The sequence below is a fragment of the Vulpes vulpes genome, chromosome X, assembly GCF_048418805.1.
Source record: "Vulpes vulpes isolate BD-2025 chromosome X, VulVul3, whole genome shotgun sequence".
Lineage (NCBI taxonomy): Eukaryota > Metazoa > Chordata > Mammalia > Carnivora > Canidae > Vulpes > Vulpes vulpes.
In genome coordinates, this window is record NC_132796.1 from 42,812,562 (window position 1) to 42,934,457 (window position 121,896).

Below are 121,896 nucleotides of genomic sequence, written 5' to 3' on the forward strand. Positions count from 1 at the left end.
CTTATACCGGTTAGCTGCCAGACATGAAATGGGAAAATTAAATTAAAAAAAAAAAACAGTCATCGGTCTCTCCATCAAAGAGTTTATAGTTCAGAATGTCAGAGCCGAAGTGATGTTAGAGATTAATTCACCTTTCAGATGAGGACACTGAGGACCCAAGAGAAATTATTTGTCCATACTTGCTGTGTGACTGCTTGGGCTACAATTTCTCACTTGGGCTATTTCCTGAGGTCTGGTGTTCCGAAGAATCTTAAGATTGCAGACTTTACAGAGCAGAACGCTGCTCAAAAGAATGAAGAAGGAAGGGAAAAGGAAGTCTCTTATCTCTGTGGGGAATCCCTAAAGAGATAGCGGTGCTTAAAACTGAGACAGTATTTAGCTAATTAATTAATCATCCTTCCAGTCCTCTTTCCCCTAGTGGGGGAAGGGGTAAGATATATTCAAAGTACCTGTCAGTCTTGAACAGCCTCACAGAGAGCAATCCTAATAGGCTAGTCTGGAGTTTTGTTTCAGGAAAAATCTTCTCTCTGAAGATGATTTGTAAGCTTGATCCTGTCAGAACATAAAACCACATAACCCAACGTGTTTCCAAATTTGTCCTAGCTGCCATAAAATTTTGAGCCAAATTCAGAGTCCAATTATAATCCAGTTCATTTTGGGTACCTGGCAACATCTATTCGTGCTTCCTTTACATGGTCTCTGGTCTGTTTTCTTCCACAGTTTTATCCCTAATTGTCTTTCTTTCATGTTATAACTGATGAGTCTCCTAATAACCTCTTTAAAGTAGGCGGGACACAAATCTTACATAAACTAAACTATATATACAGGTGCTAAGGGGATTTGAACTAGTAAAGAACATTTGAAGGAACAGATGATATTTGGCCCAGAAGAGAGCAGGCTTATGAATACATGATTACTGGCATCAAATATCCAATAGGCTGTCAGAGGGGCAATGCAGTGGAATTATTGTGCTTAGCTCCAAAGGACACAACCAGAACAATGGATAAAAAGTACAGGGAGACAAATTCCCAGAGGGAAGAAACGTCTCACAGGCAAAGCTTAGTAAGGCAGTGAGTTCACCATCACTGGAGGTCTTCAAATAGTGGCTGGATGGCTTCATTTGGAAGGTCTGTTGCATACGGAATGTAAACAACTGGATGGAGGGGCTGGATAAGACAATTTAAAAGGCCCTTTCCTGGGGCACCTGGGTGGCTCAGTAGTTGAGCATCTGCTTTCGGTTCAGTTCGTCATCCTGGGTCCTAGGATCAAGTCCCACATCGGGCTCCCCACGGGAAGCCTATGTCTCTGTCTCTCTCTGTGTGTCTCTCATGAATAAATAAATAATCTTTAAAATAAATAAATAAAAGACCCTTTCCAGCCCTAATATATGCAAAATACAGCTCTAGGTGTAGAAAAGAAGACTGGAGAGAGAGGCAGGTGGGGAAAGGAGACAAGAAAGAAAGAAACAAAAGAGTTCATCAAATGCTAGAATGTTCTAGTCAAAAGCAGGGAACCCTAACTGATTCTGAGATCCTTGTAAATGGAAAGATGGTCCATAAACAGAATCCCAGGCTGCATTTCCCCAGTCCTATTCCATATGACTCTTACAGGGCAGGAGAAATGAAAGAATCAGCTCCATTGCTTCCATGGCTATTGTTCAAGAAAGAGCACATCAAGACTGTTAGAGCTCAAAGGAGTCTTAGAGATCCTATAATCCCAACCCCTCACTTTAGAATTAGAGAGAAAGAGGCCCAGAGAGTGGAAGGGGCCTGTCTACCTGTCGGCCACATCACTGATCCTGTGCCGCTGAAGGGCAGAGACTATTCTGTTTACCTTTCAATCTCCCAACTAGACCTGGCTGCAGCTCCTTGCACATGGTGAAGGCACAGTAAGCAATTGGAAAATTGAATTGCCCAGGAGCGCTGGAAGTAGAAGCTAGGTCCTTAACACCCCCACCCCCAGCCCATGATGCTTTTCCATGACAAAATTTCATCCAATTCAATTCAGCAGACATTGATTTGGCATATCTGTGCACCAGGCCTGAAGCTATAGCAAGAGATGAACAAGAGGCAGGCTGTGCCCTCAAGGAGCAAATGGCTCCTCCTGGGAGCTGGGCTCTTTCCCTCTTGGGCCCTACATACCTGCTGTTCTTTTGGCGTGGAAAGCTCTTTTTGCTGCCTTTGCCTACTTACCGCCTATTCATTCTTCAGATCTCAGTTCAAATGTCAATTCCTCAGCAGCACTGTCTCTCACTCCCAGATGAGGCAGATCCCTCTGATAAAAGCTCTCAGTGAGTCGTTCTCCTTCCTTGAGCTTAGCAAGTATGTAATCACATATTGATTTGTGCAGTTCTTTGTTTGCTTTCCTCCTGCCTCCTTCACTAGACTGTTAGCTCTACAAGGGCAGATACTCTGTCTGTTTTGCTCCCCACTGTACCACGAGTCTGAAATCAGACCATATGGGACTGGTATGACCAAAAGGACACTCCTGGTATTCAAAATTCACTGATCTCTCTGTTCCTCAGTGAGGTCCTCTATAGGAGAAAGACCCAGAGGATTGATTGGTCCTTGGTCCTGGAATGAGGGAGCAGTTCTGCACCTTTTGGGGAGGGGGGGGGGGGTAAGACCTACTCCTAGGCATAAGAGAGTGTTGCCCTCTAGTGGTAATAATGATCATGATCATGATCATAATAAGTAGTGGATATGGGTAGAATGACCAACAACCCAGGTTTGTTCAGGATATTTTCTGCATTCAAGTTCTGCTTCCCAGGGAACCTCTGAGTCCCAGGCAGTGACAGTTGGTCATCCTACTCCTTGATGGTGTTCAGTGTACTATGCATATACGTGATCTCATTAGATGGCTCATAACCCCCAAGGCCAGGAATCAGGACTCAGGCTTCAGAGATCAGTAGAGCTTTAGATATCCAGTCTGATTTCCAGATGAGAAAAGAAAGCCCAAGAGAAGCAAATTCTTTGTTCAACATCACATTACAAATTTATAGCAGAACTGGGATCAACATGTAGGTGTCCAGACCCACAATGCTGTGCTCTCTGCCTCTGCCTGGCATGCTTTGTCAGTTTGTCTAGGTGCTACATCCTTTAGGAAGCCTTTCCTAAACTATCCATCTCTCAATCCTTTCAGAAAGCTTTCCCCTGAAACACTCATCTGACACTTAGCATATGCTATAGGTACTGGGGTTTTTTATGCTTTAAATATATAACTGGAAAAAAAGGAAAGTTCCCTGGCCTCCCACCCTCAAACCCCCACAAGTACTGGGGAGGAGAACAGCCTCTGGGCATGAGTGTCAGGTATGCCCATAGTTCGTTCAGGGCCCTGAGAAAAAGGCATTTGGCATTGCAGAGGAAGGAAAGAAGCAGAGAGAGATTTTTGCAATTACCAGGTGGGATGGATTTGAGAGCCAAGAGCTAAGCAGAGGTAAGAAGGCATCCCTGCGGCCTTAAGAGGAAAGGAAAGAGAGTGAGAGCCTTCCTTGCCCAGTGATACCATCAAGGAATAGGTCCTAGTTTCTTGCTACCAGAATTACAGTGTCCTTTGGTGATCCCCTGGTCCCTGACAAAGACCCCCCAAATCAGCTCTTGCCTCTCCCCTCCACGGAGACAAATTTGCAAACTCCCACATCTCTGTGGAAACGGCAGAGAGCAGGAGAGAAGAAAAAAGGAGAAAAATCCACCCACATGCCAACAAACTGGAAAAAAAATAACCCAGGCCTTGTCTCACTCAGCTGTTGGCTTGCTTCTCCCTCCCACTGTGATGGCTGCTCCTGCCTCCTGGACAGAGACCTGGCTCAGTGCAGCATCCCTTCTCATCCAGAGCTGGCTTTTGTCAATACTCCTCCCCCAACCTCAGCTTTGGGAAGGAGGGTCCTCCAGCCTAGAGGTAGGAAGGCTGGAAGGAAGGACTGACAGAACCACCAAATGGTTGTGGCCAACCACAAACTCAGTTCCCATCACTGTCCCCCAAACCATGCAGGGGACCATCCTCCCATCCCAGGGAGCGAAGTCAAGGAGCTCTCTCCCACCACGCAACTTCTCCCTCAGATGCTGTCCCTTGCCCATTCCCTCTGCTACCTCTACCATTTCATTTTTAGGCTCTGTTTTCAGTCTAACTCCCTTTAACTCCAGTATTTTTGTGTCCTATCCTATCTTCACCTTCTGCCTAGTTCTGAGCATCATACTTAAAACAAAACAAAACAAACAAACAAAAAACAAAACAAAACAAGATGGAGTGTGCTGATAGGAAAGGAAGGCTCTGGAAGTCATCACTAGTAGAAACTATTAAGGAAAATAGAAATGTTTAGTAGCAGAGAGGATACAGACTCATAAATCATGGCAAGATAGAACCACAAGGAGCTTTTTGGATTACTTTGTCCAACTCTTCATTTTTCAGCTGAGATGACTGAGGCCTAGAGAGGAAAGAAGACCTGAGCTGTCATGCAGAAGAGGGGACAGCTTTGGTCTGTGGGCCTCCAGGAAACAGAAGGAGGATGAGTGGGTGAAAGATATGAGAAAGTAGATTTAAATGACAGTTTTGTTTCTTCCTTCCAAATCCTTATTCCTGCTATTTTATGTCCTTGTCTTACTGTGCAGGATCACCAGTTCAATACTGAACAAAGGGGCAATAATGGGCATCCTTGTTTTGTTATTCAACTTAAAAGGAAAAATTTCAATGTTTCACCGTTATATATGTTTGCTGTAGGAATTTGGAGGATGCTTTTATTGGGTTAAGGAAATTTCCTTTTATTCGTAGTATGCTAAGATATTTTTTTTTATCACTAACAGGTGTTAAATTTTATCAAAGGTGTCCTCAGCATCTTTTGTAATGATCATGTTTTTTTTTTTATTTTCTAATCTGTTTATATGGTCAAGAATGCAATATTTAGCTCAAGAGAAAAATGAAATTTCTAATATACAAAACTACCCACAGAAGCATTGGCTGCCTTATAGATCAAAGCAGTCAGCTCCAAGTCACTGGAAATGTTCAAGCAGAAGTGCAGCCATCCAGTAAATATTTAGATACCAGGCTCTGTTCTAGGTATAGACAAGTCAGTGGTTAAAAGAGTCCCAGCTCTCTTGGTGCTTACATTTTAGATAAAAGATGATAGACACAAACAATCAACAAATACAAGATCATTCCCAAAAGTTAAAAGTGCTTTGAAAACAAATGGGAAAAAATGTACAAAGGCAGTGTGACCGGTAGGGATGGGGAACAAGGTTAAATAGAGTAGTCAGGGAGGTCTCTCCAAGGAGGTGACAGTTAAGGCACATGAATGATAGATTGAATGACAAGAAGGAAGTCATTTCATAAAGATCCAGAGACATGGCATCCCAGTCAGGGTGAAACACAAGGGCAAAGGCCCTAAGGTGAGAATGAGTTTAGTATATTCAAGGGGCTTCAGAAGAAGTCTGACTAGAGAGAGCAAGAGGAGAGACTTGTAATAGATGAGTCAGGAAAGAAGTTCCAGAGCAAAACTGTGTAGAGCATATTAGTCGTAAAAAAGAATGAAATCTTGCCATTTACAACAGCATGGGTGGAGCTAGAGGGTATAATGCTAGGTGAAATAAGTCGGAGAAAGACAAATATGCCATGTGATTTTGCTCATATGCATAATTTAAGAAACAAAACAAAGGAAAAAAGCACAAACAAAAAACCAGACTCTTAAATATAGAGAATAAACTGGGGCACCTGGGTGGCTCAGTGGTTGAACATCTGCCTTTGGCTCAGGTTGTGATCCCAGGGTCCCGGGATCGAGTCCTGCAACAGGCTCCCCACAAGGAGAAAGGGAGCATAGGCTCCCTCTGCCTATGTCTCTGTCTCTGTCTCGGTCTCTGTGTCTCTCATGAATAAATAAATAAATAAAATATTTTTAAAAATATATAGGATAAACTGGTGGTTGCCAGAGGGGAGGTGGGTATGGACATGGTGAAATGATAGAGATTAAGAGTACATTTATCGGGCCGCCCCGGTGGTGCAGCGGTTTAGCACCGCCTGCAGCCCGGGGCGTGATCCTGGAGACCCGGGATCCAATCCCACGTCGGGCTCCCTGCATGGAGCCTGCTTCTCCCTCTGCCTGTGTCTCTGCCTCTCTCTGTTTCTCATGAATAAATAAAATCTTTTAAAAAAAAGAATCATTGAATCACTATATTGTACACCTGAAACTAATATAATACTGTATGTTAATTACACTTGAATTAAAAAAGTAAATTAAAGGGGCACCTGGGTGACTCAGTGGTTGAGCACCTGCCTTTGGCTCAGATTGTGATCCTGGGGTCCTGGGATCGAGTCCCGCATTGGGCTCTCCACAGGGTGTCTGCTTCTCCTTCTGCCTATGTCTCTGCCTTTCTCTGTGTGTCTTTCGTGAATAAATAAAATCTTTTAAAAATTAATTAATTAATTAATTTTAAAAAGATTGTGTTGGACCATGCCAGTCATGGGAAAGTGTCTAGATTTTATTATGGGTACAATTAAAAGCCAATGGAGACTTTGAGCTGAGAGTGATATGATCTATGATCATTTTGTATGATATGAAGAGAATGAATTATAGTGACAGCAAAACTGGAAACAGGTCGATGAGTTAGAAGGCTAGTTATGAAACCAGTTAGGAGGTCCAGGTGACTGACCATGATAGCTTTGGCTAGGATAGTGATGACAGAGAAAGTTAAGTGGACAGATTTGGGATATGTTTTTACCTGAATATCATTATCAATCAACTTGATCTCACTGGCATTTACAGATTATTCATGCAACAGCAGAGTGCACATTCTTCTCAAATCTACAGTGAACACTCACCAAGAGAGACCATATTCTGGGCCATGAAACACATCTTGACAAATTTAAAAGAATAAAAATCACATAAAGTATGCTCTCAGATCACAATGGAATTAAACCAGAAATCTATAACAGAAAGTAGCTGGAAAATCTCCAAATGTTTAGACATTAAACAACACATTTCTAAATAATGTGTGGGTCAAAGAAGGAGTTTCAAGAGAAAGTTTAAAATATTTTGAATTAAATGAAAATACAGTTTATCCAAATTTGTAGCATTGTAGAAAATCCCCAACAATTTACACGCACGCACACATACACACACCTTCACACCCTTCTGGAACTAATGAGAACATGTACAGCAAGGTTGCAGATACAACTTCAATACACAAAAATCAAGTTCTTTCTTATACACCAGCAATGAATAATTAGAATTGGAACTTTTAAGAAAATGTTACTACTTACAGCAGCTGCAAAACAATGAAATACTTAGGTATAAATGTTACAAAATATGTACAGGATCTGAATATGAAAAGCTGAAAAACACATAAAAGAAACCAAAGGAGATCTAAATAAATGGAGAGATATTCCATGTTCATGGATAGGAAGACTCAATGATGTTAAATATTGTTAAATATTGATGTTAAATATCAGTTCTTCTCAACGTGATCTATCGATTTAACATAATTTCAGTTAAAATACAACCATGCTATTTTGTAGATATAAACAAAGTGATTCTAAAGTTTATATGGAAAAGCCAAAGACCTAACACAACCAAAATGATACTGAACAACAAAGTTGGAGGATTCATACTACTGATTTCAAGACAGCTACAATACTATAAAACTATGGTACATAAGGCAGTGGTATTAAAAGAAAGAATAAACATATAGGTCAATGGAACAAAGTGAAATATATTTTAAAATAGAGCCCCAAAACTTGTTGATGGATATACAGGATAAAGAAAAGAAGGGAATCAAGAAGAACTATCTGTATGAGATGAGAGGAAGATCAGAGTAGATCCTTTCAAATTTTTCTTCCAAACTTTAAGTTTTAATAAAAAATTGTAAGGTCTATGATTCCTTGGCCTGCCCCACATATTTCTCCTAACCCACTACAGCTATACTTGGGACTGGCGTCTCCCTACTTACACACACCACGCCTCCAAGCTCAGTCCCCTTTTTTCTCCTTTGGATGGGGTGGGGGGTTTCTGGGGGCTCTCTGCAAGTGGGAACCAATGAACAGAGTGAAGCTGCCTCTAGTCTTGATTTTAAGAGGCTTCAAGCTATGTGTATCAAAGATACTATTACCCTATAATTATGTGTTAATGAAGCATGAGGGAGTAGCTGGAGAAGGGAAAGGGGAAGGGAAGGATAATGAGGAATAGAGTTTTGAAGAAGATGAAGAGAGATGGGGGAAGGGAGGAAAAGGGAAAGAATAAATAATCTGTTGGCAGAAAGTGGGGAGAGGAGCAGGCTATATAGCACACAGGAGCCCCTAGGAACAGAGTGCCTCCAGCTTTGCTCACCTCAGCCCATTTCCTGGGCAAGATCCCCTCCTTATTTGCAGCACTTGGAGAGCAAAGAGAACTGTTATACAGAGAAATAACCTTCCACAGTGACTACATCTAGTCAGAGTGGAGGGGTGGATGAAGAGAAGTGGAGTTAGAGCAATATGCTTAACTTTCTGAGGAGTCACAGACCTGCCTGAGAGTGTGAGGAAGGCTATGCCTTGCACACTCTTCCAGAAAAATACTAATACACATAACCATACCAAATTTTGCCTACAACTCAGTATGTTCATGGATTTTCTAAACCCTCCAGGGTCCATGAATCACTGTATAGAATCTTTGAATAAGAGAATATTTAGGAGGTAAAAATGAACACTATTAGTGAATTCACTGAGAGAATACCCAAAGAAGAACAGATTTCAGAGGGAAAATACTGAATCCGATTTGGACCTGGTGACTTTTAGGTGTTTGTGGGCTATCCAAGGGGAGATATTTAGAAGGCAGTTGGATATATGAATCTGGAGTTCAGGAAAGAAATGTAGGCAGGAGCTATAGAACTGGGAGCCATCAGCATGTACATGGCTATTAGGGCCATAGGAATGGATGAGATCACCCACCGTGACTGTACAGACTGAGAAGAACAAAGGGCCTTGGATATAACCCTATCAGACACCAACATTTGAGGAAAGGAAGAGGGAGAGGGGATCACAAAAGGGACCAGGAAGTAGTGGCCAAAAAGTAATGAACAGAACCAGGAGAGTGTGGTGTCAGAGGAACCAAGGGAAAATCATCTTCCAAATGGAGGGAGGCGTCAACATGCCAGATATTACACGAAACAAAGTCTGAAAACCTTCTACTAGGTTTAGCAACAAGGTCACTGGTTGTCTTTCAGAGAACAGGGAATGATGGGGATGGATGGAAAATTATGATGGGTTAAGGAGGAAGGAGTGGAAGGCAAAATACAATGGGTGAAGAGGAGACTGGAGGTGAAAAAAGACTAAAAGAAGAAAGAAATGAACAGGAAATGAGGAAGTATAGACAGGAGTGCAAACAACATTTTAAAGCTGCTTGCCCATGACAGAGAGCAAAGAAACAGGGCAGAAGGTAGAGAATAATGAGGCACCAAGGCATTGTTGTTGTTGTCGTTTTTTTATTTTTGATGAGGACATTTAAGTTCTACTTTCTTAGCTAATTTCAATTATATATTACGGTGTTGTCAACTCTAGTCACCATGTTATATACATTAGATCCTCAGACTTATTCATCTTATAGCTGAAAGTTTTTACCTTTTTACCAACCTGTCCCCATTTTCTCCACTGCCCCACCCTTGGCAACCACTTTTCTATTGTCTGTTTCTCTGAGTTTGACTTTTTTTCTTTTAGATTCCACACTTTGCACGATACTACAAAATATTTGTTTTTCTCTGTCTGGCTTATTTCACTTAGCATAAGGCCTCAAGGTCCATCCGTGTTGTCACAAATGGCAGGATTTCCTTCTTTCACATAGCTGAATAGTAGTCTGAATATATATCCAAATATATAATATGTGAATATATATCACATGCTCTTTATCCATTTATCCTTTATTGGACTCTTAGGTTTTCTCTGTATCTTGGCTATTGTGAATAATACTGTAATGACATGGGAATACAGATATCTCTGTGAGGCTGTGTTCTTATTTCCTTTGGATATATGTCCAGAAGTTGGATTGCTGGATCATATAGTAGTTCAAGTTTTAATTTTTTAAGGAAAACTCCATAGTGTTTTCCATAGTGGCTCCACCAATTTGCATTCCCACCAACAGTGCACAAGAGTTCCCTTTTCTCCACGTTTTTGCCAACACTTTTCTCTTGTCTTTTTTATGATAGCCATTCTAACATGTGTGAAATAATATTGTGATTTTGATGTGCATTTCTCTGATTAGTGATGTTGAACACCTTTCATGTACCCGTTGGCCATTTGTATATCTTTTTTTTTTAATGTCTACAGTTCCTCTTCCCATTTTTAATCTTGTTTGGGTTTTTTTCTATTGAGTTGTATGAGGTCTTTATATATTGTGAATATTAACCTTTATCAGATATATTATTTGCAAATATCTTCAACCATTCCATAGGTTGCCTTTCCATTTTGAAAAGGTGAGCTGCATAATGACTTTCCTTTGCTGTGCAGAAGCTTTTTAGTTTGAAGCAGTTACACTTGTTTATTTTTGCTTTAGTTGCCTTTGCTTTTGTTGTCAAATCCAAAAAATCTTTGCCAAGATCCCTATCAAGGAGGTTACCCTCTATGTTTTCTCCTACAATTTCAGGTCTTATATCCAAGCTTTTAATCAATTTTGAGTTGATCTTTGGGTATGTTGTAAGATAGAGATCCTGTTCATCATTTTGCATGTGTCTGTCCAATTTTCCCAATACCATTTATTGAAGGGCTTATCCTTTCCCCATGTGTATGCTTGACTCCTTTATTGTAAATTAATTGACTGTATATGCATGGGTTTATTCCTGGGCTCTCTGTTCTTTCCACTGATCAATGTGTCTCTTTTCATGCTAAATACCATACTGTTTTTTCCCCAGTTTTATTGAGATATAATTGATACGAACACTGTATAAGTTTAAGGTGTATAGAATAATGACTTGACATACATATATTACAAAACAATTAAGATTAGTTAACATAAGTTTAGCTAACATCTGTCACCTCATATAGTTACAATTTTTAGGATGAGAACTTTTAGGATCTGAGAGCATATTTCTCAGATGACTGTAGTTTTGTAATATACCTCAAAATCAGGGAATATGATGCTTCCAGCTTTGCTCTTCCTCAAGATTGCTTTGGCTATTCAGGATCTTTCATGGTAGCAACAAATTTTATGATTGTTTGTTGTATTTATATGAAAAAATGCCATTGGAATTTTGATAAAGATCTCTTTGAATCTGTAGATTGCTTTGGATAGTACAAACATTTTAATAATGTTAGTTCTTCCAATCCATATCATGGAATATCTTTCCAGTTATTTGTGTCTTCTTCAATTTCTTGTATTGGTGTAAAACACATGTATTATAGTTTTCAGTGTACAGATGTTTCACCTTCTTGGTTAAATTTATTCCTAGGTATTTTATTCCTTTCAATGCAATTGTAAACAGGATTATTTTTTTAATTTCCTTCTGATAGTTCATTGTTAGGATATAGAAATACAACTCATTTTTTTTAATTTTTTAATTTATTTATGATAGTCACAGAGAGAGAGAGAGAGGCAGAGACACAGGCAGAGGGAGAAGCAGGCTCCATGCACCGGGAGCCTGACGTGGGATTCGATCTCGGGTCTCCAGGATCGCGCCCTGGGCCAAAGGCAGGCGCCAAACCGCTGCGCCACCCAGGGATCCCTACAACTCATTTTTTAAGATTGATTTTGTACTCTGCAAATTTACTGAATTCATTGATTCATTCTAACAGTTCTTTTGTGGAGTCTTTAGGGTTTTATATATATAATATTATCTGCAAATAGAGGCAGTTTTACTTCTTCCTTTCTGATATGAATGTCTTTATTTCTCTTTATTGCCTATTTTTTCTGGCTAAGACTTGCAGTACTATGTTGAATAAAAGCAGCAGGTATAGGCAGGCCTCCTTGTCTTGTTCCTGATCTTAGAGGAAAAACTTTCAGATTCTCACTATTAGGTGTGGTATCGGCTATAAACTTGTCATATATGGCCTTTATTGTGTTAAAGTATGTTCCTTCTATACCCAATTTGCTGAATTTTGTCAAATGTTTTTTTCTGTATCCATTAGGAAAATAATATGATTTTTATACATCATTTTGCTAATGTGGCATATCACATTGATTGGCTCATGGATGTTGAACCATCCTTGCACCTTTGGAATATATCCCACTTTATCGTGTGCACGATTATTTTAATGTATTGTTTAATTCAGGGCAGGACACTGGCCTGTAATTTTATTTTTTTCTAGTGTTATTATCTGGTTTTGGTATTGGGGTAATGCTGGCCTCATAAAATGAGATTGGAAGTGTTTCCTCTCTTCTAGTTTTTGGATAAGTTTGAAAAGGACTGGTATTTATTCTTCTATAAATGTTTGGTAGAATTCACCTGTGAAGTCATTGGTCATGGGCTTTTCTTTGTTGGAGGTTCTTGATTGCTAATTTAATCTCTTTACTGGTAATTGGTCTGTTCAGATTATCTATTTCTTCATGATTCAGTCTTGATAGGTTTGTCTTGATATGTTTCTAGGAATTTATCCGTTCTTTCTAGGTTGTCCAATTTGTTAGCCTCCAATTATTCAGTCTCTTGTGATCCTTAGTATTTGTGTGGTTTCAGTTGTAATGACTCCTCCCTCATTTCTAAATTAATTTATTTGGATTCTCTCTCTCTCTCTCTCTCTCTCTGTCTCTCTCTCTCTCTCTAAGTCTAGCTAAAGGTTCATCTACCTTTTCAAAGGTTTTTTTTTAATCTTTTCTATTGTCTTTTTAGTCTCTATTTCATTTATTTCACTCTTTGTTATTTCCTTCCTTCTACTAACTTTGGGCTTGATTTGATCTTCTTTATCTGGTTCTTTTAGATGTAAAATTAAATTGTTTATCTGAGATCTTTCTTTTTTCTTAATGTAGGTGTTTATTGTTATGAAATTCCTTCTCAAAACTACTTTTGCTAAAAAGGAGGTGAAAAAAAGACTAAATACATTTGCTGTATCCCATAAATTTAAATTTCAAAATTCTCAAACTTCTCAAAACTACTTTTGCTAAAAAGGAGGTGAAAAAAGTCTAAATACTTTTGCTGTATCACATAAATTTAAATTTGTTGTATTTCCATTTTCATTTGTCTCAAAATATTTATTTCTCTTTTGATTTCTTCTTTGACGTATCAGTTATTCAGTAGCATGTTGTTTAATCTCCACATATATGTGAGTTTTCCAGTTTACTTCTTGTTTTTTTAAAGATTTTAATTAATTAATTAATTTATTTATTTATTTATTTATTTATTTATGAGAGAGCACAAGCAGGGGACGGGGCAGGGAAAAGGAGAAGCAGATTTCCCACTGAGCAGGGAGTCCGGATATGGGGCTTGATCCCAGGACCCCAGATTCATGACCTCAGCCAAAGGCAGATACTTAACCAACTGAGCCACCCAGGTGCCCCAATTTCCTTCTTGTAATTGATCTTTAGTTTCATACTTTTGTGTTTGGAAAAGATGCTTAATATAATTTCAGTCTTCTGAAATGTATTATGTCGTTTTGTGACCTAACACATGATGCATCTAGGAAAATGTTTCATGTGCACTTGAGAAGAATGTGTATTCTGCTACTGTTGGATGCCATGTTCTGTGTTGTTCTTTAAAAAAAAAAACAGCTTTACTGAGATATAGTTAAGTAGCATAAAATTTACCTTCTTTAAGTATACAGTTTAATTAGTTGTATCGTATTTACAGTGTTGTAAAACTATCATAACAATCCACCTTTACCACCTCCCCAGAATGATCCCTCATGACTGTTTGTAGTCACTCCCTATCTGCACTCCTTGTCCCAGGCAACCAATAATGTACTTTTTGTCTCTATAGACTTGCAATTTTTGGAAATTTCATATAAATAAACTCATAATATGTGTTTGTGTGTGTGTCTGGATTCTTCCATGGAGCAAAATGTTTTTGAGTTTCATATATGGTATAGCACGTATCAGTACTCTGTTGCTTTATTGACAAATATCTATAGATACATTACATTTTGTTTATGCATTTACCAGTTGGTGAACATTTGGACTGTTTCTACCTTTTAGCTATGATGAATAATGTTGCTATGAACATCCAAGTACAATTTTTTATGCAGACACATTTTCATTTCTCTTAGGTAGGTATTTAACAGTGGAATTGCTGTGTCATATGGTAAATTTATGTTTAACATTTAAAGAAATGGAGGCAATGACTTTTTAAATTGAGGTAAAGTTCACAAAACATAAAAGTAGCTATTTTAAAGTGTACAATTCTATGACATTTAGTAAATACATAGTGTTGTGCAGCCATCACTTTTATCTATTTACAAACATTTTCATCACCCCCAAATGAAACCCTACACCCATTAGCCAGTCATTTCCCATTCTTCCTATGTTCCTAGTCCCTGGAAACAAACAATCTGCTTTCTACCTGTATAAATTTACCTTTTCTGGACATTTCATTTAAGTGGGAATATATAATATGCGGCCTATTATATATGGCTTCTTTCACTTAGCATAATGTTTCCAAGATTCATCCATGTTGTAGCATGTATCAGTACTTCACTCCTTTTTAAGTCTGAATAATATTCTATAATACGGACATGCCACTATTTTGTCTATTCATCACTTGATGCATATTTGGGTTGTTTCTACCTTTTGCCTATTGTGAATAGTACTATTATAAATATTCATGCATGTATTTTTTTAATTAATTTTTATTGGTGTTCAATTTACCAACATACAGAAAAACACCCAGTGCTCATCCCGTCAAGTATCCGCCTCAGTGCCCGTCACCCATTCCCCTCCAATACCCGCCCTCCTCCCCTTCCACCACCCCTAGTTCGTTTCCCAGAGTTAGGAGTCTTTATGTTCTGTCTCCCTTCCTGATATTTCCCAACATTTCTTTTCCCTTCCTTTATATTCCCTTTCACTATTATTTATATTCCCCAAATGAATGAGAACATACACTGCTTGTCCTTCTCCGATTGACTTATTTCACTCAGCATAATACCCTCCAGTTCCATCCACGTCGAAGCAAATGGTGGGTATTTGTCATTTCTAATGGCTGAGTAATATTCCATTGTATACATAAACCACATCTTCTTTATCCATTCATCTTTCGATGGACACCGAGGCTCCTTCCACAGTTTGGCTATTGTGGACATTGCTGCTAGAAACATTGGGGTGCAGGTGTCCCGACGTTTCATTGCATCTGAATCTTTGGGGTAAATACCCAACAGTGCAATTGCTGGGTCGTAGGGCAGGTCTATTTTTAACTCTTTGAGGAACCTCCACACACTTTTCCAGAGTGGCTGCACCAGTTCACATTCCCACCAACAGTGTAAGAGGGTTCCCTTTTCTCCGCATCCTCTCCAACATTTGTTGTTTCCTGCCTTGTTAATGTTCCCCATTCTCACTGGTGTGAGGTGGTATCTCATTGTGGTTTTGATTTGTATTTCCCTGATGGCAAGTGATGCAGAGCATTTTCTCATGTGCATGTTGGCCATGTCCATGTCTTCCTCTGTGAGATTTCTCTTCATGTCTTTTGCCCATTTCATGATTGGATTGTTTGTTTCTTTGGTGTTGAGTTTAATAAGTTCTTTATAGATTTTGGAAACTAGCCCTTGATCTGATATGTCATTTGCAAATATCTTCTCCCATTCTGTAGGTTGTCTTTGAGTTTTGTTGACTGTATCCTTTGCTGTGCAAAAGCTTCTTATCTTGATGAAGTCCCAATAGTTCATTTTTGCTTTTGTTTCTTTTGCCTTTGTGGATGTATCTTGCAAGAAGTTACTGTGGCCGAGTTCAAAAAGGGTGTTGCCTGTGTTCTCTTCTATGATTTTGATGGACTCTTGTCTCACATTTAGATCTCTCATCCATTTTGAGTTTATCTTTGTCTATGGTGAAAGAGAGTGGTCCAGTTTCATTCTTCTGCATGTGGATGTCCAATTTTCCCAACACCATTTATTGAAGAGACTGTCTTTCTTCCAATGGATAGTCTTTCCTCCTTTATCGAATATTAGATGACCATACATTTCAGGGTCCACTTCTGGGTTCTCTATTCTGTTCCATTGATCGATGTGTCTGTTTTTGTGCCAGAACCACACTGTCTTGATGACCACAGCTTTGTCCTACAACCTGAAATCTAGCATTGTGATGCCCCCAGCTATGGTTTTCTTTTTTAAAATTCCCCTGGCTATTCGGGGTCTTTTCTGATTCCACACAAATCTTAAAATAATTTGTTCTAACTCTCTGAAGAAAGTCCATGGTATTGTGATAGGGATTGCATTAAACGTGTAAATTGCCCTGGATAACATTGACATTTTTACAATATTAATTCTGCCAATCCATGAGCATGGAATATTTTTCCATCTCTTTGTGTCTTCCTCAATTTCTTTCAGAAGTGTTCTATAGTTTTTAGGGTATAGATCTTTTACCTCTTTGGTTAGGTTTATTCCTAGGTATCTTATGCTTTGGGGCGCAATTGTGAATGGGATTGACTCCTTAATTTCTCTTTCTTCAGTCTCATTGTTAGTGTATAGAAATGCCATTGATTTCTGGGCATTGATTTTGTATCCTGCCACGCTACCAAATTGCTGTATGAGTTCTAGCAATCTTGGGGTGGAAGCTTTTGGGTTTTCTATGTAGAGTATCATGTCATCGGCGAAGAGGGAGAGTTTGACTTCTTCTTTGCCAATTTGGATGCCTTTAATGTCTTTTTGTTGTCTGATTGCTGAGGCGAGGACTTCCAGAACTATGTTGAACAGCAGTGGTGAGAGTGGACATCCCTGTCTTGTTCCTGATCTTAGGGGAAAGGCTCCCAGTGCTTCCCCATTGAGAATGATATTTGCTGTGGGCTTTTCATAAATGGCTTTTAATATGACAAGGAAAGTTCCCTCTATCCCAACACTCTGAAGGGTTTTGATCAGGAATGGATGCTGTATTTTGTCAAATGCTTTCTCTGCATCTAATGAGAGTATCATATGGTTCTTGGTTTTTCTCTTGCTGATATGATGAATCACATTGATGGTTTTACGAGTGTTGAACCAGCCTTGTGTCCCAGGGAAAAATCCTACTTGGTCATGGTGAATAATTTTCTTAATGTGTTGTTGGATTCTATTGGCTAGTATCTTGTTGAGAATGTTTGCATCCATGTTCATCAGGGATATTGGTCTGCAATTCTCCTTTTTGGTGGGATCTTTGTCTGGTTTCAGAATTAAGGTGATGCTGGCCTCATAGAACAAATTTGGAAGTACTCCATCTCTTTCTATCTTTCCAAACAGCTTTAGTAGAATAGGTATGATTTCTTCTTTAAACGTTTGATACAATTCCCCTGGGAAGCCATCTGGCCCTGGACTCTTGTGTCTTGGGAGGTTTTTGATGACTGCTTCAATTTCCTCCCTGGTTATTGGCCTGTTCAGGTTTTCTATTTCTTCCTGCTCCAGTTTTGGTAGTTTGTGGCTTTCCAGGAATGCGTCCATTTCTTCTAGATTGCCTAATTTATTGGCGTAGAGCTGTTCAGAATATGTTTTTAAAATCGTTTGTATTTCCTTGGTGTTGGTAGTGATCTCTCCTTTCTCATTCATGATTTTATTAATTTGAGTCTTCTCTCTCTTCTTTTTAATAAGGTTGGCTAATGGTTTATCTATCTTATTAATTCTTTCAAAGAACCAACTCCTGGTTCTGTTGATCTGTTCCACAGTTCTTTTGGTCTCGATTTCTTTTAGTTCTGATCGAATTTTAATTAACTGTCTTCTCCTGGGGGTGGGGTCCCTTTGTTGCTTTTTCTCTAGTTCCTTTATGTGTAAGGTGAGCTTTTGAATTTGAGTTCTTTCCAGTTTTTGAATGGATGCTTGTATTGCGATGTATTTCCCCCTCAGGACTGCTTTTGCTGCATCCCAAAGATTTTGAACGGTTGTATCTTCATTCTCATTAGTTTCCATGAATCTTTTTAATTCTTCCTTAATTTCCTGGTTGACCTTTTCATCTTTTAGCAGGATGGTCCTTAACCTCCACGTGTTTGTGGTCCTTCCAAACTTCTTGTTGTGATTAAGTTCTAATTTCAAGGCATTATGGTCTGAGAACATACAGGGGACTATCCCGATCTTTTGGTATCGGTTCAGACCCAATTTGTGACCCAGTATGTGGTCTGTTCTGGAGAAAGTTCCATGTGCACTTGAGAAGAATGTGTATTCAGTTGAGTTTGGATGTAAAGTTCTGTAGATATCTGTGAAATCCATCTGGTCCAGTGTATCATTTAAAGCTCTCGTTTCTTTGGAGATGTTGTGCTTAGAAGACCTATCTAGTAAAGAAAGAGCTAGATTGAAGTCACCAAGTATAAGTGTATTATTATCAAAGTATTTCTTCAGTTTGGTTATTAATTGGTTTAAATATTTGGCAGCTCCCACATTCGGGGCATATATATTGAGGATTGTTAAGTCCTCTTGTTGGATAGATCCTTTGAGTATGAGATAGTGTCCCTCTTCATCTCTCACTATAGTCTTCGGGGTAAATTTTAATTTATCTGATATGAGGATGGCTACCCCTGCTTTCTTTTGAGGACCATTTGAATGGTAAATGGTTCTCCAACCTTTTATTTTCAGGTTGTAGGTGTCCTTCTGTCTAAAATGAGTCTCTTGTAGACAGCAAGTAGATGGGTCCTGCTTTTTTATCCAGTCTGAAACCCTGCGCCTTTTGATGGGGTCATTAAGCCCGTTCACGTTCAGAGTTACTATTGATAGATATGAGTTTAGTGTCATCATATCTATTCAGTCCTTGTTTTTGTGGATTGTTCCACTGAACTTCTTCTTAAAGGGGAATTTTAAGAGTCCCCCTTAAAATTTCTTGCAGAGCTGGTTTGGAGGTTACATATTCTTTCAGTTGCTGCCTGTCTTGGAAGCTCTTTATCTCTCCTTCCATTTTGAATGAGAGCCTTGCTGGATAAAGTATTCTTGGTTGCATGTTCTTCTCATTTAGGACCCTGAATATATCCTGCCAGCCCTTTCTGGCCTGCCAGGTCTCTGTGGAGAGGTCTGCTGTTACCCTAATATTCCTCCCCATAAAAGTCAGGGACTTTTTTTCCTTGCTGCTTTAAGGATCTTCTCCTTATCTTTGGAATTTGCAAGCTTCACTATTAAATGTCCAGGTGTTGAACGGTTTTTGTTGATTTTAGGGGGGGATCTCTCTATTTCCTGGATCTGAATGCCTGTTTCCCTTCCCAGATTAGGAAATTTTTCAGCTATGATTTGTTCAAATACATATTCTGGCCCTCTGTCCCTTTCGGCGCCCTTGGGAACCCCAATTAAACATAGGTTTTTCTTCCTCAGGCTGTCGTTTATTTCCCTTAATCTATCCTCATGGTCTTTTAATTGCCTGTCTCCTTTTTCCTCAGTTTCCCTCTTTGCCATCAACTTGTCTTCTATGTCACTCACTCGTTCTTCCACCTCGTTAAGCCTCGTTGTTAGGACTTCTAGCTTGGATTGCATCTCATTTAATTGATTTTTAATTTCTGCCTGATTGGATCTAAATTCTGCAGTCATGAAGTCTCTTGAGTCCTTTATGGTTTTTTCTAGAGCCACCAGTAGCTGTATCATAGTCCTTCTGAATTGGCTTTCTGACTTTGAATTGTAATCCAGATTTTGTAACTCTGTGGGAGAGAGGTCTGTTTCTGATTCTTTTTTTTGAGGTGAGGTTTTCCTTCTAGTCATTTTGCTCAGTGCAGAGTGGCCAAAAACAAGTTGTATTGGGAAAAGGAGAAAAAGAGAGAGAAGGAAAGAAAAGAGAAAAAGAAAAAAGAGAAAGAAGAAAAAAAAGGGGGGGAAAGAGAAGAAAAAGAGAAAGAAAAAGAAAGAAAGGAGAAAAAAAGGGGGTGGGGTGGGGGAAGCAATCAGAAATCAAGAAGAAAGAACGAAAAAAAAGCACAAAACAAAACAAAAAAAAAAAAGAACAAAAACAAAAAAAAACACGGGGGAGTATCTTCTGATTCTGTATACTTTAAGTCCCTTGACTTCCCTTGGAACTGGTCCGTCTCCTTGGTCTTCTGGGGGAGGGGCCTGCTGTGCTGATTCTCAGGTGTTAGCACTTGGGGGAGCTGCTCTGCCCCTGCCTGGTGCAGGGCTCAGTGGGGGGTGTTCACCCCGTGAGGCCCCGGGAGGAAGCCACAGTGGCGGGGGCAGCTCTGGGACCCTGGAGTCAGCTCCCGCAGTAACTCCGGGGCTCTCCGTCTGCAGGGCCTGGGGGCTCCGGGGCGGGGCTGCTGATCTGCTCAGTTCCAGGCAGGAGCATCCTTGCTGTCCTGGGCCCTCCCGGCCTCTGCCTGTCCCTGGGGGAGGCCGGATCCTGGGCTGTGTCCCGGCGCCCTGTGCTCCGGAGCCTGCGCTGTTGGATTCGCGCTCCCGCCCCGCAGCCCCCTCCGCGGAGCTGCCGCCCGAGCCCCTCCGAGCTGCTCCGGGTCCCGCCGAGCGCTGCAGCCCTTAGGGAGCTCGGCGCACTCTCCCGGGGCGCAGTTCCTCTGTTACTGTCCCAGGGAGCCCGAGGGCATCCCCGCCCTCCTGGGTCCTGCTCTAACTCCCTGCGAGCCCCTTTCCGCGGGGAAGGTTGGTGCAACTCCTACTCCTCCGGGACGGGGCTCTCCTGTCCTGGGGACACTCGCCCAGGCCTCAGCCCGGCTCCTCGCGGGGCCCCTCCCCCTTGGAGGCCTTTTGTTTCTTTATTTCTTTTTCCCCGTCTTCCTACCTTGATAGAATGCGAACTCTTCTCACTGTAGCATTCCAGCTGGTCTCTCTTTAAATCTCAGGCCGAATTCGTAGATTTTCAGGATGATTTGAAGGTTTTCTAGGTAATTTGTTGGGGACAGGTGATTTGGAGACCCTACTCTTCCGCCATCTTGCCCCTCCCTCCCTCATGCATGTATTTGAATATTTGTTTTCAATTCTTTTGAGTATATACCAAAGAGTAGAATTGCTGTATTATATGACAATTGTATGTTTATCTTTTGGGAAAATGCCAAACTTATTTCCACGGTGGTCATGCCATATTATATTCCCATCAGCGATATACAAAGGTTCCAATTTTCTCATGTACTTGTCAACACTTATTTTCCTTTTTTAAAATTATGGCCATCCTAGTAGATGTGAAGTAGTATCTCATTTGTTTGTGTTTCCCTGGTGGTTAATAATATTGAGCATTTTTTTTCATGTGCTTCATGATTATTTATATATTTTCTTTGAAAAAAATTTCTATTTGAGTCCTTTGCCCATTTTCTTCTCTTTTGTGGTTTTTAAAATATTTATTTATTTGAGAGAGAGAGAGCGAGCAGGAGGGGCTGAGGAAGAGGGAGAGAGAATCTCAAGCAGACTTCATGCTGAGCATGGAGCCTGAGGCAGGGCTCAATCTCAGGACCCTGATATCACGACCTGAGCCAAAATCATGTTTTCTTTTGTTGCCTGTGCTTTTGGTGTCATCTATAAGAATCCATTGCCAAATCCAAGATCATGAAGATTTACCCCTGGTTTTCTTCCAAATGTTTTATTGTTTTAGCTCTTACATTTAAGTCTTTGATCCATTTGAGTTAATTTTTGTATATGGTGTGAAGTAAGGGGTTCAAATTCATTCTTTTGCATATAGCTATCCACTTATCCCATTACCATTGTTGAAAAGGCTTTCTTTCCCCCATTGAATGTTTTGGCGTCTTTGTTGAAAATCAATTGACCATAGATGTTTCAGCTTATTTTGGACATCCAAAGTTCTATTCCATTGATCTCTATGTCTATCCTTATGTCAGTACCACACTGTTTGATTACTATAGCTTTGTAGTAAGTTTTGAAGCTAAGAAGTGTGTTTTCCAACTTTGTTTTCTTGTTTCAATATTGTTTTGGCTATGTGGGGTCTCTTGCAATTCCATATAAATGATAGGTTTAACTTTTCCATTTCTGCAAAAAGATCATCGGGATTATTTTTGAACTGTAATTGGCATGCAGTGCTATATTAGGATCATTAGGATTTTGATAGGGGTTGTATTCGTTTGGTAGATGGCTTGGGTAGTATTGCCATCTTAACAATGTTAAATCTTCCAATCCATGAATATGGGATGTGTTTCCATTTATTTAGTTCTTATTTACTTTAATTTTGTAATGTTTTACAGTCTTTAGTGTACAAGTCTTGCGTATTCTTGTTTAAATTTATTCCTAAGAATTTTATTATTTTTTTGATGTTATTGTAAATAAGGCATTTTTTTTTAAGATTCAAGAAACTTGAATATGTTTAAAGGCTGAATCAGTAGAGAGGGAGAGACTGAGGATACAGGAGGGAGAGAGAAACTGATAGATCAAGATTCTTGAAGAAGTAATGGGGCATGGGACACAGAACATCAACAGGATTAGTCAGTATTAAAAAGGCATCTCTTCACTATGACAGAAGGAAAAAAGCAAGGATTGGCCAGGTGTGGATCCTGATGAATTTGCAAGTAGTTTGTGGCAAAAAGTTGACAGAAATGCTGCTTGGGATTTTCTATTTTAAGTTCAGTAGGAAGTGAAGTGACAGGAAAGAGAGAAAAATGTAGGAGGGCTAAGGAAATGGGGATTTGACAAAGCTGCTATGGAGACTTGGAGAAGAGAACAAGGAAGCAGGATTCCCAGGATGCAGTAGAGGTTAGGGACCATGACTTTTTATTAGTTTCCATCTAAGCAATTATATGAGCATAGGATTGATATAGAGAAGGTGAATGTTGTATCCATCTGGAGTTGGGGCTGTGATGGAAGGACAATAAGGCATTTGGTTGAGGATATTATGGGCTAGAGAATGGGGGCACATATTTCTTCTCCCCATCCACTTGTAGCTAGTGCATGAGTATGTGACCTCAGAATGACAAATCACATGATCTTGCCTGGAACCTTGATTGTTGAAGGAGTGATACAAAAGTATGCTGTCAGTTAGTGATTTTTTTTTAGTTAGTAATGTTTTAACCAGCTACTGCAAAGTCAAAAATCTGATAGTACAGAAATAGTATCAAGGGACAACAGGGTCCAGTTGTAGTGGCAAGTATTAGTTGGCAATGGAAGCAACAGCATCATGCTATCTGACCACTCCTTCAGTAAAATCTTTGCTGTGTCATGTCATGCCACCTTTGGTTCCTCACCCCATCTGGTTCTCCAGGCCTCTCATGGACCCCGTGAAATATGTAACACCATTTTCTGTTAGTCAAGATGGGATGGTTTATGTTTTGTTCATAAATGAATCCCAAATCTCAATAACAACATATACACGTTTATTTTTTGCTTATCCAAAATCTACAGCAAGTTTCCTTTCCAAATGGGATCTTAGGGATACAGGCTGACATCTTGTGGCTGTCTCAACTAGCACTTGAGGCCTCCATGATTGCCATAGCAGAACAGAGTGCAGAAGGATTGAACATCAATTCTTAAATGCACTACTGGCCAGAACTCTTCACATGGCCTCATCTAACTCTGAGAGGACTGGGAAATGTGGGGAAGCACATGGATATCCAGCAAACAGTAAATGACTTGGCCACTCCTTCTAGTAATTTCATTTTATGCTACAGTTAACCAAAGTCATCAGTGATGCAATGCATTATTTACAATCAAGAACCATGATTAGGGATCCCTGGGTGGCGTAGCGGTTTGGCGCCTGCCTTTGTCCTGAGGCACGATCCTGGAGACCCGGGATCGAATCCCACGTCGGGCTCCCGGTGCATGGAGCCTGCTTCTCCCTATGCCTGTGTCTCTGCCTCTCTCTCTCTCTCTCTCTCTCTCTCTGTGACTATCATTAATAAATAAATAAAATCTTAAAAAAAAAAAAAAGAACCATGATTAGTAAAGGATATTAGGTGGTTAGAACATTTATTTTTTATTCTTTTTTTTTAAGAATTTATTTATTTATTCATGAGAGACAGAGAGAGAGAGAGAGAGAGAGAGAGAGAGAGAGAGGCAGAGATACCGGCAGAGGGAGAAGCAGATGCCCTGCAAGGAGCCTGATGTGGGACTTGATCCTGGATCCTGGGATAACGCCCCAAGCCGAAGGCAGATGCTCAACCACTGAGCCGCCCAGGTGTCCCTAGAACATTAAAAAATATATATATATAGGGATCCCTGGGTGGCGCAGTGGTTTGGCGCCAGCCTTTGGCCCAGGGCGCAATCCTGGAGACCCGGGATCGAATCCCACATCGGGCTCCCGGTGCATGGAGCCTGCTTCTCCCTCTGCCTATGTCTCTACCTCTCTCTCTCTCTCTGTGACTATCATAAATAAATAAAAATTAAAAAAATAAATATATATATATCTTCATTTTATTTCTGCTTGTGAAAGTGATAGATGTTTTAAAATTTGAACATTACATAAACATTTAATGTAGAAAGCCAAAAGTCCTTCATAATATCACACTCTTGAAATAACTATTAAGTTTTTATATTGTCTTTATATATTTTCCTATGCCAATAGTAATGTTTTATCAAAAATAGGATAATACTATAGTTATTATTTTGCAAGTGCCTTCTTTACTTAACACTATATATTTAACATTGTTCCAAGTTATATAGAGCTATACTTTCTTAATTCCCTCTGTTTTATTTTTAATAATTATTTAATTATACAAGTAATATAGGAGTAGGTGATCCTTTAAAAAATGTTAAAGCGAGACACTGCTTAGTGGTTGAGTGTCTACCTTCAGCTCAGGGCATGATTCCTGGGACCTGGGATTGAGTCCCACATCGGGCTCCCTGTGAGAAGCCTGCTTCTCCCTCTGCCTGTCTCTGCCCCTCTCTGTGTGTCTCTCATTAATAAATAAATAAAATCTTTCTAAAAAATTACGCTTTAAGGTAAGGCTAAAGTTCTTTTTGACCATCACCCAATTCTAATTTCTTCCTTGACTATACATGTGTTTGAATGACCCCATAGTATTCCATTATATGAATGCAACATAACTTATTTGAATAATTCCCTATCAGTGGACAATCAGCTTTTATTTTTACTGTGGGTTACATGCAAATGCCTTTCCAAGTGTGTCCTTTGACTTTATGTACAGTGCCACTCATAAATTTAAGTGTACACAAAATGTAGCTTTACATTGTTACTTGGGGGAAAAGTGAAAGAACAGTATATATAATATATTACCTTTTGTGTAAGAAAGGAGAAAAAAGGAATAAATATTCACATTTGTTCATATTGGCATAAAGAAACATTGGCTGAATGAACAGGAAGTTAACAAAACCAGTTATCTATAGTGTTCAAGGAGGAACAAGTGGATGAGGACATGGTGCGAGCACTGTATATCAGTGTACACCTATTTATATAGTTTTTTTAAAAAGATTTTGTTTATTTATTCATGAGAGACACACACAGAGAGAGAGAGGCAGAGACACAGGCAGAGGGAGAAGCAGGCTCCATGCAGGGAGCCCGATGTGGGACTCTATCCTGGGACTCCAAGATCACTCCCTGGGCCGAAGGCAGGCGCTAAACTGCTGAGCCACCCAGGCGTCCCTGATTTTTTTAACTATATACATTTAGTCTTCCTATTGTTACTGTAACAAATTACCACAAACTTGTTGGCTTAAAACAGTGCAAATTGGGACGCCTGGGTGGCTCAGCAGTTGAGCGTCTGCCTTCGGCTCAGGATGTCATCCCAGGGTCCTGGGATGGAGTCCCGCACTGGGCTCCCTGCATGGAGCCTGCTTCTCCCTCTGCCTGTGTCTGCCTCTCTCTCTCTCTCTCTCTCTCTCTCTCTCATGAATAAATAAATAAAATCTTTTTTATTTTTTTTTAATTAATTTTTATTGGTGTTCAATTTACCAACATACAGAAAAACACCCAGTGCTCATCCCGTCAAGTGTCCACCTCAGTGCCCGTCACCCATTCCCCTCCAACACCCGCCCTCCTCCCCCCTTCCACCACCCCTAGTTCGTTTCCCCGAGTTAGGAGTCTTTATGTTCTGTCTCCCTTCCTGATATTTCCCAACATTTCTTCTCCCTTCCTTTATATTCCCTTTCACTATTATTTATATTCCCCAAATGAATGAGAACATACATTGCTTGTCCTTCTCCGATTGACTTATTTCACTCAGCATAATACCCTCCAGTTCCATCCACGTTGAAGCAAATGGTGGGTATTTGTCGTTTCTTTTCTTTTTTTTTTTTTTTTTATTTGTCGTTTCTAATGGCTGAGTAATATTCCATTGTATACATAAACCACATCTTCTTTATCCATTCATCTTTCGATGGACACCGAGGCTCCTTCCACAGTTTGGCTATTGTGGCCATTGCTGATAGAAACATCGGGGTGCAGGTGTCCCGACGTTTCGTTGCATCTGAATCTTTGGGGTAAATCCCCAACAGTGCAATTGCTGGGTCGTAGGGCAGGTCTATTTTTAACTCTTTGAGGAACCTCCACACAGTTTTCCAGAGTGGCTGCACCAGTTCACATTCCCACCAACAGTGTAAGAGGGTTCCCTTTTCTCTGCATCCTCTCCAACATTTGTTGTTTCCTGCCTTGTTAATTTTCCCCATTCTCACTGGTGTGAGGTGGTATCTCATTGTGGTTTTGATTTGTATTTCCCTGATGGCAAGTGATGCAGAGCATTTTCTCATGTGCATGTTAAACTCAACACCAAAGAAACAAACAATCCAATCATGAAATGGGCAAAAGACATGAAGAGAAATCTCACAGAGGAAGACATGGACATGGCCAACATGCACATGAGAAAATGCTCTGCATCACTTGCCATCAGGGAAATACAAATCAAAATCTTTTTTAAAAACAATGCAAATTTATTATCTGGCAGTTCTGGAGATCAGAAGTCTGAAATGATCTTTATGGGACTAAAATCAAAGACTTTTTTCCTGGGGACTAAAAAAGAATTATTACTTTGCTTTTTCCAGCTTTTGCACTTTTATACTTGGATTCCTAGGTTCATGGCCCCTTCTTCATCTTCAAAACCAGCACGGATGCATCTTCAAATCTCTCTTTCTGATCTCTGCATCTGATGTCACATCTTCTGATTCTGACTCTCCTCCCTCCTTTTGATTACATCGATCTCCCCAAATAATCCAAGATAATCTCTCCAAATCAAGATCCATTTTAGTTCATTATTTTTTAGTATTGACTAATATTCCATTGTATGGCTATACCACATTTTGTTTATCCATGTACCTGTTAATGGCCGCTTGGGTTGTTTTTGGTCTTTTTGTGTGATTATGAATAACATATTGGGTGGGAGGGCAGAACATTTATATTTTTAGTACATCTGGAACTTACTTTGGTGTAAGCAATGAGGTAGAGATCCAACATTATTTTTGCCAAATCTTAAGTCAATTATCCCAAAACCATTTTTTGCATAATCTTTTCACCAAGAATTAAAATATTATCTTTCTTTTAAAAAATATTTTGTTTATTTATTAGAGAGAGAGAGCATGAGAGTCTATTACACCAGACTCCCCACTTTGCTGGGAACCCGATGTGGGACTTGATCCCAGGACTTTGGGATTGTGACCTGAGCCAAAGGCAGACACTTAACTGACTGAGCCACTCAAGTTCCCAAAATATTATCTTTCAATATACTAAATTCTCCATAGACTGAATGACTTTTTCCTGAACTTTCTATCAAATTGTCAGTTTTGAATCAGTACCACTGTGTTTTAATTGCCATAGCTTTACAATGTGTTTCAATAAGTGGTAAGACTGATTGGTACTCATTACTCTTCTTTTTCAGAATTTCCCTCATTATTTCTGGATGTTTATTATATAATTTAGAACTGTATATAATTTAGAGCTGTAATATGAATTAAAAATGATTTTGATTGCATTAGATTTATAAATTAATTTGAAGGGAACTCACATCTTTATAATACTGAGTATGCCCATGCAGGAACCAGATATGTCTCTCTGTTTATTCACATATTTCTGAACCAACAAGGGACCTTATTAACTACAGAATGAAGTTTTCAGGGGGTACAGTAGAAAGATTTTGGAGGAAGAGAGGTATTTCAAGTTTTGCTGAAGAGAGGGAAAGCACAGAGTTGTACGAAATACAGGAGAGAATAGATGATTGGAGGAGCTTGTATAAATGATGGTTATTATAATTAGTTATCTATTGTTGAGTAAAAGATAACTACAAACTTAGTGGCTTAAAAAAAAACAACATGTATTCATCTCATAGTTTCTGTGGGCTTAGCTGGGTCTAGGTCCTCTTCTGAGTTCTCTCTTTCAGGGTCTTTCGTGAGGCTGCAATCAAGATGTCTGCCATAGCTTGGTCTCATCTGAAAGCCTGACAGTGGAAGGATACTCCTCCAGATCACCTGATTGTTGCCAGATTTTCAGTTCCTCAAGGACTGCTGGACTCCGTTCCTGGTTGGATGCTAGCCTTCACTTCCTTGGCACATGGACCTCCCCAACACAGCAATCTGCTTCATCAAAGCCAGCAAGGGAGACAGTCCATTAGCAAGATGGAAGTCACAGTCTTATGTAGTAAAATCCCTAAGTGACATTCCATCACCTTGGCCACATTCAATCAGTTAGAAGTAAGTACCTAGGTCAGCCCACACTCAAAGAGGGGATTACATAAGGGTGTGAATACCAAGAGTCAAAATTTGCCAAGAGAGGGACATCTGGGTGGCTTAGTGGTTGAGCCTCTGTCTTCGGCTCAGGGCATGATCCCAGGGTCCTGAGATTGAGTCCCACATCAGGTTCCCTGCAGGGAGTCTGCTTCTAACCTCTGCCTGTGTCTCTGCCTCTCTCTCTGTATTTCTCATGAATAAATAAATAAAATCTTAAAAAAAAAAAAAACAAAATAAAATTTGCCAAGGGAATGTCCTAGAAATCCCCTGTTTGGGTCTTCAGGATTCTCCTGTAATTTAGATCAATTGCATTTCCAAGAGAATTGTGGTCTCTGGTGGAAGAAGAGACTCCAGGCTCATTAGGGCAGGTAAATAACAACCATGTCCATGTGTGTAATGTTTCAGGGTTTACAAGTCTGCTTTGGAGCTATCATTTAATTTGATTCTCATAACAACCCTGTGACGTGGCCAAGCAATGAAACTAAGGTTCAGAGAGGCTACACGGCCACTTCAGATCTCACAATGAATGGCAGAGGTGAAACTAGAGACTCAGTCTTCAAATTCTTAGCTTATTACTCCAGACAGCCTCCTACGAAGCACAGAGATATGCTATTTTTTTTCTCTCTGATGGCCTCTCCCACCCTCTTCCTCCCTCTCTGTATTCTTAACATGGCTCAGTCATTTTTTTAAAAAGATATTTATTTATCTATCGGTTCTAAATAAATTCAGTAAATTATGTTTATAATAGTATTGTATCAATGTGAATTTCCTTTTTTTTTCCATGTGAATTTCCTGACTGATAATTGCTCTGTTTATGTAAGATAATTTTTTGTTTTAAGAAATACACATTGAAAAAAAAAAAAAAAGAAATACACATTGAGGGGCACCTGGATGGCTCAGTCTGTTAAGTGTCTGCCTTTGGCTCAGGTCATGATCTCAGGGTCCTGGGATTCAGCCCTGCATTGGGCTCCCTACTCAGCGGGGAGTCTGCTTCTCCCTCTCCCTCTGCCCCTTCCCCTGCATGTATTCTCTCTCTCTCTCTCTCTCTCTCTCTCTCAAATAAATAAAATCTTTTTTTTATTTTATTTTTATTTATTTATGATAGTCGCACACAGAGAGAGAGACAGAGGGAGAAGCAGAGGGAGAAGCAGGCTCCATGCACCGGGAGCCCGACGTGGGATTCGATCCCGGGTCTCCAGGATCGCGCCCTGGGCCAAAGGCAGGCACCAAACCGCTGCGCCACCCAGGGATCCCCTAAATAAAATCTTTTAAAAAAGAAATATACATTGAAGTACTTATGGGTAAAGGGATATCATATCTGCAATTGACTATTAATTAGTTCAGGAGAAAAAAGAAATATGTATATATATATGAAATATAAAAATATATATATGAGACAGAGGGAGAAATAGAGTAGGATAAACAAATGTGGTAAAATGTTAACACTTGAGGAATCTGGGTGAAGAGTGTAAGCAGCTCTTTGTACTATTCTTGGAGCTTTTCAGTAAATCTGAAATTGCCTAAATAAAAATTTAAGAGAAAAATTCCTAATTAAAAAACATAGTTAAAGAACATCTACAAAAAACCTAGAGCTAGCATCATGTCTAATGGTGAGAAACTAGATGCTTTCCTACTAAGATCAGGAACAGGGCAAAGATGTCTGCTCTTATTGCTCCTATACAATTAGCTAATGAAATAACTTGAGAAAAGGATTAAAAGGTATACAGATTGGGAAGGAAGAAATAAAACTGGGGATCCCTGGGTGGCGCAGCGGTTCGGCGCGTGCCTTTGGCCCAGGGCACGATCCTGGAGACCCGGGATCGAATCCCACATCGGGCTCCCAGTGCATGGAGCCTGCTTCTCCCTCTGCCTGTGTCTCTGCCTCTCTCTCTCTCTGTGTGTGACTATCATAAATAAATAATAAAAAAAAATTTTTTTTTTTAAAAAAAAGGAAGAAATAAAACTGCCTTTGTACAGATGACGTAATTGTTTATGTAGGAAATCCCAAATAATCAACAAAAAAACTGCTGGAACTAATAAACAATTATCATAAGGTTATAGGGTACAAGGTTAACATATAAAAGTTAATTGCTTGTCCACAACAGCCAAACTGTGGAAGAAGCCTTTGACAGATGAATGGATAAAGAAGATGTAGTATATATACATACAATGGAATATTACTCAGCCATCAGACAGGATGAATACATCCCATTTTCATGGGCATGGCTGGAACTGCATGGTATTATGCTTGCTAAAGTGAAATAAATCAGAGAAAGACAATTATCATACGGTTTCATTTATATGTGGAATATAAGAAATAGTACAAAGGACCATACAGAAAGGAGGGGAAACTGAATGAGGAAAAATTAGAGAGGAAGACAAACCATGAGAGACTCTTAACTCTGGGAAACAAACTGAGTGAGTAGGGGAATGGGGTAACTGGCTGATGGGCATTAAGGAGGGCACATGATGTGATAAGCACGTGGTGTTATACTATATGTTGGCAAATTGAAATTAAATTTTTTAAAGTCAATTGTTTGCCTACATACCACAATGAACAACTGGGATTTTAAATTAAAAATACACAAAAAATTTTAAAAATTTAAAACACAATACCACTTGCAGTAGTACCAAAAAAATGAAATACATGGGTATAAATCTAACAAGATATGTATAAAATCTATATAAACTGGGATCCCTGGGTGGCGCAGCGGTTTGGCGCCTGCCTTTGGCCCAGGGCGCGATCCTGGAGACCCGGGATCGAATCCCACATCAGGCTCCCGGTGCATGGAGCCTGCTTCTCCCTCCGCCTGTGTCTCTGCCTCTCTCTCTCTCTCTGTGACTATCATAAATAAATAAAAAATTTAAAAAAAATTTTAAAAAATCTATATAAACTATAAAACTCTGATAAATCAAAGAAGATACATGGAGCATGTACATGGATGGAAGATTCAATATTGTCTAGATGTCAGTTCTTCCCAACTTGATCTATAGAGTCAATGCAATCCCAATAAAAATCCCACCAAGTTATCTTCTAGATATCAACAAACTGATTGTAAAGTTTATCTGTAAATGCAAAGACCCAGAATGCCAACATGACATTGAAGGAGAAAAATGAGGTATGAGGACTTGACACTACCTGACTTCAAAACTTACTATCAGTTAATAGTAATCTAGGCGTAGGATCAGTAAAAGAATGGACAAATAGATTAATGGAAGAGAACAGAGAGTCTAGAAATTTATCCACATAAGTAGTCAAGTGATCTTTTCACAAGGGAACAAAGGCAAGTCAATGGAGAAAGGATAGTCTTTTCAACAAATGATGTTGAAACAACTGAACATCACATGTAAAAAATATTAATCTAGACACAGATCTTACACTGTTCACCAAAATCAACTCAAAATGGATCATAGACCTAAGTGTAAAACACAAAACTATAAAATTCCTAGAAGACTACTTGGGGAAAATCTAGGTGACCTTGAGTTTGGCAGTGACTAAATATAACACCAAAAGCACAATCCATGACAGAAAAAAAAATCAATAAATTGGGCTTCATTATTGGTAGGAAGATACCATTAAGAAGATGAAAAGAGGAGCACCTGGGTGGCTTAGTGGTTGAGCATCTGCCTTTGGCTCAGGTGGTGATCCTGGAGTCGAGTCCCACTTTGGGCTCCCTGTGGGGAGCCTGCTTCTCTCTCTGCTTATGTCTCTGCCTCTCTCTTTAGTATTGTGGGTTTTTTTTTAAGATCTTATTTATTTATTCATGAGAGATGCAGAGAGAGAGAGAGAGAGGCAGAGACACAGGCAGAGGGAGAAGCAGGCTCCATGAAGGGAGCCCCACGTGGGACTCGATCCCAGGTCTCCAGGATCACACCCTGGGCTGAAGGCGGCGCTAAACCGCTGAGCCATTGGGATTGCCCTCTGCCTCTCTCTCTCTGCCTCTCTTATGAATAAATAAATAAAATCTTTTTAAAAATCCAGCTTCTGTGAAGGTTAATGAGCTTTCACTCTACTCCATTCTTGAGGGTCAGTCTAAATATGTGGAGGAACCAAGGACCCAACTTGAAAGAATCTCACATCACCAACATTATTATTATATAATAAACTGTGGTACATCCAGACAATGAGATATTATTCAGTGATAAAGAGAGGTGAGCTGTCAAGCCATGAAAAGACACGGAAGAGCCTTAAATGCATATGACTAAATGAAGGACGCTAATGTGAAAGACTAGACATACTGTATGGTTCCAATTATATGACATTCTGGAAACGGCAAAGCTATGGAGATAGTAAAAAGATCAGTGGTTACTAGGGGTTAGGGAGAGGGAGGGATGAACAGGCAAAGCACCAGAGGATTTTTGGGGCAGTGAAACTACCGTGTATAATATTATTAGGTGGATACATGTCATTATACACTTGTCAAAACCCATAGAATGTACAACAGAGAGTGAACCCTGATGTAAACTATGGACTTTAGGACTTTCAATGGTGTATCAGTCAAGTATAACTCAATAAAGCTTAAAAAAAGAAAAATAATAATGTATCATTATTGGTTTATCAATTGTAATAAATACATCACACTAATGCATGGCGTTAACAATAGGGGAAACTGGGTTTGGTAAAGGGGCATATAGGAACTTTGTACTCACCACCCAATTTTTGTTTAAACCTAAAGCTGCTCAAAAAAGTAAAGTTTAGGGGCCCCAGGCTGGCTCAGTCAGTATAACATGCAACTCTTGATCTCAATGTTGTGAGTTCGAGCCCCACATTGGGTGTAGAATTTACCTTAAAAAATTAAGTTTTAAATACAGTTTATCTATAAAAAACAGAATGAAGTATTGATACATACTACAACATGGATAAACCTTAAAAACAAGCTAAGTAAAAAAGTCATTTTCAGAAGGCTGTATATCATGATTCCATTTATATGAAACATTCAGAAATAGGCAGATCTATAGAGCTAGATTAGTGGCTGTCTAGGGATGGGGAGATGGGTGCTTCAAGGTGACAGCAAAGGAGTACAGGGTTTCTCTTGAGGATGATAAAAATATTCTAAAATTTATTGCAGTGATCATTGCACAACTCTGAGTACACTAAAGCCATTGAATGACACACTCTAAACGAGTGAATTGTATAGTATGTGAATTATATCTCAATAAGGCTGTTAAAAAATTAAAACATAGCCACACACACACACTTGTATAGGCTTAGGATATCCACACACAGAAGACAAAGAGTGCTACCCAGCAGAACTGAAGGTGAGAACTGAAGGTGAGCCGTGTGAAAGAGACAGATTTTTCACTGAATACCTTCTTGTATCATTTCAAGGTTTTATCCTGTAATGTCTAACATACTCCAAAGTTTCCCTCAAGTACTACTGCTTCCAATAAGCCTACTTTTCCCAACTTCTCTCAAACAACGATCTTTCTGCTATCTTCCAAAATAAGACATAGAGGAAATCAAACCTAAAACCTGGCCAAACAATTCTAAAGAAAGAAAAAAAAAAAAAGTAACAAAAGTAATACCAAATCCCACGCAGAAAGGAATTCCATAAGTATCTCCATTCAACACGATATTTTGCACTATTTAAATAATGTTTATGAACAATTTTAATGGGAAAATGTTGATGTGCAAGTGGCAGTATATAACTGAATGTACAGCGTGATCTCAAATGTGGTTCTTAAGGACAAAAATAAAGCCTAAATATGAGGCAGCCTGGGGGGCTCAGTGGTTTAGCGCTGCCTTCAGCCCAGGGTGTGGCCCTGGAGACCCGGGATTGAGTCCCACGTCGGGCTCCCTGCATGGAGCCTGCTTCTCCCTCTGCCTGTGTCTCTGCCTCTCTCTCTCTCTCTGTGTCTGATGAATAAATAAAATCTTAAAAAAAAAATAAAGCCAAAATACACCGAGATGCTAACATTGGTTGTGTTTGGGCAGTAGGATGTTTTTTACCCCATAATTTTTGTCAATGAACACGTATTACTTTTGGGGGGAGGGACATTTATTTTGTTGTTTGGGACATTCTGGGTAGTAGGTGAGGTTACTAATGGCCTCAGATCAGGCACGTTATCATCATTGGCTCCTTCTTCTCTTCTCTTGATTCCTTTCTTTGTTCATTTTATTTATTTATTCTCCAGAGTTCCCACACCCCATTCTCTCTTTTTTTCTTTTTTCTTTTTTTAAGATTTTGTTTATTCATGAGAGACACAGAGAGACAGAGAGAGAGGCAGAGACACTGGCAGAGGGAGAAGCAGGCTCCATGCAGGGAGCCCGATGCGGGACTCGGTCCTGGGTCTCCAGGATCACATCCTGGGCTGAAGGCAGCGCTAAACCGCTGAGCCACCCAGGCTGCCCCCCACACCCCATTCTCACTCCCATTCCCCCAAAAAACATTTAAGTGTATTTAGTGAGTTTTACTTTTAGCATCAGAAAATTTTCTCTTTAATATACATATGACATGTGTTTTAATATATAAATGCATAATATATAGGTATATATTATAATGTTCTCTCTATAAAGAGAATATGCTTACTTACATATAACATATATTCTCTCTATATATCTATATAATATTATAATATATAGAGAGAACATAATATTTATGTGTGATATATTTATCACTTTTTAACAGATCTGGGTCTGATATTCTACCTCTGGACCCTCCAGAGCCAAACTCCACCCTTCCTTTTCAAAGCACAGCCCCCACAAGGCTCTCCTGTCCTCCAGGCTGCTCTCAACCCAAACATTCTTGTCCCAGCCCCTTGGAAAGCCATGATCTAATTTGCTTCGGAGCCTTGCTTGGCTCCTTTCACTGTGGAGCTTGACACACCTACACAAGCCCTGCCCTCACTGCTTATTAGGTGGCTAAACTTATGTAAGTCATTTCCTCTCTAGGAGCCTCAGGTTTTCAGAGGTGAACCACAATATTAATAGTTTCCACATAAAGGAGTTAGTCTAAGTGTTAGGAGGTTATGTATGAGCAGGTAACAGAAACTCAATAAATGTTCAAACTCCATCCTCCTCCCCTGATCCCCACTCCAGATGTCCCCAGAGCTTAAGGTCACAGTAGGTGTTCAGGGTATAATTTCTTCTTTCATTTCTGCCTTGACAACTGTTTCTCTAAGACCCAGGTTGGAGGCACAACTCCACCATTATCTACTGCAAACCTGTTGTCCAAAGTGAATCCTGGGAGAGATGGGGACAAGGTGAAAAGTGACTTGGAGCTGAACGGAGCTGGAGTTGAATGACCATATTTAGCTGTATGGCTTTGGCAAGTCACCTAAGACTCGCTGTGCCTCAGTTTCCATACCTATAGCAAAGAGGGACAATAATAGCACCTACCTTAGTGGCTCCCCTCACTTTCTATCTTGCATCACACCCCTTCTCTTCCAATGAGCTTTCACTCTACTCCATTCTTGAGGGTCAGTCTAAATATGTGGAGGAACCAAGGACCCAACTTGAAGGAGAAAAATGTCAAGCTCACCTTCAGGCTCAAGACTTGGCTGCTTTGGCCTCACCCTGCAACAGCTGACCCACTCTGTGGCCCGTCCCAGAGAAACCATGCCCTGGAACCCAGAGGAACCTGCCAGGAACTAGTGACATCTTGCAGGCCCTCTGAGGCAAGAGTGTGCAACCACAGGGCTGAACCCAAATTCCATTCCTCGTCCAACCATTCATGCACCTGAATGCATTCAATGAATATTCACTGACCCTTCCTAGGGACTGGCCAGGTCCTGGGCTTTGCTAGAGATAGAGTCCCTGCCTTCAGGGAACTTCTGAGCTGCTACAAGAACACATGGGGGCAGACGGCGGGGATCTCTCGGGGCTGTGGGAGCCCAGAGGATGGGATCCAATCCCACTTGGGAATCAAGGTAGGCTGCTTGGAAGAAATGACACTTGAAATAAGTTCATCAGATTTGGGAATTCAGTGTAAAGGCCTTCCATAGAAAGACACTGAGACAAGAGAAATCCTGGTATATTGCAGTAACTATCCTGGTATAGTTAGTTCAGTGGTCAGAGCACAGCATGTGAGGCAAAGTGTGGTAGGAGATGAGGCTGGAGTGGTATGGCAGGGGTCTGAACTCTGAATGGCCTTAATTGCCTAACAAGGAGCTAGAACTTTAATGGTAGTGGCGGGGGATGGGTGGCAGGGATGTAAAGGAAGAAAGTGATGTATTAGCATCTGGATCACTGCTCTCTCACTGCTGGTGTGCAAAATAGTAGGTTGAATTTGGCCAGTCGGGAACCAGGGAACCAGGGAATAGACTTGGGGTCGCTCATATGAGGGATGTTGAGGTTGAAGCAAGGCAATGGCAGAGGATGAGAAAAGGTGGACTTGAGAGACAGAAAGGAGAATCAGCTGGACTTGGTGAGGGATTGGCTCTGATGAGAGAAGGGGGGTTCAGGATGCACATAGGCAGAGGACACAGAGGAAATGTATTGTGCAAGTGTCAAGGGGGTGACTAAGACAAAGATAATGGGGGAACTCTGAGGGCTGAGAAATCAGTGTGGGATAGAAAGGACAGAAACACCTTTTTGGACGAGGAGGGATTCAGGTTTAGACTCACCGTGTGACCTTAGGTCAGTCATTTTATCTTCCTCTGGTTCATTTTATCTTGGGTCAGTCATTTTATCTTCCTCTGGTTCTTTAGATTTCCCCCTGCTAGCCTGGCTGACTCAGTCAGTAGAGCATGTGACAATCTTAGGGTTGTGAGTTCAAGCCCCACATTGGGCATGGAGCTTACTTTAAAAAAGAAAGGAAGGAAGAAGGCTAGATGTCCACCTGCTAACTTAGGAGGCAGAGAAAGATAATTGTGAGGAATGAATCACATCAAAGAATGTTCAGGAAGTGCCTAGCCCTGTGGATGATTTGGAGGGGAAGGTGTGTGACAGGTGGGTTTGGTCCAGGGAGAGGTGGGGCTGGGCTGCCATTTGTGCAACAGCCTTGCCATTGGCAGTGGGAACACATCCTTGCAGGAGAAGGTGTGCGGGAAGGGGAAATGTGATTGGAACACATGCATGTTGGATTTGAGGGGGTCAAAGATCAAGGCAGTCAAATGAATCTACCCCTGGGAGGCTGTTATCTTGGCAGTCAGCAGTGAAGAGCCTCTCTGAATCATGAACCTGAGACAGCCACTTCCTCAGGAAGTACCCAGGCCCAGAAGGCCTGAGACCTTTGAGTTCTGATCTCAAGTCAGCGCCTGAGTTGCTGTGTGACCCTGAGTCAGTTCTAACCCACTCTGGGTCCCAGGTTCCCATATACACAACAATAAAAGCATGTGTGTGTTGGTGGAAAGGTGGATGAAATGTTTCCAAAGGTGCTCTCCAGGTGTGTTATGCGTTAGTTCTATGACCCTGAGTCCTTTTTTATTTAAAAAAAAAAAAAAAGTCTAATCCTGTTTCCAGCCTTGACTTACTGTATGGCACTGAGCCAGCCTGCTGGACCTCTCTGGGCCTATTTTCACATCTGGAATATCAGGAGATGGAGCAGGAGACTCTCCAATGTCCAATGATTCTCCCTGGAGGATGCTTACCCTCATCTTTAGCAGAATGCTTCAGACAAATCAGAGGAAAGTGAGACGCTGGTCACAGACGACCCCCCCTTCCAAATCTTCAGTCTTCTCCCACTGCCCTCCCCTCCCTACTGTCAGGAGCTTGCAGCACTGGCTCTCTTGCCAAACTTGTTGCCATGACAACAGGTTACAAATAACTCAGATGCAGATGAAGATTTTAACCCAACAGCTGCTGGTCCAAGGGCTTCTAGCTTCCTCCCCACACCAGACTGAGGGAACAATCTGACATATTCTCTGGGTTCAAGTGACTTCCCTGATCACAAGCCTGCTACGGCTCAGTGTCACAAGAATAAGTCCTGGTGTCTGAGGCTCTCCTAAAACCTGATTCAAATCTTTCCAATCACATTTCCCACTTGCTCCCATTAAAGAGTAATCACTCCAATTCTGAACACCTGCTTGCTGTCTGCCAAGGCCTGTGTTAGATGCTTTACACACAGTAGCTAAGAAAATCTCTCCAGAACTCTATCAGATAGGCATTATCATTCCCATTTCGTAGAGGACAAAGTCAAGGCCCATGGATGTGACTTGAGTAAGGAGGTCAGAGTCAGAATTCGAACTTAAATGCTTCAGACTCCCAAACCCAGGCTTTTTCTATCGCCAGTGGTTCACAAATGTTGGCCTACATGCTTAAGGCATATCCACATAATCTGAGACAGCTAATAATTCAGATTCTAACTTCCATTCAAGAAGGTGGAACACATCTGTCTCCTCTAATTCCTGGGAATAAGAGTAAAGGAATTGTGTACAAACCCACATCTCCAAAAAGAGCTGGAGGAGGTCCCATCAATGGGGATGAGATTTCAGTAACTTTCTGGCAAGCAGAAAGAGGCTGGAGTGGTGGTAACTGAGAAAGCAGGACAGAGAAAGGTAGAGGCACAGTCCACATGTGGGACGGGGAACCTGCGAAGGAGAACCCTGGTCTACCCTGCAAAAATCCTGGTGAGACTCTGGCACAGAAGAGCTATCCTGATGGTAGGCATGAAATGTAGAGCCCCTGACAGGGGGAGAATTCAAAGTATGTGTTGGAACAGTTGACTCCCCCACCCTCCCTCTGCCCTTCTCCATGTGCAGAAATCCGAAGAGCCAAGCATCTGCACTTAAGCAAAATACAGAGGGTTTCTTAAAGAAATCAAACAGTTCTAGAACAAAGCCTCCAATTTCCGGACTTTAGGAGTCCTCCAGCAGAAGGTGCTGGTCCCCACCCAGTCACAGTAAAGTCTAGTAGTTGACTTGATCAACCTCTGCCTCTTCCAGGCTCCCAACCAATCAACTTTCTATTGGTTTCTTCTTAAATCAATGGGCTGGGAGGTTTGAACATCTGTGAAAAAAACATGCTTATAGGGTTATGAATGAACTGATGAAGCAAATGGGAAAAATGAAGGCTGCACCCATCTCAAGCGGGGGTAAAAAAAAAAAAGCAAGCAATTATTAAGTTCAGGAACATAAAAAAATGCAAAATAAATCCAGGTCATTATAGTACATTTCTTGGCCCTGTGGCAACTACTGATTTACCAGAAATTGGGATATAAACATACTGGAAGAGTGAAGGGAGGGATATAGGGATGTTATGTGTGAGGAGGGGGATTAAAATCCTCTTCTACTCTAAGGAGATGTCAAGAGATCATGTCTCGAATTGCTAAGTTAAAGAAATAGTGTGATATAATATTGTAGGTCTACTCTACTTCAATTTAAAAAAGAAATAGTAGTATCAATGTATTCTATAGAAACACAGTGATCCTTCAGTTAAAAATCCTTTCAGCTACAAGCAACACAAAACCAAACCGACAGTGGCTTAAACATATCTAGCTTTATTTATTTTTCAGGAAGTTCATTTATTATTAACATCAGTGTGGCATGGGTTCAGCTGCTCAATGATGCCATCAGGGAACCAGGCTCTAACTTTGTCTGCCTTCATGTGTTGTGTCTTCACCCTCATGTTCATCCCCTCACTGTCACAAGATTGCTGTCACAGCTCCAGGCAGCACGGCTATAGTCAAGGCAGAGAAAAGAAGGGAAGGGACAGTGTTAGTTATGCGAGTCTCTGAAAGCAAAAGCCTTTTCAGAAGGTCCCCCCACCCCCTCCCCAGCAAACCTCTCCTGGCCATAACTGGCACACATAACCATCTCTAGCTGCAAGGAAGCTTAAGAAAGTGGCTCTTCAGCCTCTGACTGGGAGATGACAAAGGGGAAGGGGGTTGGGGGTGGTGAATGCCAGAAGAAACAGCCCAAGACTGGTAAAATCCTTCATGTAGTTGCCTCTACGAAGCAGGGACTGGCAGCAGGAGGGGACAGGGTATGGCTGGGTTTTCTTATGAGCTCTTCAGCACAACCGTATTTTTTTTAAGCATATGCGAGTGTTACTTTGATGAAAAATTAAAATTTAGAAGTGTTATGGTTTCTCTGAAAGAAAAACATTAAAAACAAAATAAAAGCTGGTAGCAGTTTTCTGTCTCTAGAGGAAAGGACATCAATTCACCTTGGAAGCAAACTTACCAGAATAAGTCTGTTACTTAGACAAAGGTATCACAGGTGTCCACCCCTGATCTTAGAGAGAATTGTGCTATCACCATGAACTCTAATGTGACTTATGGAAACCAGTACAGCACTTGTAACACTTACATGGGTTGATTGTGGTTAGACAGTCCTGGTGCAATTTCCTGTCTGCCATTTATTAGCTCTGTGACTCTGGGCAAGTGACACCTGGGAGCCTCACTTTCCTTCTCCATGAAATGAAGATAATTCAAGGGCCAGGTATAAGGTAAGCATTCAGCAACTGTTATCCACTCTGATTAAAATATTCAATGTTGGGATCCCTGGGTGGCGCAGCGGTTTAGCGCCTGCCTTTGGCCCAGGGCGCGATCCTGGAGACCCAGGATCGAATCCCACGTCGGGCTCCCGGTGCATGGAGCCTGCTTCTCCCTCTATGTCTCTGCCTCTCTCTCTCTCTCTCTCTCTCTCTCTCTCTCTCTCTCTCTGTGACTATCATAAATAAATAAAAATTAAAAAAAATAAAATAAAATATTCAATGTTTTGAACAGTGACATAATTTGGGTGTACTTTACAGCATTATGCTTCCACTGAGTTCGTTTTTTATCCCAAACATGGGTTTGGGCTGGACTGCCCCTGAAAATTATTTGTTCCTGAGAGATGTGTGTGCACATTTTTGCCCAGGCCTTTGCTCACAGAAGATACTCAGTTTGAACCGCATCAAGAGATATGCCAGGTTCAACTGCTGTTGACTCCTGTTAAAGGAAGATTGTACAAGGGAACTAGACAGGATTGTCATTTCCAATATATATATTATATAATGTTAAAAACAATCCACTCTGTGAAATGTGCTGCCGAGTATTGTGATTGCCTCATGTAGGCCTGGGAGTGGGGAAAAGAACTATGACCTCCTTTCTCTGGTGTCAAGGTAAAAGCTGGAGATCTGAGCACATGGCCCAAAACCATCCAGTTGTTGAATGATCACCTTGCCCACACATGGTATCAGTCCTGGGGGCCAAGGAGAGGGACTGCCAATACACAGCCCCATTCAGAGGGGCATGAGTGGTGGCATTTTCTTGGAGAGGTAATATCTGACATCCATTTACAATTTTCCTTCCTGGCTTGGTAATTATCATGTTATCCCCAAGACTCCTGTAAAGCTCTATTACACACACATACACAGAAGACACTGCATCCATTAAAGAAAAGGATGCCATGAAAAAGGCACCTTTGGAGACTAAGAGAGTTTAGAAATTTAAAATGACTGCCAAAATAAAACAAGTACAATAGAAGATAAACTCAAGAAAATGTCTCGGACTGCAGAATAAAAAAACAAATACATGGAGAATATGAGAGAAATAAAAAGACAAAGACAATAATCTAGGAGATCTCACACCCAATCAATAAGAGGTCCAGGATGAGAGAACAGAGAAAATAAAGGAGAGAAAATTAACAAAGAAATAAAACAGTGTGATTTCTCAGAGAGGACCATGAGTCTTCAGATTGGAAGAATCCAACTATCAAGTGCCCAGAAAACAGATGGGGAAAAAACAGTCCTGAGCTCATCATTCTGATATTTCAAAACACATGAATGAGAAAAACAGTAAGCTTCCAGAGGTGAGGAAAACAGGTCACCAAGGAAGGAATGAGAATATTAGCACACTACTTCTAATTAGCAACACTACATGCTAAATGCAATACCTTCAAAATTCAGAAGGAAAGATCTTTCTCTTTTTTTTAAGATTTTTATTTATTCATGAAAGGCAGAGAGAGAGAGAGAGAGAGAGAGGCAGAGACACAGGCAGAGGGAGAAGCAGGCTCCATGCAGGGAACCTGACGTGGGACTCGATCCCGGGTCTTCAGGATCACACCCTGGGCTGAAGGCGGTGCTAAACTGCTGAGCCACCCGGGCTGCCCAGGAAAGATCTTTTGAACATAGAATTCTAAAGCCAAATGATCATGCAAACATGAAGATAAAATAATGCTACATTTTCGGACATGCAAAGACCCCGAATTTTACCTTTCTTAAGGAAGTTACTTGAGGATGTTCTCCAATGAAATGGGTGATGTCTCAGTCAGGATTCTTGGATGCCAGTAACAGAAACTGACTCTAGTTAACTTAAGCAGAAAAGGGACTTATTACAAGATTATCATGTAGTTCACAGAAGCCTGGAGATGTAGGTAGGAGAAGCTACAGATAAGGCCACACCATGGGAACAGCCAAGATATAATGCCACTACTGGTCCTGCTACCCCCACTGCTACAACCCCTGGATTTCATCCTACTACCACCCACCACTCTGGATGACCTCCAGCCATCCTCCTGTCTGCTATCATTCATTTGTGGTCGACGTCCGCATGGTCTTACTCATGCTCTTCAACCCATGGCACATTATTTTCCCCAGTTCACTGAAGGCCCCTCTTTTGCTTTATTTCATTGTACTATTATTTTTCCCTTCCGGTTCCCATCCCCACTCCCATTTGACTGCCCACCTTAGTGAGCTACTCGAGGGTATTTCATGTATATACACTTCCAATTCATCTTCCATATGTTTATTTAGATATATGCATATCCATGAAAATAGTGTTGTTTTACAATTACATAAATGGTGTTATGCTGGAAATCTCATTCCGTTTTTACCTTTTCACACAACACTAGGCTTTCAAGACCTATCTGTGTGGCTATAGTAAATTTAGCTCATTTCTTTTTACTGTTTTCTATTTCCCATCCTATAAATATACCATAGTTTGCTTATCTGGTCCCATGGTGATGGACATTTAGATTGCTCCCAATTCTTCACTTAACACAAACAACACTATAACAAACAACCTCAACTATATTTCCTTAAGGACCTATGTGAGAATTTCCCAGGAATATATTTCTCCAGAATATATATTTAGGAGTACAATGGCTATGTTGTAGGGCCTACACACACTGAATTCAGGAGGTACTGCCAAATTAATCTCTGGAATACCTGGATCAGCTCATGCTCCCACCCATGAACTTCCTTTTCTGCACATCCTCATCAGTATTTGATAATACTGACTTTCTGCATGTTGCCATTCTTATAGCAATTTGTTATTTTAATTTTCACCTTTCTAATTATTAGCAAAGTTGAAAATATCTTAATATATTCAAGTTTCCCCTTGTACAAATTCAAGGTTCTCCTTCTGTTAGTTATTTTTCACATCATTTGCCTATTTTCCTATTGGGTTTACTATCTTCTTTTTCTAGTTATCCATCTTTTGCCAGTCTGCACATTGCAAATATATTCTCCTAATCTATCATTCATACATTAACTTTGTATATTCCTCTCTCCCTTATACTGTTGACCTGACCATGATTCAAGGCCATGAACAGAATATTCAACCCCTGGTGGGCAGGGAAAGGAGGTTTCTGACCTCCTTCAGTTTCCACAGTAGGAAGTGGAGCCCTGCCTCCAACCAAGACTCATAAGAGGGGGGAATCTCCCTAACAGGATGAGGATTTAGATGCTAGGTAGCCACCGAGTTTACTCTTTTGATTGTCAAACATCTACATACACCCTTCTCAAAGTTACTCCACAAAAATGCTTTCCACCTATATAATTCCACCTTATATAACCAAAAAATACACTCACATTCCCTCTGTAAAGAGAGACAGCAAAAAGTTTAAGAATGCTTTCAGGTACAAGTAATATAAAAGTCAACTCAAGCCGGCTTAAATAATAAATGTAATTTATTGGCTCACTTAACTGAGAAGTCCGAAGGCAGGGCAGACTTCAGGCATGGTATGATCAGGAATATGGTTCCATTTCTCTGTGATTCTTTTGCCTTCTCCATTTGTCAGCTCCATCCTCAGGTAGGCTTTCTGCATGTTCACAAGATGGCTAACAGCAGCAAACAGGCCACATGCTTCTTTGTTCATATCCAAGGGAAGACAGGCCACCTCTTCCCTCAAAAACTGAACAAAAGTTCTAAGCTTCAGTGTGACTGGATCATGCCAGAACCAATCATCACTGTGGCAAGGGGCATGACACTCAGATTGGCTTATACCAATAAAGGCCTATACCTAGAGCTGGCAGTGGAGTCAATCCCACTCGAATTGTATAGTTGTTATACAACGGGAGAGGAGAGGAATGGATGTTGGAAAACAACCATAAAGTCCACTACAAAGGAGTAAACTAAGAAAGAGGAAGATATGGGGTCCGGGAAAGATTGGGTCCAGCCCAGAAGAGTAATGAAGGGACGTCCCAGGATGACAGTTGTGCTGCAGGCCTACAGAGCAATCAGTCCAAATTGGAGCAGGAAGACGGAGGGCTCCAGGAGGAAGGTATCTGGGAAAAAAGGGGATTCAAATGATTTTATACTTTCCTTTGAGAATTTGGAACAACTTAAGAAGGAGATAGTCAGACAACGCAAGGAAAAAAGAAAGGCAATTAGAAACTCCAGGAAAAAAAATACTGTGTAAGAAAAGAAACGTAATCCTAGTACACTAATTGGAGCTTCAGGGAACAACATTTACATAATTATAATAACATAAACACTTTATTGACTTTAAACTTTTAGAATGACCTGCCAGCTAAGTATGGATGACTTAATTATGGTTATAGACCAGAATGTAAATGTTATTAATCTTATTAATTGAAGTAAAAATAAAAATGACAAGTTGAGATACTGAAAGGAGTGTAAATCTGTTATTGAAAGGTACAAAGGTAAGGAATAGAGGATATATAATAGTAGAGTTATATTGGGGGCATGGGAGGAAGGTAGTTGGATGATTTAAATAGCAGGAAGTCAACAGATAATGTCTAAAAGTGATAAGTTGATAAATAGAAAAATCTGCATATCACTTAGAGATATTAAGATAATTACCAGAAAAATTAATAACAAACCATTATCGACTAGATTTCCAGCTCAAGATGGCAGACTTACCATGTGTTTATCTCCACTCCCACTTGAGACCTTGCTAAAATGATAGTAAAGGAATTTTAAAAAAAGGTATAAAAACACAGTGATGAAGAGAATGAGAGCAGGTCCATCAGCAAGAGAGATTTTAACACATTTCTGGAAGACAGAAAGTAATGGACAAATGGTAACTGATGAAGCATGGTGGAGGAAGCCATAGCCTGGAGTATGCATGATGATGCCACCGAGGAAGGAGTTGATCTTTCTCTGCAGAAGCCTGGAATGTCTTGGGTCTTAACAATGCCAGGTATGATGTAAAGTAGGAGTGAGATGTTGGGCTGAAAACAGGGAGATTAATTGGAAGGTTGTATATTGAACCATTAACCCACCACCTTGTGTGTAACTCACAGCAGCCAGGTGTCTATTAGGCAAAACCCAGAGGGTTCTTAACTAAGGAAACTAAACAACCTCAGAGAAAAGATCTTTGCTTTCTGGCATTCAGGGACTCTGCAGCATAGCAGGCAGTTCTTCTCCAACCAATCATCCTAAAGGGAAGCCACCAGTCACCTAGCGCTGCCCCCCATACACAGAGCTTCCAATCAGATATGTTGTTACATTCCTAAATATGAGTATACAACCATGGATTACCAGGCACTTGAGAAATGACCACAAATTAAGAGAGACCAAAATAAGCAAAAAGGGTAAAACAAATCACAAAGGAAACATATTTTTTTAAAGAAAAAAAAAACCCTTTAGTGTACCCAGAGAGAGTCAAGATACTAGAGCATCAAAAAAACAAAGATAGGATGCTGTAAGAAAGGAAAAGGCACATGAATGGATATTTGGAAATTTAAAAATGTGATCATCAAAATGAAAGAAAAAAAAAAGCAACAAAAGAGTTGAAAGATAAAAGTTAAATCTTCCAAAAGGAAGAGAGGGAGAAAACGAGGCAAGGGGGGGAGAGGGGGAATGAGATTGAGGGAGAGAACAGATAAAAACTACAAAAGATCAATTCAGGAGTTCCCAGAGAGAACAAAATAATCGGAAGGGAGTAATGTATTAAATAAATAAAAGAATTCCCCAGAGTTAAAGAACTTCAAAATGAAGGGACCTAACCAGTAACCAGTACAATGAATGACAAATCCCCAAACCTAAACACATAATTATAAAATTTCAGAACACTAAGAATATAATTCCTAAAAAATAACTATTTAAAGTGGGGGTGGGTGGGTGAAGTACTTTTCCTTATTTCTCTTCTCAAGTACATTTAAGATCCTGGGGCATTGTGTATAAACATGACTCTCAGAAGTGAAGAGAAGAAGGCAAACATGCTAGAGACCTTGGCAGCAGAGAAGCAACATGGTGGTGAGTTCCCTTGGTTTGCTTTTTGGCTTGCATACCCTAGCCTTGGGGGGAGGAAGTGGCCATTAGATAACTCCACTTGGCTAGAAGTGGCCATTAGATAACTCCACTCCAGCCAAATACCACAGAAAAAAACTGTGGTCCCACCAGCAAACACCAGGTGGGAAGCTTAGACTTCTACCCTCGCTGGCTGTAAAAAGTCGCCCCTCTCCCTTCCTGCTGGGGTGGTATCAGAGAAGGTTGAGGAGGGAGCTGCAACTCCCATCTCCCCACCCAAGAGTAATGACTATCCATAGTCTGGACTGTCCACAGAGACTGAGCGGGGATCCTACACTTCCACGCCCACCTAATGAGGCAATGTCCCCTCTTTCACTGCTGGAACAACAGTGTCTGAGGAGGCAAGTTGAAACAGAATGCCCAGGTTTCAACAGAAAATTACTCATCATACCAAGAACCAAGAGGATCACAACTTGAATGACAAAGACACTTAATAGACTCCAACACTGATATGTTAAAAACTATCTGACAAGGGTTTTTAAGGAGCCATCATAAAGTGCCTCAATGCACAATTAGGAACAGGCTTAAAACAAATTAAAAATAGAAACTGTCAGCAAAGAAACAGAAGATAAAAAGAACCAAGTGGAAATTTTAGAAGTGAAAAACCAAAACAAAAACCTCAATGGATGGGGCTAATATCAAAATGGAGAGAACAGAGTAAAGAATCTGTGAAGTTGGGAGATAGAACAATAGAAATTACTCAATCTGGAAAACAGAGAGAATAGACTGGAAAAAATAGTGAACAGAACCTTAGGGAACCTGTGAAACGGTAACAAAAGATCTCACATTTATATCATGGAGATCTGGAAGGAGGAGGAAAAAAAAGATGTGGGGAAAGTTCCCTACAGAGCCATGAGACGTAGACTGGTATCAGAGTGTGTATCATCAAAATTGGATGCTAGAAGAAAGTGGAACAGTTCCTTCACAGTGGGAAAATGATGTTGAACTTCAACCTTTACAGTCAAGTACAAGGAGGACTAAAGACATTTTCGATGTGCAGATTTCGGAAGTCTAACTCCTACGCACTTTCCTGAGAAAGTTACTTGAGGATGTGGTCCAACCATCAATGGAAAAAAATAAAATAAACAAAACAAAACCCCCTGGGAATCAGCAAATAGTGGATCTAAGCAAGGAAAGCAGTGAAGGAAGGTCCAGAAATGACAGCCCTGCATCAGGCCTAAAGAGCAACTAGTCCAATTTGAGAAAGAATATAGCGGGCTCCAGGAAGAAGGTCTCTTAGATCTTTTGTTTTTTTCCTCCAAGAGACCTTCTTCCTGGAGGAAAAAAAAAAAGTAGGCCTGATGGAATGTTTAATAGAGAATTCTGAGAAGAAAAAAATGGAATATACAATAAAGTAAAACAGTGAAAGATGAAAAGAGAATTAGAAACTTGAGGAAAGGGCAGCCCAAGTGGCTCAGCGGTTTAGCGCCACCTTCAGCCCAGGGCATGATCCTGGAGATCCAGGATAGAGTCCCACGTCAGGCACCCTGCATGGAGCCTGCTTCTCCCTCTGCCTGTCTCTACCTCTCTCTCTCTGTGTGTGTCTCTCATGAATAAATAAATAAAATCTTAAAAAAAAGAAACTTGAGGAAAAATGAAAACTACAAGGAAAAATTATAAAAAGTACATTAAATGGCTTCTTTAGTATTTACAGTCATATTCTACAATTGCTTATCACTTTTCAAATCAAACTACAGACAACATGCATATCAAAAACTATAATCATGATTACAGGATTCAAATGTTATCAACTTTGACAATATAAAAGACCAGATGACAGAAGTTGGGGAGGTTGAGAGCAGAGGAAGGGGGAAAAAGAAAAGACATTCTCATCTAACAAAATTCTGGTCAAATATTGTCTCTAAGTCATGGAAAATGAAGAGTATCATTTAAATTCAGAAAAGTAGTACAGAAACAAAACTATACTGGAAGCAGGAAAGACAAGAGTTGAACTTGATGTGACCTAAATCCTCACTTGTCATTTGCAGGACATCAATGGGTTAATGTCTGAAACTGATAAAAGACAAATGCTCACATAACACAATATTTAAATATGGAGGTCACAATCAGAAGAAATAACGAACAGTGGTTGCTAATAACGAAAAGCAGTAGAGAGTGGGGCTGAGACTCAACTTTTCATGTCCTTTTGTACTGATTTAAGTTTATTGATTTGCCTTCTAAATAATGTGTGTGCACTAATCCTATTTTAAAATGAACATGTACTTAAAATTAATCTTAAGAACGCAGGAAAAGGACATTCCTGCCCACACTTACTCCCTCCCTCCCAAATTCCCTTGTATCTGCAGACCTGAAGGCAGCATTATAGAAAAAACTTTGTGAAACTTGCAGTCTCCCTTCCTGCCTTTAGCTTACGTGCAGCTCTGCTGCAATCAAACTGCAATCTTTGTTAGCTTTAAGTTACCTCATTAACACACACCTACCTCCTGGCTTGTTTTCAGGTCTCCCAGGCCTGGAAAGCCCTTACTCCTCACCTCTACCAGTTGGAATCCTATTTATTTTTCAAGGCTTGGCTCAGTCCTCCTCTGAAAAGTTTGCCTTGGTCCCCTGGTAGAACTTTTTCCTCTCTCATCAGGGACTCCTCGAGTTTTCACTCATGCCTCTAATTATGACACTTAGATGTTCTCTCTCCAGGTGTGTTACTTAGGTCAGTATCTCACGCCTGCAACCATCTTTCATGCCAGCTACCAGAGTGATCATCCTAAAATACCAGTCTGACTCTGTCACTCCCTTGCTTCAAACCCTTCTAACAGTTTCCTATCACCCCTGGAGTCAAAGTTAATGCTCCACTGCCTGGATTCTGCCACTTCTTCCACCACACAAGACAAGGCCCATTCCCCAGCCCACCCCCAAATCCATGCACTTACACTCTTCATGTTAACTTTGCTCAGGCAGCTCTTCTGCCTGGAATGTTCTATATCCTTTCTACATGGTAAACACCAACTCTTCCTTTAAGAGGCAGTTCGAGTGCTCCTTCCTCCATAAAGGTTTTCTTGAGTACTCCCTCCATCCTGCTCCACCCCACATGGGCACGGTCCTATATTCTCACCCTGACTCATCCAGACCTCTGCCGTATAATCTCTTGCCTTTGGTGCACTCCTCTACTTGAGTCCCCAATTAAACCGTGAATTCCTAGAATTCAGGAATTCTATCTTATCTCTAGAACCTAGCCCTGGTCCTGACAGGATGCAGGAACTCCCATGTATTCTGGCTGACCAACCGGGTGCAAAGGTGGAGCCAACAAATGAGTGAACACTTATATTAATGCCTGAGTGCACAAGCTAATAAGTGAATGAATGAATTATGCACAAAGAGATGAACAAATGGACAGTAAGTGGGAGCATGAATGAGAAAAAGGAGCCAGGGAGTAAATGAATGAGAAGTACCTGTGCCACTGAAGGCATGAGAGGAAGGATGAGTGAATTCCCACCTGTGTCTTGTTTCAAACCCACCTGGATGACCTTCTGCCCTGCTATCCACCCATCTACAGTGCACACCGCAGTATTAACTTCTTTTAGATCACAAAAACAGACACACTCAGGTTAGTGATGGAAATTTATTGAAGCATTCACAGGGAAATAAGGAAGACAAAAACAGCTACACAGGCAGCCTCATGGAGGAACAGAAACTTGAAAATGGTTCATGATCCAAAGCAGCTCTAGAGCCTGGCTTATCTTGTCACCCCCTCAGCTGCAGGCATCTGTTGCTCCCTTCTCTATAGTGCTTCCCAAAATGGTGACTCAACTTCTTTCTGGATGTATTTATACTCCTCCTACTGCTACTTAGACTACCTTTTTTAAAAATGTTTCCCCCTGCTACCCTCCCTCGCTAGCACTTGGCCTTCAGGGGCCTCAGGGCTTCTCGGCCTCCTGGCTCCTGCAGCTTCCTGGCTTCTGGGGGCTTCGGTTCCAGTTAATCCAGGGCTTCTCTGTGCTGTAGCTTCTGCTCGCCGCATAATTCCTGCAGCCTCTTCGATTCCTGTTGCCTCGCTACCTTGTGGCTCTGACAAGTCTCAGTGCTTCTGCTCGTGATCTTGTCTGTTCAAGCCTTCTGCTGCTTCGTGGATCTCGTATTCATGGTTTTGTCTCGTGGTTTCTGTTCCTCGTGGCTCCTGCTACATTGTGGCTCCTATTGCTTCATGGCTTCTGTGTCCTTTTGGCCCATGGTTGTCTTGCTGCTTCATGGCTTCTGCTACCTGTGGCCCCATGTTCTCATGATATAAATGTCTCATGGTCCCTAAAGCTTTCTCCTAGCTTTTGCTGTTTAGCTTCTGGCACCCCTCATCCACCACTTCTGTCTTGCTAAGTTCTAATTAAAATCGTTCACTTCTGAATGCCTCACATCTGGCCTCCCTGGAGGCCATTTGACACAGGCCATCACTATGAGGTGGAACTTTTACAGCAGTCCACCTAATAGGCTATAGCCTAGAGACTGGCTGTCTTCGAGTCCGATACTATCCCAAACTAACCTCTTGTGGCCAGGATAGTGAGGTCACATGGTACAGAGCATGGCAACTCATGCTTAAGAAACCCCTTGGAAGGGACTGTGGGCATGGCAGGTTTGCTGAGGGTTTCCAGAAGGGGGCAGTGTAATTGGCCTATCCAGTACACTGACCTTCAAGGCCGACCTAAGTCCCACCTTCTCCCTGGCCGCCTCTGCCTGTCCTGATCTGTGATGGGAGAGATCAAGGCTCTAGTGGTGATGTGGAAAGGGAACTTAGGTTCCGGTTCTGGCTCTGACACTTTCTAGTAATGGGACCTTGGGCAAGCTCCTTCCCCTCCCAGGGCCTCAGGAGGGGGGTTGGACAAAGTCTGTAAGTTCCCTTACAGGTCTGACATCTGGGCATCTTGCTTTAGGTTACTTACTAAGGGATGGGAAGTCTTACCTGGGGAAGCCCTCAAAAACATCTCTTGAGGTAGGAAAGAGGGAGTCAGAGTCCTGGCTTGGAAGAGCCTCACTGCATACAGGAGGTGCTTAGCCAAGAGTTATTGAACTGGATGAATGAATCAATGGCTGGGGGGTGAGGTGGGAGTGGGAAGGTGGGGGTGGAGGGGGAGGGGACCACAGAGCACACAGAATGCTTAACTAACTTGAGGGAGGAATTCCAGTGGCTGAGGCTGGAAGGAGATTCTGACTTAGATGAATAAGGAAAGAGAATGACTGGGATAGGGGAGGAATCTGGGCTACTAATGGGCATACATTCTATCCTCAGTCACCCTCCACATCCAGTAATCCTCAGGCATCAAGTCTGGCTCACACTTTTATTGCCTCTGATCCATTCCCACTGCCCTTGCCCTTGAGTAGGCCTCCTAGGCTTTTCAACAGTTTCCAAACTCATCCCACTGTCTCCATTCTCTGTCACAAATGCATTCATTCACACATTCACTCATGCAAAAACTATTTATTGGGTGCCTGTTTGGGGTCAGGCACTGTGCTTTTTGCTGGGGATATGCCAGTAGCAAGATAACCCCAGACCCATACCTGTGGTGCTTTCAGCTTATTCAGAAACAAAACAAGCAAACACAGTGTGAGAAATTGAGCCAACAGGGAAACTCCAGGCATGGCAGCATACAGCATGCACATTTAACCTAATCCATTCTATAGTGGCTTGCTAGAAAGAGGTTTATAAAATTCGCATCCGATTCAGGGTCTCCCCTACTTAAAACCATTCCATGGCTCCCACGCTGCCTTCAGGCCACAGTTCCCAAACCTGGCTGTACCCTAGAGTCATGTGCTAGTTTTTCTAAGCACTCTAGATCCCGAGGGCTCACCCCAGTTACAGAAATTGAACTTTCAGAGGCCGGGGCCTGGGATGTTCCATGTGGTTCTAATGCAGTCAGTTTGGGAGCCACGCTGTCCCATGAGGTAGATTTGAACTCTGTCAAATCTTACTTCAGGATTTCTAAACTGTCTTGCTGCTTCTTGCCTCCAGGTCTTTGGGCATAAATGTCCCTACTACCTGGAAATTCCTTCCACTTCAACTGGGCAATTCCTACCAGTCTCTCAAGATCAGCTCAGGTGTCATCTCTGAGACTAGAGGATGCCTTCCCTGAACCTCTACGTAGGCTACTGGCCCTCCCTTTTCCATGCTCCCGGCAGAGTGCTAGCATACTGTATGGTTAGCAGCTGTTCTATGAGTTGCCTCCCCCAACTACTGAGCTCCTCAAAGGCAGGACAAAGATTAGACACATGTTTATGTTCCTGGTGGGCAACACAGCAATTCCCAGTGAAATGCCCAGTTAAAGGTAAACATGGTCATGGAGTACTCTTCAACTCCCTAGACCAAGGCTACCAGGTCCAGGGTATAAGGGAGTCAACGTAGTATCCTCTCAAAAGCCCTAGGGATGCTATTTGGATCCACACACACTGTGGTGTCAGCTCTCATTTGAACACAGCCTTCACTAAGCTCGTGCTGCTTTACAATGACAGGAGGCAGTGTGGCACAGTGGGAAAGCACTGGGCAAGCACAGAGATCCCTCCTGGTTGCAGTCTAGGTTCTGCCAACGAACCAACTGGGACCTAGGACAAAGCCTCACCTCTCTGATCCTTAGGACCTAAGTCCTCTGGAACACTTGTGTCCCTATAGGCCAGGGCTTTAGTCCAAGGCATCTCATCTAATTCTTTCCACCCTGTGAGGTAAGAATTTGTTATCCAGATTATTATCCACACCTACTGAATTAGATTTCCAGGGGCGGGACCAGAGCAAGGAGCTCCACACCCTTTGGATGTGGGGGTGCAGCAGGAACAGCTGCTTTGCATTATAAGCCCTTCTGTACTATTTTACTTTCTAACCAGTGTATATATTGCTTTGATTTTTAAAAAAGGAAAAAGTTTCACAAGTGATTCTGGTGCACAGCCAAGACTGATAACCACCCTCACAGTAGAGAAAGCACAATACCAAATTGGGAGCCTGGGTTCAAATTCTTACTGTTATCTGGTAGCTGGGTCACTTCACCTTCCTAGGCCTCAGTTTCCTCCTCTATAAAGTGGGGAGAATAGCAATTGCTACCTTGAGAGGTCTATAATGATCTAGGTGCCAGCCAAATCACTTCAAACTTCCTCTTCCCTATACTGCCACAGAGTAGGGCACGTATTACCTCCCTTTCTAGGTGAGGAAACTGAGATTCAGGGAGGTGAGGTAATGAGCTCAAGTTTCTACAGCTAGGATTTGAACCAGGGTGACTCCCAAATTGTGCTCTTTCAGATATGCCAGTATTTCCCATACTACAGCACATGTACCACTGGTGGTATATGACTTCTTTGGTTGAACACAGACAAATTTATTTTGAGTTATGCCTTTTAATATGTATTAGAAAAATACATAATTAGCACATCAGACCCATGGTTTCACGGATATCACTACTTAGGATGAAACCGAAGTAGATAACAATGTTATACCTAAGACAACCTAAAAAAAAAATACTGAGTAAATAGTACAGGAGGGCAATTTGGAAGTATCTATTCAAAACAAAAATATAAATAGTCTATGACTCTGCAATTCAACTTCTAGGAAGCAACCCTAGGTAAACTCATATGCACATGTGCGCGCACGCATACACACACAAGCACGCGCGCACGCACACACACACACGCAAATGTTCCTGTGTAGTATTTTATAATAGCAAAAAGAGAAAACAGTCTTATCTAGCTATCACAAAAGAAATGAGTACGATGTGGTACAGTCATATGATGGCACTCCATACAGCAATTATAAAAGCTGAATTCAATCTACATTTAGCCCAAACAACATGCATAGATCTCAAGAACACCATTAAACGAAGAAAGCAAACTACAGAATGACTCAATATACCATTTGTATTAAATACACAATAATATTTTCAATGAACTCATGTCAAAGTCTTAAAACTGTCTAGATGGATGTACAACAAACAACAGCAGTTTAGAGGGGGCCGGGCAATGGTATCCAAACAAGGCTAGTTTACTTATAAATCTCACGTCTTAAGAGAATGGATTCATGCATTACTTGAGTAGTTTAGAACGGCTTTACCTTTTAAAAAACAAGAATGTGATATACAATCAGGACAAGGTGATGGTTTGATAGTGTATGTGAACGAGCAAAGGCTGACCTCATGGCAGCAAGCTGTGCTGCCCCTGCACAGTCCCTGCAGCTGACACAGTTCCCAGAAGGAACCTGACACACATTCGGCCGGGATGTGGCCCAGGCTACCTCTCCCCTATTTCCTCACGACCCGGGTTGGGGCCCAGGCACCTGGTTACCATACATGATTGAAGCTTTAGGCTTCCTAGGCCCTTCACTTATCAGGCAAACACCATTGGTGCCCTGGAACTTTTTCAATAACCAGGGCATTTAGTGTTTCCCAGATCTGGAGGCTCCTTCTGTCCCCAACAACTGGGATCAGAGCCCTCAGGGGTCTAGGTATGTGAAAGTTTGTATTCTGAGGGGTCGGCACCTAGTGGGCTCCAAGCAGGGATAAGGCCCCCAGTGAGGAGCTTGACATCATTAAATCCTATGAGGTAGGTAATATTGTTAGCCCCATTTTACAGATGAGGAAACTGAGGCACAGAAAGGTCAAATGACTTGCCCAACATCAAACTAGTTAAGTGATTTTTTTTAAAAAAAGGACTAGAACCCACAAATGTCTGTCCCCAGAGCCCAGGCTCCACTCCTAGTGCCCAACTAAATCCTATCAACTTGTCAAGGTTCAGCTCAAATGTGACCCTTCTCCAGGAAGCCTGGAGGTGATCGTCCTCTTCACAAATTCAAAGCACCTATAAATATGATTCAGCTGACCATGGGAAATCATGAACCCACTGCATCTCCTGAGTAGGACAGTAGAGATCATGTCTGATTCAGCTCAGTATTTCTAGAATAGAGCCTGACAAACAGAGGGTGCTCAATATATGTCTGATGAACACACAAATGAATGAAAACACACAAGTGAATGAAGGCAATTCCATATGACTGATTCCTATGAGGTCCTGAACACCTGTGCCCAGCTCTGGGGTGCTGTCATACTAAGCTCTCTTAGAATCAAATGCAGCCTAGGCTCCTTCTAAAATGGGTCTCCAATATCTTTATTATTTTGCAAACACACCCATATGCACACAGACACATATATACACACATACATACCCACACACAAGCAAGATGCAAAGGGCCCAAGGGACCCATGATTATGGGTGAAGAGGGAAGGTTTGGGAGAGGGGAAGGTGGGGAATGGACAGATGGCCCTGTTCAGCTCAGTTCAGCTCAGCACCTCCTTCCAAAGGCCAGGATGCTCCCTGAAGCTCAGGAATTTTTGCTCCAGACCTAACATCACCTCTGTTCCTCTTCATGCTTGACAGCAGTGCCTAAATCCCATGACTATACCAAACAGGGACAGGAGGTAGGGGAAGGCTGGGAACCAAATATCCAGAGAGTGGGAGAGGGGCAGCTTAGGGATCCAGACAGGGCAGGAGGGCAGAACTACTGCTACTGCTCATTGGGGTTGGGGTTGGCATCTGGGTACTTGGTGAGGTCGAAGGTCAGGACTTTGCTGATCACACAGTCCCCTTGCTGAAGGAGGAGGGAGAAAAAGAAAAATGAAATTGTAAGAAGAGAATTGGGGGGGGGGTCTAGCACCCCAGGACTGGGGGGCCTCAAACCCTCCTCCCTACATACCTGCCCAAAGCCCAAGCAATGGTTCTCTCTGGGTGTGAGAGGATGTGCTCGGTCCCATGTGCCTTCTCTCCCTGCCTACCTCTGCATTCTCCTTTTCTCTGCCGTCTGGCTGCCTCTGCCTGGCCTTTCCACCTGTCCCCAGACGCAATAGCCCTGCCCAGCTGGGCTGGCTAAGCCTCTAAGGCAGGGCTCCAACAAGCCCAAATAGCTGTTTAGGACCTGAATCCCTATGCTCCCCCACCCCCATGGCCCTCCACTGCAGCCTTCCCTTCCTGCCCTGGGGAGTCAGGCAGGGAGTGGGGCTGGCTCCTGAGCCAGGCCCGCCCTACCTCGGGGTAGACTCCAATGAGGCTCTCAGCCTTGGTGTAGAACTCCTCCTTGAGAGAGATGACGATGGCCTGGAAGTTGCAAGTCGACTGCTCCTTGATGTAATTTGCCACCTGTGGGAGGGGCCGCCAGGCACTTAGCAGGGCTGAAGCCCTAACACTCCCTTGTGTTTTCCAGTCAGAACCAGAGTCAGAGGGGTGGGGTAAGGGGTGGAGGGTAGGGGGGAAGAGAGGCTAAGAGGCCACTGATTAGCACGGCGTGAATGAATGACCCTGAGCCCAGCCTCCCGGGCACAGAGAGCAGGCAGCAGGAACGGCTAGAGCACACTCAGGAGTTGCTCCCTGAAACCCAGCCCCAACCTAAGGGCTTCCCTCCCGGGCCCCACTTTCCTTGCACCCACCTTGCCAATGTTGGTGTTATCCAGGGCAGCATCGATCTCATCCAGGACGAAGAAGGGGGCTGGCTTGTAGCTGGGAGGGAACCAGTAGGTGAGCTGACACTGATGGGGGCAGTGGTGGGGCAGGGTAGCCCCAGGGCCCATCACACAGGCCAGCATCCCCCTCCACTTCTTCAGAGACTAAAAACACCCAGGTCTTAATGTAGCCTGAGCCCCCTAAAGGCCAGTTTACCAATTGAACCCTCCTCTGCATCCAACCTTGTGCTCCAGGATCCTTCAGAACCAGGAGAAGACACAGTTTTCTCCAGAGCTTCCAGACCAGCTAGGGAGATAAAGCTGTCCTGGCTCTGAACACACTGTCCAACCTACCTGGAGGTCTATCCCACCCACCTGCACCATGCTGTTGTGGCTCCCTGCCCCTTTGCACATACGGCACCCTTTGCCTAGCACGACCACCCCCCCACCCGCCCCCAGTGTCTCAGCTCACTTCTACTCATCCTTTGCATTTCCTACTCAAGTGTTACCTGTCCTTCAAAGCCTTCCCTGGCCACCCACACCCTCCCTCAGACTGGGTTAGACTTTCCTCCTCCATGCATCCACAGCACACGCACTCACCCGGTTATAACACTTAGCTCACTGTTTACACATCTGGCCTTCACTAGACCATAAGCTCCTCAAGGACAGAGACCATGTCTGACTCATCTGTGTCCCTAATCCCCCAACAGTCTGGTATAAAGCAGCCCTCAAGAAATGCTTGCTGAATGACGCTGTATAATCAATGAAGTATTAAGTTGTGGGGGTCAGATTCAAGTACTACTGGCATTCAGGAGGGGGAGGTCAGGGTATGCCACAGTTGGTCAAAGCAAGCTTCCTAGAGGAACAGGAGGAGGAAAATGAGATGTGAAGGCATGGTAGGTGATGCTCAAGCTAGATTTGCACAGAAAGGACTAATTAGCCAGCAACCATGTAAGCAAAAGCCTGGTGGTGGGACTGAAGACATGCAGGGGCCAGCGAAGGCATGCTGAATGGATGGGAAAGACAGGTCCAGGAAACCAAGGCCAGATGTGCTGTAGTAAGTAGGGAAATAGGGACGCAATCCAGATTCCACCAGAACATCTTCACCTCTGCAGATCTCTGCATGTCCTTGGACCCCAGAGCCTCTGGTGGCCTCAGTTCAGTCTCTCCACCAACTGCCCTGGGAGAAGCAGCCTTACCTGTGGATGGCAAAGAGCAAGGCCAGAGCCGCCACTGTTTTCTCCCCCCCTGACAAGTTGTCCATAGGCCGGAACCGTTTGCCAGGAGCCACACAGTTGTAGTTGATGCCATCTAGGTAGGGCTCCTCAGGGTTCTCAGGGCCCAGGAATGCCTAGGGAAAAGGCAGATAGGTCAGAATCTGGGTTTGGATCTAGAGGAGGAGAGGGATAGGAAGCCTAAAGGAAAGGGCAACATGATGGTGGGGATTGGCTGGGTAAGGGATTCTGGCTTACCTGGGCACTGCTGTTGCGGGATAGGGCCTTGTAGATCTCATCAATGTTGGTGGCCACAGATTCAAAGCAAGCATTAAAGCGGTCAAAACGCTCCTTCTTGATCTGTTCGAATGCCTGCTTGGCTTTCTTGGCTCGCTTTCGGGCTGCCTCAAACTCTGCCACGAGGGAAAGACAGGTGACTCCTCAGTGCCCAGGTTCCGCCAAGGCTGAGGACCATACCCTGGCAAGAATGGCCTGTAAATGACAATCCACAGAGCAAGGAATATCCCAAAGGAAGAGGGACATCTGGGGAGGGCCCCAGGAAAATGGCCCCATGACTGCTCATGACCACTGGGCTGGTCACTAGTACAAAAGAAGAAATTTGGGCTTGGAGCCACAGAAACATGAATTCTACCCTGGGCTCAACCAACAACTAGCTGTGCATCCTTGGGCAGGCCATTCACCCTCTCTGAATCTCAGCAGTATTCGACTCTATAAAAAACAGGTGTGATAACTGACCCCTACTCTTTAGGGCTCTTGGTAGTTTCAAGAAAGCATGTAAAAACAGGAGCTGTTGTGATGTGTAACAATCCCTTGCTTCATAACTCCAGCCTTCTGTCTTCACCTTAGACCCAAGTAAAAGGGAAAAATCTTACCATCTGAGGTCTCCTGGAACTTGTCTCGGACACTTTCCAGCTTTTCCATGGCTTTCATGTTAGGGGCAGCAATACGTTGGAGTACACTCTGCTGCTCATTCAGCTTCTGCTGCAGTGTATTCATCTCCTGTTTGATCTCCTCCTCAGCCTGGGCATCCTGTAAACCCCAGGCCCAACGACATCAAGAAGGGCCAGGCCCCCGAGCCTAGACCCCCACAAGAGATGCTCTACCAAGCAGGGCCTGAGCATTTGCTCCCATGCAGAAGGCAGGTTCTTCCTTAGCTTGGTTCTGTCCACCAGGTCCCACCTCCAGTAAGCATTCCCACCACCCCTGGAAATTACAGACTGACACCACTTTCTCATCTCTAGCCCTACCCCCAGGCCCTGTCAATCTCTCTGTCTCTCAGGAGGAGCAGCTGATGGTGCCCCTCTCTGGCTCTCAGCCCAGGCCATGAGCCAGCACCATCCCAGGGTGACCTAAAGGCCCCCACACAGGCTGGTCTGGACTCTGCCTACAGCGCCATAATGAATAAGGCAACTCACGTTTTCTGCTCAGATCACCACATCTGAGCAAATTCCATTTGAGTTTGGTTTCAGGTCTATGGATATTACAATACATGTCCAGGCTTGTGCCTTTCTGCCACTTTTAGTCAATAAATATTTACTGAATGCCTTCCAAATGCCAGGCATTGGGGCCCTCATATCCTGCGAGCCATGGTTCCTGTGCTCACAGAGCTCATAGACTAAGAGGAAGGCATATACATAAATAATCAGAACACTGTACACTGAATACCAAAACAATGATAAATAAATGGTGTTGGGTGAGCACAGAAGAAGGGCACCTAACTCAGACCTGGGCTATGGAAGGCTCCCAGGAATATGTTTCAGCTCAGGCTTACAGGATGAGTAGTGAGGACAGAGAGAAGGAACTGTCTATGCAGAGAGGAGTATTACACGCAAAATCAAGGATTTGCTCATGGTCCATTCAAGGAAATCAAAGCAATTCCAAAGAGAAATCGATTTTAATATATTTCAAAGCCAAAAAAAGGGGCAATTCAGTATGGCAATAATAGCACTTATGTGTGTGCACGTGCACATGCTGGGGGAAGAGGTAAGGCTGGAAACGTGCAGAAGCCCAATGATAAACGGCCATTCAAGTCTCGTAAGAGGTTTGGATTTTATCCCAAGGGCAATGAGGTACCATTGAATGATTTCAAGCATAGGAAGGACATGAATATGCACAAATGTATACATAAATATATACATCTTAGAAAAGCCCTTCTACAAATCTCTATATACTGCTATGAAGTGATCTCTTGGATATGTTGTAAGTGAAATGAAAGCTACACAACAGAATGTTATTTTTTTTTATCTAAGAGAAGGAATATGAGTATATTTATAGACAAATATATTTTTATTTTTAAAATACAACAAAAGGATAATCCAAAAACGAATTAAAATGATTACACATTGAGTAAGGGAGGCGGAGGGGACACGAAAGCAAGCAAAACATCTCTTCATGTACCTTGTATTATACTTTTGGTTTTATAACCAATGGAGATTTTACAGAATTATAAAAAAAATAAATAAATCAAAATGTGAAAAACACAGGGCAAAAAAATTGTTGGAAACAAAATATTCACAAAATACCAAAGAATCACCCTAAAGATTACTTATTACTTGCAAAGGTAATAAATCTGGCAATTGATACCTTAAATGAGGATCAAACTTAACATCATGAGTAGCAGAACATCCTCACATTACATACCTCCTGGCATGATCCAAAAGACAGTACACAGCATCACCAATGAAATGTTCTGGCCAAAAAATTACTTAACCCAAATCCATCAAGCCTGAGACTATATCAAACTTCCAGATTTATAGGAAACAGGGTAGGTAGAACAAATTAAGCAATAACGAAAAGAAACAAATAAATCCATAACATATCCACCATTCAAGACAGCACGTAGACTCTTCAAAAGATCAGTGTCATGAAAAAGGTGAGGGGCTGCTCCACATTAAAAGAAACTAAAAAAACACCCAAAAGCAATACATAAATCTTGACTGGATTATAGTTTAATAAAACAATTATAAAAAATGATTTTAGGACAAGGAAATGTTGAGTGTGGGCAGGATAGTCAATATGAAATTATTATTAATTTTCTCAGGTGTAATATGGAATTGCGGTTATGGAACAGAATGCCTTTTCTTAGCATCCTAAGTATTTAGAGTTGAAGTCTGCAGCTTCCTTTACATGGTTCAGCAAAAACAAAAAATGTGTAATGTGGAGGGAGGGAATCAAGAGAGATGAATAGAGGGGAAAAAAAACCTGGAAAAATATTTATTGGTGAATCTAAGGTGAAAGGCAAATGGGTGTTTACTGTTCTTTCAATTTTTCTGTAGGTTTGAAATTTTTCAAAATAAAGTTGAAAAAAATAAATCAAAATGCAAATTAAGCAACCCTCTTAAAAATGGAAAACTAAACAAAGAAACATGACAATAGATTAATAAGCTAGTTAAACACTAAGAGAATTCTTTCAAGTTACTTTAAAATAGAGGAACATGGCCATACATGCTCAATAAGCTATTAGCTTAACAGCAGAAAGGACCTCAAGGAAATCTTCAATAGCATTCAATAATCAAATTGTTACTAATAACACCTCATTGTGATTTTCTTTTTTTTTTTTTTAAGATTTTATTCATGAGAGAGAGAGAGAGAGAGAGAGAGGCAGAGGGAGAAGCAGGCTCCATACAGGGAGCCTGACGTGGGACTCGATCCTGGGTCTCCAGGATCACTCCCTGGGCCAAAGGCAGGTGCTAAACCGCTGAGCCACTCAGGGATCCCTCATTGTGATTTTCAAACTATTATACGTGGAATAGGATAAATATATTATTATGTTAGTGTTGTTAGGAACCAAGATTTTCAGCAAGAATAATCGGGGAGACTCAAACATAAAATCAATGATGTTAAACTGTGAAAATTATAATTTTAATTGAAGTATCAAATGAGCTCACAACACATTTTTCCTTCAAAATAAAAAACGCCTCTTGTAGCCCAGTCTACTGAAACATTCTAGAAGCACTGAGCAACCCAGCAGTCATGAGCACTCCGATTTTCAGATGGTAGTCACTAAGCAGTATTTCCCACTACAAGTTAGAGCTTCTCAGAGAGAAATGGCTAATGCTAGATCTTGGGAAATGTAAAGGATGAGCCTGGACATACCAGAAAGCAGGGAAAACATAAGACTGTAAGAGTTGTGTCAAAATGATTCACCAGCCAACTTGAATGGATTCCCCACTGGCCAAAGATGCAAACAACTTGATCAACAAGAATAACAACCACAACAAAATCCAACACATCTAATATGTTTAAGTCCTTAAGTGCAAAATGATACAAAAAAAAACTCAGTGAACAAATCTTGAGAAAGTCAGAGAACCAACTCATTTTTTTTATCAACTAGTAAGTAAAAGAATACATTCTACTTTTACTATACAAACTGTACCTCAGGGTAACCAAATAACTGATAGGAGGAAATCTCTCTTTACAGTATTCCAGCTAATAAAGAGAAAATGATTTCATTTTGCAACCACAGACAAATTAATGAATCTAGGCAATAACCACCACAGCTGCAAACCACACAAAAAGAACTACAACCAGATATTACCAACCTCCTGATGGATGTTAACAATGTCACTTAGGAGGTAGTCTTGACCAAAACAAACCCCCAAACTTGAATTTAATCAAGTTTCTAGATCTGAGCTGTCCAATATGATAGCCATAAGCCCACACATGACTACTGATTTTTTAAAAATATTTTTATTTATTTGTTTGTTTGTTTATTTATTCATTCATGAGAGACACACAGAAAGAGGCAGAGAGACATAGGAAGAGGGAGAAGCAGGCTCCCTGGGAGGAGCCTGATGTGGGACTTGGTCCCAGGACCTTGGGATCATGCCCTGAGCCGAAAGCAGACGTCTGCTCAAGTGCTGAGCCACCCAGGTGGTGTCCCATGGTTACTGATTTTAATGATCATTGACTGATTTAAAAACTGATATTCAACTTAGTTACTAGAAACTTTTATCTGAAACAAACTTGGTTATGTGGCTCTCTTTTTTTTCAATTGTACAGTTTAAGATAGCTAAATACAAATCAAATCTAAATATAAATCAAATCTATCTGAGGAAAATATAGCATCCAAATTGAGATTGCTGGAAACATAAATACTCTGTACTTTGAAGACTTAGTACAAAGAGACTGTCAAATATCTCATCAATAATTTTTATGCTGTTTACACATTGAAATTGTTTTTGAGTATACTGGATTAGGCAAAAATACAGTACTAAAATGAATTTTACTTTTTAATAGGTCATGTGGGTCATATTATATCTCTAACAGCACTGATCTAGCTACCCACTTAAAGGAACTACAGGGGATACAAGAACTATTTTTTTTGCTTTGTTCTGGGGGAACATAAAAAAAAATATAGGATACAGGGGCACCTGGGTGGTTCAGCTGGTTGAGTGTCTGACTCTTGGTTTCAGTTCAGGTCATGGTCTCAGAGTCATAGAATCGAGCCCCACACTGTGGGCTCTGCACTCAGGGCCGAGTCTGCTTGTCTTCTCCCTTCCCATCTGTCCCTCTTAGTGTTCAAGAGCATGCACGTACTCTCTCTCTTAAATAAATAATCTTTAAAAAAAAAATCATAGGATACAATCAACAAAGTACAGAATGCAGAAAATCCTCTAGGAGAAATGAGCCAATTTCTCCAAAAACAAAAAAATACTGCAAAGAAAAATATAAACTGATGGAAGGGCATCCTATCCCCCTTAACATCCTAAGACCCCTAGTGGCTATCTAAAACTATGGACAGTGCCAAATGCTACATATCATGTTTTTTCCTATACATATATGCCTACAATAAAGCTTAATTTATAAATTAGGCACCATAAAAGGTTAACAGCAATAATACAATAGAACAATTATAACAATACACTGTAATAAAAGTTACATGAATGGTCTCACTCTGAAACTATCTTATTGTACTGTACTCACCCTTCTTCTTGTGATGTGAGATGATAAAAAAATGCCCACATGAGATGAAGTAAGGTGAATGACGAAGGCACTGTGACATAGCACTAGGTTACTACTGACCTTCTAACGATAGGTCAGGAGGATCATGTTTCCAGATTGTAGTTGACCGTGGGGAATGAAACCATGGAAAGGCATGCACAAGGGGGGACTACTGTAGATTAAATGAGACTTAAGAGATATATCAGCCAATCACTCTATCAGTCACCTATCTATCTATGTCTGTCATCTTATTTGACTCAGTGCAAGCAAGCAAACTGTGTGTGTGCAGGACAATTCGGCAAATGTGAATACTAATCATAATACGAATAATAAGGAATTATTTTATAAAACTCCAATATTAAGGAATTATTGGGTTTTTTATATGATAATGATTCTAAATATTTTAAAGAATTATCTCTTTTAGAGATACATTCTGAAATATTTACAAATGAAATGGCATGATGTCCACAATTTGCAGCTGACCCCTGAATAAGGGGGATGGGGTGTTGGCCCCTTACACAGCCCAAAATCCACTTATATACTAATTTATGACTCTCCAAAAAAATTTAATTACTAATAGCCTATTGTTGACTGGAAGCATTACCAATAACATAAACAGTGATTAACACATACTGTAAAGTAAGCTGGTGAAAAGAAAATGTTATTAAAATCTATTTAAAATACTGTATTTATTGAAAGCAATCTATGTATAAGTGGACCGCACAGTTCACACTCATGTTGTTCAAGGGTTGACTGTATTTTTAAATAATACAAGGGTGAGAAGAGAGGAGGAAGAGGATGGGGTGCACATAAAATAAGTTTGGCCATGAGTTGATAACTGCTGAAACTGATGATGGCTACACGAGATAGCACTGTGCTATTTTACTTTTGTGTGTGAAATTTTCCATAATAAAAATCTAAAAATAAGAACAACAAAAATCAACTTGAAGTGGCTCCTATTGGACAAGGATGGGACCATATGAACATCAAGAAGAAAAATGACTCCAGCAGACAAACATCAAAGTACATTTAATATGTTAAATTCACAATACATACAAATGAAAAACCTCACTGGTCACCTTCAAAGGTTATAAGGGCAACCGCCTCATTCTGAAAGATGATAAATAAAGGAAAAGAATGAAGCATTTATCCTACCTTTTCTGTACTGGCTGTATTTCAAAGGAACTAAATGGTTGATATGAGACAATTCTTTTTAGAATTCCAATAAATAAATGGAGGAGGAATGGAAGAATTAGGAAATTACCATTTTGCAACCCTTAATAGAGCTAGGCAATGATGATTAAGAGCTGCTAAAACTGAGGTGCCTGGGTGGCTGTCAGTTAAGTGTCAGGACTCTTGATTTTGGCTCAGGTCATGATCCCATGGTCCTGAGATGGAGCCCCACATAGGTCTCTGCACTTAGCAGGGAGTCTGCTTGGATTCTCTCTCTCCCTCTCCCTCTGCCCTTTCCCCCCTGGGCGCAGGTATGCAGGCATGTGCTCTCTCTTTCTCAAATAAATAAATAAAAATCTTTCTTAAAAAAAAAAAGCTGCTAAATCCAACTTCTGAAAAGCTGACAGGGAACTTTATAAAAAACATGGGCTAACAACACCTGAACCTGATCATGATTATTTTTCTCTTAACTTTATATTATGTAAATTTTTAACATACACACAAAACTGTAGAGAATAATATAATGCACCCCCTATGTACCTATTACCCAGCTTCAAAAATCATCAACTCATGGCCAATACTCTGCCATCTATACCCAATTTCTTTTTATCTTCAATTATTCTAAGGCGGATCTCAGACACACGACTTCCACTTCACCTATAAATACTTCAGTATGTATCTCTAAAATGCTTTCTGAATCTCAGCACTATTGACATTTTGCGCCAGATGATTCACTGTTGTGAGGGCTGTCTTTTGTGCACTGTAAGATGTTTAGCAGCATCCCTTGCATCTACCTACTAGACACCGTCAGTAACCAATTATGAAAAGTGGGTGTCACAAGTGTCTCCAGACATTACCATATGTCCCCTGGGGAAGTAAAATCCACACACCATTAAGAACCACTGTTATAAAAAAAAAAAAAAAAAAGAACCACTGTTATAAAACATAAGGACACTTAAAAAAATTAAGCCATAATACCATCATCTCACCTAAAAATATATTTTTTTCACCTAAAAATATTAACAGCAATTTCTGGACATGATAAATTATCTGGTCAGTGTTCAAATTATCCTGATTGTTTTACTAAAAAAAAATTTTACAGGATTTTCAAAGCAGGTTTCAAATAAGGTACACACACTGCAATTGGCTGGTCTATCTCTTAAGTCTCATTTAACCTACAAATTCCCCTTCTTTCTGCAATGGATTCAAGGAAATCCCACATATTCCAATTGGCTGATTTGTCTCTTATATGCCAATAAAAAAATCTGCCCCTCTGTTTATTTTCTTTCTTCTTGTTTATCCTTGGGAGGGACCAGGTCTATGGTTTCCCATAGTCCAGATTTAGAACTGCATCCCTGTGTTTTAATTTAACATGATTCTCTTGCACTAGTGTTTCATAATTGGTGGATATAAAAGCTTGATCAGATCCTTGTTTGAGTTTTTGACGAGACTATTTCACAGGTAATGTCAAACACTGACCAAACTTATTACAAAGACAGAAATGACATTCAATGTCAACTGATGTGACGCAAAAGAAAGTCCACAAGTAGCACCACCTATGATATATATTCCTGCCAAAAATAAAAAAATGAACTACATCCAATCAAACCCTAGATTTAAGTACCAGTTTACAGGAAATACAGGGAATGGAAAAACACATTAAGTAACATCATAGGACATAATCAGCCAAATTCAGAATGTAGAAAATTGTACAGGACCAATGACCTAGTTTCTTCCATAAATAGGTAGAAAAAAATAAAAAGGGATAAGAAAATGGTACAGACTAGAAGAGACCACTTTTAACATATGAACCTCACTTGAATCCTGATTTAAATACACAGACTGTGTTTTCTTTTTTTTAAAGGTATTTATGGGATATTCGTGCAAATCCAAACATTTACTGAAATTAGATGGTATTGCAATTAGTCTTTTTTTGGTATTTTTTTGGTAGGATACTGTGGTTGTTTTTTAAAATGTCCTTTCTAAAGATGTATGTTGAAGTAATTATGAATGAAATGTTACCTGGAATTTGATTTAAAATATGCCAACAGGGAAGGAAAGGGTATAATAAACAAGATACCATATGTTGCTAATTGTTGAAGCTAGATGACGGGTACTGGGGTCCATTATATGATTCTATTTCTGTATATGTTTGAAATTTTCCACAATAAAGATTTCTTTAAAAAAAAAAATCAAGTCCCCCTGGCTATAGTGATGGATGGAAAAGCATGAGGAACTGTTTAGGAGGCTCCTGCAGTAGGCCATGTGAGAGGTGAAGTGGCCTATACCATAAAGACAGTTTGAAACCGAAAAAAAGCAGAATTCAATGGATATTTAGGAGGTAAAATGGATAGGGCTTGGTAATTCAATGAATATGCCAAGTGAGAGAGGGAACTGAAGATGAGGCTCAGACTTCTGGTTTGAACCTGTGTCTGGCACCAAGGAGTGAAGGCAGGTTTGGGGAGGAAGGCTGGGGTTGGAGGTACCTGTGGAGCACAGCACACATGGCAGCTGAGGCCAGGGGACTGAAAGAGATACCCAGAATGAGAGAGAATGAGAGAATGCCAAAAGTGAGAAGGAAAGAGTACCTACGACAGATCACGGAGGAACATCTAAGGCCCATCTGTTTGCTATAAAGGAGCATGTCCTTCATGTGTGCATCTGGGATGAATGCACGTGCATGGAAGGGGAAGAGTGGCAGCAGGCAGGGACCAGGGGTAACTGAGGGTGGTGGTGGGAGATGTGCCTGTATCTGTGTGTGCATAGCTGGGGGAAGACCCTATATCACAACTCCCTTCCTTCCTCTCGCCAGCTTGCCCCTCTTTCCAGCCGTGGTCTCCACGATGGGGCCCCCAGGTGGGCTGACTCTCCCTCTGAACAGCTGGGAAGACGTGGCCACCCCCGTGGCAGATCCTCACCTTCAGATCTTCACACAGGTCACCGTAGTCAATCTCGATGAGGGCCTCTCGTGCATAGATGCTGGAAGTTCGCTGGGAACCACTCACTGAATCCTCCCCCTGAGAGCTACCCTGTAATGGTGAGGAGAGTCCAATGGAGCACGCTGGCTGTGAGAATGTCCTCTAAAGGGGGCACATGGGGGACGAAGGGCTCCTCTACAGCTTTCAAAGACTTTGAGAAGCACCTTGCTAGAGAAAAACTATGGCAGAAGAGCAGTTCTGAAGTCACAAAGACCTCAGCTCAAAATTGGGCTCTGCCGCTAACAGTGTGATCCTGGGCAAGTCATGCTGTCAGATCCTGACACCTGAATCCTGATTCAAACACACACACCCTCAACTGTAACAAGGCATACTGCCTGCCTGGCAGGGTTGTGTTTAGGATGAGGAGTAATTATGTCATGTTACCCTGGTGCCTGGCACATTTTTGGTGTTCAAAATATTTTTGCTGAATTAAACTGAAATGCATTTGGGAAGAGGGAGGGAGAAAGATACGTGGGGCCAAGATACACACTCAGGTCCAAGACAAATATGTACACAAACCTTCTCTCAGTTAATGTTCCCACCAATCTTCACTTTCAGGACATAAAATGCTTTGGCTCCTCTATTGGCCAGTGTCCCTCCCTTTCCTATGACTAAGCCTTATCACCACTGCATTGCTAATGTCCCTTACCCAACCCTCTCCTGGCCAACCTCCCTCACTGCAGCTAGGCCATCATCTGTCAGGTCCCCTAGCTTCTGTCTTCCTTTGCTCTTGGCTAATGTCCCCCAATTGCCATTCTTAGCACTATCCAACACCTACCGGAGCTAACTTTTTTTAGCTCAAGTCCCTAAGGTTACAGAATGATTTCATCTTCTCCTGCCTTCCCTCCCTCACCACCTACTGACATCCGGCATTACCCCCCACTCAACTTCCCTTTCACACCAAAGCTATTACCTTCCCCCTACCTGCCTTCATAGCCTCATCCTGGCTTATCTCCCCTGCATCCCTCCTTAGTGTTCCCCATCACCCCTGCCCACCATCCTTTCCTCTCCTTCTCCCCATCCACTTTTATCCCCCACCTCTGGGTAACGTTGTCCACTTCCCACTCCTACAGCCTGCCCTGATACTCACCTCTTCCTGACTAATGTCATCCATAGTGCCCTTAGACAGTGGCAACTTGATGTCCTGCATCTTGCAGGCCTGTAGCAGGTTGTGGCGGTCACTGCGTTTCTGTTCCAGCTTGGTCTCAATGGCTGTCACCTCCTTCTGTAAATGGGTCATTTCCCTAAAAAGTCCAGATAAAGAGGTAAGATCCAAATCCAGCAGGCTGCCTGCTCTACCTAGTTCCCCCAACCCCAGGCCTGAACCCACTCACTTGTTGGCGCCCCCCAGTTTCTTACGAATCTCCTCCATCTCATGATTCTTGTCATTCACCTCCGACTTCTTGGCCAGGTGCTGATTCTTCAGGTCTTGCAGCTGGGCCATGGTCTCATCTATGATCTTCATGTGTCTTTGTTCCTCCTGGTCCCAGCAGGGGGAACAGGACAAGAAGTGAACGCTTTCCTCATCTCCTCTTGGGATCTTCTCCCCTTGCCCTAACCCTTTTCCCCAGGCAAAAGGAGCTTCCAGGTGTATCAAAGCCTCTCTTCAGGAAGCTCTGCTTTCACATACCACCATCACCCTTTAGGCATCTTTTTATCTTTTTTTCTTTTTAATTTGGTTGCCCTCCCCCACACACCCCAATACACAAATTGCCTAATGTAGAAAAGTTCAAAGTATTGAAACAGCATCAAGTAGGAGAAAAAAAAAATCACTCTTAATCCCATCAGCTAGAGACCAATTAACGTGTTAGCCTATTTCTTCCTAACACTACTTATAGATAGGTCTACAAAGTGGAGACTAGATTGTAATTAAAACCCTATATTCTAACAACATTAGAATATATTTGACCACCTTTTCCACATCAAAATTACTGTCACAGGCAATTTAACATGAATTTTTCTTTTAAAAAAATCCACACAAACAATACTATTTATTTTCTATGAGTACACCTACATAAATGCACAACTATTTAAATGCCTGCAAGGTCTGGAAGAATACCCACTACGTGGGATTAGCTCCAGGGAGAGGAAAGGGAGTGGCACTGAGAGTGGTCAGTCAAGGGAATCATAATCTTACTTAACAGATCTGATTTTGAGATTTTAATTTGAGACAGTAAGCGAGCGAGCGAGCGAAAGAGAGCAAGAACGCACGAGCAGGGGCAGAGGGAGAGGGAGAAGCAGACTTCCCTGCTGAGCAGAAAGCCAGATGAGAGGCTTGACCCCTGTAACCGGGGATCACACCCCGAGCCGAAGGCAGATGCTTATCCAACTGAGCCACCCAGGCGCCCTTAGATCTGATTGTTTAAACGAAGAAAGTTTGGTTTTCATTTTGATCTTCAAGTCACATAAAGGGAACCTATCTGCCACTTCCTCCCAAACAGCCCATAAAAATAATATGCAGGCACAGACAATGCAGAAGCAAATATGGCATGCTAGTGATTGATGAATCTTGGTGACAGGTAGGTGGGAGTTCTTTGTAATAGTCTCATCACTTCTAAGTTTCAAATGATCCCAAAATAAAAAGTCAGTCATAGAAATATGATTCTGGATCACCTAGATGTCCACTTACTCCTACCTGATCTGCATTTGCATTTAAGATTCAGGTGACACCAAAGAGGACTATTTTCATTATCAGGGTTTAATGAAAACACACATATACAAAAAAAATAAATAAATAAAACACACACACACATATACACACACACCCCACCAACAACAAACATCGGCAAACATAAAAAGTCAAAATGGTATGTTTAAGCCAAGTGAGGAGGATCAAATTCTCTCTCTCTCTCATACACACACACCACCACCACCCCCCACTACCAAACATCGTCAGACATAAAAAATCAAAATGGTATGTTTAAGCCAAGTGAGGAGGATCAAATCACCTCAGGAGGGGATGCTATGAGAGGAACAAATGTTTCACAGGAATTTAAAGAGAAGGAATGTGGAAAAAGTAAATCGTCAGACAATACCCAGTGACTCAGGCATGCTCGACTCGAACTGAGCCGGGGCAGTCAGCAGCACAGGTGCAATGTGAAAAGCGACTCGGTTTCAGCAAAACACCATCACCTGTTGTACTAAATTAATGTGATTAATTATACAAATTAATTTGTAAGTTCTGGCTTTTTGGTGAAGTGCTCTGTATGCATGTCTGTATATATTTAACATCAAGGATTTTTTTTTTCATCAAGGATTTTTTAAGTCAACACTAAAGATCTTAGCTATTTAAATGGAGTCCGTATATTACTAAAATTTGAAGACCACTAAACTATGCAAATACATGTATGAATATAGCATAATTTGCTAAACTTCTAATTCCCAGAGGACACTGGAGAGTTTTCAATATGGAACTATAAATGTTTGTAATAAACATCAACCTCTGTGCACAAAGCTGTGCCAGCATTTTGGATTTCCTCAGGTATTACTAAGTGGGGATAAATATATTCCAAAGATTCTTGATGGATGGTGCCATATGGCAAAAGAATGCTGGTCTTTTGCACCGTGGCCAGTATTAATCATTTGGCTTCTTGGGGGGGGGGGGGGGGGCTTTTTTTTTTTAAGATCTTGGGTAATGTGATAAGAAGCAAATTACATCTGATTGTTGCTTTCATTTGCATTTCTTTGACTTCTAATAAGGCTAAATTATGTGTATATGTTTCCAGGCTATTTGAATCATCTTGAACCATTTGTGCTTCTTACTCGTTCTTTTTTTTTTTTCCTATTTAGGTCTTGGTGTTTTCTTATTTCAACAGGGCTTTATAAATTATGGATATTGCCCTTCTATCGTATCTCTTCCAAGTTTTCCTCCCAGTTTTTAGTATGTCTTTTCTTGCTCTCCTTCCTTACCTTCTTGAGCTTTTCTATCTCATTTTCATCCTTTTTCACTGTCTGCTCCCACATGTGTACTTTATCCTGGTCTTCTTTCAGTTGGTTCTTTTCAAAATCCAACTGGATGCCCAAGCGAGTCTTCTGATTCTCAAATTCCAAACTGCAGGGAGAAAGGAGAACTAGGTCCAGGACACAGGGACTACTGGATTTCAATCACCACTCAGGTCATCCCCTCATATCCACATAAAACTGTTCCCTGAAGTTGGAGAACTAAGTCCCTCAGCCTAGCCTGTGGCTATGGCACAAGGCAGGGGAGATCCAGCCAAACTCCACTAATCCCCCTTTATACACTAGAAGACTCCAGAGCCCTCCCAAGTTCCTCGGAGGCACAAAAAGGTCCACCTGAACCCACTAGCTATAATTCTTACTTATTAAGTTTCTGTGTACTTGACATAATTACCTCCAATCCTCTAATTAATAGCTCCACAAGTAAGCATTATTATCCTAATTTTACAAATGAGGAAATAAGGGCCAAGAGGTAAAAGACCTTGCTTAAGGCCACACAGCTAGTAAATGGCACATGTGAGCTTCGAAGCCAGGTCTAACACCAAAACCCAGGCTCCTTTTCCTAAGGCACCACCACAATATAATGTGGTAGGAAAATAGCTCTGGCTTCCAAACTCTGCCATTTACTAGTAGTATAACTTCAGGCAAGTCAGTTATACTCTCCATGCCTCTGTCTCTTTATGTATAAAATGCAAATAATGATAGTACTTACTTCACAGTTATTAGGAGATTTTTTTAATGAATTAATATGCATCAAGTCCTTAGAAGCATGTTGGACACACAGTAAATACTTAATAAAATTTTTTTAAAAGATTTTATTTATTGGGGATCCCTGGGTGGCTCAGCAGTTTAGCGCCTGCCTTCGGCCCAGGGCGTGATCCCAGGGCGTGATCCTGGAGTCCTGGAATCGAGTACATCAGGCTCCCTGCATGGAGCCTGCTTCTCCCTCTGCCTGTGTCTCTGCATCTTTCTCTCTCTGTGTCTCTCTCATATCCACAAAAATCCATAAATCTTAAATAAGATTTATTCATGCTAAGAGCTGGACATAGGACTCTTTCCTGGGACTCCGGGATCACACCCCAAGCCAAAGGCAGATGCTTAACTGCTGAGCCACCCAGGCGTCCCAAAACTTAATAAATTTTTGTTATCATCAGTATTGACAGGAATACTGGCTGCATTCAGCTCATATTTGCTCACAGACTTTGGCTCTTTCCAACTACCCCCCCCCCCCCCCGCAACACACACACACACCTTCCCAGAACCTTCAAGGAACATGGAGAAAATACTAGATTCCTGCCATTGCCCTGCCCCCTGTCTCTTCAGAAACTCAGAGTATGTAACCAGCAGCCAGATACTAGCAGGCCAGGCAGGGCTAATTTCCAACTGCCCCCCTACTCCCCCCATATGGTGTGACAGATGCTGCCAGATGTCACACTAGCAGCTTAAACCTATTAGTCACTATAATCCAAATGAAATGTAATTAACTCTATAATTTTGAGCTATGCAATTTTAAGCCCAATCTCCTAAGCATGACTCATAAAGCCCTCTGTGATCTGGCCCCTGCTGACCTGTCCACCACTCCCACCTTCTTCCTGACCCCATTTTTATGCTCCAGACATTCAAAACTACTTAGTTTCCAGTACAAAGCACACTTTCTCACACCTCTGAGCATGCTGTTCTCACTGCCTGGAACTTCCTTCTATCTGCTGCCCAGCTGGCTAAGTCCTACTCACTCTATAGGCATCTATTTCATCACTCCTTGTCCTGTAAAAGCTTTCCTGACAGTTGTGAGCAGGTTCTTCATTTCTATTGCACTTTTCTGGGTTTTCTCTCTTTTCTGGTGCAGTTAATTATATCCTACAGTTCATAAACATGTTGATGTTCGCTGTCTATGCAAGACCAGTGTCTCCTTCGGCTCAATCCATCCCTGATTTCCACTTCCATTATCTTCCCTACGGTGAGCATGCATTCCAAAGTGACGTACGTGTATACAAATATATAGCCTTAAAAATGCATATTCTTGGGAAATACCCTGGTTTTTATATTTACACAAATGCACGATGTTATTAATTTATCCATGTTGCTGCCTATAAATCCAGTCCTTGCTATACAGGATTGCATAGTCTGTATATTCATAACACTTAACTTATATTTCCCCCAAGTGATGGCTGTTTACATTGCCACCAATGTCCTACACCACAAATGATGCCAAGATACACAACCCTCAATGTGTTTCTTTGTGACCCTGTGGGAAGACTCTCTCTCTCTCATATATATTCAGGAGTGGCTTTGCTGTGTCATAGAGCTTATGCAGACTTATTTCCACCAAATACTGCTAGACTGTTTTAATTTGCATTTCTGATTAAGAACAAGACTGAACATCAATTTGTAGTTATTAGACACACGCATGCTTCTCTTTCTATGAAATGCTAACTACATCCTTTGTCCTTTTCTCTACGGGGTCTCTCTCTCTCTTTTTTTTAAGATTTTATTTATTTATTCACGAGAGACAGAGAGAGAGAGAGAGGCAGAGACACAGGCAGAGGGAGAAGCAGGCTCCACGCAGGAAGCCTGACATGGGACTTGATCCCAGGCCTCCAGGATCACGCCCTGGGCTGAAGGTGGCCCTAAACCGCTTAGCCACCCAGGCTGCCAGGGTCTCTTGTTTTTACTGTTCCTCTTGATTTGCAGTTCTTGGAACATTTCTTCTGTATTTTCTATGTACCTCAAGTACAGCATCAATGGCACTGTTCTGAAATTGTTGATCTAATTGCTTCCCCAATTATTTCATAACTCCTTGAGGTCAGGGACAAGTCAGGACGAATCATTCTATATCCCTTGAGCCTGGCTTAGGGGTAGGAGGGCAATGAAATGTTTATTTATATGGGCCATGGGCTACATGAACTGCAGACTGGGCCCAGGGGGTGACCTCTTTCAGAGACTGTGTCATGTTCGTCTGTCTTATCCCCGATCCCCCTACCAATAACTACCACAGGACCACTTGGTACAACAGAAGCACTGAAGGAAAGTTTGTTAAATGAGCAAATAAACTAAAGAGGAGAAGAGAAGAGAAACCGTTTTGTTTTGCTCTTATTACTCTTCCAATCTAGAACTTCATTCTTCCCCGACCCCTCCTCATTGCCTATCAAGAAATGACAGTAATAAAAGCTAGCATTTAGTATTCTTAGTAGGCACTAAGTATTATACTAAATACTTTAGAAGGATTAGTTCATCTGACGTGCCCAATAATGCCATGAGATAGGCATTGATATTAACCCACTTTACAGATAATGAAACAGGGGCTGAGAGAGAGCGAGAGACAGAGAGAGAGAGAGAGAGAGAGAGAGAGAGAGAGAGAGAGAGAGAGAGGTTGAGTCACTGCCCAAGATAAAAAGTTGTGGAGCTAGGATTCTAACCCAGGTAAACCACATTTAAAGCTGACCCTCGGGATCCCTGGGTGGCACAGCGGTTTAGCGCCTGCCTTTGGCCCAGGGCACGATCCTGGAGACCCGGGATCGATTCCCACATCGGGCTCCCGGTGCATGGAGCCTGCTTCTCCCTCTGCCTATGTCTCTGCCTCTCTCTCTCTCTCTCTCTCTCTCAATCAATCAATCAATCAATAAATCATCAATCAATAAATCAATCAATAGCTGGCCCTCCTGGGATGCCCGGGTGGCTAAGTGGTTGAGCATCTGCCTTTGGCTTAGGGCGTGATCCCAGGATCCAGGGATCAAGTCCCACATGGGGCTCCCTGTAGGGAGCCTGCTTCTCCCTATGCCTATGTCTCTGCCCCTCTGTGTCTCTTATGAATAAATAAATAAAATCTTTAAAAATAAAGCTGGTCCTCTTAACCACAAGACTATGCCACACTGCCTCCCTGACATCCCTGTTCTTTAAAGCTGACCTACAACAAACACTCATCATTCTAAGAGCTCCTTCCTGTCTTATGACAGCATGCGATTTCCCAGGATATCTGGGCTGGGGGTTCGAGGGCATCCTCATATCCTCTTGGACCCACACTTTCACCTACCGCTTCTTGGCAATTTCATTCTGCCGCTTCACCTTCTCTTCCTCAAACTCCCGGATGTTGCGCACACCAATCTCCCGACAAAACTCTTCAAACACCTCATCTTCTACCTGAGGGGAAAAGCGAGGAAGGGCAAAGGCCCCCTGGGTCAGAGTGCTGCTGCAAGCCCCAGTCACGCCCCACGGCACACATTGGCATGGCTTGTCCCCTACCAACCTGGTTCATTTTCTCCTTCAAGTCTTTCATTTCCCTCTCTCGGCTCTGGATGATCCTCTTGATATCATTAATGCGAGGCCCAAAGTTGGCTAGCTCACTCTCCAGTTTGGATTTTTCCTGCAGGAAACAGGGTTGAGAGGGGGAAAAAAAAAAGAGAGACCAGGCTCTTTGAAGGAAAAGAGCTATCATGAACACACTGGCCCCTGGACAGGAAGGGCTAGCTCTCCACAGGCTGGGAGAAGTTGGCTTAGAACTGCCCAGTAAGGGTCCCATCATCTCCCGCGTGAACTGTCACACAGCTTCCTTCCCAGCCTCCAGTCAGCTAGCTTCAATCCATGGGGCTGGGCACATGGCAAACATCATCAATTACAGGTCCACACTCCCTTATCCATAATCCTCAGAATTCAGACTTTTTGATTTTAGAAAAAGGTAAAAGGATATTTATACTACATTTTACATAATGCCCCCAGGTTGGTCTCGGAAAGCACCCCACGATCAAACACATTAACACATCTAAGAGAGTATGTCCACCCACAGAGACTGAAATGCCAGTACTTTCAATTCACTCTCCAAAGCAGCTCAAATATCTGTTGAATGAATGACGCTAATAATAGCATCTTAAAATTTACTGGGCACTTACTGGGTGCAAGAAGTCAGTCTAAGTAGTTTACGTGTATGAGTTTATTCAATTTTTGTAAGAATGGTATAAAGCAGGTGGTAATTCTAACTCCCACTTTACAAACAGATGAAAACCTGATGCTGACAGGTTAAGTAAGTTGCCTCCTGTCATACAGAGCCGAAATCTAAAACTCTGGCTGTCTGAGCTGCTACGCTTGGTTCCCTGAAGCATGCTGGGAGGAGGGAAATGGGAGGAGTTCCCACCCCAGAGAAACCTCAGCCAGGAATGTGAGGGTGGCCTTTGGAGGACAGGGTTGAAGGCCAATCCCCACCTGTAGATTCAGGGCTAGATGTCGTGTCTTGGTCTGTTCCAGGTCACTCTGTGAGTACTTGAGCCGCATCTGCAGTCCGTGGGCCTGAGACTGCACCTGACGTAGCTCTGCTTCCTTCCGCTTTGCCTTCATCTGTTCCTGAAATAGACAAGAGAGAAGGGGTAGGGTGTAAGAAACAGACTGGCCAGCCTGGTAGTTTAGGACTCCAACCCCTAGGGATGTTATAGCCTGTGACTTACTTTCAGCTCCTCTGTCAACCGCTCCTTCTTCTCTTTCAACTTATCTACTGCTTTCTCATCCCATCGCCGAGCCTTGGCCTTCAAATCACTGGCCCCACCAGAGATCACCCCTGACTTCTGGAACAAGGTCCCATCCAGTGCCACTGTCTACACACAGTAGAGAGAAGAGATGAGGAGAGGGGGGAAAAGATGAATAAAAGAATCTCTAATACTAATGTGGACAAGGAATCTCCAGCTCCAACATGGACAAGGGAATCCATACCTTGTGACGCTGGTGGCCTCCAAAGGCAATGCGACGAGCATCTTCCACATTGTCACAGACAAGGGCATTGCCACAAGCATACTGCAGGGCCTTTTTGATGTGGGGTGGCTCATAGCGAATCACATCAATCACCAGCTTGGCCCCCTTCAGTTCCCGGAGCTTCTCATCTGTAGGTTTCACCTGTGGGAATAAACTCAGTAAGTGGTAGAACATGGAGGGCTAGGAGGGACCCTCTCACACTGCCCTGACCCCATCCCCACCAGCCTCACCTCCAGGTAGTCAAGAGGCAAGAAGGTCTCAGGCTCCCCACGCTGTTCCTTGATGTACTGAATGCAATCCCGACCTGTCTTCTCAGAGTCCACGATAATGGCATCCATGTTCTTTCCCAAAACTTTGGTTACAGCAATCTGGTACTTCTTTTGTGTAGGCTGACAGAGGTCAATGAGGCGGCCATACTGAGGAAAGTGGAAGAGCAAATTGAAGCATGAGGCTTTTGGGAACTGGCTCAATTCCTAGCTTAGAAAGAGGAAGACCAAAATCTGTGTGAAGAACACAGCTTCCATGCCATGGAGGAAAAGCCTACTCTGGCCCCAAAACAATAATCACTTCATTCATGCCTAAATCCCAAAAGCATCTTTCTGAACCTCATTTTTACCATTTCACAGAGCACTGCTACCCCAGGCACTATATCAGATACCTTATATACGTTACCTCAAATTCTTACAAGCACCCAGCAAAATACATCTTTTTCTAGTTCACGTCCCCCATGCCCCCCTAAACTAATTGTGCTTCCCTAAGAACTATCAGATAAAGAGTAAGATTTTCAAGGGCAAGGAATGAGCCTAATTCATCCTTATGAATTCCCCAGCAGTGTCTAGAGGAGAGATCAGGAACTATTTATGGAAACAAATTAAGTTGAACTCAGGAATGGAATTACAGCAACAGAGAGATAATATTCAGGGAATCTGGGAACTCAGGATTTGGTTCAAGAGGCCAAGCCTAAGATGTATCTATATGCAAACGAATAGGTTGAATAGTTTGGTACATGCCAAGGGAGATCATATAGAAGCCTACAAAGTTACTTCCTAGGAGACTAATCCCTATCCATGGCTCCTACCCTTTGGAAAGGCCTCTCCTGTCTCCCTGTCTTCCACAGAGGAATGAACAAAGCAAGACAGAACCTTCAGGAAGATGCAAGCGGTGTGATGAAAACATGAGGTCATAAGTCAGAACTAGTTGGGTTTAAACTGTAATCCTTCCACTTACAAGCTGTGCTGTTTTGGGCAAGTCATTTAACCTCTCTGAGCCTGTTCCCCCAGCTTTAAATAAGGGATTAGCAATCTTGTCCTCAAAGGGCTGCTGGGAAAATTATCTGACTTTGAGTGGGAGGGTAGGTGCTCAGGAAAGGAGTTCCCTTTCCATTCTTACCACAGAGCCAGGGTACAGGCGCTTGATGCTTTCCATAATCTCTGCCTTTCGCTGTTGGCGGCTGCTCTCCTGGCGGTCGATACGGGCATCCCCCAGCTGTTCCATCACCTGGTTCAGCTCTTTGTTGATCTCATCAATACGCCGCTTGGCCATCTCCACCTCCTCTGTCAGCTCCCCCTCTAACTTCTTCTGCTCCTCTAGGGACTGCCTACAAAGTGAGGGAATACAGGGGTTACCCTGGCTCATGAGAAAATATTCCTGGCAGAGAGGGACTCACAAGGACAGACAGGGTTCACAAGAACAGGCCTGGAAAAGGAAAGGCTGCAGAGCCACATACTTGCTAGTGGTGATGTATTCCTCTAGTTTCTCAATCCGTTTCTGATTCTCTTCAATCTCCCGCAGCTTTTGCTTGATCTTAGCCTGGAAGAAAGACAAATATACATCATCACCAGGGGCTGAGCAAGTTATTTCTAAGACTATGGGGCCTAGAGTTATAGACTTATCTATAAGCAGCTTATAACCACTATGTTCCCATTCATTCAAGAGCCCAACAGTCCAGGACAATCTGTCACTAATGGGGAAGACCCACCAAAAAGCAGACACACAACAGTGTTCAGTGTGGCTCCACTAACTGATGGGCCTCCCAGAGCCCTGAGACCCTCTCATGGTGTTCTTCCTAGCCCAGGCTACCTTCCTCACCAATCAGGAAGGCTCAAACCAATGCAAAATAGAGCTTTCCAGGCCTTTCTGCCCTGTTTTCTCATCTGTAAAATATAGGCAACCTCCACTTCATAGGACACATATTAAGTGCTTAACACAGTACCGTTATTAATATTAATGCCCACCATCTTCTTTTAGATCTTTAAAGAAAGAGCGTAGTAGAATACCTGGAACACTGTAGGCTTTTCTTGGAGTACTACGACAACTATTATTATTATTATTATTTTATTAGTATTGTTATTAGGAAGGCGGTAAGCAAGGTATACTTGATAAGACTGTGGCTTCAAAAAAAAAAAAAAAAAAAAGACTGTGGCTTCAGAGCTAGACTGCCCAGGTTCATATCCTGGTTCTGCCACTTCGTAACAATGTGACCTTAGACAAATTAATTCACATCTGCACTACTGTTTCCTCATTTAGAAAATGAATTAGGGATCCCTGGGTGGAGCAGCAGTTTGGCGCCTGCCTTTGGCCCAGGGCGCGATCCTGGAGACCCGGGATCGAATCCCACATCAGGCTCCCGGTGCATGGAGCCTGCTTCTCCCTCCGCCTGTGTCTCTGCCTCTCTCTCTCTCTCTCTGTGACTATCATAAATAAATAAAAAATTTTAAAAAAAATAGAAAATGAATTAAATGAGTGGATACATATAAAATACAGTGCCTAGCACATAGTAAGTGTTCATTAGTTGTTAGCTATTGTCATCACTGTTAAGACTATCACTTCTTCTCAGTCCAGTATCCCTCATCTTAAAACACACGCCCACCTCTGTCTCTACTTTCTTCCGCTCTTCCAAATCCAGCCGGTCCTGGTCAGCTTTCTGATCCCGATTGAACTTCTCTAGCTCCTGGGCCAAGGTAGCTGCTCTCTTGCTGGCTTCTTCTTTCAACCGATGGTATTTCTTCACCTACATTACGAACAACCAACCGAATCAGTCTCTGTCAGCACAGCAATCCTCCACCCCAGCCCCAACCCTTCCAGAGCTTACTTGATTCTCCTCCAAGGTCAAGTCTCTGCCCTGACTCTGACTCTCCTCTTCCATCCGTTCCTCAAACTCCTGCCGGGCTTTCTCTACTGACAGCATCTCCTTTTCCAGCTCATCCATATCACCTTTACGCTTCTTGTAATGCTTCTGAGCATTCTGTAGGGACTTTTTGGCTGCTTCCAGCTTCTTGATTTTGTGGGAGGTATTCTCCTTGGCTTTGATATACTGAGGCCGCTTCTGGTTCAGCTCTGAGTCCTTCTCCCTTTTGCCAGTACAGAAGGCAGTAAATTGGTTAGCAGTGTGGGAGAAAGGAGGGTTCCCTGGCTTTATACCCAAAGGGAGGCCTGAGGCCCCCAGTCAGCCTCAGGGAATTGCCTAAAGAACAAGGGCCTGATGCTGCACAGATCTGCAAAAAAGGGGCAATATGACTACTCTCTGGAAGTGATGGCTTCAGCCTGACATCCCGGCCACTCCATAAGGTAAAGCTACCACTCCTACCTCGGCCCTAGCTGGGCCAGGCCCCTCAGTAACAACTCCCAAGAACGCCCTGTGTGTAGTTGCCCCCATCTGATCTAACCGTTTCAAATTCCTGTCCTTTAAACTTCTAGCTCCATTTTTCCTCTTCCAGGAAGGCATTCCCAGCCATTCTAGTAGCTGGGCCTCTCCCATCACTTCCTCTCACTTGCCAAGGTCACCACCCCTTTCAAGTTCTCTCTTTTATGAGTAGCCATCTTACCCAGTCTGAGTACTTAAATGCTCTTTTTGTCTAAAAACGCAAGTCAAGAAATGTCCTTGGTTCTGGCCAAAGCAAGTCAAGAGGAAGACAACTAGTGCAAGCACTGGACTCTAGGCTCAGAGGAGCCCTAGGAAACAGCATAGTCTCTTGGTTTCCCACAGGTTGCAGGCCCAGGCCTGCCTCTTACTTGATCTCCTTCTCAATCTGCTGCTGCTCCCGCATCATTTTGCCCAGCTCCTTCTTCTTCTCCTTCAGCTCATCCTCTACCTTGTCCATTCGCTTCTTGTCCTTCTCGATCTCCTTGTTCTTAGAGGCCAGTTCCTTATTGAGTTTCTCAATTTCCACTTCGTTGTGATAAAGCTTAAAGAGCTGCAGCTGCACCTGAGCTCGCACCACCTCATCCTTCAGGCGCTGGTAGCGGTCAGCCTGTGGAGACAGGGACACGGAAGCAGGGGTACGTCACTAAGGCACTAGCTCCATCCTGGCCCCTCAGAGCCCAGTAGCAGCCTGGCCACCTACCTCTTCTTTCTCCTGTTTGGCTTCCTTGCGTTCAGCCGCGATGTTTTTTTTGCGATGGTAATTAAACTGTGTGTCCTCTTCAGCCTTTACCATTTCCTTCTTTCGCTTGTCATATTCCTGGGCCAACTCCCCAGAGCGACTGATCTCTTCAAATAGAGCTGTCCTCTCTTTGGGGTTCTTCATGGCAATAGATTCTACAGCACCCTAGTAAAGGTCAAAACACTCTCCCCACTTAGAGCTTAGCCGTCCCAGTTCCCTCTACCCATTTCCACTCAATCAAGGTTACTGACCCTCTCCCTGCACTAGGTGCTACATTTCACACTGGGCTTTAAGGGCACATTCCTGCCTCGAGGTGCACAGGAACCAAAATGGACAAAAGCAAAGACAACACTGTGTGTTACATGCAGTGACAGAAGTAGCACAGAAAAAGGACTAAATGAAGCTTGCAAGTGGGAGACTGGTAGGGGTTTCTATCCAGGAAAGCTTCCCAAAGGTGACATCTATGCTGAGTTTGAAAAATGGGGAAGAAAGTTAAGTTTCTTAACTGAAGGTTATTTCATGTAAAGGACAATTAATATGCAAAGGCCCTCAGGCCAAAGGAAGCAGGTGAATTGTGGGACCTATAATGGTTTAATTGGGCTGGAATGCAGGTTGGAAGGGAAAACTACTGGCAGATGAGGGGCTAGCGAGGTGGGCAAGAACCAAAGGGCATAAGTTTGAGTTTATGCTAAAGCAATGGTTCTCAAACTTTAGCAGGCATAATAACCTAGAAAGCTTGGTAAAATACCCAGTGCTGGGCCCCTATGTCCATATGTCCATAGGTCCGGGATGGAACCAGAGAATGTGCAATTCTAACATGTCCCCAGTTGATGCTGATCCAGAGACTACAATTTGAGAACCACCATCATGAGGCAATGACAAATCATTGAAATGCTTTAAGAAGAAAAAGGAAAGAAACAGATCTGTGCCCTCCTGAGATGAACCTAGCCTAAGGGATGAACTAGAAGGATCCAGACTGGAGTCAGTAAGCCCAGTGAGGAAGCTACTACATTAGTTCAGGGGAGAGATGAAGCTCAAGATGGAGCAGGCCCACTGAGGATGGGCAAACAGCAGATAGCCAATAACTGTCAAAAATGCTCACCTGGAAGACGAGGAAGTTACGAGCTTTGATGAGAATGCCCAACTTCTCTAATTCCTCACTGTACTCATGTAGCTGGACCACTTTGTTGTTGATCTTGTACTCAGAGGAACCCCCTACAAGACAGAGAATGAGTTGGCTGAAGGTCAGATCTCCCTCTTATCCCAGCCAACTAGTCTAGTCACCTCCCAGGACCCAAGGGGAGCCTTCTGGCCAGCCTCACCCACCAACAATGACACGAGCAAAGGTGCGGTCCTCAGCACCCTCCTCAGAGTAGACCATGCTGACAAAGGCCCGGTTGGCAGCTGGCTTGCCCACAGGTGCTCCGTGGATCAGGTCCCTCAGGGTCTTTACTCGCAGGTTGCTGGTTTTCTCACCCAACACAAAGCTGATTGCATCCATGAGATTTGACTTACCTAAGGGAGTAGGGGGCAAAGCAAAGGAGGAGAAGGAAGTCAGGAAACACTGCTCCACCCTCACTAAAGCCTTGGTTCAAAAGCTTAGAAAAACAGTCCCCATGCAGTTATTATCTAAAGCAAGACTAGAACTCCATCTAAGGAAAGGGCATATTCACATAATGGATTGTTATACAACCTTTAATGACATGAGGAAATGCCCACAATAGAAGAAATAAGCAGATATAAAACTCAACATAGTATCATCGCAACCAAGTTTAAAAGTGAAAAAAGAAAACAAAAGAAGAGCTGAGGGAAGGTAATAATGGGGAGTTGCTGTTTATTGAGTACAATTTCAATTTTGCAGGATGAAAAAGTTCAGATCAGTTGTACAATGTAAAGATACTTAACACAACTGAACTGTACACTCAAAAATTTGTTAAGATGGCAAATTTTGCTATGTATATTTTACTATAATTTTTTAAAAGGCATATTGCTAGGGACACAAGGGTAGATGAGTTGGTTGGGCGTCTGACTCTTGATTTTAGCTTGGGTCGTGATCTTGGGGTCATGGAATCAAGCCCAACATAGGGCTCCCCACTCAGCACATCATCTGCTTAAGATTCTCTCCTTCTGCCCCTTCCACCCTACACACACACAATCATGGTGCTCTCTCTCTCAAAAAAGGGGCATGTTCTTATTGTGATATAATAGGACCCATAGAGCATCACGTATGAAGTATCTTGCCAAAAATATTTAACCTGAATCTAAACAAATTTCCAGTTTACAGCAGTTATAGGAACATAGTAAATGACACCATGAGGAAACCCTAAGAGAATGTAGGATGCTCTTCAAGACAACTAGCCTGTTCGTTTCAAAAAGTGGATGTCTGGTGTGCCTGGGTGGCTCAGTTAAGCATCTGATTCTTGATTTCCGCTCAGGTTATGATCTCAGGGTCCTGAGATGAGCCCCATGTCTCAGCCTGGGCTTCCTACTCAGCAGGAGTCCACTCTCTCCCTCTGCCCTCCCCTACCCCCCACCCCACCCCCACACGCTCACACTCGCTCTCTCAAATAAATCTTAAAAAAAAAAATTCAATGTCTAAAAAGAAAGATTTGGAGAACCACTCCAGAAAGCGATTACTGAGAAACAACCAAAGGCAGTGTACGAACTTTGGATTCCGGATTCCCTTCAAAAAACCCAAAAGAGGGATCCCTGGGTGGCGCAGCGGTTTGGCGCCTGCCTTTGGCCCAGGGCGCGATCCTGGAGACCCGGGATCGAATCCCACATCGGGCTTCCGGTGCATGGAGCCTGCTTCTCCCTCTGCCTATGTCTCTGCCTCTCTCTCTCTCTCTCTCTCTGTGTGTGTGACTATCATAAATAAAGAAAAATTAAAAAAAAAAAAAGAAGTTTATTTAAAAAAAAAAAAAAAAAAACCCAAAAGACGTTTTGGGGAACAATTAGGGAAGCTTGAATAAAAACTAGATAATTGATAACAAGGAAATTAATTTTCCCAGACATGATCATGATCTACTGGTGATACAAGAGAATGATGATTGTAGGAGTCAAATGTTGAATCCCTAGAGGTGAAATATAATTAAGTCTGTAACTTACTTTCAAATGATTAAGCAAAAACACACATGTGGGTCTGAATATTTTCAAATAAAAACTTGAGGAGGGGCAAAGGCATAGGAATAAATCTGAAAATGTAAACAGTGTAACCAGTGGTCACTTCCCAAATGGAAAATAGGTAATAGGTCAGGGAAGGCAGTCTTACTATTTATCCTTTGGGATTTTTTTTTTTGTATTTTATATTGCGTGCACGTATCAGCTATTCAAATAAATAAGATTTTTAACATTAAGAGTGGTTATCTTTTCAATAGTGGAGTCACAATTGTTAATTTCTTCATTTTAACCTCAGGGAAAAAATTTTTTAATTAAGACTGGGGTTAGGGGAGTACTGGAGGACAGTTTAATCTATATAAATCGCTATAAATTCTATCTCAAGATTCTCCCCTAATATGTTATATGACCTCGAACTGAGGATATGATTTCCCACACCTTTTTACCCAGCTATAAAAATGGCAGCCCCATTCCTTCCACAGAAGCAATACAAGGCAGTGATTAAGAGCATAGGTTCTAGGAGTGCCTGGGCTCATTCAGTAGAGCACTGGACTCTTGATTTAGGCTCAGGGTGTGATCTGGGGTCACGAGATCAAGACCCATGTCAGGATCCATGCTCAGTGTGGAGTCCGCTTGACCCTCTCCCTCTGTGCCCCACCCCCATGCTTGCTCTCTCAAATATGTAAATGAAATCTTTAAAAAAACAACAAAAAAAGCTCAGGTTCTAGTCCAATAGATCAGGTTCTTAGTTTCACTAATTCTTAGCTGACCTTCCATTCCCTCACCTGGAAAATCTAAAAAACCATAACGGATAGGCAAAACCTTTTAAATAATGCTTGGCACATAGTTCTCTGTTGGAGTGGCAGAAGCAAAGGCTTTGAAGCATGACAGGCACAGGTTCTGATCCTGGCTCTGAGAATCAATTAGTGTGCAAGTGATCATAACTGTGCTTCAGTCTTCCCATCTATAAAACCAAGATATCTCCCTGATAGGGTCATTTTGAGAATTTAAATGTAAAAGGCTCCAATAAATAAAGTATTTGACACACAGTGGTACTCAATAAATGGCAGTTCTCTCCTAACACAGGTCTGGACTCTTAGCTCCGGCTCCCGTATCAGAGCAGGACTAGCACACCATGCAGACCAGGAGTCAGACTTTTAGGCATTCACTTCCAAACTTTGGGCTTCTCCCATGCTCTCCAGGGATAGTAAGAATGTCTCAGAACCAAAGCCCTCCCTACTAGCAATCATTCACTATTGCAAACATTTTTATAACATGCATTATGAGCTAAACACGGATAAAATGTTTTAAGGAATGTCTTCTTTGGGGGCACTCATAAACCAGTGATTAAGGTACAAAAACACATCCCATGAATACCAAGACAGAAGAAAATAAACATTAACACATGCCAAGTGTCTATTGCGTTCCAGAGAAAAAGAGTAATTCACTGAGAGGACCCAAGGAATGGCTTGTGGAGGTGAGCATTGAAGAACTAGGGGGGTTGGGGAGGGGGTCCAAACCAAAGGTCTTTTTTGAAGCTGGATATACAAATCTACCCACACTGAGAGGAGTGAATGCTAAGAGGTGGATTCTGGCTCTTTCCAAAAGGAAAATCCTAAGAAACTGGAGTGGAACCCCAAGCATCAGCCCCTCTAGGCCACTGGTTCTGAAGCAAGGTTGGAGGAAGCAGGGAGTGATTTGCCCCACCTCTCAGGGGACATTGGCAATGTCTGGAGACATTTTTGGTTGTCACACCTGGGGACTGGGGAGCTACCACCTAGTTTGTAAAAGACAAGGATGCCACTAAACATCCTACAATGTACAGGAAGAAACCCATAGCAAAGAGTTATCTTAGAAACGTCAACAGTGGCGCTGTTGAAAAAACTTGGTCTACAAAGAGCACCAAAAACAGGCAAAACTCCAGGGAAGGTTCATGAGTTTGAGCTATGTCAGCAAGGATAGCCCCTCATTTTAGAAAATGATTTAGCTAGAACATCTCTGGGGCGGAGGAACACAGCAGGATTCCAGATTGCTTGTGGGGGTAGATGGGAGGAATCCATAGTGTATCATTTACTTTTTTTTTTTAAAGTAGGCTCCAGGGATCCCTGGGTGGCGCAGCGGTTTGGCGCCTGCCTTTGGCCCAGGGCGCGATCCTGGAGACCCCGGATCGAATCCCACGTCGGGCTGCCGGTGCATGGAGCCCGCTTCTCCCTCTGCCTGTGTCTCTGCCTCTCTCTCTCTCTCTCTCTGTGACTATCATAAATAAATAAAAAAAATAAAATAAAATAAAAAATAATAAAGTAGGCTCCATGCCCAGCATGGAGCCCAACAGGGGTCTTGAACTCACAAGCCTGAGATAAAGACCTGCGCTGAGATCAAGAGTCCAAAACACTTAACCAACTGAGCCACCCAAGCTCTCAATAGTTTATTATTTAGAGATGAGGAGTCAAACTATGAAAGACCTGACCACCCTTCCCCTCCTCCAGTTTTGGTGAGATATAACTGACATATAACACTGTATTAGTTTCAGGTATACAACATAATGATTCCATATTCATATATATGAAGCAATGATTATCACAGTAAGTTAACATCCATCACCTCACAATTTTCCCTTGTGATGAGAACCTTTAAAATCTATTCTTGCAGAAACTTTCAAACATATAATACAGTATCTACTAACCGCTCTTTCTAAAAACACCACTCAAGTCACTGTATTCCATCAACTTAATTTCCTGTCTAGCATTCATCACAGCCAAAAATTGTATTATTTTCTCCTTTATTATTGTATTTCCATTGCAAGTCCCCTGAGAGCAAGACTTACTCTATTCTCCGCTGTTTCTATAGCACCTTGAATAACTACTTATAAAACAACAAGCATTCAATAAATTTGGCGAGCAAATGAGTTCTTTAAAGGGTTTCAGTGATAGCAAAGGGGGGGGGATTTCGAAGCATTCCCATCTCTGAGATGGGGGTGGAGGATGGACGTCGCAAGCACTCCCGCGGGAGACAGGAGGGCTGAGTCAGAAATTCAAAAGTGCCGCCTTGGGAGGAGAGTAAAAAAAGGAGGAATTGGAGCATACCAAAGTGAGGCGGGAGGGGGCGCTGGGCAGAAGTGTACTGCTGGGGACCGGAGGCTTTGGGAGGGCTACCAGCAGTCCCACGCTTTCCGGAGAGTTCAAACAAGGTAGAGGAGGTGGCCGGATGCAGCAGGTCCGGCGGGGAACTGCGCGGCCCGCAGCTGGCTGACAACTCCGGACGCGCCACTTTTGGCGGGAGGGGGCAGTGGGCGGGGTAACGTACAGATCGGCCCGTACCACTCGCTCCCGGGCGGGGGCCGCGCAGAGAGCAGGCAAGTGACACTTGGGGAACAGGTTGGAGTCAGAGCACCCGAGCGGGGAAAGCGGGTTCGACCCGCACCCGCTCAGGAGGAAAAAAAACCTGTAAGGGTTCCCGACATTTCAGGTCGCACGGGCTGGGTTATACTACTCTGCTGCCGGATTAGGGGGTCCAGGCCGGGACGTGCGCAGGGCCGCAGCCCCGTTTATTTCTCACCAGAGCCATTGGGTCCAATGATGGCGGTGAACCTCTGAAACGGTCCGATAATCTGCCGACCCTTGTACGACTTAAAGTTCTCGATCTCAATCAGTTTCAGGAAACCCATGACGGCGGCGGCGCCGGCGGCTGTACAAAAGGCCGCGCCGTACACCCGGGAACTGGGGTAGCCCGCGCGGGAAACACCGCAGTGCAGGCCGGGCGTAGGACAAACCTCGCGAGAATAAGTGCAGGCCTAACGGGATTTCCGGCTTCCGGCGAGAGCGGAACCAGGGGCGGGGCGTGGAAGTTTTGTTGATCCGTTGCCAGGGCGCGAGCTTGAAACAAGAGTTGGGTCCCGCCCCCCTTTCTTGTTGCGTGGCAACGCAAAAGGCTGACTCTGCCTACCGAACCTTAGAGGAGGCAGTGACGGCGGACTCAGCAGCTTTTCAGATCCGAGGAAGCAGACAGGACTGGAGCCCACCCTTGCTGAGACAGAAGTGACAGCAGAGTTATGCCCTCCAGGGCAAGAGGAAGGTGGGAGCTTAGCTGTGGCTTTAGCCTGGCCGGCCTGAAGGATCAAACAAGAACAGGGTCGGGAATTGGAAGGACCCCCAGGACAGAGGGGCCAGCGGGAGGACGCGGTGTTGGGTGAGCTCAGACCGTGCAGAGGTTGAAGTAGGGTTGGAAGTGCAGTGGAATGGGAGTAGGGATGGGTTGGGGTGGGAAGGGGGATGGAATGTGAAGGGAGATGAAGGTACTCTGGAGCATCTGGGTTACGGGGTGAGGAACGCTATGAGGTAAGGAAAGCTACAGCCAGAGATACTGTCTTTATCCATCTCTCTCATTTTCCTCCAAGCAGAGCTCAGGGACTGCTGCTGTAGCCCAAGAACAGTCTTGGACCTGAGCCACTTGTTGGCTGCTTGAGCTGGGAGCTTCAAAATTGACACTCGTTGCTAAGAAAGGTATTTCGTGTGAACCCCTGGGAGTCACAGTCCCTAAGCCAGTGCTCTCCACGCTTATCCTCCTTCCTTTCTCCCCATTTTATCTATCTCCTCCATGCTTCATCCCCATCCCATTTCCTCTTCTCCATCTAACCCCCTTCCTTGCTTTCCTCCTTCCCCTTCTCTTGCTCTCCGTCCTCCATCTCTGTCTACTGTTCTGTTGCTCTCCTTCCCCTTTCCTTTTTTTGCCTCCCCCCACCATGCTCTGCCACCTCTGTCCCTTTCCCTTCTCTCGTGCCCGTATTTTCTATCCTTCTCCTTCATACTTTCATCCTCCTATCACCTTATACCTGCTCATTACAAGGTCATGGTTTTAGCAATCCAAGAAGCTTAAAATATCTGCAAAATCATCCCCTTCAGTGACCTTACATTGTGGTGACAAATGGGAATGAGTGAGTAGGTTGGGGTTGGTGCCTAGACTTGGACATGGAAAGGGTCTGGTGGTTGCCATGGCTATTCCTGAAACCATTTTTAAAATGACGTATGGAGGCTGGGAAGAGTATAAAAGTCTTAGGACAAGTCCAGGAAAGCAAGAAAGCTTGATTGATGGAATCTAGTAGAGGAACCATAAATGAATTCAACTGGGAGAAACAGTCACAATCAGGCTAAGGGGACAAAATTATCAAAGGGCAGCAATCTCATATAACTGACAAGAACTAGTGTTCCATTTAAAAAGATGAAACTTGGGGCAGCCCAGGTGGCGCAGCGGTTTAGCGCCACCTGCAGCCCGGGGCGTGATCTGGAGACCCTGGATCGAGTCCCACCTCAGGCTCTCTGCGTGGAGCCTGCTTCTCCCTCTGCCTGTGTCTCTGCCTCTCTCTCTCTCTCTCTCTCTCTCTCTCTCTCTGCATCTCTATGAATAAATAAATAAAATCTTTAAAAATAAATAAATAAATAAATAAATAAATAAAAAGATGAAACTTGGAAAAAAATCAAATTGGATCCCTACCTCTCACACTGTATATAAAGTGCAATTCCAAATGGATTAAAAGCTTAAATGAAAAAAAAAAAAAGAAAGAAAAAAAACTTAAATGAGAAAGGCAAAATTCTAGACATTTTAGAATATATAGCAGAATATGACCTCAGGGAATTTCTTAAATAATGAAAACTTCTAAGCTTAAAGGAAAAGATTGCTGAATTTGACTACATTTAAATTCATCCAAGTTACAACATAAAGAAAGTGAAAAAGGGTGGGTGCACACAGAAAGCTTCTAGAATACTGATAATTTATTTTCTGGCTTCCGCTGAGAGTTTACAGGTGTTCATTTTGTTGTTGTGCTTCATAACTTACATGTGTGTTAACCATATTCCTTTTTATGTATCCACTGTAACCATAAAATTTCCATAAAATAATGATAAAGTGAAGGGGCACCAGACTGGCTCAGTCAGTAGAGCATGTGGCTCTGGATCTCAGGGTCATGAGTTCAGGCCCCATGTTGCGCATAGAGCTTACTTTGAAAATAAATAAATATCATTTAAAAAATAATAAAATGAAAAGTCACAAATTGGAGGTGTCTGCCACATTTAAACTAAGAAATGATTAGTGTGTCAGTAATAAAGAACTAAATAAGAAAAGGACAAGCAACTTGATTTTTTAAAAACATGAATAAAAAGTATGAATGAGCACTTCACAGAAGCGTAATCAAAAATGGCCAAAACACACATAAAAAATGTGCAACCTCACTAGCAATAATGATAATGTCAGTAAAGATTGTTAATTATAATTGTTAATTATAATACAAACTGGCAAAAATTTTAAAGTCTGCCATACCAAGTATTGCTGAGGATATAAAGTAGCTGGAGTTTTTATATACCTGAGTGAAGTGTAAATTGGTATAATCTCCTTGGAAAACAACTTAGTGTTATCTTGTAAAGTTAAATATGCCTTTGACTTATGACCAGCACTTGCACTCCTAGGTATATGCTAGGGAAACTTTCCCACCTGTATATATATTTCTTTAATCTACAGGTTCCTCCTCCCTCTTTTGCAAGTAACAATAATTATAAACTGGGTTGTTTGTGTTGCGGAGTCCTAGTCTCTCTTGAGCTTACTTCAATCAGGTTTTTATCCCCAAAACCCCACCAAAAATGTTAAGGTCATCAGCAACCCTCACATTACTAAACCTGTCAGTTCTCAGCCCTCCTCTTGACATATCATCAGTTGCTCACTCTCTCCCAAAAGCTTCTCAGACACCACACTTACGGTTTTCCTCCCGCCTCACCAGACGCTCAACCTTCGCCCCCAGTGCTGACTCCTCCTTTCCCCATCTCCCCTGGGGCATTCTTACCCATCTACACTGACTCAGAGATCTCTTACAGCCTCAAAGCTTTAAATTCCTTTGTATCGGGGACACCTGGTGGCTCAACGCATCAGGCTCCTTGCAGGGAGCCTGCTTCTCCCTCTGCCTGTGTCTCTGTCTCTGTGTGTGTCTCTCATGAATAAATAAAGAGAATCTTTTTTAAAAATTTCTTTGTATCAGTCAGGATAAGCTGAATTATGCTGAGGTTACAAACAACCCCAAAATCTCTGCAGCTTAGAAAAACAAGGATTTCTCACCCATGCTTGTCTGATGTGGGTTGGCTACATCTCTGCTCTACGTCATCATTCCAGAATCAACGCTGAAGGAGAAGCCCTTACCTGGGACATTGCCAGACTCAATGTCTTCTGCTAAGAGAGCGAAGAGGAAAAAGTGGAGGGCAATCACATAATGGCTCTTAGTTCTGTTTGGGACTAGCATGTGTCAATTTTCCCATTGCAGAGGGCAAAACCAACCACGTGGGTAACCTTGAGGACAATGAGATATGGATGAATAAGCCTTCTGCAGGGAGGAGCAGCAGATCTTTTTGAACAATAATAAAATTGACCATACCGTCTGTGTGCTATCAGTGGATATCTAACAGACCTCTCAAACTCAACACTTCCAAAACTGATCTCTTGATCCTCCCCCTGCCTCCATCCCATACTGTTCTTGCTACACAGACTACTCAGTTGATAGCAACTCCATCCCTCGGGTTGCCCCAGCTCAAATCTTTGAAATCATTCTTAATACTGCTTTTATACTGCACATCTAATCTATCAGGAAGTCCTATTGGCTCTGCCTTTGACATATATCCAGAATCTGACCACTTCTCACTCTCTCTGCTGCTACAAACTTGACATGATTCAGCATCACCTCTTGCCTGGACAACTGCAGTCACCTCCTATCTAGTCTCCCTGCTTCTAGCCTTGCCTCTGGTCCCCTCAGTCTATCCACACAGCAGCCAGACATAATCCTTTAAAAATCAAAGGCAGAGCACATCATTCCCGCTGCTCAAAACCCTCCAGTGGCTGCCCATTCTCTCAGAGTAAAAGCCACAGCCTTTAACAATGTTCTACACAGTTCTACATGCTCTGTGCCCTCCTGTTATCTCTCTAATATCATTTCCTACCTACCTCTCCTGCACTCACTTGCCTCCCTGTTGTTCCCCTGAGTGTGTGCCTTTTGTGTCCACCATAAGACCTCTGTGTTTGTCCCCTCTGCCTGGAGTGCTCTCATCCTAGATACCCGCATAGGTGACTCCCTCACCTTCCAAGTATTTGCTCAAATATTACCTTTTCAACTATGCCTTCCCTGGCTTCCACATTTAAAATGGCAATACGGGGCAGCCCAGGTGGCTCAGCGGTTTAGTGCCACCTTCAGCCCAGGGCCTGATCCTGGAGACCTGGGACAGATGGAGTCCCACATCAGGCTCCCTGCATGGAGCCTGCTTCTCCCTCTGCCTGTGTCTCTGTCTCTGTCTCTCTCTCTCTCTCTATCTCCTCTCTCTCTCTGTCTCCCATTAATAAATAAATAAAATCTTTAAAAAAATAAAATGGCAATACGCCCCATGTCCTTGGCACTCCAGTTCCCTTTATCCTGCTCTATCTTTTCCCATAGCACATATCATCTTCTTACAAACTCTTCAGCATACTGTTTATTGTCTCCCTGCCCCCACTAAAAAGTAACCTCCACAGAAGATTCAGATTCTCGTCAGTTTTGTTCTTTGATGTCTCCCAGCTCCTTATAGGAGTGTCTGACAGTAGGCAATCCACGATTTGTTAAATGATAGAATGAACATGAGTTAAAAAAGTAAGATGAAGAAAAAATGCACACTACATGATACATTATCAAGTTCCAAAACAAGAGAATGTTTCAAAATATTGTCCAGGGAATCATATACATACACAGTATGTTAATGCCTATTAGTAAGCAAATGCTAACATTTGCATGATGGTTATCTCTTAGGGTAAGGATGAGGGAAAAGAGACATAAGATACTTTAAGAATATTGATCCGAGTTCTATTCCTTAAGATGGGGAGTTGGTTCATGGGTCTCTTTTATCATGTTTCTTAACTTGCATATAGGTTATATATATTCTGTATATATCAAATTATTCAGTAACAATTTTTTTAAAAATAAAGGATCATGGGTATCTGGGTAACTCAGTCAGTTAAGCATCTGCCTTTAGCTCAGGTCATGATCCCAGGGTCCTGTGATGGAGCCCTTCCCTGCTCAGTGGAGGGTCTGCTTCTCCCTCTCCCTCTGCACACCTGCGACCCCACCCATGCGCTCACTCTGTCTCCCTCTGTCTCAAATAAATAAAATCTTTTAAAAAATAAGAATTATAAAAGGATCAGAACTAGCTATAGGAGAAGTTCAGGAATGGTATTCTAAACAAAGAAACACCATATACAAAGACCCTGAGGTAGGAACAGTTGTTGTGTTGAAGGACTTGATAGGAGGCCAGTGTTCCTGTATGACCGTAAGTGAGGGAGACTGTGATGTGGGATGAATTAGAAAGCTGTGCAGGAGCTGGAACTTCAAACCCATGGTAAGGAGTTTGGATCTGATTCTAAGTGCAGTGGGAAGCCAGTGGAGGATTCTAAACGGGTGAGAGACACGATCACATTTATGTTTGCAAAAATGTTTTTGGCTGTGACTTTGGCTGGCTCACATGCCAAAACTGGGCTTCCCAAAATATGAAAGAACACAGGCAAATTTAAGCCCTCTAGCCTTTTACTTTACTAAAGAATAAGTAACAAACAGGAAATAGTGGTGCCATTTACTGAAACGGGGAAAACCAAATAGAGTGTAATGTGAATGGGGGAAGAATTGTAAATAAGTTTTTGAGACTTGGAAAGGTGAGCAAGGGTCAAATCATGAAGACTTATAAATCTGGCAAAGGGGGTTAGACTTTATAAATACTGGGGAGCCATCTGCTTTAAAGCCATTTACACTTTTTAAAAAAATATTTTATTTATTCATGAGAGACCCATTGAGAGAGAGGCAGAGACATAGGCAGAGGGAGAAGCAGGCTCCGTGCAGGGAGCCTGATGTGGGACGTGATCCCAGGACTCCAGGATCACAACCTGAGCTGAAGGCAGATGCGTAACCACTGAGTCACCCAGGCATCCCCCATTTGCTCTTTTTTTTTAAGACTTTATTTAAGAGAGAGAGAGCATAACCAGGGGTGTGGGGCAGAGAAAGAGGAAGAAGCAGACTCCCTGCTGAGCAGGGGGCCCAATGCTGGCCAGATCCCAGGACCCCAAGATCGTGACCTGAGCCAAAGGCAGACACTTAACTGACTGAGCCATTCAGGGGCCCCTAAAGATGCTCTTAAGGGTTTCTTTAAAAAGATTTTTTATTTTTAAGCGATCTCTACACCGAACATGGAGCCTGAACTTATAACCCTGAAATTGAGTCCCATACTCCACTGACAAAGCCATCCAGGTGCCTCGTTGCTTTTAAAGGTTGTTGGGTTTTTTTTAAAAAAAAAGAGATTATATTTATTTATTCATGAGAGACACAGAGAAAGAGGCAGAGACACAGGCAGAGGGAGGAGAAGCAGGCTCCATGCAGGGAGCCTGATGCGAGATTTGATCCCAGGACCTTGGGATCACGCCCTGAGCCAAAGGCAGACACTCAACCACTGAGCCACTCAGGCATCCCAAGCAGGTTCCATGCAGGGAGCCCGATGCAGGACTCGATCCCAAGACTCCAGGATCATGCCCTGGGCCGAAGGCAGGCATGCAACCGCTAAGCCACCCATGCATCCCGCTTTTAAAGGTTTTAAGGTGAGGTGTGCCATGGTCAGATTTGCTTTCAGAAAGATCACTCTGATAGCTAGTGCAGAGAAAGGAATAGACAGGGTGACACTAGAGCAAGAGAGGCCACTGAGGCTCCTGAGAACATTGTCTAGCACCTGATTGTGAGACCTGAATTACGGCAGTGACAGCAAAGATGTAGGACACAGATATGAAATACATCAGGAGGTAAAATCAGTAGGAATCAACAACTGGTGAGTTGCTGTAAGGAGAAAGGAATAGAGGTGGGGATGTAGTCAAGAATGGTGGTCAGCACTGATTGGCCATTCCACTCCACTCTTACTCCAGATGTATAAGGTAGACGTGTCACCAGATCCAAAGGAGGTGGCAGCCATTGAGGCTAGAAGAAATCGAGAAAAAGATAGGCAGAGCCGATTCTTCAATGTGCGGACCCGAGTCATGGGGGTAAGTAGGCAACAGGGACTTTCTTGGGACCAGGGGTCACCTCACTCCTGCACCCATAGAGGAATGTAGCAGTGTCTGTTACAGTCTTCATTGATTTGAGTGGCCCCTCCAGCTGGAAAGGAAGGAGATGGAGAGAGGGCATCCAGTACCAGGTGAGGGAAGGAAGAGGGCTAGGGGTGCAGGGGAAGAGAAGTCAGTGACAGCCTACTCCTCCAGTCAGCTCTGGGCTGAGTGACCTGGTTCTCGAGAGACAGGCAACATGGAGCCAAAAGATGTCTAAAGAATATTTGGTATTGTGTATGCCTAAGTGCTGTCTGGAAGGCTACATAAGAAACTGTTAACCAGGCTGAGACACAGAGATGGGAAGGACTTACTCTTCACTAAACTGTATTCCCTTTTACACTATCTTGAAATGTTTCAAAGGAATCACAATCAAAATAAACAGAAAATATTGATAGTTTAAGAAAAAATAGGTTTCTGGGTAGGTGGATAGAGATCAGGGGGCTGCAGCATGGTATCCTGGAAAAGACCTCCTACCTCAAGGGCGAGGTCTGCTGTTTACTAGATATGTGGCTTTGAATGAGTCACCTGTCTTCTCTGAGCTCTAGGCTCCTCCTCAGTAAAATGAAGCTAAATAAAGGAAGTGTAAAAGTGAATATTAATATATGGTGGTGGCTGTGGAAACCAGAGCATAGTGCCTGACACAAGTAAGTATTTGGCCGAGAGATGTGTGGTGTGATTGAGATCCAGCTGGCAAGCATTTCCTCAGGATCTGTTCTGTGCCAAGAACTTGATTGGGCAGTAGGGCACAAAGCAAGGCCCAGTCTCTGCCCTTAATAGGCTCACAGTCTGGTGGGGGAGATCATTGTCAGAGGCAAACATCAACATAATGTGGATAGTGGGTCCTAGATTCTATGGGAGTAGCACCTGCCTAAGGAATCAGGAAGGTGAAGCCTGAGCCAGTCTTGAAGGATAAATAGGAGTTTAGGTAAAAAGAGGAAGAAAGTTCCAAGTGGAGGGAGCAGCTGGAGCAAAGGCTATTTGTTCAAAACAACCTAAGAAGTACAGGGAACTGTAAGCACAGAGCTCCTGAAGGTGGGTCAGAGAAGAAGGTACTGAGATAAAGCTAGAGAAAGAGACAGAGACCAGACCAATGAGGGGCTTACAAACCATATTCAGATAGTAGAACATATTCCAGGAGGTATAATGTTCCAGGAGGTATAATGGGGACCTATAGGAGAATTCTGAAGCAAGTATATTCTGAGCAGTTTGTGTTAGAGCATTCAAGACCCACTATTGGTCCCCTACCCTGATTTACCTCATTTCTTTGGGATCAGGTGGATGTCAAAGCCCTCAACAGCCAGGTGGAAGAGCGAAAGCTTCGAGAGGCAACAGAGCAGCGCAAGGAAGCAGCTTATGGTAAAAGCCCAAGGCCGAGGGCAAGCTAAGAAGGATAGTGTAAGGGCCTGAGTGGGCTGAGGTAGGGCAGTTCTGCCTTGGAGTAGGGCCTGAGGCCTGGGGTGTGGTGGGACAAACCAGATGGACCTTTGGAGCAGAGGCCATGCAGAGTGGGCTCTGTCTCTTCTGTGGGGCTTTCTCCATGTCCCTGCCCACCACCCCCAGGTACCTACCAGATGCAGTATGACCTGGTAGCCCAGATGCTAGAGAAGGAACAGGCAGAACGAACGCGTAGGCTGGCCAGGAAAGTCCAGGAATTTCGGGAGCAAAAGCAGCAGCTCAAGAACAGACAAGAATTTGACTTCTGGGATCCTGGCCGTTTCTGCATGGAGTTTCCAGGCCGTTTCGGTGACAGTGACCCCTACTATGGCCCAGCCAGCCTGCAGTGCTTTGCTGGGAAGGACCTGGACAGGGCTGCATGCCTGAAAATGCAGCAGGAGCAGTTCAAGTACAGGCTGGAGAGGCAACTGCAGGAGCAACGACAAGTCAAGGTTGATGAGAAGTGTTCAGGTTAGTAGCCGTGCCCTCCAGGCTGAGACCTAGGGCCTAGTGGGGAGTTGTTCTGAGCCAGGTACAGCACCCACGAGGTCAGAACCGTGTGGGGAGGTCCAGTGACCCATAAAGCTGATGCCGAAAGGTTAGACTGAGCAGACCCCAAACTCCCTGACTTCCTTCGGTAACTGACAGTGTAGCCATCAGTACCCACTCAGCCTCAAATTCCATTATATGGAGGCAACATAGTGAAGACAGACCTATCGGTTCTGCCACTTACCACCTGGTTTGGGCAAATGAATTTTCTTAGTGCTTCAGCTTCCTCATCCTTAAAATGGGGATAATAATCCATGCCACAAAAAGCTCATAGAAAAAAAAAAAAAAGCTCATAGAAGAATGACATGAGATACTGTATGGAAAGCACAAGCATCAGTGCTCAGTAACCAGTAGCTACTATTACTATGATACTGCCTGTGACCACATCCTCCTTTTTTATTAGAGTAAGCCCTTTAAGGGCAAGGATCACCTCTTACCTATTTGTACTGCTCACCTTTCAAATCATCCCTGTTAGAGCATCCTATTCAGTTTACCACTTGTCGTGGATGTCACTAATTCTGGAAGTATTTGTGGAACGTCTGTCTTTTCTCCAAAATGTCAGCTCACTAAAGACAAATTTTCTACACCTGTCTCCCAGTGGCCTCATACAGAGCCTGCCATGGTGTCAGGAGCTCAATAAATCATTGTCAAATGAACAACTGGAGACCAAAGTAAACAAGACAAGCACCCTGCCCTCCATGATCCCATGAAACCATGCCCCTTCTAGAAAAACAGTTTATTTTTTTAATTATTTATTTGAGAGAGAGAGAGCACGAGCAGGGGAAGTGGCAAAGGGAAAAGGAGAAGCAGACTCCCCTCTAAGCAGGGAGCCCAACACAGGGCTCAATCCCAGGACCCTAAGATCATGACCTGAGCTGAAGGCAGACAGTTAACGGACTGAGCCACCCAGGCACCCCAAAAATCAGTTTAGTTGAAGAGGAAAAGATAACATGCACAAGTTATTCATCAGCAAATATTTATGCTTTAACAGTGGTAGGTATTGTGATATAAGTGTATATAGGACATGGAGGGAACATCAACATGGGAGTGGTCAATTCTCACAAGGAAAGGGAGGCAGGATGGGGAGGTGGCACAAGTCAGCTATCAGGAATCAGTTTTGGAAAGTTGGGTACAATTTTTCCAAGGCAGGGTAAGGGAACAAGAAAAGGGGCAGAAAGAGGTAGAGAACTGGGGTTGTGAATAGTCCAAGAGTGTAGGATGCGTGAACAGTTTCATGTTAGTGCAGCCTAGGGTTGAGGGCTTAGAGGAAGAGAAAATGTGCAAGAATTTTCTATGCCAAACTAAGGAATTGTGACTTTATTATGTAGACAGTGAATAACCATTTAAGGGTTTTAAGCAGAGTGACAAGACTATTTCAATATTTGGCATATATTAAGCCACCTATTTTGTGCCTGGCACAGTGAACAAAATAGAAAAATCCTTGCTGTCATGGAGTTCACATTCTAATGGGGACAAACAGACAATAAACAAGATAAAATAGTAAACTATACAGTGGACCCTTGAACACAGGTTTGAACTGCATAGGTCCACTTATATGTGGAATTTTTTAAATGCAATACTGTAAACATATTTTCTCTCCCTTATGGTTTTCTTTTTTAAAAAAAATATTTTATTTTTTCTAGAGAGAGAGAGAGTACAGGGGGAGGAGCAGAGAGAGGGACAGGCAGACTCTGCACTGAGCTCAGAGCCCGAAGTGGGGCTCCATCTCAGGACCCTGAGATCATGACCTGAGCCAAAACCAAGAGTCAGATGCTTAGCCAACTGAGCTACCCACCACCCCTCCCTTAAGATTTTCTTAATAACGTTTACTTTTCCCTAGCTTTATTTTAGGGCTACAATATATAATACATTTAATATACAAAATATGTGTTCATCAACTTTACATTACTGATAAGATCAACAACAGCAGGAGGCTGAGTTGTTAAGTTTTGGGGGATTCAAGCTACATGTGGATTTTTGACTCTGTAGGAGGCAGGGCGGGGTGCAAGGGGACACGGGAGACATTGGTGTGCCTAAGCCCTGCATTGTTCAAGGGTCAACTGTATAAGGTAATTAAGATAGTTGCTAGGGAGAAAAAGCACAAAAGGGGGGACTTGGGGACTTAGAGTGGTGCACAGTTGCCATTTTAAATAAGGAAAACCTCACTGAGGTCATCTTTGAATACAGATCTGAAGATAAAGGATTGAGCAATACAAACAACTGAAGGAAGAACTGTCACAAGCAGAGGAAGTAACTAGTACAAAGACCTGGAGGCAGGAGAGAGGGTGTCTGGAATGTTTGAGGAAGGCAGTATGGCCAGAATAGCTGAAGTAGACCAAGTGAGGGGAAGAGTGATAGGAAATGAGGTCAGAGAGATGAAGGGGCTAGATCCAGTGGGCCTTCTAGGCCATAGTGCAGATTTTGGCTTTAACTGAGGGAGGGAGGAGCCACAGGAGGGTTTTATGCATCGGGGTGACATGATTTGTGTTTTATACATAAAACTTTGCAAGCGATTGTGGAAATTGGATTACAGGGGAAGACCAGAGGCAAAGAAATAAGATAGAAGATTATTGCAGCCAAGAGGAAGTGGCCAACAGGCAGCCATGTAGCTATATGATCCCAAGGTGGCATATAGCCAGTCTGGGTTGGAGGGAGAGATCTGGAGGCCTACAGGCGGGGAAGGGTTTGCACAGCAGCAGAATACTAAGCCTGGATGGAGCCTGGGAAAATAGTGCACTCTGTGAGGACAAAGGTCAGAGCTATCTTATTAATCACAACAACTCTGGTGACTTACATACTCTGCCTGGTATGTAGTAGGTGCTCAGGAAATGTATCTTGAGTGAAGGAGTGATAGAGGAAAAAGGAGTGCATAATAAAGGGATCAGGGAGGTAGGATAAAAGATGCATAAAATACTAATAGCTAACCTTTACTGGGCACTTACTGTGTATCAGACACTGTGCTGAGCTTGCTACCATATAGTAACTCATGCAGTCCTCCCCGCCACTCCGTGAGGCAAGCACTACTATTATCCCCATTGTCAGTGGAGGAAACAAACTTTAACAGAGATGTTAAGTAACTTGCCCAGTCATACAGTTAGCGGGTGATGGAGGCGGAAAGTAAACTCAGGCAGACTGGCTCCAGAGCCCACATTCTTGGCCACTACACCATACTTGCCTTCTCTCAATCTCCATGAGAAAATAGGGTCAGAGATCAAGGGAGAGTCTCAGAATGGGAGTCATCGATAATGTCAAATGCTCTGGAGAAGTTTAGGTAGGAACAGAAACCTGTCTATTGGATTTTGAAATTAGAAGTATCTGGGGACTTTTGTGGGACTAGTTGCAGAGGCGCCATGGGGCCAGCTGCCCTGTGGCAGCAGGCTGATGTATGAGAAGGCAGAGCTAGGCAGCAGGAACAGCGGGATACCAAGGGAGGGTACATGTTGTATAATGAAAAGAGCATGGGCTATTTCCTCGAGAGACCTGGATTCAAATCCCAACCAACTATTTGCTGACTGTGTGACCTTGGGCATTTTATTTCGCCTCTGGACCTCTTAGTGTCTCCACCTGAAAAATGGTGTTGATCCTTTCCTCTCTGGGTTGCAGTGAGGAATGAAATGAAACCACACACCTCTATCCATCCTCCCTAACCTCTGCCACCCTCCAGCCTCTGAAATCCGTTCCTTGGACCTCTTCAAAGCTAAGCCTTAAGCCTATGTTCTGGACCCCATTATCCGTGTCCCTCCCTCCACCTGCCCCCAGGCTGTGCTCTCTACAGTATTCCCTGCCCTGTGTTTTCAACATTTCCTCTTCCACTGGTCCCTTCTGTGCCTGCTGTAAACATGCTTATGTCTAACCCATATTTAAAAAAAAAAAAAGCATCCCTGCACCCTGTGATTTCTCTGGATGCTGTGAGCTGTTTTCCTTTACAGCCATACATTTTGAAAAATCTGCTTCCACTTGCTGTGTTTTCTTCCTTTCCATTACACCACAACCCCCTGAGATCTCCTTTCTCCCCACCCAACTTCACTGACACTACTTTTACTAAAATCACCAATGCCTTTGTATTATCAAGTACCAGAGACTCTAGTTAAATCTTTCCTCCTTGACTGGACCATTCTTGTCACCCTTGACTCTGATCACATCCTTCTTAATCCTCTCTCTTCCTTGGCTTCTGTCATAGTACATCCTGCTCTTAGCTCTCTGGCTCTCTGGCCATTCCTTCTGTGTATCTGCCCTTTGTGGGCTCCTTTTCCCTTACTCCTTTCTTGAGACTCGGTCTATGTCACACTGCTTTCCCTACCCTGCATACTTACTGCAGGTGCCCCTGGCCCTTGTCCTGGTTTCAGCTGCCACGTCACCCACCACCTCTGTGCTGAGGACTCTCTACCCACAAAACCAGATAGCCAGATGCCTGCTGACTACCTTCAACTCAGCTTCCTAAACAGAATTCATCCATGTACCCTAGCCTGCTCTTCATTCTGTATCTTCTACTTCCTGTGGTGGCCACACCATGGCATCCACGTATCCAAGCCAGGACCCTATGAAGCATCCAAATCTCCCCTCTTCTTTACTCTCTCATCAGTACTGCTGATGTAACGCTCTATATATTTGGCCTGTTTTAAGCCCTCCAAGATGGCTTCGCTACCTCCATTGTCTCCCACCAGCCTGACTGTTTTCTATATTGGCCCCCAGAAGGAGCTTTCTAAAATATAAATCTGTATTTCCCCCTTACTTAAAATATTTCCATTTTCCCTGCAGGAAAACCACCTGCAGGGCAAGTTTCTGGCCCTTTATCTCACCCCTGCAAAGCTCCCTAGCCACTTGCATTTTATGCTCCAGCAAAAGCAGATTAATTATAGTTTCAGACACAGACCATGCGGTATCTTGATTTCCTTCATCCATTTGACAAATATTTATTGAGCACCTACTATGTGCCAGGCTCTGATCTGGGTGCTGGGCATGGTAGTAAATAAAACAGACAAAATCCCTGCCCTCAACAATGTTACTTTCTATTGAGGAGAGAGACAGGCAATAGACAAAATAACTGAAATGTTGAGTATATGGGATGGTGACAAATGGTAGGGAGAAAAATCAGGGAAGGGGGATAAATATTGGGGACAGGAAAGTTGCAATTTTAGGTAGGAGACATAGGGAAGGCCTCACTGAAGTGGCAATATTTGAGCAAGGCCTAGGGGAAGCAAGAGAAAACATGAGCCAAAAGTAACATCTGTTGCAAATCCCTGATGCACGAGTATCTGGCATGATCTAGAAACTTCAAGGAGACTGGTGTGGCTGGACTAAAACATGCCCTGGAATGCCCTTTGCTCTTTCTTTCTATACACAACACACATTTCAAGGATCACCTCCTCCTGGAGGTCTTCCTCTCACCTTCCTCACAAAGCTCTCATTAATGCCCTGTATACACCTCTATCATTGCCCTTCCTACATTGTGGTATGATCTATGTTTTATCCATCTCCCTGCATCTTTCATTTAGGCACTTGAGAAATCCTTGTTGCTGCTACTGTGGCTATCCCTAAGCCCCCAAAAGTAACTCCTTCCACATCCTACAATTAGAACATTCTCCTCCCAAACATACACATCCACACATCTACCAAGCTTGTTGAACAAATGGCTGAATGAGTGAACCAGGAATGGAGCAGGCCACTATAGTGCCTGGCCATATTTTTCTGTGCAGATATGCTCAATGACCAGCTGCGCCTAGCCATGGACATGCGGGCCACCCAGTTGGCCAAGCTAGAGGAGTCCTGCCGTGTGGCCATGATGTCTGCCATGGCCAATGCCAACAAAGCCCAGGTATGGCCTGAGCCACTCAGTATACCGGGCTCTCCCCAACCCCTTGAACAAAGCCCTGGGGAACTTAGCCATGTCTTTGCCCACACAACCTTTCTTGAATCAGCACCAGCCCCTTCATCTACCTGAGGATATCTCCTTTCACCTAAGGACCCTCTGAGGGCAGAAGATGCTCTTCCCCACATCCAGATTCAGGATGACCGGAGAACAGAACATCACCTTCCCTTCCCCAGCCACTCAGTCTAAGGGTTTCCAGAGGGCAGGAAGTTCCCTGTCCATTCCGCTTCCCCCATGTTAGGTCATTCAAAGGCCAGGCAAGATCTGTTCCTTCTCTCCCAAAGACGGAGGAGAGTAGGGCCATGTCTTCCCCTCCCCTGTGACTGAGAGTTCCCTGAAGTTAGGCACCCAAATGCTCATATTCGGGGGCCCCACCAGGCAGCTGAACTGGCTGAACGGCAACGCCGTGAGCATCAGCGTGAACAGGAGGCCAATTTCATGGAGATCCAGAACCAGATCACGAGTGGCCTATTGACTGAGAACCCTCAGGTTGCTCAGCACCCAGTGGCTCCCCACCGGGTCTTGCCCTATTGTTGGAAGGGCATGACTCCAGAGCAGAGAACTGCCATCAGGAAAGTCCAGGAGGTGCAACGCCACGAAAAGGAGGCACAGCGCCAGGCCGAACAAGCACTGGATGTCGAATGGGAAAACCAGGCCTTGCACTCAGCCCAGGCAGCAATGGAGTTAGAAGAGCAGGAGAGGGAACTTTGTGCTGAATTTCGAAGGGGTCTGGGGTCTTTCAATCAGCAGCTGGCTATGGAGCAAAAAGCCCAGTAAGTTCTAGGGGTGGGGGACATGGATGAATGCCAAGGGAGGGATGGGAAGGGCCAGAGGGAGAGGAAAAGTTCATCAGCATCAGAGGCCTCTGAACTTCTTTCACAGGCAGAATTATCTGAATTCCATAATCTACACCAATCAGCCTACAACCCAATATCACCTGCAGTTCAACACCAGCAGCCGCTGAGCTCCAAATGACCATCATTCTCTTCTCCCTCATTGAGCTCATGAAAGCTGGGAGTCAGAGAGGAAGAGGCTGCAGACCCCCTTCCCAAATCCATTCCCCCACTATCCCTGCCTTTGGCCCTAGATAATAAAGTTATTACTAACATCAAGGCCATGTGTTGTAATGGGACACAAAAGGTATGAGGTGCTGCCTTTCCCACCCAACCCCTGGGCCTGCATCTGACCCTGTTAGTCTTCACCCATTCACCTGACTTCCCCATGCCAGTTTCCCCAGCACACAGCATTACCCACTCCCTGTGAGAAACAGAGACTTTATTAGGCACAGAGTGTTGAGCAGTTACAAGATGGCTACTGGACTTCCTCCCATGCTGTACTCCAAGGGAAGCAAGGAAAGAAGGGCACATGTTTTCTCTGCCCCTTGCCTTCAAGGCTGCATGCGGATGGCCCCATCCAGCCGGATGACCTCTCCATTGATGAATGGATTCTCGATGATGGCTTGTACCAGATGAGCATACTCAGCGGGATCACCCAGTCGGTTGGGGAAGGGCACTTGGCTGGCCAAGAAGTTGCGCACTTTTTCTGGGAGGCTGGTCAGCAGTGGGGTGCCAAATAGGCCTAGGCAAGACAGTCAGAGTCAGAGGCTCATCCTTCCTTTCTTATTTCCCTGGTCCCTTCTCACTTTAGCTCTACCATCGGGTACTTCCCGATGCCCAGAAATGGAAGGCTATTGCTGCTTAGCCGGGAGATACTTTCCATCCTCTCAACTGCCCACGAATCCTACCTACCCAATACCAGGTGTGGCAGGGAGGGAATATGCCTACCTGGAGCAATGGTCATCACTCGGATGCCCACAGGAGCCAGATCCCGAGCAATGGGCAGGGTCATGCCCACTATGCCCCCTTTGGAAGCAGAGTATGCAGCTTGTCCAACCTGGGGAAGGAGTAGAGGTCATACATGGAAGGGCCCTAACAAGTCACCAAAGAGGCACAAGCCATAACCCCTACCCACACACCTGGCCCTCAAAGGCAGCCACGCTGGCAGTGTTGATGATGACCCCACGTTGGCCTCCCTGGTCTGGTTCATTCTGGCCCATCTCACCAGCTACCAGGCGGATCACATTGAAGGTGCCTAAGAGATTCACCTGAAAGACCAGTAGAGACATGGTGTAGGACCATTTGTCCCCTAAAATCTTTGGGGGCACCCACAGCCAAATACCTCTTACAGCCCTCAGAGGCCTTACATTGAGAACTCGCTGGAAGTCCTCCAAGGTATGGGCCTGATTCTTCTTTAAGTTGTATGTCTTGATGGCCACTGCAATACCTGCACAGTTGACTGCCACATCCACACGGCCGAACTTTTCTTTTGCTAGAGTCAGGGCTGCTTGCACGTCCTTCTCTGAGGTCACCTTTAAAGGGAGAAGTGGAGAAGGTATTCATCTCCCAGCACACACACTCACCACTAAACCTGGGCAAGGGGAGAGCAAGTCCAGTCTTTGAGTAACAACAGAATTCTGTAAGCAAGGAGGAGGCCAAAAGAAAACATGAGAGTGGGGCAAAAGTGAAAATGTGAGATACTGTAGAGCAGTGTCACATTTTTCAAATCTATATCCTCTTTTGATAAATTCACATACCCCTGGAAGATTTCTGTAGACCAGAGCAGTTTCGAGAATTATTATGATGATGAACTGGTTTTTTTGTACCTCGACTTGCCAAGATGATTTCACCAAGCTTGCTTTCCGTAGCCTCATGAAAAATTTTTCAACTTTGTAAATACAAAATTATAGGGCACAATATGCATTTTCAAACTATACATACCCCCTCCGCGAGATTCTGATATATCCAATTCCCATCCCCACTGCTGTGGCTCCAGGCTTTGTACATTCCTTATTGCAGGTGCTCCCACAGTGCTTGACAGATGGCTCAGGCCAAAAGGGACAAGGAGATGGGCCCACTGTCCACACAGACCCTTACTGAAGGGGACCCCACGGGTTCCCAGGCCAGTTTCAGTGACCTCATGCTCACACTTACATCAGCTGGGGCAAAGGCGCAGTTCTTCCCCAACTTCTTGGCTTGGACCTCGCCATCAGAGTTGGGCAGGTCCAGAAGCACAGCAGTGGCCCCTTGCCCCACCAGTCGCTCTGCCGTGGCCAGACCTAAACCAGAGGCTCCTCCGGTTATTAGAGCAACCAGGCCCTGTGAAGAAAGGAACGGTCAACGGTACTCGATGCAGACCAACCCCACCCTTTCATCTGCCTGTTTGTTCTCCAGGCTTCTGCAACGGAGGCTCCCCGGGGTGACCCAGGTGTGTTTCCTCTCCTTCAGAATAGGACCTCTGGGTGTCTCATCCCCAGTCACCCCACACACATATGCGTAGGAGAGTTGACCTTCACCTCCCGAGCCCAACCGCCGCACTAGCAGGCCTAGACAAGTGTGACCCTTCCTCCCAGCACCGATCTCTACCCCCTAGAGCCACGGCCGCGTGGTCCCAGCAGGCGCAGCAGACCAGCCAGTAGATGCGAAGCCCCAACTACCTTCACGCCCCGACAGGCCGCAGCCATTTTGCTCCGAACTCTCCGCCGGCAGGGCGGTGGGGCAGGCGCAGATTGGCGGACGCAGAGGCGTGTGGCGGGGCGGGCGAGGGGGCGGGCCGCTGCGCCAGACTCCGGGGCGTGGCGTCGGCTGCTAGCCGCGGCAGCCCAGAGGGCGAAGCTTCGGCGAGGTGCCTCCAGAGTTCTTTCACCTGAGGTAAGAACTCCGTAGCAGCCGCACGATGGCAACCACCCTCTCCGCCCGACTGTCAGCCTAGTTTCTGGGCAGGCGGCCAGCTCTGCGGGAAGTAGGCGGACAGGAGATTAGGAGTTTTCCTTACCTCTCAGTAAAAGCCTTCATTCAAGCATAAACATATGACAGACTCCTATATGCCAGGCTCTGTGCGGGTCCCTGGGGACGATACCAAGTGGAATACTAAAAGGTTCATGCTTTACAGAAGGACACACTTCAGTTGGGGGAAAAAGGTAATTACAGTACAGACACAGACAAAGGAAGGGGCAGAGAACTAAATTCTGAGACAGACACGGATAGCCAAAGATGGAGATTTTGAGAGCCACTGAAGAGAAATATGTTAAGGAAGAGATCAGAGAAACAGATGCCAGACAGGATCACAGAGATATGGATATGGGGAACCACTAAGAGACAGAGAAGCTGGGAGACAGACATTCTGAGACAGAGCTGTTGAGACGCAAAAGTCCAGAGAGGCATAAACAGAGAAACAAAAACATTGTTCATCAGTTCAGCCTTTGCTACTGTCCCCTGTGTCAAACCTATTTTACATCCCAAAGCCCACATTAATCACACGTTGCTGACTGGACCTCAACCAGACACTGTCATTTTAATTTCAGGTCTTTGGTCATCCTGGAACATCTTTCAACCAGCATCCCAATTAGAATCTTGAGGGATGCCTGGGTGGTTTAGTGATTGAGCAACCGCGTTCCGCTCAGGGTGTGATCCCGGAGTTGTGGGATCAGAGTTCTGGGATAGAGTTCTGCATTGGGCTTCCTGCAGCAAGCCTGCTTCTCCCTCTGAGGCCTATGTCTCTGCCTCTCTGTCTCTCATGAGTAGATAAATAAAATCTTAAAAAAAAAAAAAAGAATCTTGAACCCACCTAATCTACCTAATCTGACTTCCTTTTATACTCTTCCCCAAACCAATATCTTCAGGCTATAGATCTTAATCTATATTTTCAGCCCCATTAGTCTATGTTTCCTCTGTCTGAAGTATCTCCCAACATGCTTTCCCACCCAGAAGACTTCCCTCCCAGCCAAATTGTTGACAACCACCACACTCATGGTTGCTATACCATATTCCTCAAATGATTTAGTACAAGATTTATAATCTTTCTGATGACATGAAGTCCCCCCAGCAATTTATACCACTCTTCACTGGACCCAATATGCTCCAGCCACAGTGGCCTCTTTGTGTTCATCTTTGTGTTAGCTGTTCCCTCTGCTTGGAATTCTCGCTCCCTGATGTTTGCATGACTGCCTTTTTCTTCTTTTGATCATTTAGAACTAAGCTTAAATGTCACCTCCTCTCTCTGACCACTTAAGCTGTAGACACCTACTTGCTATCCCATTATGTTGGAGGAGTTTATCGAGGACGTGACCACTGGTTGACCTGAGAGCTGGAGCGAGGCAATGGGTATCTCTTCACCCATTCCCCTGTCTTTGGAATGTAGGCTCTGCCCAGTCTTCCCACGGCTGGAGCCATTTCAGGGACATAGCCTTGAGAGAGTAAGATGTTGTTGAGACCATCTGGAATGAACACATGCTTGAAACCAGCTAAAGCCTCTACATAAATTTTTAAGATTCCAGTCGGTGGCTGCAGAGATCTACTCATCTTCCAGCTGTCCAAGACAAGTCTTGTATGTAAATTCCCTGGTTTATTAAATCTGCCACCTGCCAATCTGGAGTAATCTGACTCTGGTCTCTCCATGTTCTCCATGTACAGGTGCCAATTTGTGAGCCACCACGTTGCATATTTGAATTCTCTGCATAGCACTTACAGGTCATCTTTTTTCTAACCTTGGGGCTAGATGCATTTTGGAATTCAAATTTTTTTCTATTTTAGAAAGGAAGACTTGCTCTATATTACATAACTCTGTATACTGCATATACTGTATACTATGTAACTACCAAGAAAGGTCTAGAGCATAACTTATAATGAAACATTAATATTTCTAGAGTGAAAAGTATGAACATTAACATGAAGTGTGAATCAAGACTATAGATAGCCTCACATTACCTCAGGTCAGGTTTTGTCACCTAATAAGTTTGGGTTCCAAAGTATGAGAAAACAACTTTATGCTTTTCAGAACTTTGGGGGTCATGGAATTATGCCTAATGGCTTGAGCCTTGTCTAATCCAGTTTTGTGTGTGTGTGTGTGTGTGTGTGTGTGTGTTGTAGTTCTCTCCCTACTAGAAGGTAAGCCCCATGGTGGCAGGGTCTTGTCCTACTGTTTCACCTCTTGGCTACCCAATCCCCAGAGCACTGCCTGGCATGTACTAGACAATCAATACCAATGAATGAATGAATAAATAAGTCAATCAGTCAATCTTGGGAGAATTTGGGGGCCCAGCTTCATGATTCCTTCCTCTGCTTAACTCCAGAGACCTTCACCTCCTCTTGATTTTAACCACTTCTGTCTAGGCAACATTATTAATCTTGCCATGCCCTAGAATGACTCCCCCACTTCCCTGGCATCTACACATCACTATCTCTCACTCTGAACATGTTGTCCCAGTCATTTTGGCTCTTCTTCATCTCACCATTTCTTTTCTTCTTGAACCCTGTTATTCCATGGGTCTTTCCATTTTATTTCAACCTAGCAGCCTCTTCCTACTTTTCTTCTAGCCAGTGTAGACCCTCTCTCAATTCCCCTTCTCTCTTTAACCACTCTTGCTGGCACCCTCCACCCATTTGTCCCTTGACATCTACTAATTCAACTTCTTGACTGTTCAGCACAGACTCTGAAGCCAGAAGGCCTGGGTTTGAATTTCAGCTCCATCATTTACTAGCTGAATGACCTTGGGCAAGTTACTTAACTGTTGTACCTCAGTCTCCTCTTCAATAAAATGAGTATAATCAAAGCACCTATCTTGTAGAGTTATTAGGAATAAATGAGTGAATGACTATATAAGAAAAAAAGGTACTAAGAGCAGTACCTAGCCTCTAGCAAGAGCTATGTAAATGTTAGCTATTCTTACTCTTCTGAGCAGTGCCTCTTAGCCATTTTTATGCTGTAAAAACCTCTGGCAGTCTGGTGAAACCTAAGGAATCCCTTCCCAAAATAATACTGCATTAAATAGGATATAAAAATAGGATTGCAAAAGAAATATAATTACCAACATAAAAAGAAACACATCTGCAATGTAGTAATATATGTGCTTCTTTATATATTAAATCCCAAGCTCTATCAACAGGTCTAGTGACTACCATGATTTCAAAATAGTGACGTTATTTTGAGAGATCTGTAACAATCCTGATATGCTACGAAAATCTGATTTCTACTGGTAACAAAGCCACAGGTACTGCTAATACTACTGTACTTTGTTACTCACATCCTCTGGAAGGACATACTACACTTGTGTTGGTGATAGTGAAAATAAAGATGCAATTTCCCCCTATCCAAGTCCATGGGCTGCTTGAATTCTCCCTACAGTCTCTGAAGGGGCTATGGACCCTGGGTTAAGAACACTTGTGTTGGGATCCCTGGGTGGCGCAGCGGTTTGGCGCCTGCCTTTGGCCCAGGGCGCGATCCTGGAGACCCGGGATCGAATCCCACGTCAGGCTCCCGGTGCATGGAGCCTGCTTCTCCCTCTGCCTGTATCTCTGCCTCTCTCTCTCTCTCTGTGACTATCATAAATAAAAAAAAAAAAAAAAAAAAGAACACTTGTGTTTAGAGCAAATGGAGGCCATTAAGTGAACGCTTCCTCTCTTGTCTCTACTCACACTATCCTTTCATTGGGTCTCAGAGAAAAGAGGTCCTATTTGGGGCTTGCTCTTCCCATTGGGCTCTGGGTCCCAGCCCTTCTCTTTTGCTCGGGGCTTTGTGCCATTGAGCATCCTCTCTATTGTACACACCTCTGTCTCAAGATCATTAGAAAACAGGGAACTGAGGGGCACCTGGGTGGCTCAGTCAGTTAAGTGTCTGCCTTCGGCTCAGATCATGATCCCAGAGTCCTGGGATTGAGCCCCCCCAATCGGGCTCTCTGCTCCACTTTCTTGCTGTCTCTCTGTGTCAAATAAATAAGTAATATCTTTTTTTAAAAAAAGGAGAAGAAGAAAAGAAAACAAGGAACTGAGCAAAATCAACTTTTGCACACAACAGATAATCATCACTTTGGGTGTATGTGGGCGAGAAGTGAGAAAAGGGGCATGTCAGGGACATTGTAACAAGCAACATCCAGCATTACCTCACAATCCCCAGGGGGTATTTGCCCTACCAGGAGATAAGAGAAAAACAAAGGTGGTTTCACCCTTGGGAGATAAAAATCACAAAATAACCCATTTAACCCTTGTGGGTGCCTGCCATTACCCCTGTAAAGACAGAGCTGCACTGGCTTCAGCTGACTCTGAGGTGGCATTGGCAAATATAAAGGACTCCAGATGATGGGGAACATCCAAATGTGTGCCTGTTGGGGCACAATTTGAATGAATGGTTTAAATTCTGAAGGCATGTGTGGAACACGAGAGTGTGGCCAGCATCTGAGAGCGTGCTGAGGATGCATGCTGCCTGAATATTTACCACTTGAATAAATGGGACTGATATCTGAATGAACCCTTTTGATGCCAGCCTAAGTTCATCATGACTTTACCCTTGCCCAAATCAATGACCATTGTTTAACCTTTGTATAATCAGAACTTTCTGGCTGCCTTTGGCATGTTTGATCACTTTCTCTTTTAGAAAACTCCCCTAGGTTTCCATGACACCTAATTCCCCTGGTTCCTCCTGCTTCTCTGACTGTTCCTTCTTGGTCTTCTCCCTGGGTTCCTTTTCTTCTGCACTCCCTGTCTTTGGGGAGCTCAATCATCTCTTAGTTTCAATGCTGCCTCTCTGCTGAGGACTTTCCAATCTCTACCTCCAGCTCACCTTTCTCCACTGAACTTCAGAATGAGGTAGCGAATCATATGCTGGTCCCCCTATACCAGCTGTCCCTCAGGCACCTACACTTGTCCTAAACTAAACTCAATCATTGCCCTTTAAACCTTCTTTATCTCAGTTGGTAGTAACACCATCTTCCCAGGCTCCCAAGCTGGATCTTGGGACTGATGCCCTCTTTATTCTAATTGATTGCCAGATCCTGTTGATTTAACTCCTACATACTTCTTGAATCTGGCACCTCCTTTTAGCTTCCAATTATCACCACTCCAAATCTCTTGTCTATTGTAACTGGCCAGATCCCACAATCATCCCTCTTAATAGGATCTTTCAAGAAACCAGAAGAAGCCTCATCCTAAAACTCAAATTTTATTAGTTTATCCTCCTTATTTTAAACCTTTTCAGGGGTTCCCCCTTGCTTTTAGTGTTCTCCGTAATCTGCTGTCTGCTGTCTGACTTCAGTATGTATAACACTGTACTTTCCAGCAACGATGCACTTCTTGATACCGATGAAACTTGGAAGTTCTTGGGTTTGTGAGGAAGCAACCAAGAAAGAATTCTTGAGATGTTTTGGGTGCAAAAAGGTGATTTTACTGTAGCGCAGGGACAGGACCTGTAGGCAGAAAGAGCTGCACTGGGATTGTGAGAAGTGACGATAACATACTTTTTAATTAGTGGGGGTTAGGGATAGCGTAAGTCTCTAAAGACTTTGGAAACAAGACTTTCAAGACCTTGAGCTGCTGTTAAGATAAGGTGTTTAGAAGATATACAAATGGCCAACAGACACATGAAAAAATGCTCAACATCACTGGGCATCAGGGAAATACAAATCAAAACCACAATGAGATACTATTTTCATACCAGTCACAATGGCTAAAATGAACAAGTCAGGAAATAAATGTTTGCAAGGATGCAGAGAAAGGGGAAACCTCTTACACTGCTGATAGGAATGCAAGCTGGTATAGCCACTCTGGAAAACAGTATGGAGGTTCCTCAAAATGTTAAAAAGAGAGTACCCTACAACCCAGCAATTGCACTACTAGGTATTTACCAAAAGGATACAAACATAGTGATCCAAAGGGGCACCTGCAACTCAATGTTTTTATATATATATTTTATTTATTCATTCATGAGACACACACACACACAGAGAGGCAGAGACACAGGCAGAGGGAGAAGCAGGCTCCATGCAGGGAGCCCTACGTGGATCCTGGATCTCCAGGATCACACCCTGGGCTGAGGGCGGCGCTAAACCGCTGAGCCACCGGGCTGCCCTAACCCAATGTTCATAGCAGCAATGTCCACAATAGCCAAACTATGGAAAGAGCCTAGATGTTCATCAACAGATGAATGGATAAAGAAGATGTGGTATATATACATACAGTATTTTTAAAAATCTTACCATTTGCAATGACGTGGATGGAACTAGACGGTATTATGCTAAGTGAAATAAGTTAATCAGAGAAAGACAATTATCACATGATTTCACTCATACAAGGAATTTAAGAAAAAAAAAACAGAAGATCATAGGAAAACGGGGGAAAATAAAATAAGGCAAAATCAGAAAGGGAGACAAACCATAAGAGACTCTTAACTATAGGAAACAAACTGAAAGTTGCTGGAGGGGAGGTCAGTGGGGGGATGGGGTAACTGGGTGATGTGCATTAAGGAGGGCATGTGATGTAATCAGCATTGGGTGTTATATGCAACTGATGAATCACTGAACTCTACCTTTGAAACTAATAATGCACTCTATGTTAATTAATTCAATTTATTTTTTTAATTTTTTTATTATTTATTTATGATAGTCACAGAGAGAGAGAGAGAGAGGCAGAGACATAGGCAGAGGGAGAAGCAGGCTCCATGCACCAGGAGCCCGATGTGGGATTCGATCCCGGGTCTCCAGGATCGCGCCCTGGGCCAAAGGCAGGCGCCGAACCACTGTGCCACCCAGGGATCCCCTAATTAATTCAATTTAAATAAAATACAAATTTTAAAAAGATAAGGTTATTTTAGTCTTTAATAAAACAGAAAGAGTAAGGCATTAAGGCAGCCATGAGTTCCTTGAGGAAGGCCATGCTCTGTATGTTTCAGGTATCTATCTATCAGTGGGCTGTAAACTGTAAGGAGATTTAACTTAATCTACATTTCTATTGCCTTTGTTTCCCTTAACAAAACTATCCACAGTAATGCCACCAGATGAAATACAGGGTGCCCAGTAACTAAATTTGAATTCAAATGAACAACAAATAATTTTTAGTGTATCTCCCATGCAAGATCTGAGACATGCTTAAAATTTTTTTGTTATTTTTATGAAATTATATCTGAGTGGATAGCCTGTATTTTTATTTGCTAAATCTGCCAACTCTACCCCATAGTTAACCCCCAGGATACCACTGGTGAGATCCCCCTCATCAGGCTCCCACAGCTCTGTATGCCCACCTCTGAACCAATACTTACCCTCCTGAGAGATCAGGGATCCCTTCCTCTTTTTTTTTAAAAGATTGATTTATTGGGACGCCTGGGTGGCTCAGCGGTTGAGCACCTGCCTTTGACTCAGGGTGTGATCCCAGGGTGCGGGATTGAGTCCCGCATTGGACTGCATGCGGGGAGCCTGCTTCTCCCTCTGCCTGTGTCTCTGCCTCTGTGTGTGTGTGTCTCTCGTGAATAAATAAATGAAATGTTTTTTAAAATATATTTATTTATTAGAGAGAGAGAGCACAAGTGGGGAGAGGGGCAGAGGGAGAAGGGTAAGGGCAGAGGGTGAAGGGAGGGGCAGAGAGAGAGAGAGAGAGAGAGAGAGAGAGAAGCAGACTCCCTGCTGAGCTTGGAGCCCACAAGGGGCTTGATCTCACAACCTAAGCTGAAATCAAGAGTCCCACACTTAACCTGATACAGGGCCTGATGTAGAACAGATGGCAGTGTCTGTTGAGTGAATAAATGCGTATGCGTGACATTGCAATAAACCTGCATCATTTGGTGGAATTGTTAACCTTAAAAATAAAACTACCAGTTATTTTACCAGAAAAAAAAGGGGGGGGGGGTTATTTGGGAATAGCTGAGAATTGCAATCTAGGACAAGAAAACTATGGCAAAACTACAGGAAAATCCAGAGAACAGAGGGGAGGAACTCTTATAGAGGAAAAGGGGGAGTTGGGAGGATCTGATGCAAACTAAATATCCATTGGAGTAAACTGGGACTTTGAAATATAGTGGCTTCTCATTGGGTGAGCTGTTGCTGAAAGAAGAAGAAATCTTCATTTTCTCTGCAGTATTAGTAGTTTCCACATGCAAGGTCCACCTCCTCCTGTTAGTTCTGCAATGGATAACTAGTGGGGGTGTGAGAGTTCCCCCTGCCAGCCTCCCAATTTCATTCTAAATGAGATTTCCAGGGATCCCTGGTTGGCTCCATGGTTTAGCGCCTGCTAAAGGGCTAAACCCTTTGGCCCAGGGCATTGTCCTGGGGTCCCGGGATTGAGACCCACATCGGGCTCTCTGCATAGAGCCTGTTTCTCATTCTGCCTGTGTCCCTGCCTCTCCCTCTCTCTCTCTCTCTCTCTCTCTCTCTGTGTGTGTGTGTGTCTCTCATGAATAAATAAATAAAATCTTTAAAAAATAAATAAATGAGATTTCCTTTTATTAATTTTCATATTTTCCCTCTTTGATCAAGATCTTTCTTTGAAAGCATCACTGATCAATGCTCAGGTTCTTTATATTGAGTGGTTTTGTCCCTCAGTATCAGGAAGGACCTTTTCTGGCTGTTATGTCCTACGTGGGAGGAAAAGCGCCTAGCAGTTAGAAATCACTTAAGGCCACATTTGAGCAACCAGGAAGGTTAGGAGGGAGAAACCTTAGGTACTTCCCACCTAAAGTCTTTATCTTCTCAAGGTCATGTGTTGGAAATCATCTTGAAGTGTTGAGCCAGATAGCCTTATTGGGTATATTAAGTTTTTAAAGTTTGATAGGTGACAAAATATGAAACTTAAAATAATTATACAAAACAGAAGTAACATTTACAATTTCAAACTGTATGATGGTTCCAAATAAGGATGCTAGGTCTGAAAGTAGCCAGCTGAAATGTCTATTGGCACCCATTCCAACTTAGGGGAGAAACTTTCTCCTTATGAAGGCAAAGCTGGAGTCATGTATGCCTCATGGAAGTCTCTGCTTAAAGTGGCCATGAACACCGAATAGTGAATACTGCAAGAGCACACTGAAAGAATTAACTGAATGTATTTGGGAAGAAGACACGGTGCAAGTATAAACATGAAGCAACATCTGATTAACTCTTTGCAAAACAGCAAAATTTCAAAGACATTTTAAAATAGTATTATCTCGGGATCCCTGGGTGGCGCAGCGGTTTGGCGCCTGCCTTTGGCCCAGGGCGCGATCCTGGAGACCCGGGATCGAATCCCACATCGGGCTCCCGGTGCATGGAGCCTGCTTCTCCCTCTGCCTATGTCTCTGCCTCTCTCTCTCTGTGTGTGACTATCATAAATAAAATAAATTAAAAAAAAAAATAAAATAAAATAGTATTATCTCAAAGAACTGTGTGGAACCAAACATGTTATTGATAATACAGTCTGCAAGGTTGCTAACTCAGAGACCATGTATTTGGATAAGAATCCAAAGTCAGTTAATAGTTCAGATGAAAGAAAGACTTTTGTGAATTCTGAACCTCCCAACCCTTTAGAAAAAGCAAATGAAAATTAACTTGTCCTGGGATCATCATGAGACTGTTTCTGAAAGGCCATAATCAAAAGAAGAGGTTTCCTCCTTCCACAAGGATTTGGGAAATGCAGATGAGGGCCTTGTCTTTCCACAAAAAAGAGAGAAGCAACAGTGAGAAAAAGGTGTACAGGTGTGGTCTGGACCTCTTGAAAAAGCTGTCTCATCAGATGTCATCTCCTTCAATTCTAGGAAATCTGTACTTTCAGATGGTGTGCAGGTCAAGGTTTCGTGTTTTCTTTAGATGCATCACATGAATCTGTCTATTCCCTGGAGTTTGGCAGCATAGGGGCTGGTTTGCAGTTCCTGATAAGGGCCTTTTCAGCGAGGTTGAAGAGTCTTTCTGGACATGTCTTTTCCAACCTAAGAAATCTCCAGGATGCAAGGTGTGATGCTTAAGGTTATCATTCCCCAAGAGTGCACTGTGAAAAGATTGCTTTATCAAAGCACAGTTATTTTTAATATAAGCAGTTAGGCCTTCACAAAATTGAAGTACCAAGACAATGCTTTTGGCGAAGGTATTTGGAGGGTTGCTACAACTTGTGCTAATTGAGTCTGAATGGTGACATTAGTTCATGTGACAAACTGAAGACTGGGGATAATCATGCACAACGAAAGCAAACATCACATACTCATTGAGGCACCTGGCCAGTAAAATGGGTTCCCTGATCACTATGAAGTTCGTGAGGGGTTCCTCAGGTAGGGACAATCTTTTCTAACAGAAGCAGCAGAGGCCTGTCTACAAGAGAAAGCTTAAGTCCAGTGAGTAAACATAAGGATCTTGACTAAAACATATTTATATCCATGATATGGGGAAGCAATATGAAATCCATTCATATGAACAACTTTTCCTGAATTATACTTTGGACAGGTGGGAAAAGTAATAGAGGCACCTTTACAGAATTATTAACCTTTTTCCGCCAAAACTGGTTCATGAATACCATCATTTCCTCAATAGTCCAATGGTTTGAGCCTATACAGTTGACATTTTAGAATTTCTGGTAGGGCTGGATTGTTATCTGGCTCAAACCAGAGTTCTCTCATTTTTATCAAACCAACAATTATTAGATTTCCAATATTGTTTTTTTTTCTCTGGGGCAAATTATTGGATATCTCTTAGTCAATTTTTCCAAAATCTTATGGCAGAATACCCCCTGGGGCCAGAGGGTTGGCTATTGGTTTTCTTGAGAGTAGCAATTATGGAGGAAATGTCAGTGAGGTGGTTTACTTTGGCTTCCAGAGTATCAAGTATGGAATGCCCAGGAAACTTAATAACAGCTACGGCCACCAGCAAAAGTATAGTAATCTAAGAAATTTAGGGCATAGAAGCCATTTTTAAGTTCATCCCCATTGGAGATAAGGCAATCTCCTTGTTTCTATAACATTCCAAAGTCATGAGCTATCCTGAAGGCATACCAACTATCATTATAAATGTTTGTGGTTTTACCTTTGGCTAAAGTACAAGCCCATATGAGAGCGTATAATTCAGCCTATTGTGCTGAAGTAGCCAAAATGTAAAGGTGCTATTTCAATGGCATGAAAAGGAAATACGCAATAGCATACCCAGCACAATATTTGCCATTTTTATCCTTTAAGTAACTGTCAATAAACCATGAGAAATCTGCCTTGGCCACGAGTTTCCTGTAAAGTGTCATGGAGAGTCAAAAGGTAATCTGTCAATGTTAGCAGTCATGAGGGGTCTCACCTGGATCCAAATGTAGCCCTTATTGTAAGATCAGATGCCCTAAGTATTTAACCTGAGCTTGAACAAACTAATTTTTCTTTGGAGACTTTATGTCCCCTTAAGGCCAAACGTTTTTTTTTTTTTACCTTGGAATTTTAATTATGTACATAAATAGCAACATGAGAAGGAGGGGTTCTAAGGCTGGACATTATCTCTAGGTGAAAGGATTTCTGATGGGATGCTTGGGTGGCTCAGTTGGTTGAGCAACTGCCTTTGGTTTGGGTCATGATCCCAGGGTCCTGGGGAAGGAGTCCCACGTTGCGCTTCTTGCTTGGCGAGAGCCTGCTTCTCCCCCTGTCTGCTGCTCCTCCTGCTTATGCATGTGCTCTCTTTCTCTCTCTGACAAATAAGTAAATAAAATCGTAAAAGAAAAAATAAAAAAATTTCTGATTAGCTCACTTGTAGTATGGCATCACCCAAGATAACAAAGAAGCTTAGTATAGTTTTTCCTGAAGAATAAAGCCAACTTACTATATTCAGTACTGACTTCTGTACCATTTTTCTGTAGAAATATTGATTTACGGCATGGAGTTTCCAATATTTACCTATAACTGATAAAAATGGGCAGAGCAGGGGCACCTGGGTGGCTCAGTCAGTTAGGTATCCAGCTCAGGTCTTGATCTGAGGTGGTGAGTTCAAGCCCTGAATTGGACTCCACACTGGGCATGGTACCTACTTTAAAAAAAAATAATGGGTAGAGCATGGAGCATTCTACTAATTTCCAGGTGAATTTTTCACATTTCCTGGCTTTTGAAAGTTCTCCTTCCACAAATCTATGATTCTGTATCCTTGTAAACCCCAGTCATATAATTTCTCCCTACTGACCTGGACAAATACGATGGCTTATTGTGGATAATAAACGGAGGCTGTTAATCCCATGAACCCAGGGCTATACACCAGTTTTTTTTTTTTAATTTTTGAACTTCAAGCCAAATGTAGTCCAACAATGCCAGCAAAACCAATAACACCAAGTCTTGGAAAAAATCCAGGAAGTATATTTTGGAGATATTCATAGCTATCTAACCAAGCTCTGCATCTTGGGCTTAATTTGTGAGTACATTTCCTAACACTAATTTCTATATGGCTTGCAATAATGTTGGTGATGTGAGATGCTTTCAAGTTGGGTCCTTGGTTCCTCTACATATTTAGACTGACCCTCAGGAATGGAGTAGAGTGAAAGCTCATTAACCTTCACAGAAGCTGGGTTTTTAAAAAGATTTTATTTATTTATTCATAAGAGACACAGAGAGAGAGGCAGAGACATAGGCAGAGGGGGAAGCAGGCTCCCTGCAGGGAGCCCGAGGCAGGACTCAATCCCAGGACCCCGGGATCAAGACCTGAGCCAAAGGAAGATGCTCAACCACAAAGCCACCCAGGTGCCCCAACCTTCATGGAAGTTTTGTGAGGTGCTTTTTAGGTGAAGCACAGACTGAAGGTGAGCAGACTCAGACTGGCTGGCCCCACAGACCTCTGAATTACCTTAAACATGTTGCTGGCAGAGGTGGCTCTGGTGGGATCCAAGGCCAAAAGTGTTAACAGGTGTTTGCTGTCTCCTGTGAAGAGGTTTGAGTAAAGGAGCAGAGAGGCAAATCATCTATGTATTATAACAAGTTAGAGCCTGCAGAAAACTTTATATCATCCATGTGAGCTTTTAAGGTTTGTGAAAAGCAAGGACTCTGTAAAACCCTGGGACAAGTGTTCATCTGTCAAGGTGTATTGCCATTCCTCCTGAGTGAAAGCAAAAAGATATTGGCTATCCTTATCATCTGGAGTACTAAAAATGCACCGCATAGATTAGTTACAGTGATAAATGTGCTTTCAGTGGGCATGGATGTCAGTAGCATGTGAAGCTTAGGAACAACAGGGTGCTAAGGGATAATAGTATTATTTATTGTTCAGAGGTGCTGCACAAGCCTCCATCCTTGGCCATTGGGTTTTCTCACAGGTAAAATAGGGGTGTTACAGGAACTAGTGATAATG

At 43.0% G+C, this 121,896-nt stretch overlaps 3 protein-coding genes and 1 pseudogene across 12 annotated transcripts; 1 reads left to right on the forward strand and 3 right to left on the reverse strand.

Annotated features, from left to right (window-relative positions):
- Positions 1-39,920: 39,920 nt before the first annotated feature.
- On the reverse strand, positions 39,921-89,632 carry SMC1A (structural maintenance of chromosomes 1A). 7 transcript variants are annotated; one of them, XR_011998118.1, is made up of 25 exons: positions 89,399-89,623; positions 84,053-84,241; positions 83,829-83,941; positions 82,688-82,891; positions 82,356-82,594; positions 81,436-81,694; positions 81,214-81,354; positions 80,071-80,153; positions 79,734-79,941; positions 78,575-78,760; positions 78,306-78,485; positions 78,044-78,190; positions 77,805-77,942; positions 76,851-76,971; positions 76,642-76,744; positions 72,564-72,705; positions 69,989-70,134; positions 69,745-69,898; positions 68,595-68,705; positions 59,433-59,589; positions 58,798-58,952; positions 58,525-58,676; positions 44,350-44,562; positions 42,641-42,738; positions 39,921-40,120 (listed from the first exon to the last, which is right to left on the reverse strand). XR_011998118.1 is itself a non-coding variant. In XM_072743465.1 (25 exons), the coding sequence occupies exons 1-25, from the start codon at positions 89,505-89,507 to the stop codon at positions 56,398-56,400; spliced, it is 3,702 nt and encodes a 1,233-aa protein (XP_072599566.1). In that variant the 5' UTR covers positions 89,508-89,632; the 3' UTR covers positions 50,486-56,397. The 7 variants fall into 7 exon arrangements, 3 of the variants coding, with proteins under 3 accessions (XP_072599567.1, XP_072599566.1, XP_025844446.1); XR_011998116.1 differs by having other exon boundaries at positions 44,350-44,935; XM_072743465.1 differs by lacking the exons at positions 39,921-40,120; positions 42,641-42,738; positions 44,350-44,562 and adding exons at positions 50,486-56,481; positions 56,916-57,026; positions 57,314-57,383 and having other exon boundaries at positions 89,399-89,632.
- Positions 89,633-89,682: 50 nt separating this feature from the next.
- On the forward strand, positions 89,683-105,937 carry RIBC1 (RIB43A domain with coiled-coils 1). 4 transcript variants are annotated; one of them, XM_025988654.2, is made up of 8 exons: positions 89,683-89,914; positions 90,240-90,342; positions 96,794-96,910; positions 98,248-98,329; positions 98,534-98,878; positions 104,653-104,771; positions 105,204-105,598; positions 105,708-105,937. In XM_025988654.2, the coding sequence occupies exons 3-8, from the start codon at positions 96,794-96,796 to the stop codon at positions 105,787-105,789; spliced, it is 1,140 nt and encodes a 379-aa protein (XP_025844439.1). In that variant the 5' UTR covers positions 89,683-89,914; positions 90,240-90,342; the 3' UTR covers positions 105,790-105,937. The 4 variants fall into 4 exon arrangements, with proteins under 4 accessions (XP_025844439.1, XP_025844444.1, XP_025844443.1 ...); XM_025988656.2 differs by having other exon boundaries at positions 89,804-90,028; XM_025988659.2 differs by lacking the exons at positions 104,653-104,771; positions 105,204-105,598.
- A 146-nt stretch (positions 105,938-106,083) lies between these two features.
- HSD17B10 (hydroxysteroid 17-beta dehydrogenase 10) lies at positions 106,084-108,818 on the reverse strand. The gene is made up of 6 exons (XM_025988660.2): positions 108,319-108,818; positions 107,816-107,980; positions 107,029-107,193; positions 106,801-106,929; positions 106,610-106,718; positions 106,084-106,403 (listed from the first exon to the last, which is right to left on the reverse strand). Exons 1-6 carry the CDS (start codon positions 108,343-108,345, stop codon positions 106,213-106,215), a joined length of 786 nt encoding a protein of 261 aa, XP_025844445.1. The 5' UTR covers positions 108,346-108,818; the 3' UTR covers positions 106,084-106,212.
- An 11,812-nt stretch (positions 108,819-120,630) lies between these two features.
- On the reverse strand, positions 120,631-121,404 carry LOC112911948 (MICOS complex subunit MIC26 pseudogene; annotated as a pseudogene).
- Positions 121,405-121,896: the final 492 nt, after the last annotated feature.

Excerpts from the sequence above, each read along its gene's own strand:
- SMC1A (XM_072743465.1), bottom strand. The coding sequence starts at position 89,507 with ATGGGTTTCCTGAAACTGATTGAGATCGAGAACTTTAAGTCGTACAAG. Across the intron at positions 78,191-78,305 it reads GAGGCCACCAGCGTCACAAG|ACAGTGGCACTGGATGGGAC; the intron begins GTATGGATTCCC and ends TACTGTGTGTAG. Across the intron at positions 56,482-56,915 it reads TCATTGGAGTCTACCCCGAG|CAAGGGGACTGTGTGATCAG; the intron begins GTAGGGCGGGCC and ends CTCCTCCTTCAG.
- RIBC1 (XM_025988654.2), top strand. The coding sequence starts at position 96,794 with ATGTATAAGGTAGACGTGTCACCAGATCCAAAGGAGGTGGCAGCCATT. Across the intron at positions 96,911-98,247 it reads TGCGGACCCGAGTCATGGGG|GTGGATGTCAAAGCCCTCAA; the intron begins GTAAGTAGGCAA and ends CTTTGGGATCAG. Across the intron at positions 105,599-105,707 it reads GCTATGGAGCAAAAAGCCCA|GCAGAATTATCTGAATTCCA; the intron begins GTAAGTTCTAGG and ends CTTCTTTCACAG.
- HSD17B10 (XM_025988660.2), bottom strand. The coding sequence starts at position 108,345 with ATGGCTGCGGCCTGTCGGGGCGTGAAG. Across the intron at positions 106,930-107,028 it reads ACTTCCAGCGAGTTCTCAAT|GTGAATCTCTTAGGCACCTT; the intron begins GTAAGGCCTCTG and ends CTGGTCTTTCAG. Across the intron at positions 106,404-106,609 it reads AGTGATGACCATTGCTCCAG|GCCTATTTGGCACCCCACTG; the intron begins GTAGGCATATTC and ends TGTCTTGCCTAG.